Genomic DNA, 134,651 nt, shown 5'->3' with positions numbered 1-134,651 from the left:
GTTGTCCCCGACCGAGTGTTGCAGACTGGCATATTCCAAAGTCCAGGACTACATGCTGAGGGACACACTAAAGCTTGGGGCAGCCGCCACAAAGGCGCAATGGGGAAGGGTCGCTACCTAAGACCTTTCTGCCATAGTGCACCAAGGGGCTGGGAACTGTAAAGAGCCCCTCAGGATGTACAGCTCAAAATGAATGTCTGCCAATGATTGTAATATTCATTGTTTGTACTGATACACCTTGTGATTCATGTTGTAAAAGTTGAACCTGATTGTATTTTTGTGATGAAGATTTTGAAATGGTTTGAAATGTTGTTGAAGATTTATGAATAAAGTATATTTTTGCAAAAAAAAAATGCATGAGTTAAATGTAAGCTCTCAGAGTAAACTCTCTCTAAATTCCCCTATCACCAGCTCTATAAACTAAGAAGAGCTATTGTGAATTATTCTATTTCAGTTTCTAGTCACCCTTATAGCTTGTCTAAACTGTGAGGTTAACAATTTTTTTTAATTCTTTCATGGAATGTGGGCATCACTGACAAGGCCAGCATTTGTTGCCCATCCCTAATTGTTCTTGAACTGAGTGGTTTTCTAGACCATTTCAGAGGTTAGTTAAGAGTCAACCACATTGCTGTGTGTCTGGAGTTACATGTAGACCAGACCAGGTGAGGATGGCAGATTTCCTTCTCTGAAGGATACTAGTGAATCAGGTGGGTTTTAGAACAATTGATGATAGTTGTCACGGCCACCATTACAGTACTAAGACTAGCTTTATAGTCCAGGTTTATTAGTTGCGTTTAAATTCCACCAGCTGCCATGGTGAGATTTGAACCTGTGTTCCCAGAGCATGGGTTTTTGGATTACTAATCCAGTAACATTATCACTATACCATCTCCCCATTTCGTGCTGTGGAATCATGCTGACCTGAAGCTGAATTGATCCTTCTCAATTTCATTTAACTTGAAAGACAGGAGATGTAAACCCAGATTAAGAGGAGAAACTATAGTATTCTAATCCCATGTACCACCCATATCTTGGCCAGGATTTTTTCGATGGCAGAGTTTTCCTTCCTGCCAGCCAATGAGTCGGTGGCAAACATATTGCCACCGATACTGCCTGCCCTGTAGCCATTTAATGCTCCAAGGGTCATTAATTGGCTGGAGGTAGGACTGCCGCCCCTTATTCAGAAGGCAGTCTCACCTCAGAGAGTTGCTTTCCAATCTGATTGGCTGGCAATTCTAGTCCTGGTAATGCCAGAAGCTGCAGTGGCCATGTCTGGGATTGCAAGCAGTCCCCAGAGTCTAAGTCCTAGGGGTCCAGGACCAAATAAATTTTAGGGGCTTCAGGTCAGGGAGGGGGTGGGGGGCAGGTGGTGAGGCCCAATGGAGTGGGCAGAGTACAGAGGGGTAGGAGTGTTAAGAGTGTTGGTGGAGAGGCCAAGGGAGAGGAAGCACCCACTGTGGCCAGATCTTTGGGGCAGGGGTGGGCAGGAGGGCCCGATGTTAAAAGGAGGCTGTTGATGGAGGAGTCCCCACCCACCCGAGACCTGAGCAGGGTCACTTTTGTGCTTACCCTCACCCATGAACTCCTCCCGCCAGCCCAAAAATTGAGGCTGGGTGGAAAATGGCCCTTAAGTGGTCTTTAATTGGTCACTTAAGGGTCTCAATTGGGGTAAAGGGAGCCGGCCTAAGTCACACCGATCCCACCGTAAAATTGTGGAGAGGTTGGGACTGACAAGAGCCCAGTGGGAAAGCCATCTGAAGAATTTTATGACTACCCCTGCCAACAAACCTGTCAGTGGGGATCGTAAAATTCTGGCCCTCATATCTAAATGCATTTAAATTCCATAGAAATCAAAATAATTAACAATTAAATAAATAACAGTTCATCTAATTCATTCAACTTTTCCTGAAGTGTTCATGTTTTCTGAGTTGGGATAAACAAATAATTCTCCAGTTTTAAAAAGAAAGGTATTGAAATAGATATCAAATAAGAGCAAGAGGTTGTGAAGAAGAACTTACTTGTTTTTTCCATGGATTGAGTTTTCTTTTTTGGTTTTACTATAAAAGACAGCAAACATATAAGTTAGTGGCAACTGGAAATAGTCATTAATACCTTTGCACAAGAGGCTAGATTTTATGCTCTCCCCTTCAGTGAGTTTGATGGTGGGGAAGGCATTTTGTGGCGGGGAGGAGCGGAGAATTCGAAGGGAGCCAAAAATTGGATTTCCACCGGCAGAAAATAAGTTGTTGGTGGGTCGGATTTCCCGCTACCCATGTCAGGATCCTCATCTGCATGTATTAGCATGTCATGAATACTCAGTAAAAACTCAAGTTGCCAGATTCACATTCCCCCTCCCAGTTATGTGTCACGCCAGTGGGAAATTAGACCAGCCTGAACCACGACTAAATAGAAGTGGCGTCCAGCTGTCCACCCTCACTTCGCTTGTGACTTCAAGGTGAGTGCAACATTCAAAGCCTACCTGCAACAGCGCTGCACCGGGTCATCAGTGATACTAAAGCTGAAATGTTAGGCCAGATTGCTGAGATAACTGGTTGGGTTCCTCATGGTGGGTGCCTCGGGTCTGTATTAGGGTTGCTTACGGTGGGCGTTATGCTTCTCTTGGAGGAGAGCACTTATGGTGTGCTTTGGGTCTCAGGCAGGACTGCATTCTAAAACAGAGGCCAGCATGGTGACCGGGATGGGGGACGATGGGAAATGACAGAGACATGAGGGTGAAGTGTGCATGGGAGGGTGGTGTTGGTTGGGTGGAGGTTGGGGAGGTGATGTTGGGGAATGATGGCCTATAAAGGGAACATTAGGGGTGGGAAAGCTGGAGTCCGACATGGAAGACTAGAACGCAGACACAGAAAGGGGATGGACATACGAACATACGAATTAGGAGCAGGAGTAGGCCACTTGGCCCCTCGAGCTTGCTCTGCCATTCAATAAGATCATGACTGATCTGCACATACCCTCAACCCCACATTCCTGCCTACCCCGATAACTGTTCATCCCCCAGTTAATCAAGAATCTATCTAGCTCTACCTTAAAAATATTCAAAGACTCTTCTTCCACTGCCTTTTGAGGAAGAGAATTCCAAGACTTACACCCCTCTGAGAGAAAAAAATTCTCCTCATCTCTGTCTTAAATGAGCAATGCCTTATTTTTAAACAATGACCCCCTAGTACTAGATTCTCCCACAAGAGGAAACATCCTCTCCACATCCACCCTGTCAAGACCCTTCAGGGTCTTTAAAGGTTTCAATGAAGTCACCTCTTACTCTTCTAATTCCAGTGGATACAAGCCTAACCTGTCCAGCTTTTCCTCATAGGACAACCCACCCATTCCTGGTATTAGTCTAGTAAATCTTCTCTGAACTGCTTCTAATGCATTTAGATCTTTCTTTAAATAAGGAGATCAGTACTGCACCCAATACTCCGGATGTAGTCTCACCAATGCCCTGTACAACTGAAGCATAACCTCCCTACTTTTATAATCAATTTCTCTCACAATGAATAACATTCTATTAGCTTTCCTAATTATCTGCTGTACCTGCATACTAACCTTTTGCGATTCATGCACTAGGATACCCAGATCTCTCTGAATCTCAAGAGCTCTGCAATCTTTCACCATTCAGATAATAAGCCTCTTTTTTATTCTTCCTGCCAAAATGAACAATTTCACATTTGCCCACATTGTACTCCATTTGCCAGATCTTCGCCCACTCACTTGACCTATTACTTTGTAGCCTCCTTACGTCCCCTTCACAATTTACTTTCCTACCTATATTTATGTCGTCAGCAAATTTAGCAATTATTCCTTCGGTCCCTTCATCCAAGTCATTTATATAAAGTGTAAAAAGTTGAGGCCTCAGCATGGACCCCTGTGGCACATCACTCGTCACCTCCTGCCATCAGAAAAAGACCCATTTATGTCAACTCTCTGCTTCCTGTTAGCTAGCCAATTTTCTATTCATGCCAATATGTTACCTCCTACACCATCAGATTCAATTGGCAGGAATGGGAGGGGAAGAACACAGACTCTAACAGTAGGAAAGGGAGGGGGTTAGTGTGGCACAAGAGGGACTGGTTGTCCAGAGGCTAATGGAGTGGGGGTGGGGGATGGTGTCGTGGTCAGTCCTGAAGGAACTGTGGAGCTGAATGACAGACAGTCATGGCCCTGGGACTGAAGCCAATTGGTTGGGGTGAGAGATTAAAGGCAGTCCTTGGGCTCTGTGGATGACATAATTGGGTAAGAGATTAAAGGCAGTCCTGGGGCTTCACGGGCCATGCTACAGAGCTATGCATGGCACACATGTCATGGTCCCACTCCAGGGAGGGGCAAGGCCTGTGTGCTCAAAGAGGGGTCAGGCACAGCTTGGTGTGCAGGGCGTGGCCATTGTCTCACACTTGGTGGTGATGGGGGTGTCTGGCTTGGTACTGGATTGTAGATGGGATGGACATGGTCAAGGAAGGCATTTTCAGCCCATAAATGGGGAAAAGGTAATAAGTGGGGGGAGTTCTCGAAGCTCCGTGGTGTGGGGGGGGCCGCCTTTGTATATCACTGTGCACACAGCCTCAAAATGGGGAGGAGTGAAGTCCACATGGGGCATGGGGACATCAACAGTGATGTGTTCAGTGGGAAGGAGAAGAATGTCCACAACAATAACTATAGGATCCAGGGTTACTGGGGGAGGCTGGAGAATAACCGGAGGGAGGTCTACCTGCACATCGTTGGATCCAGGATCATCAGGGTAACGTGAATGGTAACAGGGGAGGGTCAAAACTGGTCTCAAAGCAGAAATGCAATATCACCATCTTGAGAGTCCAAAGTAATGACAGTTCAAAATCGAAGCTGGAAAAAATTCTCCACGGGAGGGTCCCGAGGCCATGTGGGAGGAGCACACAGCTGGACTCAGTGGGCCCTGCAGAGGGCACCGTAATACTTCTTAGATACCCAATATGGAGGTGAAGTCTCACCTGAAAGAACTCCTGAACACTTTATTCAGAATGTAGATTTGGAACCACTGACATGTAGTGCGCTTTAACACGAGACTGCAAGAGTAACGGGGTCAGATTTAAGGTGATCAATGTGAGCATTTAAAGAGAGGAATGCGAGAAGGGAAGATGCAGGTAACCGTTAATGAAGCACAGCTATTGGATATCTGCAAGATGATCAATGAAACACTGTAAAATGCATTGTCCAATTGGCATGTTTCACAGGTCAAGAGGCATCCACTCATTCCAAAAGTGCAAGTTGAGCATCATCAGTATGCTAAATCAGACATCGTGTGAATGCCTTCAGTGAGGGTGAACATAGCATGGCTGTGCTCAAGCCTTTCTAACTTGAATGGGATTGAGATGTGCAGTTGCTGGGGTGGCTTCTTAGGCACTTAGATGTGATATAGTGCCTCAGCTACAACGTTGGAACAGGGAATGGCAAGTAGGGCAGATGCATCACTATGGCATGACTATAGCTTTCTGGTTGAGAGTGGGAGGCCTACTATAGCTGGGCTTTTCTCAATTGGTTAGATCTCTCTGTACACAGGGAGGAGGAGGATTGCAGGATGGAAGCTGCACTCAATGCTGCATTCTTGATGGCAGTGCTCTGTTGGGGAGAATTAGGGCCCAGCACCACCTAGCTCAGTTTCAAGGGGAGCCCTGGCCTGAGGTCCTTGATCGAGGGGAGCCCCAATAAGAACCAGAGGATGAGGAGATCAGATGCATCCCATGGAGGAAACTGGCACGACCCGGGGTCTACTGAAGACACCTTTCCTTTTTGCAGATGAGCAGGACAGTGCCATGCATTTCTATACTTGTCAAAAGATGTGGTGGCTCATATCTGCCACATTCTGCAGGAGGATCTAACGCTGCATGGATTGGGAGGCCATCCTCTGCCAGCGCACTGAAGGTCACCACCGCACTTAATATTTTTGCAAGCGGCTCTTCCCAGGGATCCACAGGAGACTTATGTGGCATCTGTCAGTCCGCAACACATAAATTTATTAATGAGGTGACGGATGCCCTCTACAGTAAGGCTCATCATAATGTGAAGCTCACAGTGGATGATGCTAGCCAGGCTGCTAGTTTTCATGGATTCATGGCTAGCTCAGGCTTCCCTAGTGTAGGGTGCAATTGATTGCTTTAAGGGCTCCATGGCAGCAGGCCCTAATCTTCATTAAGAGGACTTGCAGCCCTCATGTATCACCAGGCCCTACTCTTTTGGAAAGGTCAGCAGCTGAAGCAGCATGTGGCCACTCTGGGAAGTGGAAGGCTGCATTTCAGTGCAAATCCTGCATCCACTGGACTTCATGCAGTTGAGGTCACCTGAATGAGGCACTTCTTGCAGTGATAGAGGTATGCACATGATTTCAGATACCATCATGGCTACAGGTCTTGTGCTTTTGCACAAACAATTATGACTGCTCATTGTCGATGAGACACCATTACTGGTAACCCTCCAAGGCACATCAGCATGCATATCACCATGGTGTCTCATGAGGAGTAGAAGTTCCACACTCAAAGTGCAGACACTTTCAGGAAAGAGCTGACATTACACAAGATGCAAGTAACTAACCCCATTAAATATTGCATGAATCTGAAGCACACAAAGGCAGTCATTCACAAAGTGGTAGCTTTGGGACACCCTTGCAATAAGGGAGCACATAGAGGCACATGCACAACCCATTCAAATGATGAGACTATTGTCATGAGCAGAAAATGTATTTATAACATTGCATTATATATAGTGAGTAAACATCTGTGCCCCTATAGTGAGACCAATGTTTCTTAATTTTTCTAACCTACCGCTACGTCTATGTACGTCCCTGACATCCATAGCAGAGGTGGGGGATTGTCTGTGATGACCTTGGCGGGCGGAGGCCTGAGGGCTTCAGCCTGCTTTCAGTCTCGTGCTGTGCAATTGATGCACCCTCCTCGGCTGTAGACCTGGAGGTGATGTGGGGGTCACAGGCAGGGGGGATTGGGATTGGCTGGACACTCTCGGAGTCACATAGATGGACGACCCTGGGTGTCTAGCTGATTGTCCTGCTCCCTGTGGGTGCGTAAGGGCTTCTCCCTGACTCCTTGAGAAGAGGCACTGGGAGTGAGGTTGAGGTGCCCAGCCTCCCACTAGCCACTGTTGCATGCCATCTACGCCTGGAGCGATGGAGTGCAGGTCTGAGTGCAAATCTGGTAGAACCTACTGGATCAAGGTCTCCAAGGCGGCCGCCACCCTTCCCATGGAGACCTCTAGGTGCTTACATGTCAGAGCCATGACATTAAACAGAATGCGGATGGACTCCTCAATCTTTTATTCTAGTCTGTTGACTGCTTCTTGCGACTCTGCCTATCTTTGCATCTCCAGCATGTTTGCAGTGGCCTTTCCAGAGGCTCATCATCTGGGCTGTCCCTGCCTCCAACTGCTGAGGAAACGTATCAATGAAGTGTGCCCCAGAATGCGATCCTGAGCCTAATCCTGTAGGGTGTGCTCCTCTGCGCTGGTGGACACAGTGAGAGGTCTTCGTCAAATCGATCCTCATTATCCTCCTCTGAGGTGGCCTGGTTGGCTGGGGCCTATGTTGGATGTGCTGAACTGTCTGGATCTACTGTTGGCTGTAAGAGATAAAAGATAAATTTAGGGTGGAATTGTCCACTCCAGTTTGCGAAAATCAGTTTCGCGTCATCATAAAACCAGTCCGTGATCGTCCGCTCCACCTGTCAATGGCAGGCTGCATTTCCTGTTGCCGCATGTCAGGAACCTAATTTCAATACGTAAGCATCTCATTATAAGTCCTGCTTGTCAGAATCACCCCGCACACTGGATCATCTGGGCACATCGGTGTGATTGTATGCTGACACGTTTCACAACTGTACATATGTGATGTACACCTGGCGAGCTGCACTTCGCTCGGGACTTAGAGGTTCGTTTGCCTACCTTGCTTCAGGTAGCATTCGCTGTAATGAGCGCCAGGCATCGCAGGCAGCACCATGTCACTTTTAGGGGGGCTCACGGGCAGGTCTCCACCTGCCAGAACAGTCATAAGGCAGGGGTGGCTTTTCACTGGCTGCAGGGCTAGGGCTTGTTTGGAGAAGGGGTGGCCTCAGGCAAGAAGAGGCTGAAGGGTGTATTGGGGAAGGGGCTATCCCAAGGTGTGTGTGGGCGCGCATGTTGATCTGTGCAAGTGGCCTCAAGATTGTGAGGGCTGAGGAGGCAGTCTCCAGAGGAGAAGAGGCCAGATAGAGACGTGAGGTTGTGAGTGAGAGTGTGAGTGGTGATGTCCCTTGAGCTGGCAGTGAGTGAGAGCCTGTGAATGCGTGATTGCCAGGTGAGGTTAGAGTGATGAGGTGGTTGCCTTACCCTGGTGGCACAGACGAGATCATTCATCCTCTTTCTGCACTGGATGGCCAATGTCTTCAGTGCAACGTTGGCATTGACCACCTCTGTTGCTGCATCCCAAGCCGGAGTGGTGAGATTGCTGGACCTCCTGCGGCCAGAGCAGGGTTGGAGGACGTCATGGCAGGCCTCCAGAAGGCATTCCAGTGACAAGTCACTGAACTTTTTCTGGCTTTCAGGGCCATGTCCTGGAGCAGTCCTGGGCTGCAAGCTTTAAGAACTATGTGCACGGCTGCAGTTTAGATATAGCACCCAGAGTGAGGAAATGGTGAGGTAACAGCGTGGCGGGTAATTCAGAGGCCACCCACCAGTGAGATGGCGTGCTTCCTGTGGCTGCATAATTAATGAGGCAGGAAGCGGATGATACGGTGTAAAAACCCGCCATTGTGACCAGCAAGTAAAACATTGTTTTTCACATCCGCTACCACACTTAGTGCAATTCTGGGTCGATTCCACCCTTCGTTCATGAACAGGCTGAATAAAATGTTGCATGTCACTCACTGTGATATGGAGGGCTCATCTGGACTGGCTTGCTTTGAGAGGCCAATCTTGCCTTCATCACAGAAGTGATCTCTGTCCTCTCATGCCAACTCAGCGGCATCCCTCCTCGAATTTGGAGAGCGACTGCATGTTGGCTGTCCCTCCTCCTGTCTCCCTCTTGTTGTGGACAAGCTTGGCCTTCCTGAAGATAAATGGATAGGATGTGATGAAAAGAGATGGAACAGAGGTTGGGAAGCTTGCATGCCTACTGTGTGTGCTAAGCCCTCCCCTGTAAGGGCTGAGGATGCTGTTTCTACAGGATGATTGTACTGTTGCTGGTGAATAGGGCTTTCAATGCTGAAATCTCCCCTGCTAATATTGTGAGATTTCTGATCTGTGTGATGCTTTGAGTGCATAATGCCATTATGAGAGTGTGAGTTTGGAGTGAGCTGAAGGTTGACTTACCCTGGTGATGCTGATGAGATCATTTATCCTCTTTCTGGCTGGATGGCATTTCTCTGGCGCTTGCCTGCGGAGCTGATCTCCTTCTCGACTACCTCCCAGGCCAGCGAGGTGAGGTTGGAGGACATCCTGGATCCATCCCTGGAATAAAGGAACCTACCGGTACTGGTGGACACCTCTAACTAAAGCCTCTAGGGTGCCGTGGCTAAACCTTGGTGCACTTTTTTCATTCCTTGGGGCCATCTCCACAACTTCCAACTACACAGATGGGCTGCAGAGAGTAATGTGTGTTCAGGTGGCATTTAAATATGGCACCAGGAACTTCAACCCCATGAGGTGACAGCAGGCAGACGACTCAGTAACCACCCTGCCATGTGATTCAGTGAGCAGCTCGCCTATGCATAATTAATGAGGTTTCAGGTGGAAGATTGGGCATGAGAACCCAACTTGCCGATCAGCAGGAAACTCGCTGCTAATCCCATCCGCCCTCCCACTTAGTCTCCAGAGTGGAAAATTCTGCCCTTATTTTCCAATTAAAACTTCAGCTGTTTTCATCCAATATCATAACAATCACCTGTCAACTAAAATGTAAATGCTGGGTAATACATTCAGGTTTCCAGATTTTGGCACTTCTATATATGTACATTCACTACCTAAATGTGTATTTGCAAATATTATTAGTATAGAGAAAAAAGATTAATTTAGACCACAAGTTTAGTATTAGCAAAGCAGTTTTAGCTTCACACCAATGCTAAACTTGTGAGCCTCTCATTTAATTTAATTTAATTTTATGTATTTGTGATTTAAAAGATAAGCATTTGATGTGGAGAATCTGCATACAATGTACTAAAGCTGAAATGAAGCACAGTTAGAATTTCTGGAAGGTGGGGCTGGGCTACCTCACACAACTAGGATTTATAGTTACAGGTTAGGGCTATTGGTTAAGGATTAAGCTCAAGGGTTAAAGTTAGGGATCAGTGACTCGGGTTATGGTTAAGGGTGAGCGATGAGTGTTAAAGTTAGGATTAGAGGTACAGGTTAGTCACTAGGATTATAGTTATGAGTCTAGGGTCACGGTGATAGCTGATTGTGTCTGTGTGTGTGTGGACTTAAACATTAGTTACTATATGAATAAGATACTGTAAGGTACGCTCTGTGCTGTATATGGGGGTCACCTGACCTGGAGGTTGAAGGTCAGATAGCATTTTTTAGGGAGTGTGCCAGCATGTCAGATTAAATGATGTTGTTCTTGCAGCTAAATCTGTGAGTTTTGTTATTTTGGCCTGAGATGGGACATTGGCAATGAGGATAAATAAGGGGAAATTTAGAATTGTGTCATGGCATTTGCTGGAACTGATGTGTCTGTAGTGCAGGGATTTGAGCCATTTGATCCAACGGGTGATGCCAGTACCTGCAGCATGAAGTGGAAAGCTTGGCTGGAGGGGTTCGAAGCGTATGTTGACAGTCACGGTCTGTTTTTAGATGGGGCAATGGTGGAGCAGAAAAGCACAGGGACAGGTCTGATTGTTCAATGCGGGTGCTTCGGTGAGGAATACTTTCAAGACGTTGCCTGACATGGGAGAAAAGGCAGATTATAAATGTATGGTGAAATCTTTTAAGGACCATTATGTTGTGACACCAAATGCCACTTTCCAAATGCATGTTTTCCATCAGATGAGACAGAAAAAGGGGTAAATAGTCACCCAATCTATGACCCATCTGAGGTGGGCATCATCAGATGGATGCACTTATGTTGTAACGGATCTGCACAACCAGATAATAGATCAGGTAGCCCAACACTGCAAGTCAGATAAGTTGAGGCATAAGCTGCTGGAAAGAAAAGGTGACTTAACATTGGATGTATTTTTTAAAATAGCAGCTGCATTAGAAGCAGTGGATGTACAATTTTACAGCATGAACCTTGGTTCCACCTCTGACACTGGCACAACAAAAGTTGAGGTTAATCAAGTGGCACAATAGAATCTAGGTACATATAAATGTAAACAGCAAAAGCTTGAGACAATGTGTTTCGGATGTGGCGACTTGGGCCACTATGGAAAAGATGCCTGCTGGCCTGCCAAGGGAAAGATATGCAGAAAATGTGGGGGAAAACACAATTTTGCTTAGAAGTGCAGAAGCAAAGCTGAACAGAGAGGGAAGCCTGGCAAACCACGTAAAGGAAAGAGAGATAAAAGTAGTACAACTGTGAGACGAGATGAAGGGGATACAAAGAGCAAGGAAATGAATAGCAGTCATGGATACATGTTTTCTTTCAATGGGAGCAACCCTGACAAAGTTCCAGTGATTGCTGGTGTTGAAGTGAGCATTATTGTAGATTCAGGCAATGACAGTAATGTCATCAACAGAGCACTGTGGGAGGAACTGAAAGAGAATCAAGTGCACATCTCAAAAAAATGTGTCAAAAGGCTCCATCCTTACATATCTAAAGCCCCACTTCAAACTGTTGCATACTTCACTGTGAATTTGAGAGATGGGGATCGGAATGTAAAGACAGAATTTGTAGTGATTGAGGAGGATGGTGAGCCTCTTCTGAACAGAGAAACTGCCCAAGCCTTGGGGCTGCTACACATCAGATTGAAAGTGAATTCTGTGAAACCCCATGCGAAGTTTAAAGAGGAGTTTGGACCAGTGTTTCAAGGAATTGGGAAGTTACACAGCTGCCAAGTGAGACTAATCATTGATGAGAACATGAAGCCTGTAGCTCAGCCTGTATGCAGAACACCTTTTAGTCTGAGAGGGAAAGTTGAGGCCAGATCAAGGAACTGATCGACCTAGACATCACAGAGCCAGTTGAAGGACCAACACCATCGGTGAACCCTATTGTGATCGTGCCTAAACCAAATGTTGACTTCAGGTTCTGTGTTGATATGTGAAAGGTGAATGAAGCAGCAGGGAGAGAACATCACCCAATTCCTACTGTGGATGAAGTTTTTCAAGAGTTTTCAACAAAGTATTTTCCAAATTATACTTAAATAGGAATACCACCAGCTGGAGCTTCATCCTGATTCAAGGAAGGTGACAACTTTCGTCACTCGGTGCAGATTTTACCGATACAAGAGATTGCTATTTGGCATCAATGCAGCATCAGAGATTTACCAACATGAAATCCATGAGGTGATACAAGGGATCCCAGGAACAGCCAATATCACAGATGACATCATTATTCATGGAGCCAGTACAGAGGAACATAACAAGAGGCTGAGATTACATTAAGCCAGGACTTACGGTAAATGCAGACAAGTGCTTGCAAGGTGTAACAGAGCTAATGATATGGAACTTAACCTCACGAACGGCAGAATCAATCCAGCCATAGACAAGATAGAAGCAATAGCAGAGGCACATGAACCACAAAATGCCAGCAAAATTAGAATTTTCTGTGACTTGTGAAGCATTGTGCGAGGTATATCCCAAACTTCACTACCCTGGCTGATCCATTGAAAAAGTTGACTGGAAAGAATGAACAGTTTAGATTTGATGAAGAACAGAAAGCTGTCTTCAAAGCTTCGAAAGACAACTTGACAAATACTTGAATCCTGGAATACTATTATCCAAATTCACCAATGAAAGTCATTGCATTTGCTAGTCCAGTAGGGTTTGGAGCAGTGCTGGTGCAAACGTAAGCTGAAGGCCCAAGAATCATTGCCTATGCAAGCAGATCTCTGACAAATGTGAAGAGGAGATATTCTCAGACAGGAAAGAGGCCCTAGGATTGGTGTAGCCATGTGAAAGATTCCATGCGTACTTATTTGGCACTGAATTTGATCACCAGGCATTAGAAATGATTTATTGTCTCAGATCCAAATCATATGCTAGAATCGAAAGAAAGAGTTTTGAGACTTCAACAGTACAGATACAAGGTGGTTCACATTACTGGAAAGATGAACATTGCTGACCTGCTGTCACAGCTACTGAGAGAGGATTAAACACACAGATCCTCATTGGAGAAGGAAGCTGAATTGTTTGTGTGGTTTGCGGCAGTTCATGCAACACCCAGAGCAAAGACAACTAGAGAGATTGAAAGAGACTCAGACAAAGGTCCGGAATTGGACAATATCAGGTAGAGAATCCAAGCTAGAAACTGTGAGAATTGCCCAGTCAAGGCATATATCGCTATATGAGATGAACTGTGCACAATTGGGAAGTGTGTTCTTTGATGCAGCAGACTTGTGGTGCCGCAAAAGTTTAGGCCTGACTGGTGATGCCAGCTTATGAGGGTCATTTGGGAGTGGTTAGTACTAAGCAAAACTTATGAACCAAAGTATGGTGGCCAGGGATGGAGAAAGATGTAGAGCAGTTTGTCAAAACATGTCATGGATGTCAACTTGTCAGCAGACCCAGTTGTTACCGACTGGACCAGAGGAAGATGTAGCAGTTGACTTCTTAGGCCCACTTCCATCAGAAGAATCCACACTAGTGGTGGATTGATGACTACAGCCATTACTATTGTAAATGACATATCTTTTTATTTCTGTTGGACTGTGGATTAAAATTACAATGGCTGCAGTTTGAAAGATGTGTCTACTGGAAGAGTGTGAGGGATATATAATATATTGCTGTTCTGGAACTGAGTGTGCCATGAAAGACAGGATGGTGCCAAGGAAGACTCCAGTCTAATGGGGAACTGCCTGACAACAACATTTAATTAACTCCTAACCAGGCGACCAGGGTTTGTGTGAGAGCAGTGCAGCAGAGAAAAAGCCCCTAGCCTGAAAAGAGAAAAGACCTAAAACCTCTTTCTCCTGCATGTGTAAGATTCCAGTAATTCTACAACAATAGCTAGCTGTTTTTTCCCTCATATCTTTATAACCTGCTCTCCCTTTCTGAAAAACCCCTGGGGAAAATCACCAGCAAGTGCTCAACCTGTGAACTAAAGTCCGAAAGTGCTGGGAAGACCACCTTGTGTCATCAACAAAGAACTGAAAGGAATTTGGGAGACATCGATCAAAATCAACCCATCAAATCCTGTGCCCGGAATTGGTGCTATTTGAACTGCTTTACACCACCCGTAAAATCCATGTTTTTCTGTGTCTTATGTGTCTTGTATGTGTGTGTGTGTGTAGGGATTTAAGAAGGGGTAGAGTTTAGGTCATAGAGTTAGATATTAGCAGTTCATATTTCTTTCTTTTGCCACTGGTTAAAGACAATTTGTTCAATAAACAATTATTTACTTATTAAGTTTACAAGCCTGGTGTTTGTATTCTGTTGACCTAAATTAAACGATTAGGTGATTTGATCAAACTTTTCACATTCGTCATGGCTCGGGGAGCAGTGGGGCTTGATATTGCAGCACACTATCCCCAGTGAGCCATGACACTATGAGCATGCTGTGATGAAGTCTACAATGGCAGAAACGGTGTCTGTAGTGACTGAAATGTTTGCAAGGCACAGTCTATCTGTCACTCTGTATCCTGATAATGAGCCACAATTCACCTCACAAACCTTTGCAGATTACATGCAAGTCGCAGGCATTCACCATCACAGAGCAACCCCTAAATGGACACAGGCAAATTGGCAAGTAGAACAATAAAAACAATCCTTAAAGAAAGATTGCTCAGGCTGAGGGCAAAGATTGAAAGGAGGTGTTGCTGTCATATGTGGCCATGTCTCCAGCAACTCCACATGCTACAATGGGAAAGAGCCCAGCTGAGCTGATATTTGAATGCAAAATACACACCAAGTGCCAGAGCTGAGGGACGTCAGTGTTGATCACTGATTTGGGTTTGAGATCATGATGCTGAGGAAAAGGGCACCGCAAAGTTTTATGGAGACCAGATGGGGAGCTGGACAGTCTGATGTGATGAAAGGTGATGAAGAGCTGCTGAGACAGGAGAGTCCGTGTAAGATGGATCCGCCATTTTATGCCAAGTTGTGCAGTCATTGCTAAGAAGAGAAACAATGTGACTGTGCAGTCATCAGGAGGAGTTCTATATGACAGAAATTCTTCATATATCAAAAAGTATCATGTTGACAAAGACACAGCAGATGAACCATATGTTGGGACTAAGGTGAAGCTGGTATCCAGCAATCCAGAAGTCCAGGCCAGCGGTGCTGATGGCAGGCAGACAGCTTGCTATCCAGAGAGAAAAACATTGATTCCAGAAGGGAGGGTGAGACTTTCTTAACCCTGATGCGCTGACCAGAGATTCTGAGACAGCAGGCAGACCATGGCACGAGGGAACCATCAAATTGATATGAAGATTTTGTTTGATTGGATCATTGAGGAGCATCAAGTTACATACTGGTAATTATCACAAGGGATGCCACAGTTAAATAGTGAAAGAGAAATAACAGTTCCAGAAAGTGAAATATTGAACAAAAGATTGAAACTATTTTTGACTGTGATGCGCTGAACTTACCTGACATTCATAATTGAGAAATTAATTTATTCAGTGAGTTAGGGAAAAATTATTTGTTAAGTTTGTTTGAAAAAATTATTGCAGTATGTTTAGTAAGGGATGGAGTCTAAGCTACATACGTCAAGCAAAAAAAATCATTGACATGTTCTTGGTCTAATAAGGGATGGATGTCATGATGGTAGCTGATTGTGTGTGTGTATGGACTTGAGTATTAGATACTATATAGTACACAGAAAAGATATTATAAGGTACACTCTGCACTACATATGGGGTTACCTGATTGGAGGTTGATGATAGCATATGTTAGGGAGCTAGCCCGGATGGCAGATTAAATGATGTTGTTCTTGCAGTTAAATCTGTGACTTTGAGCCTGAAATGTGACAGTCAGTGGCTAGGGTTAAGATTAGGATTAGGAAAAGAGGTCAGTAACTTGGATTACGATTAGGGACTGGGTAGGGTGCCCAGACATCCTGGTTTTGCTGGAACAGTCCCAGTTTTTCATTAAACAACCCAGTGTCCTGACAATTTCCTAAAATTAGTTCAAATGTCTCAGTTTTCACCTTTTCCCTTCTTGTCAAATATGCATTGGGTCTGGGGGAGAAAATCTGTGTGAAATCTTATCCTTCTTCCTGTAAGCGCCCATCACATCGCACTGTGTGCAGCAGACCTGTATCCCTCCCCCTACCGCTCCTTTGATGTCTCCAAGGGAGTTGTCACAACATCCATGGCCAGGAGGGCTCCATTTCTGATGATCTATGGAATAGTGTTGCCATCTCTGGCTGGACAAAATTCAGATGTCATCACATGACCTCTCACCTTCAACTGCCCCGCCCCCAGACTCTTGTCAATAGTCATCCAACGTGGCAATCATCACAGAACACTGCCTTCCCATGGTTTTCCAATATGTCCAGGTTTTGAAAATCTGGTCACCCTGGGGTTTGGGAATCGTGGCGAGTGACAAGAGGAAGGGTTAGAGCCCGTTATTGACAACGCCCTTGTCATTCGATGTGCCCTTTCTTTTATTTAAAAAAAAATCATAAATAAGCAACTACTGAATAAAAGCAGCATGGTTCGGTAACCTGTGGTTAGCGATAGTTGAGTGCCCTGTCCCCAGCCCTTGGTTCAGTGTCCAGGGGAGGAAGAGTAGGCGGCACTTACCCGGCATTTTCATCAACAAAAAAGATTTAACAGAATGAAAGGTCAAATCCGCTGGAGTCGCGCTCTCTGTTTTACTTTACGAAGTGCTCTGACTGTAGTGATTTCTATGGCAATCAAACACGCCGATGTTTCAGCTGAGTGAAGCGAGAAGATGAACGCCGCGAGATCTCCATGGTAACCTGTGCCTCCTTGACCCGGAACTTTAAAATAAAATCACTTCCGGGGCACCCAGCATCTTGAAGCCAATTTGTGCTTTGTGTAAGAAAAACAACTGGAGCAATACGGAGACCTTCGCTGGACTGTATGTTATAGTTGGGCAAGTGTTTTTTTTTTAATGTTACATGCATTAGCTGTAGATTTGGGATAATTCCTCATCTCTCCCAGAAGTAGAGAAGAACTTGCATTTATAAAGCGCCTTTCAGGACTTCAGAAGCTTCCAAACATTTACAGCCAATGAGGTACTTGCTTCAACTACCGTTGTAATGCTAGAAACGGAGCAGCCAATTTGCGCGTAGCAAGGTTCAGCAATTTTTTAATGACCAAGGTAATCTCTAGTCGCTCAGTTCTTCACGCCTCCTTGCAATTTCCTCTTTAGTTGTTCAAAGGAGCCTCTGGTTTTCAATTTCAATGAGCAATATGATTAGGGAAAAAAATACATGTGGCGATTTCCCGTTGCCTTCCTCATGTTGCTTAAGGAAACCCAAGTACTCTTCCCGCAAGATCCTCTGCTTATAAGCAGCCACTGCCTCTTGAATCTCTAGTTCTTCCTCAGCACCACCGAAAATTTGCTCGTTCCACTGCTGGCCATGACCCGGAGCATGGGTTCCTTACCTGGGCCTGGAACGACTTGCAAAAAGGCAGGAAGTCAAGAAAAGGACAGGCTAGACCCCCTGAGGTCTCAAATTATCCTGCTATTATAAGTCTTAGACAGTGATGTACTGTAGTGATATTGAGGGCTAAATATTTGAAGATAACTCCTTGAAACAGTGCTATGGATTCTTTAGCGTCCGTCTATGCCACCAAATGGGCCTTGATTTAATTCATCATCTGATAGATGTAGAGACAGGAATAGAATCTGGGGATGAAGGCTGAAGAAAGGAGCTATTGATGAGATGTTTCAGAATATAAGATTAAGGGGAACTGGAGGAAATGCATCAGGAAAGCCAGACACTCCAGTTGATATCGACACCATCATTTTAGATTCAGAAGCAGAAGATGTCGATCTCAACCACTGCAGAATTGGGAAAATAGAAGGATTTGATGTACTGAAGAAAGTGAAAGTGCGGTGTCTTCGTCAGAACCTTATCAAGACCATTGAGAACCTTGAGCTTTAGATAACTCTCTGAGAGTTAGATCTGTATGACAACCAGATCAATCAATTAGAAAATGACAGTACATCATTCTGTCAGTGCTGCACTTTAGTGTTAGTCTGGATTTTATGCTCAAATCCCTGGAGTGGGATTTTCCACAACGCACATCTATCTGACTTAAGGCTGATATCACAGTGAGAATGGTGCCTGTGAGCTCCATAAGGTTAATATTGCCAATGTTGATGTTGATTGCCACCCTCCAAACGTCTTTAATTTTGGTTTCAAAGTGAGACCCATGTTGGTGTTTGTTAACCTTAAGGATAACACAGCTCCCTGTATTAAAAAATAAACTGCCAGTATTGGAAATCAGAAGTTAAAACCATGGAAGTAGTATCTATTGCTGATCATTTAAAGTCATTTTTTTCAACTGCTGTAATTGCAGTTACTACGTATTCTTGATGCCTTTTGGGTCCCTGATGCTAGTAATAAACACACTTTAAGCTTGGAAAGATGAGCGCTGTTGACATTTAATATTTGCTGTGCTGCAAAAGATGGGCAGGTTTGGACTGTTTGTGTCACATCACATGACTCTGTAGAGGAACTGTGAAATGTGGTGCCCTGGAACGCTTACACGTGACAATTAGTTCTTAGCTTTTAAAGATATTTACAGATAATATAACAATATATAATAGCAGTTTTGGCATTCTGACCGGACTTGATGATGTAACTCATGACAAGCTGTTTTCACCTTGTCTAGAACAATAGAACCAGAAGACTTGGCTTGCATTTGGGAAGTAAGTTCAAAATGAATCTGTGAACAATATTTCAGTAAGCTGATGGCTAATTTATGGAACAGACTAGGGCGATAGTGGAAGCAGTTAGTGTTTATCCATTCAAAGAAAATTTAGATAGATTTATTTCAGAAGATGACATGTTGGGAAAGTGTATGTGTGTAATTTGAGACATGAAATGTTACATGTAGTATGCTTGGGAAGAACAGATGACTTTGAAACTATAGTTCCCAAAGCTCACCAGCACAATGGTTTTTCTCGCATCATGTCTAGGTCTGTTGTAGACGAGAGAGAGATTGATTGTGATGATTAGTCAACAACTTTGTTTTAATTATATCATGCAACTACCAAGGTGATAGAAGGTGAACTAAATAGACTGGGGCCTTTTTGTCCTTTATCCCTGCTTAAAATTTCAAATTATTCAGTAATTTGAATTAAATATAAATAACAGCGAAGTTCCCACTTTGTTACTGAAGGCAATAGATCATTTCAATCAAATTACTTTGAAGTAAAAGGAATTGACTGTCCCAGCAGGTCATGCAGCAGCAATCTTTCCAAAAAATAATTAATGTAGTGTCTTAAAAGTTTGAACTTTTATTGTGAGGATTGAATTTGTAAACATTTGCAAAAATATCAGGCTTTTATGTTCATTGTGGTTGATGTTACTAATTTGCCTTCAACCATCTTCATCAGGGTAAGAAGTGGATTTGGGAAAATAAAGCACCTTGCACATTTGAACAACCATGAATATGGAATGATGAGCTAATCCATTCATAACCTGTCTTACAAAGCTCCCAATTTGATTGTGAGTGATTTTTATTTTGCTACCATTAAAAATTTGGAAAGTGCAATGAAGGTGTCTTGTGCTTTCTGAAGTATAGTCACTGTTGTAATGTAGGAATCGCAGCAACCGAGTTGTGCATAGCAAGGTTCCACAAACAGCAATGACATAAAGATCAGATAATCTGTCTGTTTTAGTAATGTTTTTGAAGGATAAATATTGACCAGAACACCTAGTAGAACTCACCTACAATGTATTATAAATGTCCAGAATTGATAACTATTTGGTTATAATTCAAATCTGTAATATATAACAAGTGATTCATCTTTTGAACAGTGATCACAGAAAATGAATTTTGGAAGGAGGCCAAACAGAGGAGGAGGAAGGTTCAACAAGTCTCGTGGTGGTACAGGAGGAGGAAGTAGGAAAGCCTCGGGAAAAGCGTGGGATGATGGGGATGACTTCTGTTTTACCCGAAAGCCAACTCCTTCAACCAGGCCTCGGAGTAGGGGTAGGGGTAGAGCTGGAGCCGGAAGGGGAGCTGGAGCTGGAAGTAGAGCCGGAGCCGGAGGTAGAGCAGGAGCCAGAGCTGGAATTGGAAGTAGAGCAGGAACTGGAACTGAAAGTAGAGCCGGAGCTGAAAGTAGGAAGTATCCTGATGATGTGTTGAAGGATCGAGGAGAGTTCAACTTATTTGGTAATCTAGTCAAATCACAAAGGTAGGTCCAGAATGTGACCAACACAGACTCAGGCTCAAGTGATGTGAGCACAGCTTTCTGCTTAAGCAATAAATTTTATGAATGTATTTGAACTGTGGCTACTGCTATCCCCTATCTAGTAGAACAAACATTCCAAACAAGTCAGTTAATTCATCACAGGTTGAAAAGGAAACCCAAAATAATTTAACCCAAGTGATTCTTGTGCTGCTCAAAGCAGTTGGTAAGCAAATGACATTTGACGATGCCTGTGAGCAAGTCATTTGGCTGGTCGGCTTATGAGAAATGGTGTTTTGAAACTGCAAGCAGGGTAGAAAACAATACTTGTTTTGAAAGTGGAAGAGTTTTAAAACAAGTGTTTAAAATATAATCACTGGATAATGGATGTTAGTTGGCATAAATTGCTTTGTATACTTGGGAGAGGGGAGTGAGAGATGAGAAATAAGATAAAAGCAAAATACTGCAGATGCTAGAAATCTGAAATAACAGAAAATGCTGGAAAAACTCAGCAGGTCTGGCAGCATCTGTGGAGAGAGAAACAGAGTTAACATTTCAAATCCAATTAGACCCTTCTTTGAAACGTTTTCACTTCTTGGCCAGGCACATCAGACATGGAATGTTGAGCTGGGTGTGCTTTGTTATCTACTTAATCAGCTGAAAGCCTTGGGGATGAAATTGGCCTCCACTTTTAGCATGAATTTCAGTGAAAAGGAAGTCAAGAGTGGGGTAAAATAAGCTGCTGATCCATCATGGGCCTGTTTTGTGTTACTAGCAAAGAACAGTTTCACCCCCTCTCTTTCTGTTGTCCTATGCCATTCCTGGATGCTATTAGGTAAAGTAAGCTGATGCTGTGTAACTTTTGAAGAAGCGCTTGAATGTCACTCAGTGCAAAAAGGAGCCTATTTCATTCCCCTTACTTTGAACACAGTGAATCTGGATATTTTTTCTATTTAAAAGAAACAATTCATGTGCTGCATAGATTTTGGATGGATGTCTTTGATGGGAAAGGTAAATGCAATGGTTCTATTGACATTTTGGTTATTTTCCTTTCTGCAGATCAAACAATGATAGCCAAAACAGAGGCAGATTTAAATCCAAATCTGAACATAGAGTACTTTTGCAGACTATAAACATGACTACCGAAAACCAGAAGGATGTTAAGCAACTTCTCCGAGAGCTGCAAAGTCATGAAAAGGAAGCTGTAGCAGAGTAAGCTCATCACGTTTTTTTTCTCTATCTTGAACTCTTTTTATTATGTCACAGAATGAAAGTTAAAAGTTTGTCCCTTTTTGAGTATATAATAATTTATTTGTGGACTGGATTGGATTTCCAGCCTATTTCAACTCTCATATTTTGAATTAAATCTGACTCAGTCTGACGAGTGGGGTATCGTTTTATGGAATGCATTTGATCAATCTCACTCCAATTCATGGCTGCCTGAAATGGAAAAGCTCCATTCTTCAGTCTTAAAATCTTTCACCTTCGAGTGACTCCTGCTGAAAATGGCTGTGTAGTGATCAGGACAAGACATGGTTTGGATGGGATGGACCACTGCAGTTGAATTTATAAAAGGAAAGATTTGAATTGCATCACCTTTTGTGACCACAGGACATCCCAAAGCGCTTTACAGCCAATTGAGTATTTTTGAAGTGTAGCTACTGTTGTGTTGTAGGAAGCATAGCAGCCAATTTGCTCACAGTAAGGTCCCACAAACAGCAATGTGATTAAAAACAAGAAAATCTGTTTTGTGAGGTTGATTGAAGGATAAATATAGGCCAGTACGTCAGGGATAACTTCCCTGCTCTTCTCCGAAATAGTATCATGGAATCTTTACATCTTTCTGATACCTGCTGTCAAGCCTCACATGAATATTAGTCACCTGAACAAGGCGTTGGAAGTTGACAGCAGCTGTGGAACTTTAACCCAGCAATGAGTCAAAAATTTCAGAAATAAGAATGTGAATTAAGAAAATATTCCCCTCAGAAATTGTTATGATGTAGCTTTGTCTTAAGTGAGAGTTATGTTTGTTTTTTCAAGCAGTGGTTTGTCAAGTTAGTAATATTAGACAACACGCATTTTTAGGTGGCTTTACTTTGAATATAATGCTGCCATCCAAGCTTCCTCCTGACACTTGTTACTGTCATAACAGAAGTATTTTCCATAAGTAAACTGAGTATTTTATGAACCAATACCTAAATCCTTGCTTTGGTATGCATTGACTGTGGTAGCTTCCGATGAACTAACAGTCAAATGATGCATTGTACTTGTATGTAGGTTGCTCATGGAACTCTTCTGTCTATTTCAAAGGTGGTAAATATCTCCAATATCAGAGCAATGTGTGAAGCTAAAACTAATAATTAATATGTATTTGCAAGAGAGATTATACACTGAAGCAAAAGGACATAGCAAGTTAATACTGGTCAAAGAGGAATAAAATAATAACCAAGTCAGTCTACAAAGAGTACAGTGCCCTTTTCTAGAACAGTTTATGTGGTGCTAACACCTTTTGCTGAAAATTTTTGTCTTTAATTTTTTTTAATAGTAACGACACTGGGCAGCTGTTTAATGGGTGGTCAGTCTGCTCCCATCAGTTTCCAACTACATCGAAAGTGGAAATGATCCCAGAAGTCTTGGTTTTAGAAGCTGTATTGAATTTGAGTGATTGAGAAAAGCCAATAATTTCTATCCCACACCAGCATCCAGATGATGAGATGTCTATCAGTCAGATCAGTTCAGATATGCAAGAAAGCAGCTTGTGTATAGAATCACTTGACAAACAGATGTTTACACCTTACCCAGGCCTCTTATAGCTGTTATGCTTTACTCTTGGGGCCGGTTAGCTCAGTTGTTTAGAGTGTGGTGCTTGATAATGCTGATGGTGCAGGTTCAATCCTTGTGCCAGCTGAGGTCATTCTTGGGGCCTGCCTCTACTATTTGTCCCATTATATCATGGCATCATTGAGCATGATTAGCAACCCTCTGACAACGACGATGCTAGATGTGAGAGAGATGTGTAAAAATGATTGGCACCCAAAATGTGGTTCATATCTAAATCCTAGCTACCCTACAGATCAGAGAAATCATCTGTTTTGCAGACATCTAGGCTTCAATCTCCATTTTGAAGTTTGGTTCAGAAAGACAGCTTCCACCTTAATATGTATCTAAAACACATATCTAGTCATGTTAAAAAATATAATACAGAAGTCTCATCCAGCAATGGCTATAGCCAGTCAAACCCATACTATGGGGTACCTAACACCATCCGAGTCATGGTGAAGGGCTGCGAGGAAGGAACAGTTATGGATCGGACCTTCTTCACCAAGAGGATCCTATTCAAGCTGTGTGGTTTCGAGGCTGCAGAGATCTACTGCCTACAGGACTTCCCCAGCGCTGGAGTTTTTGATGTGACGTTCAAGCAAGTGGCAGCTTGTGTCAAGCTCCTGAAGGTGTTTGAGGAGAAGAAAGACCTGCCGGAGATGAAGATCCTGACGGCGGAGCTGCTCTTTGCTCTGCCATTGCAATGAGACCGGGTAGCGACGGTACATCTTTACAAACCCTTCGTCCCTGTCGCCGACGTGCTCACCTTTCTCACCAGGTGCTTCAATAAGGTTGGGAGCTGCACCGCGGTTAGAGATGATTTGGGATCTGGACATGTAAACACCAGGTTAAGGTCACGCTCAAGACTGATGGTAAGAGAGCCATCTTCCACCTTCCTTCCAGATTCGCTATCGGGGTAAGCCGTGGCTACCTTGTCTATGCTGGGCAACCCAAACTTTGTCGCTAATGCTGCAAGGCAGGTCATATGGCAGCCAACTGCAGCGCCGTCCTCTGCAAGAACTGCAAACAGGAAGGGCACCAGACAAAAGACTGTAAACAGGCTAAGTGCTGCAACCTGTGTGGCGAGGCAAGTCACCTCTACAGGACCTGCCCCAAACGTTGCCGTACTTATGCACAGGCAGCCAAAGCCAACGAGGGGGAAGCAGAAGCAATGCCTCGTGTCACTCCAACCACCAAGGCCCCAGGGAGAACAATGGGACAAAGGAGGACACAGAGAGAGATAAGGTGGAGGAAAAGATTGGGGCAACAGACAGCCAATCAACAACACTGCCCTGAACCTCCCACTCCTCAGGAGAGCGAATCAATGGAGGAGGAGGAGGCAGCAGTGGGAAAGCAGCAGGGGGAGTGGCAGCTGGTGAAGGAAGCCAAAAGGAAGAAGGGGTTAAGAAGGAACCAAGCCACTTCTGAGGCAAGAGGCGTCTCCCATCCGACACGGATAACAAGAGCAGCAGCTCTTCAGACGAAGAAGGGCCAGGGCGGCACCAACAGAAGAAGCGGCAAAACGCTAGGGAGTTGGAGGATGAGACACCCAAGCTCCAGACATTGGAGACAATGAGGAGACCAGCGCACCCCAACTTTGCCTACAACCCGAAGAGGCCAGTGCACCACAACCCCAGGAATCTGGGAGCAGTGAGGCGCTCAGCACACCCCAGCTCCGGGAAGCCAGGAGCAGCAACGCCCCAGAGGGGGAGAGGATTGGAGAAGCTTCTCCAACAGAGGACATTTCAAACCCCGCTCTCTGCACGGACCCCCAGATGCTACCCGAGCAGAACATCGCCAATGGGGAGGTTCAGGGCAGTTTCCTCAGCCCACCCAAAGTGAAGCAATTTGAGCACACTATGGGCATGAAGGAGTAGACCAAAGGTCTGGAACTCTCGGAGACAACAGGTTTGGTAAGAGACTAAATGCTTTAAAATGGGTTTAAAGATTGTATCCATAAATGTGCGTAGCATTAAATCTACTACGCGATGTGTTGCGACCTTGGATTGCCTTGCCAAGGTCAAAGCTGACCTGTTGTTTCTGCAGGAGTGTGCGATACCGCACCTCAGCTCCTACAGGCAATGGTCATGATGGTGGTCCCATGGGCCATCGATCTGGTCGGGAGGAATCGACTCTCGTTCCTCCGGCCTGGGTATTCTGCTGCGGGGAGGCAGCTTCACTGTTTCCCAGGTTAAAGATGTGGTGGGCGGGCGCCTCCTCCTAGCAGACGTAATGTACAAGAATGCTCCACTCTGGTTAATTAACGTGTACACCCTGTCACAAGGGGCTGAACGGCTGGAGGTTTTTCAGCAGCTCCCACTGCTGCTGGTGACCTCCAGGCCGGTCATTCTGGGCGGTGACTTCAACTGCACCATCGATGCGGCTGCTGGACAATCCGGCAGGGCCGAAAGCAGATTGCACGCTACATCCAGATCCCTGATGGAAACAGTAAAGGATGCCAAGCTGCACGACGTCTTCAACCCTGCAGACGGAGCACAGCATAGATACACCTGGTTGCGGCCTGATGGGTCCGTCCGTTCCGGGATAGATTTCCTGTTTGTGCCCCGTGCATTCGCAGTCAGATCCACCGACGTCAAGCCGGTGTTTTTCTCTGACCACTGCCTCCTACTGGCTGACTGCCACTTAGAGAAGGACCAGAGGGTGGGCAGGGGTGTATGGAAGCTAAACGTGCAACTGCTGACCCCAGAGAACATTGAGGAGCTCAAGAGGGATTACAAAGGTTGGAGAACCGTGAAACCCCACTTTGAGTTACTGACACACTGGTGGGAAGCGATCAAAGGAAACATCGAGGTTTTTCATCCTCAAAGGCACCCAGAAAGCTAGAAAGGAACAGAGGGAAATGTCCCGACTCCAGAAAAACATGCAGAATCTGCTCCAGCTGCGGTCGATGGGGGTCGATGTCAAGGAGGAACTCCAAGAGGTGAAGAGCCAGCAAGCCTTGCTCTTTGCCTCGGAGGCCTCCAAGATCATCTTCCGTTCCAGAGTCCGCTCCATGGAGCAGGACGAGAAGTGCTCACGTTTCTTCTTCCAAAAGGTACACAGAGAGAGCTCTGATCAGCAGCCTGAAGGAAGAAGACAGCCCGGTAAAGCCATCACAGTCCGACATTTTGAGGATCAGCAAATCCTCTTATGCTGGATTGTATGACGTGAAACCCACAGACAACACGGCCTCCCAGTCCTTCCTGTCCTCTATCACGGAGCTCTTAGACGACAGTACACGGAAGAGCCTGGACAAACCGCTAACTTCTGACAAACTGACTAAGGCCCTTGAGTCCTTTTGAGAAGAGTAAAACTCCCGGAAGTGACGGCTTGCCGGCGGAGTTGTATTCGGCTCTGTGGGGCTGGATCGGCCCGGATCTGCTAGAAGTGTACGAGAGTATGCTCCTGGCTGGCAGTATGTCAGAATCCATGAGGAAAGGCATCATCACCCTCAACTACAAGCACAAGGGGGAAAGGGAGGAAATTAGAAATTGGCGACCCATTTCACTGTTGAATGTGGACTATAAGATTCTATCCAAGGTCATCGCCAATTGGGTCAAATCTGCTCTGGAATTGGTGATCCACCCTGACCAGACCTGCACTGTGCCGGGCAGGAAGATCTCTGACAGCTTCGCGCTGCTCAGGGATACAATTGCCTATGTACAGGACAGGGGTGTGGATACCTGCCTCATCAGCCTGGATCAGGAGAAGGCCTTTGACAGAATATCGCACACCTACATAATGGATGTGCTCTCCAAAATGGGGTTTGGGGAGGGAATTCGCAATTGGATCCAACTGCTCTACACTAACATCAGTAGTGCAGTCTCAATCAATGGGTGGGAATCAGATAGCTTTCCTATTAAATCTGGAGTCAGGCAGGGCTGTCCTCTCTCGCCTGTTCTTTTCGTGTGTTGCATAGAACTCTTTGCTGAGTCCATCAGGAAGGATCCGGGCATAAGAGGAGTGACGATCCCAGGCAGTAGAAGCACTCAGATCAAAGCCTCCCTGTACATGGACGATTTCGCCGTCTTCTGCTCGGATCCGTTGTCGGTGCACAGACTTATCCACATCTGCGACCAGTTCGAACTGGCCTCGGGAGCCAAGGTAAATTGTGGGAAGAGCGAGGCCATGTTCTTTGGGAACTGGGCTGACCGATCCTTTGTCCCCTTCACTGTCAGGGCTGACGGCCTGAAGGTGCTGGGGATATGGTTCGGAGGGACCAGGGCATGCGTTAGAAACTGGAAGGAGCGAGTGTCTATGGTGAAAAGGAAACTGGGCATGTGGAAGCGACGCCCCCTTTCCATTGCAGGTAAGAACCTGGTCATCAGGTGTGAGGCACTCTCGCTGTTGCTGTACGAGGCGCAGGTCTGGCCCATTCCACACTCCTGCGTGGTGGCGATCGCCCGAGCCATCTTCCACGTTATCTGGAGGTCGAAAATGGATCGTGTCCGCAGGGACGTGATGTATAAGCCTCTAGATAAAGGGGGAAAAAACGTGCCCAACATCACCCTCATACTGATTGTCATCCTTGTGTGTGGCTGCATCAAGCGGTGCGTAGACCCTCAGTATGCAAACACCAAGTGTCACTACATGCTGAGGTTCTACCTGTCCCCAGTGTTGCGAAGGATGGGTCTGGCCACGCTGCCGCGGAACGCTCCAAATAGTTGGACCGTGCCGTACCACCTGTCCCTCGTGGAAAAATTTATGCAGAGAAACACCTTTTGACCACAAGCCCAACAGGCAGTGGTTTGCACGTAATGTCTTAAAGGCCCTGAGGGAAAAGGAGAGGGTGGACCCGGTGGGATGGTTCCCTGAGCAGACTGACAAAGTCATTTGGCAGAATGCCTCATCGCCAGAAGTTTCCAACAAGTACCAAGATGTAGCTTGGCTGGTGGTGAGAAAAGCCCTCCCTGTCAGATCCTTCCTACACGCCTGGAGTCTCACCCCCTCCGCATGTTGCCCTCGAGGTGGCTGGGGTGGGGAAGAGACCGTTGTTCACCTTGTAGATTGTGTCTTTGCAAAGAAGGTCTGGAGAGAGATGCAGTGGTTTCTGTCGAGGTTCGTCTCGAGCAGTTCTTTAACACAGGACTCTGTGCTCCAAGGGCTGTTCCCAGGGACACACACCGAGACAAACATCAACTGCAGCTGGAGGATCATCAACTCGGTAAAAGACGCTCTTTGGTCTGCCCGTAACTTGTTGGTCTTCCAGCGCAAAGAGTTGTCCCCGACCTAGTGTTGCAGACTGGCACATTCCAAGGTCCAGGACTATGTACTGAGGGACGCACTAAAGCTTGGGGCAGCCGCCACAAAGGCGCAGTGGGGAAGGGCCGCTGCCTAAGACCTTTCTGCCATAGTGCACCGAGGGGCTGGGAACTGTAAAGAGCCCCTCGGGATGTACAGCTCAAAATGAATGTCTGCCAATGATTGTAATATTCATTGTTTGTACTAATACACCTTGTGATTCATGTTATAAAAGTTGAACCTGATTGTATTTTTGTGATGGTGATTTTGAAATGGTTTGAAATGTTGTTGAAGATTTATGAATAAAGTATATTTTTGCAAAAAAAAAGCCTTTCTTTCCCGTTCACCAATTCTCACCTATGTGCTTATTGTTTGGATGCATATATTTTTTCTAACATCTTCTTGCAAACTTGTTTCCCTTTAAATATAAACTAAAGTTTAGATTTTTCAGTTTCAGGAATTCATGTTTAGAATCTACAATAATTCTCAGCCACGTAGTTTAATTTTAAATTCTACTTACAGGTGTTTTGTAATGGCATTCTATAAGCGTTTCTCATTGTGTATTCAAAGCATGGAAAATGTTTTAACTGTCTTTAATTCATGCAGAAGCCTTGTTAAGCCTGGGTACTGAGTTTTTTCAAAACTTGTGCAGGTATAGGTGTGCGTGCTAATTGCAGTGAAGGGACTTCCTTGACTCAGTTTACGCTAAGCATATACTGGTAAAACAAACACCCAACAGTAGCTTAGCAGGTACTATTGGTCAGGTCTGGTACTGAGTTATAGGCCCCTTATTGAGCATAGAGCTAACGTGTAAAAATTGTATCATCATTAGAACAAACTATGGAAGTGTCAAAACAGGCAACACGCGAGAAGAGAAAAGAATGCAGGTAGCTGTAATTACAGTTAAGACAACAGCAACCCATAGACTTAACCAGACACCAGGCAAAGCATTTGCACCTTACAAGTTCAAAATTAGGTTCTTTTCACTTTGGAGCCAGTTGGAGGCTTACAGCTGCCTTTTGATCTCACGTTGCCTCTGCCCTGCACACCCAAAACAGTTGTCTTGTTATATCTACCACTGCTCATTGAATGTTAATTCTCATTATATCAACAACCTCTGAACTAAACCTTTCTAACCAATAAAACCCCTTTCATAGTACCAATTTTATTAGTAATATAAACATATGGTTTGGTATCTGCTAGATAGGTATCATTTTCTCCCCACTTGAATGCTGTATTCAAAAAATGCAAATGCATGCTATCTTATATATCAAAGCTAGTACACATCAAAGCACCCAGACTAGCAGGCTTTAATCCAAGTAAGACACACCCACAGACTAAACTATTAAGAGAAAAATATTTTGCAATAATATATACGTTAATAGCTTCATGACAACGATGTATACAGATAGACCTCCCTCCGGTCACACTGCAGCCTCCCCCAGTAACTCTGGAGCCTGGAGTGATTGTTGTGAATATTCTTGCCCCTCCCCCTGAACCCATCACTGTACATGTCTCCATGCCCTATGTGAACCTCACCCCTTCCCATCTTGAGGCCATGTGCACGGTCACATAGGGAGGCACTCCCTCGCCCACCACAAGAGCTTTGAGGACCCACCCCACCCTTATTACGTTTTTCCCATTTACAGGCTGCAGATGCCTCACCTGACCATTATTCAGCCTAGAGCCCAGTACTGAGCCAACCACCCCACAGCCACCAAGTGTGAGGCACTTACCACGCCCTGCATTCCTCATTGAGCAGACAAGCCTTGCCCTCCCTGGACTGGGGCCATGATGTGCATGCCATACGTAGCCCCCCCCCCCCCCCCCACCGCCCCGACTTCATTTAGGACCCACACCCATCCAAGCAAAGTCATGAGTCTCTTTGTACCCCTTCCCTCTTGCGCAACCCTAAATCCCCCCTTCCAGTCATGAATCTGCATGCACCCCTCCCTCTTCTGCATACTAACCCCAACCAACCCATCTCCTGTGTCTGCATGTGCACCTTCTATGTCGGGCTCCACCGACCCCCAGTCACCACTGCCTGCCATCCCTCCTCTCCTCCATCCCCAACCATCCCTCTGCCTGCCATTCCCCCTCCCTCCCTTGTTTCTAATACCCCCATCCACACCTAATCATCTCTCTGCCTGCCATCTCTCTGTCCCCACCACCCCCCTCCAACTCACCATTCCCTTGACTCTTATGTCTCTGCCTATTCTCCCTGCCCCACCATCCCCTTGCTGGACTCTGCTAGTTGACTGCAGCCCTGCCTGCCCACCCACAGCATACAGTGCAAGCAGCCCTGCCTGCCAACCCCACATCTCATATGAGAGAGCACCTTTAGCACCAGTGACAAATTGGAGCAGCGCTGTTGCAGGTAGGCTTACAATGTAGTATGCACTTTGAAGTCACGTGTGAAGTGAAAGTGGGCAGGTGCACACAACTTATATCCGGTTGTGATTCAGACCAGTGGCAAGTAATAGGAGGGCGAAGGTGATTCTGGTGAGTTGGCGTATTGAATGAGCATTCTTGATATTTAATGCATGCAGATATTTTTCATTCATGGGATATAGGCATCGCTGGCTAGGCCAGCATTTATTGCCCATCCCTAATTGCCTTGATATGTTGGTGGTGAGCTGCCAGTCCATGTGGTGTGGATACAACCACAGTGCTGTTAGGGAGGGTGTTCCAGGATTTTGACCCATCGACAATGAAGGAACAGCAATATATTTCCAAGTCAAGGTGGTGCTTGGAGGGGAACCTCCAGGTGGTGGTGGTGTTCCGATGTGTCTGCTGCCCTTGGCCTTCTAGATGTTAGCAGTTGTGGGTTTGGAAGGTGCTGTCTAAGGAACCTTGGTGAGTTCCTGCAGTGCATCTTGTAGATGGTACACTCTGCTGCTACTGTGTGTTGGTGGTGGAGGGAGTGAATGTTTGTGGATGGGGTGCCAATCAAGCAGGCACCTTGTCCTTGATGGCGTCAAGCTTTTTGAATGTTGTTGGAGCTGCACTCATCTAGGCAAGTGGGGAGTATTCCATCACACTCCTAACTTGTGCCTTGTAGATGGTGGACAGGCTTTGGGGAGTCAGGAGGTGAGTTACTCGCCACAGGATGCCTAGCCTCTGACTTGCTCTTGTAGCCATAATATTTATATGGCTAGTCCAGTTCAGTTTCTGGTCAATGGTAGCCCCCAGGATGTTGATTAGTGGGCGATTTAGCAATGATAATATTGAATGTGATGGGGCAGTGGTTAGTTTTCTCTTATTGGAGATGGTCATTGCCTGGCACTTGTGTGGCGCGAATGTCACTTGCTGCATTTGGACATGGATTGCTTCAGTATCTGAGGAGTCGCAAATGGTGCTGATCATTATGCAATCATCAGAGACATCCCCACTTCTGATCCAATGATGGAAGAAAGGTCTTTGATGAAGCAGCTGAAGATGGTTGGGCCTAGGGCACAACCCTGAGGAACTCCTACAGTGATGTCCTGGCACTGAGATGATTGACCTCCAACAACCACTACCACTTTCCTTTGTGCTAGGTATGACTCCAACCAGTGGAGAGTTTCCCCCGATTCCCATTGACTCCAGTTTTGCTAGGGCTCCTTGATGTCACACTTTGTCAAATGTTGCCTTGATGTCAAGGGCAGTCACTCTCGCCTCACCTCCGGAGTTCAGCTCTTTTGTCTGTATTTGAACCAAGGCTGAAATGAGGTCAGGAGCTGGGTGTCAGAGCCCAAACCTGAGCGTCAGTAAGCAGGTTATTGCTAAGCAAGTGCCACTTGATAGCACAGTTGATGACCTCTTCCATCATCTTACTGATGATCGAGAGTAGACTGGTGGGGTAGTAATTGGCAGGGTTGGATTTGTCCTGCTTTTTTCTGTATGCAACGTACCTGGGCAATCTTACACATTGCTGGGTAGATCCCAGTGACACGCTCATAGCCAAACTGTTCCAGTACAGCTACGTGAAGTTCTGGAGCACAAGCCTTTGGTACTATTGCCGGAATATTGTCAGGGCCCATAGCCTTTGCAGTAAGCAGTGCCTTCAGCTGTTTCTTGATATCACGTGGAGTGAATTGAATTGGCTGAAGGCTGGCATCTGTGATGCTGGGAACCTCCAGAGGAGGCCAAGATGGATCTTCCACTCGGCACTTCTGGCTGAAGATAGTTGCAAATGCTTCAGCCTTATTTTTTGCATTTGTTCTGGGACCCCCATCTATGAGGATGGGGGATATTTGTGGAGCCTCCTCCTCCAGTGAATTGTTTAATTGTCCACCACCATTCATGACTGGATGTGGCTGGACTACAGAGCTGAAATCTGATCTGTTAGATGTGGACTCACTTAGCTCTGTCTATCTCTTGCATGTCAAGCTGCATAAACAGCAAGTAGTCCTGTGTTGTAGCTTCATCAGGTTGACACCTCATTTTTAGATATGTCTGGTGCTGCTCCTGGCATGCCCTGCTGCACTCTTCGTTAGGGTTCTCAACATGGGTCAGCGGGAAAGTTGACCTGTCATTAGACCGCCAAGAAAGTGCTGAGGGGAAATTTCAACTTGTTTTCCCATGCGGCGGAAATCTGACTTTTGACCTCACTCCGAATTTTCCACTCCCACCACTACAATTCCCGCCACTGGCACAATCAGAAAATTCTGTTCATGGTCTGTCATTTTCTTCACTGTACCATTACCATCAAGCCAGAGGACCAACTCTGAGGAGTGTAGAAGAGCACCAGGCATACCTAAAAAGAAGGTGCAAACCCACTGAAGTTACAACACAGGACTTTTTGCATGCAAAATCACCAAAGCAGCATGCGATAATCAGTGCTAAATGATCCACATCAAGTAGTTAAGAACAGCTCTGCAGTCCTGCCATGTCCAATCATGGATTGTGGTAGACAAGTCATCAACTAATGGGAGGAGGAGGCTTAAAAAACATCTCTATTCTCCATGATGGGAGAGCCCAGCACAGCAGTGCAAAAGATATAGCTGGAGCATTTACAATCATCTTCAGCCAGATTTGCCATCACCACTGTCCCTTCCTGAATTCCCTACCATCACCAGATGCCAGTCTTCAGTCAATTAGATTCACTTCTCATGTTATCCACAAATGCCTGAAGGCACTGGACCATGGTCCTTGACAACATCCCAGCTGAAGTACTGAGGACGTGCTCTAGAACCAGTCGTATACCTAGCCAAATGGTTCCAAAAACAGCAACAATACTGGTGTCTACTCAACAATGTGGAAAATTGCCCAGGCATGTCCTGTCCACAAAAAGCAGAACAAATCCAATCTGGCCAATTAATGCCCCATCAATCAACTCTTGATCAAAGTGATGGACAATGTCATCAATAGGCGAAGTCCTGTCTGATTGCACTATGCGGAGAGGCTGAAGAAGCTGGGGTTGTCTTCCTTAAATTTCAAACAACTATGTGGAGATCTGACAGAGGCATTCAAAGTCGTGGTTTGATGGAGTAAATTTCCAGTGGTCACGTGGTTGGTATCTAGAGGATGCAGATAACTAGAGAATGCAGATCTAAGATGATTCATAAAAGTGTGAAAGATGACATGAGAAAAAATTTAAGGAGAAATTATTTCCAGTGCTGGAATGATTGGTAACTGTAGGATACAGATCTAAGATTTGGCAGTCGAGTGAAAGGTGATGTGAGGAAAAGAAAATTATGTTGCAAGTTGTTGCATTCTGGCAAGCACTGCCTGAAAGAATGGTGGAAGCAGATTCAGTAGCAACTTTTAGAAAGAGTTGATGAATACTTCAAAGGGAAAAGTTTACAGGACTGTGGGAAAAGAGCAGTAGAGTGGGATCAATTGGATATAAAGGGCCAAAATAGACACAAATGGACAAATGCCTTCCTTTTGTGCTGTATGACTCTGTGATTCTGTGAACATGGTTGTGTGTTTTATTTCAACAACAAATTGCATTTAGATAATGCCTTTGATGATTGTAGGATGTCCCAAGGGGCTTTATTGCACTGAGCTTCATAGATATTAAAACTTTCTGGAAGAGAGAGGTTTTAATGAGCATCTTAAAGGTGGAGAAGTTTATAGAGGGATTACCAAGACTTTACAGCTTGGGCAGTTGAATGCCCAGCCATCAATGGTAGAGTGAAGGAATTGAAGGATGCATATGAGACCACAACTGGAGAAAAGAATTCTTGAAGGATTTTGGGGCTGGAGGAAGTTTCAGAGATAATGAGGGTTGAGGCCATGGTGGGATTTGATCACAAGCATAAGAATCCTTAACTGTAGAAATACTTTGTTACCTTAGTTTATGTATTGCCTGGAAGTCAATTTCTATAAAAGAGTCTTAAAAATTGTGTTCACTCTAAGTATGATGAGATTCATTTCAACCATGATAGAAACAATGAACTTTTCATGTTCAATTTTTTTGTCATGTTATTGTTATAGAATATCCTGAAATTACTTTTGCAGTTGCAAAAATATCTCTTTTCCCATTTACCATAATGTCTCCAATTTGTATAATTTTCTTTTTGTACACACAATGCAAATCTTTTAAAGTAACATTGCAAACCAATTTCCCTTCAAATAGAGTGAACTTTATTTTCAATTTCAGGAAATCTTATGAGCCTGAAGTAATTAGGGATAAAACTGACCATTTAACAAGACATTCCTGTAACAAGGGAAACAGCTTCCTAGGAGAAAAATTCTCAGAGCAGATGGGAGATGTATAATTCTTCTGTGTGTAGGTAGTCAGATACATATGCATGCGCATTCACTCCATGGTATTTTTGGAGCATTTTCCATAAACCTGAGTAGCCACTGAACAATGTTTGTCTTCAAACATTGCCGTATAAACTTATTTTATTATTCAAGGGAAAAATACTACCATGGCTTGGAACAATTAAAAAGAAATGCTCATCCCTTCTGCCGATATTATCCATATTGGTTTTGTGTGTAGTGTTCAATTGAATCTAACTTTTTTTTTTTCAACGACTATTTCCTTCATTGAGACCAACCCATTGGTTTGGGTTTGCTTCAATCACTGATGTAATGAACTTTCTTTCAAGTAATGTAAATTTTCAACTGACAAAATTATCATTTTCAAAGCTTTTAGAGTTCACAAGACTCAATGGAATTTGATAGTATATCTATTTAAAAAATGATTTTTATTTCTACTGACGTTTCTCCTTTAAAACATGCTATAAAACATTAGTCACAAAATACCTACAGCTTCTCGGAAGGTTAGATAATTTGTTTTTATTCATTTATGCGATGTGGGCATCGCTGGCTAGGCCAGCATTTATTGCCCTTCCCTAATTGCCCTTGAGAAGATGGTGGTGAACTGCCTTTTTGAACTGCTGCAGTCCATGTGGTGTAGGTACACCCACAGTGCTGTTAGGGAGGGAGTTCCAGGATTTTGACCCAGCGACACTAAAGGAATGGCGATATATTTCCAAGTCAGGATGGTGAATGGCTTGGAGGGGAACTAAAATTTGCATTTTAGGGGAAGCTAAGTAAGTATGTGAGAGAGCAATGACTGGAAGGACATGCTGATAGGGTTGGATGAAATAAGTTGGAGTGAGGCTCATGTGAAGCATAAACACGGGCACAGACTAGTTGAGTCAAATGTTTTTGTGCTACAAATTCTATGTCAAACTTGACCATTGACAAATCCAAATTGATCTTACTGGCGTTTGATTGTGTTTTGGCTACTAAGTTTTGTTTTGTTGTGTTAATACTTTTGTTCCCAATTTTGTTTTGCCACTTTCCCCTTTATTCTGTAGAAGTGAGGATTCTGAAGAGGACTGTGATCTGAAGGAAGAATATGATGACCTGGATTACAGGGATGAAGATCAGTACTGGTCCACAAAGGAAGAGGGTTTGGCAATGGCTGAAAATATTCCCCTGGTGTACCATCCTGTTGACCAACAAACCAGTTTTGAACAGCCTGAGATCTCTTCATTTGCTGTTCGGAAGCTGACTAGGTTTGTTGGTTTAGATTTTTGTTGAATCCATGTTAAATATATTGGTTAGTCACGTTTTAAAGCTGCAGGTTAGCATTGTGAACATGGAACTTGGAGTAGTTGAAGAAATAGCATAGATGCATTTAAGAAGAAACACATGAGAAGTACATGATGGAGAAAGGAATTGGAAATGTTGATAGAGTGAGATGAAGTAATTAGAGTGGGAAGAGGCTTATGTGGAACATAAACATGGCATAGACATTCTGTGTAAAAGACTCGTGTCTTTGTGCTTTTGCAGATACAGATGCCAAATGCTAGAACTGTTAATATTCTGAATTTGAATCTATTCTGTGCTGTTGTGAGATGTACTTGAGGGAACGGAGTTAGTTATTTTGCTAATATTTCAGTACTTTTGTAATCTTTATGAATCATACCTTGCTCAGCAACTTTTCTGTTCGAGAAGAATTGGGGGATAGATGCAATGCTGTCAAAGGAAACAATTATAAAAGAACAAAAAAAATCGTCATCTCAAGTTGGGTTGAGTCTTTGTACTCAGACTGAAATCTTCCTGAAAAGAGTTTGATTAGCTTTAGCTGGACCACGACTGGATGGTGCATTTAATACTGGTTTTAGAAACTGCTGAGTGTTCAGTTTAATCAATATATACTACAGGCAGTTACAATTCATAGATTCATGGAATCGTAGAACATTGCAGCATAGAAGGAGGCTATTTGGCTATGTTGGCTAATTGAAAGAGCTATCCAGTCAGCCCTACTCTCCTGTTCTCTCTCCAAAGCCTTGCAAATTTTTGCCTTTCAAGTATTTATTCGATTTACTTTGGAAAATTATTGTTGAATCATCTTCCATCACTCTTTCAAGCAGTGCAATCCAGATCATGACAGATGGTGTAAAAAAGAAACGGACCTCCTTATTTTACCTTTGGTTCTTTTGCCAATTAATTGAAGTCTATCTTCTTTGGCTACTGATCCTAGTGCACTGGATACAGTTTCTGCTTATTTATTCTATCAAAACCCTTTTAGAACTCAAAGCAGAGAAAGTTGAGATTTAATAGATAAAATTAGATTTAATAAAATAGATTTAATAGAGATGTTCAAAGGAGAACAGCCCTGGCTTCCAAATAATTAAAGTCTTTAAACCTTGGTACCATTCCAGTAAATCTCCTGTGCATCCTCTCTAAGGCCTTGACATCCTTTCTAAAGTGTAGTGCCCAGATTGGACACACTATTCCAGCTGGAGCTTTGTGCTTTGTAAAAGTTTTGCATAACTTCCATGCTTTTGTACTATATGCCTCTGTTTTTAAAGCTAAGGATCCTGGATGCTTTTTTAACATACTTCTCAACTTATCCTGCCCCCTTCAAAGATTTGCCTATGCACATTCCAGCTGTCTGTTCCTGCATCTTTTTTAAAATTGTACCATGTAGCCGATTTGCCACTCCCCATTCTTCCTACCAAAATGCATCACTTCATACTTTTTTGAGTTAAATTTTGTCTACCCATTTCACCAGGCTGTTTATTTCATCATCAATTTGCAGCACTCCACATCTCAAGTCCAGCCGTTACATATCTGCTAAATCGACGGAACAGATTGCTACTTTGTTGAGGCTGAACATCAACTATCCTAATACCTTCAGACCGTAATCCCACCATCATCATTGTTTCACAGACTGTCTTCTGAAGGTCATATCCAGTCCCACCATGGTCTCCCATCTCAGAGTTCCCCAATCCTTCGCAACCCGCTTCTATTTCATTCCCAAGATCCACAAACTGGACAGCGGTGGGAGACTCATCATTTCAGCCTGTTCCCTGTCCCATTGAACTTATTTCCAACTGCCTTGATTCCACTCTTTCCCGCACCCCCCCCATGTCCAATCTACATCTGCAATTCCTCTGCAGCCTGCTGCCACTTTAACCACTTACAGTTTCCTGACTACCTATTTCCTTTCTTTAGATGTCCAGTTCCTCCATCCCTCCCCATCAGAACTGCCTCAGGCCATCTGCTCCTCCTTTTGAATGATCCCCAACTGGTTCCTATCTTAAGTTGATCAACTTTTTCTTCAACTCCACTCACTCCTTCCAAATAAAAGCTGTCAGTATGGGAAGCAATATAGGTTCTAGCTACAAAACAAAACCAGAATTACCTGGAAAAACTCAGCAGGTCTGGCAGCATCAGCGGAGAAGAAAAGAGTTGACGTTTCGAGTCCTCATGACCGTTCAATAGAACTGATTTTTTCTTTACAATGAGAGGAGTGAAATATAAGCTGGTTTAAGGTGGGTGGGTGGAGAGAGGGGAGAGTGGAGGGGGAGGGTGTTGTTGTAGGGACAAGCAAGCAGTGATAGGAGCAGATCATCAAACGATGTCACAGACAAAGGAACAAAAGAACACATAGGTGTTGAAGTTGGTGATATTATCTAAACGAATGTGCTAATTAAGAATGGATGGTAGGGCACTCAAGGTATAGCTCTATTGGGGGTGGGGGGGCATAAAAGATTTAAAAATAATGGAAATAGGTGGGAAAAGAAAAATCTATATAAATTATTGGAAAAAAAACAAAAGGAAGGGGGAAGAAACAGAAAGGGGGTGGGGATGGAGGAGGGAGCTCAAGACCTAAAGTTGTTGAATTCAATATTCAGGCCGGAAAGCTGTAAAGTGCCTAGTCGGAAGAAGAGGTGCTGTTCCTCCAGTTTGCGTTGGGCTTCACTGGAACAATGCAGCAGGCCAAGGACAGACATGTGGGCAAGAGAGCAGGGTGGAGTGTTAAGATGGCAAGCGACAGGGAGGTTTGGGTCATTCTTGCGGACAGACCGCAGGTGTTCTGCAAAGCAGTCGCCCAGTTTACGCTTGGTCTCTCCAATGTAGAGGAGACCGCATTGGGAGCAACGAATGCAGTAGACTAAGTTGGGGGAAATGCAAGTGAAATGCTGCTTCACTTGAAAGGAGTGTTTGGGCCCTTGGACGGTGAGGAGAGAGGAAGTGAAGGGGCAGGTGTTACAGCTTTTGTGTGGGCATGGGGAAATGCCATAGGTGGGGGTTGAGGAGTAGGGGGTGATGGAGGAGTGGACCAGGTGTCCCGGAGGGAACGATCCCTACGGAATGCCGACGGAGAGTGAAGGGAAAATGTGTTTGGTGGTGGCATCATGCTGGAGTTGGCGGAAATGGCGGAGGATGATCCTTTGGATGCGGAGGCTGGTGGGGTGATAAGTGAGGACAAGGGGGACCCTATCATGTTTCTGGGAGGGCGGAGAGGCGTGAGGGCGGATGCGCGGGAGATGGGCCAGACACAGTTGAGGGCCCTGTCAACGACTGTAGGTGGAAAACCTTGGTTAAGGAAGAAGGAGGGCATGTCAGAGGAACAGTTTTTGAAGATAGCATTATTGGAACAGATGCGACGGAGGCGAAGGAACTGAGAGAATGGGATGGAGTCCTTACAGGAAGCGGGGTGTGAGGAGCTGTAGTTGAGGTATCTGTGGGAGTCGGTAGGCTTGTAATGGATATTGGTGGACAGTCTATCACCAGAGATTGAGACAGAGAGGTCAAGGAAGGGAAGGGACGTGTCAGAGATGGACCACGTGAAAATGATGGAGGGGTCCCGACGAGAGCATGAAGCAGCACCGAAGTAATCATCAATGTACCGGAGAAAGAGTTGTGGAAGGGGGCCGGAGTAGGATTGGAACAAGGAATGTTCCACATACCCCATAAAGAGACAGGCATAGCTGGGGCCCATGCGGCTACCCATAGCCACACCTTTTATTTGGAGGAAGTGAGAGGAGTTGAAGGAGAAATTGTTCAGTGTGAGAACAAGTTCAGCCAGACGGAGGAGAGTAGCGGTGGATGGGGATTGTTCGGGTCTCTGTTTGAGGAAGAAGCTAAGGGCCCTCAGACCATCCTGGTGGGGGATGGAGGTGTAGAGGGATTGGACGTCCATGGTGAAGAGGAAGCGGTTGGGGCCAGCTTGCCTTTATGTGGAATTCATGTATGTTTTTGTCCCTGTCCTATAAGGGACCTCTCCCTTGTTATTTTTTCTCGTGCATTAATTACTGTGTTCGGGCAGCTTCCTGCTCTTGCCCCGAGCTGGAAAGTTCCATCAACTTTGCTTTTCATTTCTTCAGCCCCCAAAACTGTTCCAATGAACTTCACTGCAAGCTTGAGGAACAGCACCTCTGCTTTCATTTGGGGATTTTACAGCCTTCCAGCCTAAACATTGAATTCAGTAACTTTAGACCATAACCACTGCTCCCATTTTATCGGACACCAGATGCTGGTAGTTGGTTTGCTATTACCATTTACACCTCCCCTAGATCCATGTTTTGTGTCTTTAACTTGTCCTATTACTATCCACTTTGAGCTTGCACCATCATCCGCTTTGTCATTTATTCTATCCTGCCCTCCATCCTATCACAGTCCTTCCCCTTTGATCTATTCTCACCCCATCTCCTGCCTTTTAATCTAGCTCCATGCTTGCGTATGAACTGTAAAATCTCTAACTTTTTTGAGTTTTGATGAAAGGTTATTGACCTAAAATGTTAACACTGTTTCTAACTCCACAAATTCTGCCTGACCTACCAAGTGCTTTCAGCATTTGCTATTTATAGTTCAGATTTCCAGAACTGCAGTATTTTGCTTTTATTTCACATTCTTTCTGAAGTCTGTTACTACCCTCCTCAATGTTTTACTAGATTTGAGTTTCATGTCATCTGAAAACTTGGAAGGGTATGCATGGCATAATTTCAATGTCATTAACACACATCAAAAAGAGCAGCAGTCCTAATACCAACGCACTGTATGTTTCCCTTCAGTCTGAAAAACAACCATTCATCACTGCTTTCTGTCCCTTAGCCAATTTTGTGTCCACATTGACACTGTCCCTTTAATCCCACGAGCTTTGAGTTTTCAAACATGTTTATTATGTGGCGCTTTATTAAACATCTTTTGAAAGTCTTTGTGCACATTACTGCTCTATCCTTATCAACCCTGTCTGTTACATCATCAAAGAACTCAATTAAGTTAGCAAAACATGATTTGCTGTAAGCATCTTATTGAATAGCGGAGCAGGCTTGATGGGCCAAATGTCCTACTGCTGCTCCTGTTTCTTATGAACTTCTTATGAAAGCCATGCTAACTTTCCTGTATTAGATCATACTTTTCCAAGTGCCAATTACTTTAGCCCTGAATTATTACCTCTAAAGGTTTCTGCACCATCAATAAAAGGCTAGCAGCATCGGCGGAGAAGAAAAGACTTGACGTTTCGAGTCCTCATGACCCTTCGACAGAACTTGAGTTCGAGTCCAAGAAAGAGCTGAAATATAAGCTGGTTTAAGGTGTGTGTGTGGGGGGCGGAGAGATAGAGAAACAGAGAGGTGGAGGGGGGGTGGTGTGGTTGTAGGGACAAACAAGCAGTGATAGAAGCAGATCATCAAAAGATGTCAACGACAATAGTACAATAGAACACATAGGTGTTAAAGTTGGTGATATTATCTAAACGAATGTGCTAATTAAGAATGGATGGTAGGGCACTCAAGGTATAGCTCTAGTGGGGTTTTTTTTATAATGGAAATAGGTGGGAAAAGGAAAATCTTTATAATTTATTGGAAAAAAAAAAGGAAGGGGAAACAGAAAGGGGGTGGGGATGGGGGAGGGAGCTCACGACCTAAAGTTGTTGAATTCAATATTCAGTCCGGAAGGCTGTAAAGTCCCTAGTCGGAAGATGAGGTGTTGTTCTTCCAGTTTGCGTTGGGCTTCACTGGAACAATGCAGCAAGCCAAGGACAGACATGTGGGCAAGAGAGCAGGGTGGAGTGTTAAAATGGCAAGTGACAGGGAGGTTTGGGTCATTCTTGCGGACAGACCGCAGGTGTTCTGCAAAGCGGTCGCCCAGTTTACGTTTGGTCTCTCCAATGTAGAGGAGACCACATTGGGAGCAACGAATGCAGTAGACTAAGTTGGGGGAAATGCAAGTGAAATGCTGCTTCACTTAAAAGGAGTGTTTGGGTCCTTGGACGGTGAGGAGAGAGGAAGTGAAGGGGCAGGTGTTGCATCTTTTGCGTGGGCATGGGGTTGTGCCATAGGAGGGGGTTGAGGAGTAGGGGGTGATGGAGGAGTGGACCAGGGTGTCCCGGAGGGAGCGATCCCTACGGAATGCCGATAAGGGGGGTGAAGGGAAGATGTGTTTGGTGGTGGCATCATGCTGGAGTTGGCGGAAATGGCGGAGGATGATCCTTTGAATGCGGAGGCTGGTGGGGTGATAAGTGAGGACAAGGGGGACCCTATCATGTTTCTGGGAGGGAGGAGAAGGCGTGAGGGCGGATGCGCGGGAGATGGGCCGGACACGGTTGAGGGCCCTGTCAACGACCGTGGGTGGAAAACCTCGGTTAAGGAAGAAGGAGGACATGTCAGAGGAACTGTTTTTGAATGTAGCATCATCGGAACAGATGCGACGGAGGCGAAGGAACTGAGAGAATGGGATGGAGTCCTTACAGGAAGCGGGGTGTGAGGAGCTGTAGTCGAGATAGCTGTGGGAGTCGGTGGGTTTGTAATGGATATTGGTGGACAGTCTATCACCAGAGATTGAGACAGAGAGGTCAAGGAAGGGAAGGGAAGTGTCAGAGATGGACCACGTGAAAATGATGGAGGGGTGGAGACTGGAAGCAAAATTAATAAATTTTTCCAAGTCCTGACGAGAGCATGAAGCGGCACCGAAGTAATCATCGATGTACCGGAGAAAGAGTTGTGGAAGGGGGCCGGAGTAGGACTGGAACAAGGAATGTTCCACATACCCCATAAAGAGACAGGCATAGCTGGGGCCCATGCGGGTACCCATAGCCACACCTTTTATTTGGAGGAAGTGAGAGGAGTTGAAGGAGAAATTGTTCAGCGTGAGAACAAGTTCAGCCAGACGGAGGAGAGTAGTGGTGGATGGGGATTGTTCGGACCTCTGTTCGAGGAAGAAGCTAAGGGCCCTCAGACCATCCTGGTGGGGGATGGAGGTGTAGAGGGATTCTCTCAGTTCCTTCGCCTCCGTCGCAACTGTTCCGATGATGCTACATTCAAAAACAGTTCCTCTGACATGTCCTCCTTCTTCCTTAACCGAGGTTTTCCACCCACGGTCGTTGACAGGGCCCTCAACCGTGTCCGGCCCATCTCCCGCGCATCCGCCCTCACGCCTTCTCCTCCCTCCCAGAAACATGATAGGGTCCCCCTTGTCCTCACTTATCACCCCACCAGCCTCCGCATTCAAAGGATCATCCTCCGCCATTTCCGCCAACTCCAGCATGATGCCACCACCAAACACATCTTCCCTTCACCCCCCTTATCGGCATTCCGTAGGGATCGCTCCCTCCAGGACACCCTGGTCCACTCCTCCATCACCCCCTACTCCTCAACCCCCTCCTATGGCACCACCCCATGCCCACGCAAAAGATGCAACACCTGCCCCTTCACTTCCTCTCTCCTCACCGTCCAAGGACCCAAACAGTCCTTTCAAGTGAAGCAGCATTTCACTTGCATTTCCCCCAACTTAGTCTACTGCATTCGTTGCTCCCAATGTGGTCTCCTCTACATTGGAGAGACCAAACGTAAACTGGGCGACCGCTTTGCAGAACACCTGCGGTCTGTCCGCAAGAATGACCCAAACCTCCCTGTCACTTGCCATTTTAACACTCCACCCTGCTCTCTTGCCCACATGTCTGTCCTTGGCTTGCTGCATTGTTCCAGTGAAGCCCAATGCAAACTGGAAGAACAACACCTCATCTTCCGACTAGGGACTTTACAGCCTTCCGGACTGAATATTGAATTCAACAACTTTAGGTCGTGAGCTCCCTCCCCCATCCCCACCCCCTTTCTGTTTCCCCCTTCCTTTTTTTTTCCAATAAGTGATAAAGATTTTCCTTTTCCCACCTATTTCCATTATAAAAAAACCCCACTAGAGCTATACCTTGAGTACCCTACCATCCATTCTTAATTAGCACATTTGTTTAGATAATATCACCAACTTTAACTTTAACACCTATGTGTTCTATTGTACTATTGTCGTTGACATCTTTTGATGATCTGCTTCTATCACTGCTTGTTTGTCCCTACAACCACCACCCCCCCCGCCACCTCTCTGTCTCTCTATCTCTCCGCCCCCCACACACACACCTTAAACCAGCTTATATTTCAGCTCTTTCTTGGACTCGAACTCAAGTTCTGTCGAAGGGTCATGAGGACTTGAAACGTCAACTCTTTTCTTCTCCGCCGATGCTGCCAGACCTGCTGAGTTTTTCCAGGTAATTCTGTTTTTGTTTTGGATTTCCAGCATCCGCAGTTTTTTTTGTTTTTATCAATAAAAGGCTGACTGGTCTATAGTTTCTTTCCCCTTGAATGGTTTGTAACAATTGCAGTTGTCTGGGGCCACATCTATATCTAAGGAAAATTGAAAGTGAATGCAGGGGTTTTGGGCACCAGTGTTCAATTTCTTTTTGCTTACCTTCCCAGCAGGACATTCATAATAATAAAGTTAGTTGGTGAGAAAGTTGCCAAACAACAATTCTGGATAGAAACCAAAAATGGGCATCTCTCTCCACTGTTTCTGTCCTAAGACTCCCAAACTTTAGCTGCAAACTTAATCTCATATTACACTTTACTTTGTGTCATTAAACATACTGTGCATCTTATAGTAGACAAAATGGATTTCTTTGCAAGACTATAGGATGATGTAGTTGAAGTACGTGCTTTCAATAAATAAGGATACTGTGATAGTTTGTTTTCCTGGCGTCTGGATAATTATTTCTTTGACAATAAAGAACAGTTCACTTCCTTGTATGTTGCCCTCCAATTCGTTTTTTTATGCCTCATAGTTACCCTAATTAAAATTGTTCGTTCAACACCATCATGCAAACTACCCCCTTATTTAGAGAACAAAATACAAATCTATACTTTTTTTTGAATTCTTATTGATAACTTATCCTGTTTTGCTCAAGTATCAATGGTTATTCCCTTCCTGGTAAAGATGTCAAACTAGATTAATAGTGCACTACACAATTCTTTGGGACTGAGGCCAGCTCCTAGGCAGTGCCCTTCCTCCAGTTTGCCAGAGTCCCAAAACGCTTTATACTATGCTCATTTAGAATACATCCTGTTTGTTTTTAACAGTGGAATACAATAAGAAATGCATGCACTGCATATGGAATGAAATTTTAACTCATTCAAACTGATTTGCATAGAGATAAAATTGGGTTCCATGTGTTTTCCTTTTTGTGTGAGTTAGAAGTGGTAGTGTGGTGCCTTATCCATTGAAAAGAATGGGAGTGTGGGTGTGGGTCCATGTGCAAAGTTTATCTTCCATCTTCTAATCCTGTTGTTTGATAGTAGATTCATGTCTCAGAAATGTGTTTTTTATAATTGAAGTTTGAGCCTACTAAAGGTTTGCAGAAGCTGTAAATAGTTCTAGATTATTTAGAATAAAAACAAAATGCTGGAAACATTCATCAGGACAAGCAGTATCTCTGGAGAGAGAAGCAGAATTGATGTTCTGGTTTTTTGGTCTGGGGCCAGAGCCTCAACATTGGGATCGTTTCCAGATTCCAACCCCATACCCCATCAGAAGTAGGCCCTGATACAATTGTCAATGAAAAGGCCAATTAGTGGCATGGGCTCATGATCCAATTAAAGACGGCAGGTGGGCTTCCAATGCTGGAGGGCAGGTAAGGGAGAGAGAGTGCCTTAAGGTAATTGCATGTTCTCAGCACTTTCAAACATTTTAGAAATGAAAATGTCTACAGCTGCCAGACAATATGGAGGGGAAACTCTGTTTCTCACTCCACAGATGGGAAAGAAAGAAAGACGTGCATTTATATTGCACTTTTCATGATCACTGAATGTTTCAAAGTGCTTTACAGCTAAGGAAGTATTTTTGAAGTGTAGTCATTGTTGTAATGTAGGAAACGTGGCAACCAATTACACACAGCAGACCCCCACAAACAGCAATGTAACAATAACCAGATAATCTGTTTTTGTGATTTTGACGCAGGGATAAATATTGGCCAAGACAAAAGGATAACTCCACTGCTTCAAAAATAGTGCCATGGGGATCTTTTGCATCCACCCAAGCAGGCAGATGAGGCCTCAGTTTAACGTCTTATCTGAAAGTCAGAACCTCTGACAGTGCAGCACTCACTCTCAGTACTGCACTGGATCGTCATCCTTGATTTTTATCCCCAAAACCTGTAGTGGCACTTGAACCTGGAATCTTGTGTACCCAACTGATCCACAACTGATAGGCTGCCTGACCTGCTGAGTATTTCCAGCATTTTTGTTTTTATTTCAGATTTCCAGCATCTGTAGTATTTAGCTTATTTAGAGGTAGGGTTTAATTTAACTACTGTTAATATAAATAGTTTTAGCTCAAATTCCCTGGCTGTTAACCATGACAACTTGTTCATGGTACAGAACCTGTAATCTATTCTTCCAATTGCACTTGAGGGCTGACTATTGCATATATTTATGGTTAACTTATTTTTGTCATAGAGGCATATATTGCAATGAATTGTGATGTTATGTAAAAATAACATGCTTATTTTTATCTTAGGTATGGTTTTCATACAGAACGTTGCATATTGGCGCTCAAAATGTTTGATGGAGATGTAGGATCATCTTTGGAATATCTATTGCAGCAGTGCTTTAGGGAAAAGTTCAAAGATAGAATCAAGGCCTCTCCCAAATTTGGGAATATTAGCATGGAGGACTGTGTGGAGCGGAGGCAAGAAGAAGCATTTGCTCTTAGCTCCATATACGAGAGCAAATTCTCTGAAAGGATTCAAAACCGAGTCTGGAGCATTGAATTGGCACTTGTGTTTCTAACACAGAAGCTTAATAAGTCGAGAAGGTCTGAGACCGAAGACTCAGCATCAAAGTCTCTGAAAAACATTTGTCAGCATTACCTGAAGGGTAGTTGCCGCTTTGGGTCGAGATGTAAATTGAGACATGAGCTTCCTTCAAGGGAAGAAAGGAAAGAGGACAGTCATTTGCGTTGTGATAGCAATGCACACCTATACACACTTGAGATCCGATTTCCACCTGGTAATAAATATCCGTATGAGGTCCCACTTTTAGCCTTTTCTTCTATCAACGACAGTCTACCCCAAGCTTGCCGTTTGCATATAACCGAACACCTCTATGGAGAGGCCTTGTTAGCAGCAAAAACAAATGAACCAGTGGTTCACACATTGATCATATGCTTAGAAAATGAAGCGAAAATGAGCAAACTACTCCTTGAAACCACCCATGAATACAGTGTGCCTCCTGTTGTGCTCTCTGTCTTGACTGAACAAACTAATGGTGACCAAACACCTCGCAACTATCCTTTTTATCATCAACTGGCAGGTACTATTATGAAACTGGAGTCATTGAGATTTGTTGTGGTACCCATTGCACCCTCGAAAGTTTTTGTTGCAGAGCTAAGAAAAGCACAAGCTACGACTTGAGTTCTAAGGAGTAATTCCTTGAGTTTTAAAGGAGTTTCCTTGTGCAATAGTATGGTAATTACTGCAGTGAACATAGACTTCATTGAAACATTTTTTTAATAAAAGGGAAAATTCCAGGGCGCTGAGGCTAACAGTTTTAGGGCCAATACAGCAGGCAACAGGTCTTGAACCAGGATCCATTGTTGGAGAGTGGGGAGATGTTCAGTGGGCCTTTTTATATTTTGCTTTAAGTAACAACAAAAAAAGACTTATGTTTGTATAGTGCCTTTCATAGCCTCAGAATGTCCCAAAGTACTTTATAACCAGTGAAGCACTTTTGAAGCGTTGCCCCTATTTGCAGTGTACAAAATGCAGCAACTAATCTGCACACAGCAAGCTCCCAGAAACACCAATAAAATAAATGACTAGATCATCTGCTCTGGTAATGTTGATTGAGGGCTAAATATGGGCAGCAACACCAGTGAGAACTCTCCTGAATAAAGCCATAGGATCTTTTACATCCACGTGATGGGGCTTCAGTTTATCTCTTCTGAAAGACAGCACCTGAAACAGTGCAGCAGCACTTCCTCAATACTGAAATGGGCATGTCAGCTCAAATCTCTGGCCTAGGACTTGAATCCCAAGCCTTTTGACTCAGAGACAGGAGTGCTATCACTAAACCAGCTTTGGCACTTGGTTTTGGTATGGTTTTCATTGTAGTTTAGCCTTTGTCATTTATAACCAACATGGTTGATGTGTTGTAGTTGCAGTGAAAGATGATGCTGGGGCAGAAGTGGAAGATGATGATGATTTACCGGAAGAAGAATCTGAGGCTGTGGTAATGGAAACTGAGAGTTATGTGCATCTGAAGAGGAGACAGTTGAAAAAGTATAACTGGAAACTGGAGAACGTATATAGGGAAAACCAAAAACTTTGTAAACAGTTTCAAATCAAACAGGTAACTTCACCCATGCTCCAATTTTATTCAAGAACGGTATATGATGGTTAATAGTGGCGTGCTTTGTATTGTGAATTTTATTGTTAAGGTACCTTTTTTCTTTAGTAAAGGTCTGTCCTTTGGAAATACAGGATACCAGTTAGATGGAATTCCCTGATGTAGGATTTGACTTTTTAAAATTAAATAATTAATAGTGATGAGCAGCTCTACAATTCAAAGTTAAATATTTTTGATATCATGGTATGAGGAAGTACAAGGAAAGACATGAAGAAGTTAGGTATTTTTCATTCAAACAACAACATGCATTTGTATAACTCTCTTAACGTAAAACATTCCAAGGCACTTCACAGGAGCATTTTCAAACAGTTTTGACACCAACCCCATTAGGACAGGCAACCAAAAACTTGGTCAAAGAGTTTTAAATAGCATGTTAAAGAAGTAGAGAGGCAGCAAGGATCAGGGAAGAAATTCCAGAGCTTAGGGCCTAGGCTGCTGGAGTGATGGAAATTGGTGATGTGCAAGAAGTCCATAATTAAAGGAGCACAGAGATCTTGCAGCATTAAATAGCTGGAGGGGGTAATAGAGATTAGGGGTGGGGGAGGAGGGTGGTGAGGCCATTGAAGGGTTTGAAAACGCAGATGAGAATTTTAAATTTGAGGCATTGGTGAATCAGGATTTAGGTCAGCGAGCACAGGGTTGATAGGTGAGTGGAACGACGTGCTAGGTTACAGGTGGCGAGAGTTTTTGAGGAGTTCAAATTTTCGGAGAGTACAAGGTGGAAGACCAGCTGGAGCAGTAAGTCATGTCCAGAATTAACAAAGGCTCAGATGAAGGTTTTGGCTACGGATGACAATTTAATTCTCACTTAGAGAAACATGGGTTATAAGGGATAGCAAGCATGATTTGGTGAAAGGAAAATCATGTCTGATTAACTTTGTTGAGTTATTTGAAGTTACGGAGAAGGTTGATGAAGGTGGTGCAGTCGATGTAAATATGGACTTGCAAAAGGCATTGGGCAAGGTACCTCATAACAGGCTAATTCGGAAAATAGAACCATATGGCATTGAAGGGATGATGAGAACTTAAGTGCAAAATTGGCTAAGGGATAGGAGGCAGAGAGTGGTGATGAATGAATTAATGTTTTTTTTTCTGACTGGTGAGAAATTTACAGAGGGTTGCCCAAGACTTGATACTAGGACCAGTGCTTTTCTTGCATATAAATAAACAACTGGGTCTTAGTTATAATGGAGTACAATTTCAAAGTTTGCAAATGATCCAAAACTTGTCAAAGTAGTAATATTGAGCAACATAGTAGCCGACTTCAGGAAGATATCGACTGGTGAAATGGGCAAACATGTGGCAGGTGCCATTTAAATACAGATAAATGTGAAGTGATCCACTTTGGTGGGAACAACACGGAAGCAGTTTAATCTTGATGCTGCTATTGTGAAGGGGGATTCGAGAGCTGAGGTACTTGGAGATGCATATTCACGCATCTTATCAACTTGCCCTGCCACCTGCAAAGATGATTCAGAAAACACATGGGATTCTTGGTTTTGTAAATAGTGGCATTGAATAGAAAAATAAGGAAGTCATGCTAAATATTTACAAGCCTCTGGTTAGGCCTCAGCTGGAATATTATGTACAAATCTGGGCAACCCACTTTAGGAAGGTTGTCAAGGCCCTGGAGAGGGTGCAGAGGTGGTTCACCAGAATGATGATGGGGATCAGGGACTTCAATTATGTGGAGAGATTTGGAGAAGCCTGTATTGTTCTCTTTAGAGCAGAGAAGGTTTTAGGAGACCTGATAGGGGCAATCAGAATTATAAGGGGTTTTGATAGAGTAAGTGGAAAGAAACTATTTCTTTTGGCAAATGAATCAGTAACCAGAGATCATGGGTTTAAAATAATTGCCAAAAGAACTATTGGGGAAATGACGGGAAATTTATTTACACAAAGAGCTGTTAAGATCTGGAATGCATTACCTGAAAGGATGGTAGAATCAGATTCTTTTAGAAGGCCATTGGACCTATACTTGAAGAGAACTAATCTGCAGCGTTGTGGGGGAAAATGCTGGGTCTAAATTGGACAGCTTTTTCAAAGAGCAGCACAGACATGACTGACTGAATGATCTGTTCTGTAAAATGCTTTGATCCACTATTCTATAAGTTGAACCAGGGGTGAAGATGAGAATGTTACAAAAATGAACGTAGGTGGCCTCAGAATGATATGGGATTTAGATTTCAGCCCAGGATCAGATAGGATGTTAAAGTTGCAATGGTTCAACCTAGAATGGCGGCTAGGGAGAGGATTGGATTCTGTGGTTAACGAATGGAGATTTTTGCAGGCACTGAAGTTGATGGCTTTGGTCTTTGCAGTATACATTTGGAAGAAATTTCTGCTTATCCAATACTGGATGTCGGATCAGCAGCATGACAAATCGGGGAGACAGGTCAAGAGAGGTGGTGGTGAGGTAGATCTGGGTATCATTAGTGTACATGTGGAACCTGACATGTTTTTTTCAAATGATGTTGGCAAGGGGCAGCATGTAGATGCAGAATAAAAAGAGACCAAAGATAGATCTTTGGGTGACTCCCAACAGTATGATGCAGGAATCGAAAAAGAAGCTATTGCAAAAGATTCTGTAGCTACAACTGGATAGATGAGGTTAAATAACAGCACAGACTGTGGAGCAATGTTATTATGTTTAAAATTATGGAAGGATGGCACAGAGTAGATGGAAGGAGATTGTTTCCAGTAGCGCTGGGGTCAAAGTTGAGGGGTCACGAATGAAGAGACATCAATGCAAGAATGAATAGAAGAGATTTAGAACATAGAGCTGGAGAAATATCTTCGTACTGAGTTGTGAAGCTGGGGAATTTACTTCCAGAGTTAGTGATTGAGGCAGAAACTATTGTTAACATTTAGGATTCAACTGGACAGTTGGATGAAGGGAAAAGGATTGAAGGGATAGGAGAACAAGGCAGGTAAATGTGATTTTAGAACTAATAGCTTGTTTGGAGAGTAAACACCAACACATTGTTTGGTCTGTTTCTGTCTTGTAATTTATTTGTATTTCTTTGTATCATCTTTAAGATATGTTGCCTGAGGCAGATGCTTGCCCTCCTTGTATCCCAAGTCATTTCTTGATTCTTGAAAGTTATTGTTATTTCAGTCTTCCAGACAGTATCAGTCAATGTTGCAGGAGAGGAAGAAACTTCCAGCATTTCAAGAAAGAGACACAATCTTAGATTTACTGAACAAGGCCCAGGTGCTGGTAGTGAGTGGTATGACTGGGTAAGTTTAAGGGAAGTGGATATGGGAATTGACAGAATGTTCTAATGCTGGCATGCTTAATTTTTTGAACGATTGCGTAATTGCTCAGCATTTTCTGATGGTTTAAGTATGGAGAATATAGGAATAATATACAGTCCATTAGCTAAAACAGATTAAAACATAGTTTGTAATTTGGCCACACAAAATGGTGCAAATTAAATTGAGTTCTACAAGAGAAACTTGAGTATATATTGAATATTCCATAACGTGATGGAACATGTTTGAATTATGTGGATGGATGCATTTGCCGCAACTCTCAAGAAGCTCTCTACATTCCAGGACAAAGCAGTCTGCTTGATCAACCCATTCACCACCCTGGCCACAGAGTGCGCTGCGGCAATTTGCCAAAATCTCTTATATAGTTTCTCCCAAACTCTCAATCTCTGCCAACTAGATGGACAATGGTAATAGGCACATGGGAATGCCATTGCCAACAAGATGCAAGTCACACACCATCCTGACTTGGACCTGTATTACCATTCCTTTACAAAAACAGAATTACCTGGAAAAACTCAGCAGGTCTGGCAGCATCGGCGGAGAAGAAAAGAGTTGACATTTCGAGTCCTCATGACCCTTCGACAGAACTCATGAGGGCTCGAAACGTCAACTCTTTTCTTCTCCGCCGATGCTGCCAGACCTGCTGAGTTTTTCCAGGTAATTCTGTTTTTGTTTTGGATTTCCAGCATCCGCAGTTTTTTTGTTTTTACCATTCCTTTATCTGCATTGGGTCAAAATCCTGGAATCCCTTACCTTAAAGCAATCTAACAGCACCTTTACCAGACAGACTGAAGCGGTTCAAGAAGACTGCTCACCACCATTTTCCTGGACAACTGGCTTTGCTGGTGACACCATAAACAACAAATTAATTTTTTAAAAACCGTAATGACGGAAGGTGGTCATTTTTAGTAAATAAGCCTTGTTGGTTCTTAACTAGATGTCAGTGAAAATATTAACTGCCAGCTGTGGGCCAAAACAACTTCAAATGGAATAGATCAGATAATGGTGTCATCACTGAGTATTTAAAGCAAAACATCAACATTCTATGTTTATTTTGTTTCAAATTTCAGCCTCTGTTATTGATTCCCTTCCCCAGTACTCACTCATTTTTGGAGTTAGGTATTGGGGAGTATTTGGAGCTGAAGCTGAGTACTGAAATAATAGCTATTTAATATATCAGTGAATTGTTCAGGATTCAAAAAAACATTTTACTGCTTTTTGGTGTAGGATTAATTTTCCCAAAATACACAAATTTAGACTGTTAGAAGTTATTTCTTCAGGCAATGGATTAACAGTTTCCAGTTTCCTAAACCCTTATTCGGTTGTTCAAGTATTAAGAGGAAGGGATTTATTTGCATTTCCACAGCCTTGGAAAGTTTGACAGATATTCAAATAAGTTATTTTCAAAATTCCACAGGTGTGGAAAGACGACTCAAATTCCTCAGTTTATCCTGGATGACTCTCTTAATGGTCCTCCAGCAACAGTTGCAAACATCATATGCACACAACCTCGAAGGATTTCTGCTATTTCTGTCGCTGAGCGTGTAGCCAAAGAACGGATCGAGAGGCTAGGAGGAAGTGTAGGATATCAGATTAGACTTGAAAGTGTGAAGGTTGGTATATATTTATCAAATTTTCAGTGTCATCCTTAAACATTCACTCCCTTCACCACCAATGCAGTGGCAGCAGTGTGTACCATCTACAAGATGCACTGCAGCAACATACCAAGGCACCTTCGACAGCACCTTCCAAACCCGCAAACTTGACCACCTAGGAGGTCAAGGGCAGCAGATTCATGGGTACACCACTACATGCTAGTTCTCTTCCAAGTCACACACCATCCTCACTTGGAACTATATCGCTGCTTTTTCACTGTGTCTTGGCCAAAACCCTAGAACTCCCTTCCTAACAGCACTGTGGGTGTTCCTACAATAGACGGACTGCAGCAATTCAAGGAGGCAGCACACCACCACCTTTTCAAGGGCAATTGGAGATGGGCAATAAATGCTCACCTAGCCAGCAATGCCCACATCCCATGGAATGAATATATTAAAAATGTTTATCTTTGACCAGGTAGGTTTGTGGTCATGATCTTTTTTAGATTGGCATTGCTATTCATTGACAAACAGGAGTCATTCCCCTCCTGACCAGTTTGTCATTTGTGCAAACCTCCGATTCCTAGAAGTGCTACCATAATTGCATAACATTCTCTATTACCACCCAACTGGGAGCTGGTCCGAAGTCTTCAATGTCAGCTTAATTTCAGACTTGGGCTCCCTAGCGATCCCTCAGATTTTATTTGAAACACTCCCTATTTCATTGATTTCTATCAGGTATCCCTGTTGCTGTCTTGGCTGTCTAATCTTGCTATTTCCCACCCCAATGAAATGCACCCTTTCATATGTCTTCAGACAATCTCCATGAAATTGTTCTGTGCTTTTCTCTGATCCCTAGCTCGTTGGGAGTTGGATGTTGAGTTTGTTGTGACTTTGATAATGATTTCAGATTTTGTACAACTGCCATTTCTTTCTTATGTTGGTTACACACAAACTTGAAACACAAATCTGTTACTTTACCTCTTCGTATTTGGCCTTGCTGTGTATTTGATGGTGAAAAAACTTGGTATAAGGAAATACTTACATCTCTAGATGGTCACACAGAACTGGAGGGCTACTAAGGCTGCATTTTTAATGTGTAGTCGAGGTACAGCATTTGAACAGATGAATACAAGATATATTCTGCATTAAAAGTATAATATGGAATCAAAAATTTATTTGTACTGGGATACACTATATTGTCACAGACTCAAATAATGTCTTTGTCCTGATGGACATGCCCATGATTGAAAAAAAATTCAATGTTGTAATTGTGCATGTATTAGTAAAAAGCTCCCATTTACCATCTTAATCTCCATGCAACCACTGGGAGATCTGAGTTTGACCAAAGAGAGACTGACTTCTCCTCACACCTTCAGGGTGTGGTTGATCAGATATTCAAACTAGTGCCTCATAAAATATTTTTGATAAAGCACTCATAATTCATATCATCAGGAATGATAGTGCAAACTATTCTGTTGTTATGCAAATTGTGCATTCTCTGGTGCTAACAAACATTGTATTGATTATTTGCTATTCTATTACTTTAACAATTTGGGGAAGCTTAACATTTATAACCTTGGTCTTCCCCATATTACAGAATCTGAGACTTAAGTGGTTAAAGGTCAACTATCCAATTGAAGTGTATGCCTCTTATACATGCACTCTCTCAGCATGATATCTAAATGTACTTTGAGGAACCCCAATACTTTTGCATGTTAGCCTTTATTGGTTGACAATTCCAAACGTTTATAACTCTTCAAATAAAAAAATATTGCGATACTTACTTTAAATTTGTGTTTTGCTGATTTTTCTCTATCGTCAAAACTCTTGGTTTCTTTTGAATTAATAATCTAGGTTTACCTTGCCTACATTACTTCATCTATCGCACACTTCAGTGAGGATAACTCCTGAACTGTTGCCTTTCTGGACTATCAAGGTTAAACTACTGTAATCTTTCCTCATCCATTTTGTCTTCAGGATTAGTCATAACCTTTGTCAACTTGCATTATATTGTTTTAGCTGTGATTATATGCTTTATCATACCACCTTTGGTTACTGAAATTATGTCTGAATTATGTCAACATCCCTTTCCAAATCTTCCTGTGCTAATTCAGTTCTGTTCATTATCCGCTTTTGTCCTGAATACCAATACTTTTGTAGTACTTTACATGCTATTGATTTACTTTTGGTATCCTCAGAGGCAATATCAATCTTCATCCTTGTGCAACTCTCTTGCTACATTCTTTTGCTACTCAACCTTGTTTTGCACTTTCAGCAAATATGGTCAGAACGTAATTGAGTTTATATATTAAAAATTAGAAATAGGATCCAAGTAGCGACCCTTGTGAAACTCTATTCAATATTCTCATTTCTCCCCCATCCACTATGACATCACACGTCACATGAGTACTTTCAGTTTATTTTAAAAAATCAAAACAGAAAATGCTGCAAATACTCAACAGGTCTGGCAGCATCTGTGGAGAGAGAAACAGAGTTAACATCACGGCCTGAAATGAACTGTTCTGAAGAAACATTAACTCTGTTTCTCACTCCTGTTATGACACAGCAGTTGGTAAAGGCTGAGTTGTTAATGCTGAGCTCTGAAGAAGTCATTCAAACTTGAAACACCAACTCTGTCTTTCTCACCACAGATGCTGTTAAACCTACTGAGTTTTTCCAGCATTTTCTGTTTTTGTTTCCGATATCTCCTTTGCTCTCTCCGACAATGGTACCTGCCAATACACTTTTAGCAAGCAAATCTTTGTGATAAATTTCGATTATCCAACTTTCTCAATACAATACTCCAAATGTAGTATAGGATATGAATCTGCTTTTGTCACCGCATTCACCTTTCGATAGTCAACACACAGTCTTTGTGTTCCATCCAGTTTCGGTACCAGTACAATAAGCGAACTCCAGTTACTGCAACTAGACTCATGATATCATTTTGAAGCATAAAGTCAATTTATTTTTCTACTAGTAATAATTTTGCTGGATTTACTCTATAAGGATGTTGCCTTATTGAAGATGAAATCTATGCAGACACATCATGTACAGTTAAATTTCTCTTCCCCAATTTATTCCCACAAATAGGTTTGGTGACTACAATAACTTTTTCAAATCACTTTGACACTCGTTTGGAAGGTAACTCAACATTTCATTTAAATTTTCAAGTACCATCTCATTATCCAATTTGATTAGAGGAAAATTTCAGAGTCCTACACCTCTACCTTTTTTTCATCATCCACCATCACAAATACCTCTTTTTGTTCCTCTTCCCTGTCAAAGTACATTTTAAGCATATTCATGTGACACACCCTCTGCTTCTTTCTTCTATCTGGAGTATTTATTAAATAATTTACTTCACTCAATTTCTTTTCAATCCTATAAGGTCCACTAAACCTTGCATTTAATGAATCACCTTGTACTGGGAACAGAACTAGTACTTTCTCTCCAGAAACAAAACTGCGAGTTTTAGCTTTCTTATCTGCCTTAACTTTCATCACTTGCTGTGAGATCTTTAAATGTTCCCTAGCCAACTCACATGCTTTGTTCAATCTTTCCCTGAAATTTGATACATAATCCAGGAGAATAGTTTCTGAATTTTGACCCACCAATTTCTTATGAATCAATTTCATTGGTTCCCTTATCTCGTGACCACAAATTAGTCCAAAAGGACTAAAACCAGTCAATGCATTTGGAGCATCTCTAATAGCAAAAATGGAATTCCCCTATCCCAATCCTGTGGATAATCCTGATGGTACGCTCTCATCATGGTTTTTAAAGTTTGATGCCACCTTTCCAAAGCTCCTTGAGACCTGGATGATAAACTATTGACTTGAACTGTTTTAGCCCAAACTGTTTATTACTTCCTTAAACAGTTGTGAAATACAATCAGATCAGAGGTCAAATTTTATTTCCTTAGGTAAACCATATCTTCTGAAAAATTTAGTTAACTCCTCCATAATCCTATTAGTTGTAATATTTCTTTTAAGGTATCGCTTCAGGAAACCTGGTAGACACATCCAATATTGTCAGTAAATACTGATTTCCACTTTTAGTCTTGGGGACGAGCCTCCAATTGTTATGACACAGTAGTTGGTAAAGACTGAGTTGTTTAAATCCCAGAGGGAAACTTGAACAACTGTCATAACCTATATTTTCAATTGGTATGTTTGAGATGCAACTCTGAATTCAGGAATAAAACCACCAAGTCTCAAGTTTATATATAAAACTAAATTAAACAATTATTAATTTAACAAGAAATTAAACACACACACATCTACAAATTGCTACCATAATAACATTTAAACAAATCCCCAAATTAATCACTCCCAGGTAAATCTTCACCAAGGCAACAATAACCCATAGATTTTAAACAGACACCAAGCAAACCACATTTGACCTTACGAATTCAGAATGAGGTACTTTGCAATTTGGTTCCTTTGCAGACACAGTTGTAGGGCTTAAAGACTGGTTAGATCTTACATGCCTCTGACTCTCTCACACACAAACTCCTCTCGGTTTATACCTAGCTTTCTCTTTAAATGTAAATTTTCCATTGTATTACTAGATTTTTTTTTTTAATTTTACATCTCCTTACAATTATCTTCTCATTCCACCAATTTTATTAGTAATATAAACATATTGTTTGGTGACTGTCAGCGAGGTGCAAGATTTTATTCCATTTTGAACGGTTTATTCAACAAATGCTAATGTACTCTTTCCCTTCTAGCCTTACGTTTATCTAATTAACATCTCAAACTACAATCAAGGCATCCAGACTAGCTGGCTTTAATTGAATTAAGCCATACATAGACATACACATAGACATAGACCTACTACAACTCCAATTTAAAAATAATTTCCAATAACATTATAAGTGTTAATATCTCTTTATGACACTCCACAGATGCTGCCAGACCTGCTGGTTATTTTCAGTATTTTCTGTTTTTATGTCAGATTTCCAGCATCTGCAATATTTTGGATTTGTGTTTATTTTAGCCAGTTTCTTAACTATTTTCATACCCTGATTCCTGTAGATTTTATTTTACGTGGAAGTTCAGACACAAGTGTTCCAAATATTGTAACTAAAATATATCGTAGGGAGTAGTCTACTTTTATCTGTAATGTCTTGAGATGTCATAATGGTTTGTCAAACAGGATTTCATCCTTTTAATTCTATGAAGGCTGTGTTTTATTACATTATTGTTATAAAGATGTTTTTCTAGCCTGGCCCTTAAAATAGATTTAATTATTTTTACCTGATACTGATGTTGCACTAATCAGCAAATAATTTTCTTAAGCAATTTTTTCATACTTTTAAAAATCTAAGGAAACATTTATTCTTTCACTAGTCCTGCAAAATCTCAATAGTGTTTAGCAGTTTGTTGGTAACTGTAACCAGTATCTGCTAGCTCCTTCCCCTCCTTGCTACAGCTTCCTCGGACACATACATTCTGCCCAAGGTATATGCTGGTCTTGAATTTCCTTAACTACTTCTAACTTCAAACAGTACTCTGAGTTGCTACTGAGTGTTGTACAAAAATTGCAGCAGGTTAGAATCCTCTCTAGTGAATGGATCTGGAAATAATCCATTTAGTATTTCAACTATTTTATATTCTTTATCTTCATTATCATATAAATGCTCACTGCTGTTCTGCTTTCCTTTCTACCTGAATGTGTGTCAGCCCTGGCTCTGATGGTAGCACTCTTGGCTCTGAATCACAAGATTCCAGGTTTAAGTCCCACTCCAGGGATTGAGCACAAAAATCAAGGCTGACACTCCAGTGCTGTACTGAGGGAGCTCTGCACTGTCGGAGGTGCTGTCTTTCGGATGAAAAGTTAGACTGAGGCCCCTGCTACTTGGCTGGATGAATGTAAAAGATTCCATGGCACTAATTTGAAGAAAAGCAGGCGGGTGGTTTATCCCCGGTGACCCGATCAATATTTACCCCTCAATCAACAACACGAAGAGACAGACCATCTTGTCATTATCACATTGCTGTATGTTGGTGTTTGCTGTTCACATGTTAGCTACTGTGTTTCCTACCTTACAACATTGACTACACTTCAACAGTACTTCATTGTCTGTAAAGTGCTTTGAGGAAGTGGTCATGAAAAGTGCTATTTAAATCCAAGTCTCTTCTTTTTTTCTTGCATGTAACGTGCTTCGGGTCTTTGTGAAGTCATGAAGGGCAGTATGTGAATGGGAGTCTTTCTTTTACTGTTGTGATTATGGACATACAAGTTAGGAGCAAGAATAGGCCGCTCGGCCCCTTGAGCCTGCTGTGCTATTCAATAAGATCTGAATGTAACTTCAACCCACGTTCCTGCCTACCCTGATAAACTTTCAGTCCCTTGTTAATCAAGAATCCATCCAGCTCTGCCTTTTGAGGAAGAGAGTTCCAAAGGCATTCAACCCCCTGAAAGAAAAATTTCTCCTCACCTCTGCCTTAAATGAGCGACCCCTTATTTTTAAACAGTGACCCCTAGTTCTAGAACAAAAACAGAATTACCTGGAAAAACTCAGCAGGTCTGGCAGCATCGGCGGAGAAGAAAAGAGTTGACGTTTCGAGTCCTCATGACCCTTCAACAGAACCCCAGGACCCTTCAGTGAAGCCCAACGCAAACTGGAGGAACAAAACCTCATCTTCCAACTAGGCACTTTACAGCCTTCCGGACTGAATATTGAATTCAACAACTTTAGGTCTTGAGCTCCCTCCTCCATCCCCACCCCCTTTCTGTTTCTTCCCCCTTCCTTTTGTTTTTTCCAATAAATTATATAGATTTTTCTTTTCCCACCTATTTCCATTATTTTTAAATATTTTTAAATCTTTTATGCTCCCCCCACCCCCACTAGAGCTATACCTTGAGTGCCCTACCATCCATTCTTAATTAGCACATTCGTTTAGATAATATCACCAACTTTAACACCTGTGTTCTTTTGTTCTGTTGTCTGTGACTTCTTTTGATGATCTGCTTCTATCTCTGCTTGTTTGTCCCTACAACCACACCAACCCCCTCCACTTCTCTCCCCCCACCCAAACACCACCCCCCCTACACACCTTAAACCAGCTTATATTTCACCCCTTTCTTGGATTCACTCAAGTTCTGTCGAAGGGTCATGAGGACTCGAAACGTCAACTCTTTTCTTCTGCACCGATGCTGCCAGACCTGCTGAGTTTTTCCAGGTAATTCTGTTTTTGTTTTGGATTTCCAGCATCCGCAGTTTTTTTGTTTTTACCCCTAGTTCTAGATGCTCCCACAAGAGGAAACATCCACCCTGTCAAGACCCCTCAAGATCTTTAAAGGTTTCAATTAAGCCACCTCTTACTTTTCTAAATTCCAGTGGATACAAGCCTACCCTATTCAGCCTTTCCTCGTAGGACAACCCGCCCATTCCTGGTATTAGTCTAGCAAATCTTATCTAAACTGCTAACGCATTTACATCTTTCTTTAAATAAGGAGACCAGTATTGTGCAAGTACTCTAGATGTGGTCTCACCGATGCCCTGTACAACTGAAGTATAGCCTAATATAAATGCAAAATAATGCGGATGCTGGAAATTTGAAACAAAAACAAAAAATGCTGGAAAAACTCAGCGGGTCTGAGAGCATCTGTGGAGAGAGAGAGACAGAGATAACGTTTCGAGTCTGTATGACTCTTCTTCAGATTTAAAGGGAGGTAGAGATGTGGTGAAATATATACTGATTAAGGGCAGTGGAACCTGTGAAGCTGGATAGCAGGCCAGCGATAGGTGGAGGCAAAGGTGAGATTGCAAAAGCTGCCATAAACGAAAGGTCAAAAGAGTTGTTAATGGTGGTTGTACTGACTAAAGGAAGTGCTAATGGTTCACATTAAAAAAGCAAAATGTGATAATGGCCGGACCAGGGTGGGCACTCTGGAAAGTGACAGAGGCATAGCCTCTCAACTTTTATGGTCAATTCCCCTCGCAATGAATGATAATCTATTAGCTTTCTTAATTACCTGCTGTACCTGCATACTAACTTGTTGTGATTCATGCACCAGGACACCCAGATCCTTCTGAATCTCAGAGCTCTGCAATATTTCACCATTTAGATGATTTTTAAAATTCTTCCTGCCAAAATGAACGATTTCACATTTGCCCACATTATACTCCATTTGCCAGATCTTTGCCCATTCACTTAACCTATCTATGTCACTTTGTAGCCTCCTAGTTCTCTTCACAATTCACTTTCCCACCTATCTTTGTGTCGTCAGCAAATTTAGCCACCATTCCTTTGGTCCCTTCCCCCAAGTCATCTATATAAATTGTAAAAAGTTGAGGCCCCAGAACTGATCCCTGTGGCACATCACTCATTACATCCTGCCAACCAGAAAAAGAGCCATTTATGCCAACTCTCTGCTTCCTGTTAGCCAGCCAATCTTCTATCCATGCCAATATGTTACACCTACACCATGAGCTTTTATTTTCTGCAATAACTTTTGAAGTGGCACTTTATCAAATGACTTCTGGGAATCTATGTACAGTACATCCACCAGTTTCCCTTTATCACAGCACATGTGACTCCTTCAAAGAACTCCAATAAAGTGGTTAAACATGATTCTCCTTTTACAAAAACCATGTTGACTCTGCCTGATTGCCTTGATTTTTTTTTCTAAGTGCCCTAGATGAGGCTCCTAACCATGGTTATTCAATTTGGAATCTTCCAGAATAGTGTTTGTTGAATAATCATAGGTTATCTGACCTATTGGCAGCCATTTTCACAGTTCATAATTGTCCATTTTAAACAAATAAAGACAGTTCCAGAAGTTTCCATACAAGCTTGGTCCATGCGTAAAGTTATGAATGTGACATGCCTTTATTACATGACAATATTAAACATAATATCAAAAGGCTCCTGATATTTGTACCATTGGGATGGTCTACACCTGAACCATCCTGGTGTCCTTGCAAGCTGCCTATCTAGGGAAGTAGAGAGAGTTTTAAACTGAATAGTGGGGGCAAGGGATCAAATTTGGAAAGATGTGCTAAACCAAAGAGCAAAGACAAAGCAAGAGAGAGAGATATTAATATGGGAAATGATAAACAGACTTTGACAGGAAGGGACAGAAAGTACAAATTTAAGAGTAAATCAGCAGATAAGGCTAGGTGCTACAAAAATAATAAAAGGACAAAGCTAAAGACTCTATCTAAACACAAGTAGCGTTTGAAACAAAACACTTGAACTGATAGCACAAATAGAAATAAATAAGTACACCTGATAGCCATCACAATTAAAAATTATCTGCGGAATTCAAACCTCCCATTGTTTGGAGCTTACTCAAAACACAGAGTCAATGGACTCCGAGACTCCAGGTTTGCAGTTCAACAAAGGAAAGCTGACCAGACCTCTTATCCACCAGTTAAGTATGAAAGACCACCATCTATCTCCTATTGTACATAAGTGGCTTTTTAGCTTTCAGCCATGGGTGGACAATAGCTATTCACCATGTGACTGAAACTGGCTTCTGATACTGAGATCCTTTATTATCCCAAGACCCAGGTGAGACCAGGACAGACTGCAGTACAACACCAACAAGACAACAACTGCAAAGGTTGTGCCATCTTTGCCTTTTAAGAACCATCAGTCAACAGCCAGTCTGAGAACCAGGCTCTGAAACTAGCTGCAAATGTGCATTGCGTATCTTAGAAACTCATTTATTTTAATTATATTTTCAGTCCTCCTCTACCAGATTGCTTTACTGCACTACAGGACTACTACTCAGACGACTGGAGGCAGATCCAGAGCTCCAAGGCGTGTCTCATGTTATTGTAGATGAAGTGCACGAAAGAACAGAGGAAAGGTATTTCGATTTTTCACTTGGACCAGCTTGTTGTGAATTTCAATACAGTACATGTTTAGTGCAAGAAGCCACAAAAGTTGAAAAGAATTCCGGAATGGTCACCAGCTTCGATTTTAAGACAAATGTACTTGAGGGAAAGGAAAGAAAGACTGAAAAGGTAAGGGGTTCCAGTTTTGAAGTCATGGAAAGCTTAAAGTAGGAGGTTACTATGAGTCTTAATTTCAAGATAGTGGTGATTGTAGGGAGGGAAAAATGTGTGAAGGAGAACATATTTGGAGTTCAGAAAGAACAAAGAGGGAATTTCAGAACAGCCTTGGCCAAAGTGGTGATAGTGAAATAAAGAGAAGTGAGGATAATTGCAATAGATAGAAACAGAGAGCTTACAATCTTCGATGCATAAAAAATGTTTTCACTTGTATAAGAGGCCAAAATTAGGGCCCGTGGATGTAAAATAATGACCAATACATCCAGTAGGGAATTCAGAAGGAATTTCTTTATGCAGAGTGATAAGAATGTGGAGCTTGCTACCACATGGAGCAGTTGAGGTGAGCAGTTGGATGCATTTAAGGGGAATCTAGATAAGCACATAAGGAAGAAGGGAATGGCGGGACATGCTGATAAGGGAGAGAAGAGGGTCATATGGAGTATAAACACCAAGTGGACCAATTTGGCCAAATGGCGTGTGCCTACTATAAATTCTAAGTTTAGGTGAGAGAAGGACCGTTTGTCAGACACAAAGCTTTTTCTGTTCCCTTTGCATGGTGCATCCTTAAATAGGGAACTGGTTGTGAGGTATTATTTTTGGCTTTTTATGGATTATTAACAACAGTTCCAGTACTTGGACTTTTATTACCTGATGCTCAGTAGCTTTATCTAAATTATTATTCTAAATTATTTATCTAAACTATTTATTTACTGGGTTTAGACCCAAGGAGCTGACCAATATCCCACTTGCTGTAAACTACTAATAGATGTAACATAGTTGATACCACACCACCAAGCGAGAACAGTTTATAGACCAAAGTACTTAATATCTTTATGTTTAGTTTCTCAACTGTCCATTGTATCTTAGGTTACTATTCCAATCCCCCTGCTCCTAACCCATCTCCAGCTCATGGGCCTCAAATGCATAGCCATCTATAGCACCCATCCTGGTTCACCCACCCCCAGCATCCCTCTGTCTAGGTAGCATTTGCCTCAGTGTCTGTACTATAGTAAGTGGGAGATGGCATATGTGATTCTATTGCTTTAAGCCTCTTCACACCCAGCCTTTTCACTGTATGAGTCCCTCCTGATTTGCTAGTACAGTCCTAAGCTCTGCCCCCTCACCCTACTCCCTCAACTCTAGTCTTGTCCTAAGATTGCCCTGTCCCTGCTCCCTGCTAACCCCAGTGGCAGCAGCAAGCTTGGCTTCCCAGCTCCAGATTTGAGCCTCCCCATCCCCAGTGACAATGTGCAACATCTCCATCACATTACCGTTCCTATCCAGCAACAATCTCCTCACCGTCCAAGGGCCCAAACACTCCTTTCAAGTGAAGCAGCATTTCACTTGCACTTCCCTCAATTTAGTCTACTGCATTTGCTGTTCCCAATGCTGTTTCTTCTACATTGGAGAGACCAAACACAGGCTGGGTGACCACTTTGTGGAACACCTTCGGTTTGTCCGCAAGCATGACTCACCTCCCTGTCGCTTGCCGTTTCAACACTCCACCCTGCTCTCATGCCCACATGTCCGTCCTTGGCCTGCTGCAATGTTTCAGTGAAGCTCAATGCAAACTGGAGGAACAGCACCTCATCTTCCGCTTAGGCACTTTACAGCCTTCCGGACTGAATATTGAGTTCAACAACTTAGATCATGGACTCTCTCCTCCATCCCCACCCCCTTTCCAATCCCCCATTTTCCCAATAATTTATATAGATTTTTTTTTCCCACCTAGTTCTATTATTTTTAAATGTATTTCCATCCTTTGTTTTATCTCTAACTTTTAGCCTATTTCGATCTCTTCCCCCCCACCCCACCCCCACTAGGGCTATCTGTACCTTGCTCATCCTGCTTTCTACCCTTAATGTCACCTATTAGCACATTTCTTAGCTAATATTTCCACCTATCACTGGCCCTCTATCCAGCTCCCCCCCCACCACCCCTTGAACCAGCTTATATTTCACCTCTCTTCTATTTTTCCTCAGTTCTGTTGAAGAGTCATATGGACTCAAAACGTTAACTGTGTTCCTCTCTGCAGATGATGTCAGACTGGCTGAGTTTTTCCAGGTATTTTTATTTTTGTTTTTGTAAAGGATTCTGTTTCCTGTTTGGCTAGTCCTCCTTATCACCAGCTGTAGCTCAGGACTTCCTGCCCCCAAATTCTCGTCCTGGTGCAGAGCTCTGGTTCTTTTCTCTTCTAACCCCGCAGTAGTGGCAGGAACTAGCTTCCAAGTTCCAGTTCCAAGGGCCCACCCTCTCCACCATGTGGCTGCCTCCCAGCCTGAGCAACATTTCCTTCAGGTTCTCCATGATCTATGCATATTGCAACAGTTCCTGATAGTGCTGGTTAAGGTCAAGGCTCTCGCCTGAATCCAGTATGACAGTGTCAGTATCATCTGACCTGGTGAGAACCAATTGAAGTGCCCATTCCAATTTTATTCTCCCCCTTGGGAGAAGATCCTGATCCCTGCACAGCTCCTGCCTGCAGCAATATAAGTATGAACAGGAACCCAATGATTGAATCTGTGTGCAACCGTTTATTTGTGACTTCTATTTAGCTTTTCTCCCCCCATCCTGGGCCGTGCACTTTCCGATGAAAGGAGAGTAGCTGGAGTCAATTCTGCTTCATAGACTGTACGTTTTCTCTGTCTTCCACAAGAGAATGTCTGGCATTGCCCAGTGGCCACCTGTAGTTGACTGTAAGGTTGGGTGCTGACCTTGTGCGAAATTTTGACTCTGAATCCGTGTTCTACCATAGTGCTAGTTTTGAAGCAGATGCTAACTGCAGGTGATTTGCTTATATACTGAGGAAACAACTAGATTTTAGCCTATTGTATGATGACAGTAGTGTGTCACATTGGACCACAATGCTTCAGGGGAAAGGTCTCAACTGATCAGATTCATTAATTGGGATAGTTCAGATAGGTAAATGCGGTAGATGTTTAGTACTACTTTACTGCCCATGAAGGAGGAGGCTTCTACCTGAATTGCTTTGCAATACCTCTTCTAGTATCTATAAGCCTGAAAGGGTAATTGAAACACGCTGACAGTTTGTCAAGGTCTTTTATCAGATATCCTTCAATAATGACTTGCATATAACAGCCTTGGTTATTCTACCTCTAGCTGTCCTGATGCCCTCCTGTGTTTCCCAGGAGAATGGCAAACTCTGATTTTAGCTAGGATGTTGGGTGCAGGAGGAAGTATGAGCTCATCCCTTGCTGTCCCAAAGCCAGAATGAATACCTGAAAGCTTGGATCAACAGGGTACACTGTTTTGGAACTGACATAGATTTCTACATATTAAAAACATCAAGGGATGTGGGAATAGTGCAGGAAAATGTGTTGAAGTAGAAGATCCAGATATGATCTCGTTGAATGGCAGTGTGGGCTTGAGGGCTGAGTGGCCTACTCCTCCTATTTCTTATGTTCTTATGGAATAAAGGGGTAAAATCGTCAAATTATTGTTTTTTTTTAACTTTCAAGATAGATGAAATGATCCTGGTCAAAAAAGAACAGTAAAATGGGTTTATGATGCAGCTCTTTATCTCCACCTTGTGGAGGTAACACAAAATACTATTATGCATTTTAAGGTGTTTTAACTTCAGCATGTTCATGGTAGATGTTAATGTCATGTCATATTTGCAAACTGGGCTGAAGCCTTTTAGATCCCACAGGTGAGATAGTGCTCAGCTTCCACAGAATCTTCCTTTGCCCAACCATGAAGAGCTGGTTGGCTTCAAGATATTGTTTGACCTTGGTAACTTTAGTGCACCTCTCCATCCTATCCTATGTAGTTTTTCTGTTGAAGGGTCATATGGACTCGAGATGTTAACTGTATTCCTCTCCGCAGATGCTGTCAGACCTGCTGAGCTTTTCCAAATATTTTTATTTTTGTTTTTGTTTTGGATTTCCAGCATCTGCAATTTTTTGCTTTTATCTATGTAGTTGTTCCCTGGTCTTGACGCAGAAGACCATTCAGTGTTCCTTTAGGGCCTCTCCCTTGTTCTTTGCTTACATAGCATTAACTTCACTTGGTTCAGTTTCTTCAGCTGCCTTCTCCTGCCGCCATACTCAGTCACTTAAGAGGGATGTTCCTTGCTGACCTCATCCAATAGCATAGAATATGTATCGTGATGGCACCCAGCTCCATTTTTCATTACCAGCACTCCACTTACATGTTCATTAATGACTTGATGTTGGACAAGAGCTTTCTCCAACTTAACATTGACAGAATCAAAGCTATCCTATTTGGTTCCTGACTCAATCTCTGTACCCTTATCTGGTTGTATCCAACTCCCTGGTTGCTGTTCAGTCTAAACCTGAAGACATGCAACCTCTGTATTCTGTTTGAACACAAGTTGACTTTCAAATCCATATCCTAACAATCACCAGGACCACCTACTCACACCTCTACAGGCTTTAGCCCACATGCACAACCTTGTGACCTCCAGTCCTAAGCTGTCCTTGCTGGCCTTCCAAGTTCTACCCTACAAAAAAATCTGCAACTTGCCTAAAACTTCTCCACTGCAATATATCCTGTATTTGAATCTTGATCCCTTAACACCCTTGACATCATCATTCTCCATTGGCTTCTTACCTTGCAGTTCCAAATCTTTGCCTCCCCATTTCTGGAACCTTCTTCAGCCCTCTGTTCTAGTGTGCTTCATCTGCTCTTTAAATGCCTCTCCATCTCATTTCCACCTCCCACTATCACGACCCTTCATTCTAGAACATTCACCTAACACCTTCAATCTTGCAATCTTAAACTTCCTCCAAATTTACCATTATGGCTATCAGTCAGTCCCCTCTCATAACTTTTCTGGTCTGATCTAGTGTCCAGTTTTGCCTCTGTTAAGTCTTTTGGGACATTATATCAAACATGATTGTAATGCAGATGCTTATTGTTGGTGAATGTGGTGCAGAATGATGGGCAGGATTAGGATTTGGGCTGTACACTGGAGATTCTAGTGCTATACAGCCGTAGCTACAGAACAGCCTCAGATCCTTGCTGATAAATAAGACCGGTCTGGAAGCATATTTAGCTTCTGAACTCTTTCCTTTTCATTATTTCCACAAGGTAGAGATAAAGAACATGCTCTACTGTCATTGTTTCCAAAAACCAAACTGCATGTATTCAGATCAGTTTCTTTTCAATGTTCAGGAGGCACTTGTTTTGCCTTTATGTTTATACTTGGATAACGTAAGCTATAGAACATTGGTCAGGATCCATCTGGTGTACCGCTTTCATTTTTAAGCCATGCCCTTGGAAAGTGTGTAACACAAATTCAGCAGAATCATATCAGAGCTTAGAGGGTTAAATTATGAGGACAGTTTGCATAAATCTTAAATTGAGATTGAGGGCTGATCTGAGTGAGGAGTCATGATAGTGGGAGGTGGAAATGAGAGGGAGAGGCATTTAAAGAGCAGATGAAGCACGCTAGCACCTAGTGGCCTAAGCCCCTCCACTGGATCTGTCAACCCTATCTTCTTATGGAGAGAAAAAACCCATACAGCCCAGAGAAATATTCAGCTTCAATTCACCCAGATCAGAGATGCTTAAAATGTTAAAATAATTGATCGTTTCTCCCCATCTACCTTAACTCCTCTGGTGTGGATATTAAGAACAAAGGAACATAATCTTAAAATGAAAGCCAGACAGATTGGAAGGGAAATCAGGAAGCATTTTTCACAAAGGGTGTATAATTTTAGAACTTTCTCTCCCCCACCACCCCCATCCCCTCCATTCACCTTCAAAAGGATAATGGGATACTTGGAATTTTCGAGACTGAGATTGATAAATTTTGTTTTTAAGTAAGCCGATCAAGCAATTTGGCACATGGGCAGGAAAATGGAGTGGAGGTGCAGATTTGCCGTGATCTAATTAAAGGGTTCTCAACTGTGAGTCTATGAGGAGGTCTCGAGGGGTCTGCCAAAAGTGTAGCCTATTGCGGTCTCCTTCCTGCCCATTTTCAGTGTCTGCGTTGTGAGTGGATGATCTCACACGGCAGCAATGGATCAGTTTTTTAAAAAATGGTTATTTGATGAATGTACGAAGGGAGTTTGTGAAAGAAATCTGTGTGGAAAGAAAGATGCAGGAAGATACTCCCCAAGATATGAGAGATGAAGCAGACGAGTATGGTTCTGTGGAAGGGTCATGAGGACTCGAAACGTCAACTCTTTTCTTCTCTGCCGACGCTGCCAGACCTGCTGAGTTTTTCCAGCTAATTCTGTTTTTGTTTTAGACGAGTATGTCTTGTTGTCTATGGCCTATCTCTAGTAAAGTAACAATGAAGTGATTGAAATATCAACTTTTTGATGAATTTTTTGCACTAGGTTATAACATTTGTTAAAGGGATAAATAATAATATAGAAATAAATAATAAGTATTTAAAAATAAATAAATAAAGGATTTGGTCCTTGGGCCCCAACTATCTACAATCTATATTACTGACTTGGATTCAGGGATAGAAGGTACTGTAGCTAAATTTTCAGATGACACCAAAATAGGTGGGAAAGTAAGTTGCAATGAAGAAATAAATTTACAAATGGATATGGACAGGTTAGGTGAATGGGCCAAAATTTGGCAGGTGGAGTTTAATGTGGATAAGTGTGAGGTTATCCATTTTGGTCGGAAGAATAAAAAGGCGACTTATTATTTAAATGGAGAGAAACTTCAGAATGCTTCAGTGCAGAGGGATCTTGGGTGTCTTCGTGCATGAATCACTGAAAGCTAGTGTGCAGGTACAGCAGATAATAAGGAAGGCATATGGAATTTTGGCATTTATTGCTAAAGGAATAGAGTATAGCAATAGGGAAGTGTTGTTGCAACTGTACAAGGCATTGGTGAGACCGCACCTGGAGTGCTGTGCACAGTTTTGATCCCCTTACTTGAGGAAGGATGTAGTTGCATTGGAGGTGGTTCAGAGGAGGTTCAATGGATTGATTCCAGAGATGCGGGGTTTGTCCTATGAGGAGAGATTGAGCTATTTAGGCCTATACTCGCTAGAGTTTAGAAGGATGAGAGGAGATCTAATTGAGGTATATAAGATGCTAAAGGGGATAGACAAAGTAGATGTGGTGCGGATGTTTCCCATTGTGGGGCATTCTAGAACGAGAGGCCATAGTTTTAGGCTAAGGGGTGGTAGATTTAAATCAGAGATGAGGAGGGATTACTTTTCTCAAAGGGTCATGAGTCTGTGGAATTCACTACCTCAGAGTGCAGTGGATACCGGGACGCTGAATAAATTTAAGGAGGAGATAGACAGATTTTTAATTAGTAATGGGTTGAAAGGTTATGGGGAGAGGGCGGGGAATTGGAGTTGAGGCCGAAATGAGATCAGCCGGGGCAGGCTTGAGGGGCTGAATTGCCTACTCCTGCTCCTAGTTCTTATGTTCTTATAAATTCTCCATGATTGTGGAGAGAATTGGCAGTTCTGACAATTAATTACACATTTGTGCTCTGTTTTCAAGGTCAACTATTATATCACAGAATGTTACAGCATAGAAGGAGGCTATTCGGCCATTGTGTCTATACAGGCCATTCAAATGAGCAGCTCACCTATTGCTACCCCTCCGTAACCCTGCACATTCTTCCTTTTCAGATAACAGTGTAATTCCCCTTTAAATGCCTTGATTGAACCTGCCCTCACCATACTTTCAGGCAGTGCTTCCAGACATCAAACATTCGTGGCGTGAAGAAGTTTTTCCTCATGTTGCTTTTGCTTCTTTTGCCAATTATTTTAAATCTGTGCCCTCTCGTAGTTGATCTTTTCACAAGTGGGGACAGTTTCTCCCTATCTACTCTGTCCAAACCCTCATGATTTTGCATACCTCTATCAAATCTCTTCTCAGCCTTCTCTTCCCCAAGGAAAATATTACTGTTCAATTTTAGTGTGCATCTATTATGCAGATATTACGTATAAATTTTAGCCTGAACTTAAATGTATGTTGGTTGTATTGTAGCGACTTTTTGCTGTTGGTGCTGAAGGATCTGATAATGTCTCGGCATGATCTGCACATTGTTCTGATGAGTGCAACTCTGAATGCACAGCTATTCACAGAGTACTTCAATTTTTGCCCCAATATTCATATTCCAGGTAGGATTTGATCTATGTAATGTAAACGTTTGCTTTAAAGTCACACTCCTTACCTTGTCTAAAGTTACAGGAGTATTGGATCCATAAATAATACACTGTGAATTATTTGTTTAATTCAAGGGCGTGTTGTAAATGGGCATGTTCCAAGAGTCTAGTCTCCTCTATATTTTGCTTGCAAGATCAGAAATTGATGTATGCTGTTCTCTGAAGATAAATACCCCACACCATGAGCAACATAGAATTCTGCCTGCTTAACAAAAAGCAGCGGTGGGACTGAACAGTGAAAAGCAGATCACCCCATGTATTCTTGTGCATGTTCTCATGGTCATTTTATAGTGTCATTAGCATTGCCCAAGACCTCAGAACAGATTCTACATGGCTTAAAAATACATACATCAAACAGAAAATGATTATAAGAAACTACTTTTATTGCACATATGTGGATTTTAAAAATCTATATGTGCTTGTGACAAAGGGACTGCAATAATCATGGGTGACTTTAACCTATGTATAAACTGGAAAAATCAGATTGGCAGTAGTAGCCTGGATGAGGAGTTCATAGAATGCTTTTGAGATAATTTCTTAGAACAGCGTGTTCTGGAGCCAACTGGAGAGTAGATTATATTAGATTTGGTATTGTGTAATGTGACAGGAGTAACTAATGACCTCAGAATAAAGGCACCCCTAGGTAGCAGCGACCCCAATATGATTGAATTTTACATCTAGTTTGAAAGGGAGAAGAGTGGGTCTAAGACTAGTATTTAAAACTTAAATAAGTGCAACTATATGGGCATGAAAGCTGAGTTAGCTGAAGTGAACTGGGATACTAGACTAGGGGATAGATCGATAGAGAAGCAGTGGCAGACATTTAAGGGGATATTTCAGAATACTCAGAGTAAATATATTCCTACTATAAACAAAAATTCTAAAAGGACGACCCGCCATCCATGGTTAACTAACGAAGTTAGGGAAAGCATCAAACTTAGAAAAAGCGTACAGCTACGCAAAGATGAGTGACAGGTCAGATGATTGGTCAGAATATAAAGAATGGCAGAGAATGACTAAAAGATTAATCTGGAGAAAAAAATTAGAGTATGAAAGGAAGCTGGCTAGAAACGTAAAACCGGATAGCAAGGGTTTTTACAGGTGTTTAAACAGGAAAAGAGTTGGTAAAGTGAGTGTTGGTCCTCTAGAGAATGAGAATGGGGAGTTAATAGTAGATAATAAGGAAATGAAATGAACAAACATTTTGCTTCACTATAGAGGAAACAAAAAATATTCCAGTAATAGCTGTAAATTGGAAGGTGGAGGGGAGAGAGGAACTTGGTGAAATTACAATCACTAGGGAAGTGGTATTGAGCAAACTGATGGAGCTGTGGGCTAACAAGTCTCCAGGTCCAGATGGACTTCATCCTAGTTTCTTAAAAGAGGTAGCTAATAAAGTAGTAGATGCGTTGGTGTTAATTTTCCAAAATTCCCTAGATTCTGGAAGGGTTTCATCAGACTGGAAAGTAGCAAATATAATCCCTCTATTCAAGAAGGGAGGGAGGCAGAATACAGAAAACTAACTATAGGCCAGTTAGATTGACGTCTGCCATGGGGAAGGTGTTAGAATCGATCATTAAAGATGTTATAGCTGGGCATTCAGAAAAGCTCAAGATAATTGGGAAGAGTCACCATGGTTTTATGAAAGGAAAATAGTGTTTAACCAATTTATTAGAGTCCTTTAAGGGAGTAACGAGTGCGGTGGATAGAAGGGAGCCTGTAGACATACTGTACTTGATTTCCAGAAAGCATTTGATAAGGCGCCACTTTAAAGGTTATTGCGGAAAATAAATGCTCATAATGCAGGGGGTAGCACATTAGCCTGGATAGAAGATTGTTTTCTGCCAGCCAGCTGGCGTATGCATAAGTGGGTCTTTGTCTGACTGTCAGGATGTGACGAGGAGAGTCCCACAGGGATCTGTACTGGGGCCTCAACTTTTTACAATTTACATCAGTGACTTAGATGAGGGGACTGAAGGCATGGTAGCTAAATTTGCAGATGGCACAAAGGTAGGAAAGTATGTTGTGAAGAAAACGTAAGGAGCTTGCAGACGGATATAGATAAATTGAGTGAGTGGGCAAAAATCTGGCATTTGAAGTATAGTGTGGGAAAGCGTGAAGTTGTTCACTTTGGCAGGAAGAATAAAAAAGCAGAGTATTAATTAAATGGAGAACAACTGCAGAATTCTGAGGTGCAGAGGGATCTAGGTGTTCTAGTGCATGAGTCACAAAGTTAGTATGATGGTACAGCATGTAATCAAGGCAGCTAATGGAATACCATCCTTTATTACGAGGGAATTGAACATAAAAGTAAGGATGTTATGCTTCAGTTACACAAGGGATTGGTGAGATCGCATCTTGAATACTGTGTGCAGTTTTGGCCTCCTTATTTAAGGAAGGATGTAAATGCATTGGAGGTGGTTCAGAGGAGGTTTACTAAATTGATACCTGAGATGAGTGGGTTGTCTTATGAAGGTAGGTTGGACAGGCTGAGCTTGTTTCCACTGGAGTTTAGAAGAGTGAAGGGGTGACTTGATTGAAGTACGTAAGATCCTGAATGTCCTTGACAAGGTGGACATGGAATGGATGTTTCCTCTTGTGGGTGAATCCAGAACTAGGAGACACTATCTTAAATTTAGCGGTTGCCCTTATAGGACCGAGATGAGGAGAAATTTTATCTGAGGGCTATGCAACTTTGGAACTCTGCAGCAGAAGACTGTAGAGGCGGGGTCACTGAATATTTTTAAGGCAGAGATTGAGAGGTTCTTGTTAGGCAAGGGAGTCAAATGTTATTGGGGGTAGATGGGAATGTGAAACTCGAAACACTAACATCAGCCATGATCTTACTGAATGGCAGAACAGGCTCGAAGGGCCGAATGGCCTACTTCTCCTATTTCTTATGTTCACTTGTAGATTCAGTTGAAAATGAAAGATGCACATAATAAATTGAAATATTTGTACCCTGGAAATCCAAATTCATTGCAGCAACTACTTGCACTAATAGCGCCTTTACTACTTCACAAAGTGGAATTAGACACGGAACAGGATTTTGGGAGGGAGTTGGGGGAGATGAGACAAGGTTAAGAGGAAGCTTTTGAACTTGGAGAGAGAAGGGGAAAGATAATGGGCTTTTAGAACAGCAGATTTCAAGTATGGGGCATATAATGACTAGTCTCTGCCACTAATGGGATGTGTAATTCACAGAAGATTAGATTCTGCAAAGTAAAGGATGCCGACTAGAACATAGTGTTGGAGAAGAGATAAGTTGAGGCACATCTAAGGAAGGAATTATAGAAGAGGATAAGGATGTGGAAATCAATGCAACAACAATTTCTTTTACTATAAAATATTCCAAGGGACTTCACAGGAGTGTAATGAAGCAAAATTGGACACTGAGCCACATAAGAAATTAAGGTAGATGATCAAAGGTTGGTCCAAGAGATCAGTTTTAAAGAACTTCTTCAAGAAAGAAAGAGAGTTAGAGAGGCATAGATGTTGAGGCAATAGAAAGAATACAGCACAAATTCATTAGGAATCCTGCCTTGTCAGAAATAAAATGTGTAGAAAGGCTCTTAAACTGGGGCTTTTTCCATTAGAAAAGAGGAAATTAAAGTCTTTATTTTAAGCTTGGAAAGGTCATAATGAAATAACCCTGAATTTTCTCAATCCAGTTCCTCACAGCCATAGGTCCAAAATACACAATTAACACTAAGTTGACAATTTTACTGTGACAGATCAAGTGATAAATGATATGGAAATCTGAAACATTTCACACTAAGTGCAAGTTTGAGGTTGGGTTGGGGTTCTTTAAGGAGCAGGGTAGAGAGACTTTACTCTGTGCCATACAGGATTGTTCCTGACCAGGAGTGTTTGATGAAAAGAGCCCTAATATAAGAGTTTTTCTTCATTTTCTATTTCCTGACAAAAGGCAGCATCTTATTGAATCTGTGCTGTACCCTCTCCATTGTCTCAACATCCTTCCTATAGTTATTACATAGAAAGTAGTGAGACTGTGGAATACACCACCGGAATTAGTGATTGAAAAACAATTGAAGCAATGAGTATGACAATATTTAAGGATAGGTGGTTGAAGGAAAGAAGAATACATGGATATGAGAGCAGGTTAGGATCCTTAGGATTAGGACTGCTGCTCATGCAAAGACACCAACGCGAACTGATATAATTAGAACTGGATTCAAATAAGTTTTTGAAGGAATATTTTCAGCAAACCTTCAAAAATGTATCCTTTTGATATAAATTATTAAGACAAAATAAATATAAACTGGATAATTTATTTGTTAGTTCCATCCTTGTGATGCTTCATACACTTATTTTTTTGGAGCACCATGATGCCTAGGAATAACACAGGATGACTGAGGCTAGAAGGAGTCCAACATTATAATGTCAGCTGTGTCACACTTGCACTGAGTCTGAAGGTTCAAACCCCACTTGGTGGATTTGAGCACAAAATCCAGGCAGCAACTCCAGTGCAAATTTGTAGGAGTGTTGCTCACTGTCGATGAAATCTGAGTTCAGCACTCTACCCAGTTGCTGCCCTTTAACACTTTTTATTTTCTAAAACTGTGGATATAAAGACATGTCTGACAAATACCAACCTTTCCTGGGCTCTTCAAAGAATATTTAAAATATTTCAGAATTTGAGTTTAAAGCTTCTGTAACATTAAGAACAAAAACAATGCAGCACTTTAATGTAAAAGTCCAAATTGGATAACTAGATGAAAGTAAACTTAAGTATTGCTGAAAAAAGACACATGGTACTGAAACTTTTCGTCTAGCACTTGAGACAGTTCACAGGTATACCAAATATATAGGGGACTACAATTTATACTTCATGAGAAGAGTGTGCTGATTGGTTGGCAAGTGGACTCTGAATGGTGGAGGCATTGCTATGAAGAATTCACCAGTTAACTGATGGCTGACAGTTACCTGTCAAGCTTTGTTTAAATTCAAGCCAGGCAGGTTGACTCTGATTGGTCAAGGCATTGCCCTGGGTCAGCATAATTCTTAACACACACAGGATTGTTTAGCAAACGTTGTCCAATCGCAGAATCTCAAATAATATTGGACACTGTTTTTTGAGTTTTGCAAGCACAGTACGGTTGGTACCTTGCCTATTGGGAACAGCTGAAGGGAAATGCTGTTTGATGTGATCTGCCAGCCTTTGAAACATTCAGCCTACATCGCACTGGCACTGAAATTCATTTACCATATTATTCATATGTGTGAAAGGCAAAATATCTTTTTAGCTTGATGGCAGCATCCTGTTAGTGGTGAACACCACTTGTATTGCTACTGCAGCAATCCCAAATGTGCTGGGAATTATGCTAACAATTTAAGATTATCAGATGGGCTTTGCAGTGTGGTGCATTTACACATGCTAGAAGCTACATATATTAATACACGGACTTTTTCTTTGCAAACATAAAGAACATGTACACATTGCAGCTGTTTCAACTAAATAGGTGACAACCTCTCTCTAATTCATTCCCTGGGGCAATGCCAAGACCAATCAGCGTCAACCTGCCTGCTTTGAAATTAAGCAAAGTTTGGTAGTTAAACTGTAGGTCATCAGTTAACTGGTGCATTCTCCATGGCAACAGCTCTACCAATCAGACTCCATTTGCCAGCCAATCAGCACTCTCTTCTCATGAAGTGTAAGTTGTTGTTCCCTTTACATTTGGTATTCATGCGAATTGTCCTGACGAGTGCAAGACGAAAAGCTTTGACAACGTCTTTTTTTCAGCAATACTCAAGTTCTGTACTCCAAGTGACGATTTGTAAATATACTAAATTTTGTCATTCTGGTGTTTTAGGACATACTTTTCCAGTGGATCAATATTTCCTGGAAGATGCACTTGCAATGACTAGGTACGTATTGTTTACATTACATCAGTACACGGCATAAGTGACTACCATACCACTTTTAAATTATTGTGAACTACATTTTCTTTTAAAGCCTACCACAGACTGTACTCAACAATTTAATTTGAAAGAATTTAGCTGTAATTTTAGCCAAACAGAGAAATCAGGCATGTCATTCAGCCATTTTGCCAGCGTATCTACACTGGATGCCTGGGCAGACTTCAGACCTTGCTGCATGTTGACTTGTAGTAGCACTTGACTCTTTTCATCTCTAATTGTCCTCCTTTTGCACAAATGTACGAATGGTGAAAAGTGATCATTTTATACATTTATTGATGGAAAAAGCACAAAATCTAGCTCGACGAAGTACCGCTTTGACAGAGTACTTATTTACCTCGGAATTTGGTACTTGGTGAATGAGGGAATTCAGTGCAGTGAGGGACGAGGGGCTGTTCTGGTCTAACAAGCAGTGGTCTGAAAGGGGGAGCCAGGAACAGCAAGACGTGAGAGCTGAAATATTAATTAGGTAAGCAGGTAGGTGAATTTTGGCCTCTTTTAAATGCTAAGCCAATTTGCACAAAGCAAAGTGCCACAATGTGACAATGACCACATAACTGTTTTAGTGAAGTTGCTAAAAATGAGGGGAACCTTCAAAACAAGATGATGCTATTACTTCAACAAAATAATAAAATTGTGATCCTAATACACTCTGAGAAACACACTGCGGCCCTTGAAAGGTTAAATGATCCTGATCACCTCAACAAGCTCGTTTTGCACTTTCTACACCCAGTGAGTGGTACCTTTTTTTTCAGTACTTGACTGTAGGTTCTTATTCGGTTATTTCATCAGCTAGACATGTGATCTGATTTCACTGTGGTCATATTATTGTATGTACAGTTATCAACTAGTTCAGGCAGTAAAAGCCATTTTACAATCTGTTGGACAGTTCCAAATGATCAGTTTCCTGTCCTCGAACTATCAAATTAGAGGCATTGATTTTGTAGAAAATTGAGGCTGTGACATAATTATGTCTGATGAATACTTTGCATATTAATACATCTACATTTCTTCTCATGGTGGTTTTTCCATGCTAGCTGGACCACTCAGAGGTAACCACAAGCTATGCTATCTCAGTTCTAGTTTGAGAGGGGTATTAATAGCTGTATCAAGCAGACTCTGTATTGTAACATGAGTCCTTCCAATAAAGCAAAAATAGTAAATAGACTTTGGACTGTTTGTAGGTCAATGAGCTTTATATACCTGCTCAAAAGAAATAAAAGTTTTCCAAGGCCCCAGTTTCTTAACCATATTCTGATACTGAAATTTTTAAGCCCTTGGATTTAGGCAAGTGTATGTGTGCTTCAGTGTGGTGGCCTGGCATTGATTTCATTTCCTGGGGAGAGATCAAAATAATTGAGGTGGTGAATCCTTTGATTAAACTCCCACAACGTTTATTCCAGATATGTTTTGGAAAGTAAAAGCCCCTATGCACGAACTGTGAAGCTGAACCAATATGCTGAGCCTTGGGGAGCTAAAGGTAAAAATAATTGGAATTCAGTGGAATCGGTTGAGGAACAGCTAAGATCTTTACATCTACAGGATCCACCATCAATCAAAGACAGCATCCCAGACCAGCATCTTACTGTTCATCAACTGATGATCCGATACAAAGGTAAGCTTCTATACAGAAAAAAACACCATTTTTTTCTCCACGAATGTTGTAGGAACAAGTAGCAAAACGACAAAGCGTTGTCCTTACAGCATTAGGAGTTAGATTTGAATCTAGCAAGAGTATAAAATTATAATCTCCACCTCCCCAAGTCTTGTTGGCATCCTTGGCCAAAGTAATTTGGCTAACATCGCCAAATTGCTAGTGAATACGTGGCATCATAAGTTTGCAGTCTTACTGAGTGACCCAGAGGGCTTGATGCTGTGAGAAATGGAAATGTTGTACTTGGTGACCTCCTCCAACTCTACAACCTTCCAAGATCTCTGCATTTCTCTGGTTCTGCCCTCTTGTCCATGCCCAATTTCCTTTCCTCTACCATTGGGTGGTCGTGCCTTCAGCTACTTTATCCTACACTTCTTGAATTCCCTCCCTAAACCTCTCCACCTTTTTCTCCTTTTTAAGATGCTGCTTAAAACCAATCTCTCTGACCAAGCGTTCTAATATCTCTATGTGGCTCAGTCTTGCACTTGTTTTGTTATGCTCCTGTGAAGCTCTTGGGATGTTTTTATTGCATTAGAAGTGCTAATAAATGCAAAATGTTGTTGTTGCACAGGTCAGTGTTTTACTGGTGTTGGAGTTGAGGTGCATTGTTAGGACAAGTAGAGTTTAGGTTAGCTAATTGGCTCAAGGGGAGCCTATGTCTGTATTGAGCAATGCTGTAATTGACCAGGACATGTACAATATAAATACCGGGAAGAAAATAGGTTTCACCAATAAGTGCTGTCATTCATCAAAAAAGTATTTAAAGGTTTTTTTTAAATAGACTGATGGTTCTAATTAACAAACATGAAACATTCATTCGTTCACTTTTTCTGCCACAGTTGATTGAGATAATCTTATCAAGGATCCATGGCTATCCAAAACATTAGTTTCCCTAAAATGACAGATAAGGAATCCATTGCAATCCCATCTATCTTATTGTCCTCGACCTCTGAGCTTGTAATGCATTTTCCGCACCGTCTTTCTCCATTGTCTCTCCCCCAGTGTTCGGTTCAGTGGTACTCCCCGCACTTGGTTCTGCTCATGCCTCTCTGATTGTAGCAAGAGCATTTCCAAAAATGAATTTTGGCCTGGCCCTCACACCATTGTCAACATGGGGTCAAAGGAAACTGGTTTTAATGAGCAGCTTTAACACAGACCAAGGAGTTTGGCCTATTTTGTGATTTGTACTGTTAAGCACTTTGTGTTCCAACTTGGTTGCATGAAACCCCTATCAGCTATTATGCGTAATACAAGAGATGCAACTTTTTTTCTGTGTATATAACTATAATCGACAATAATTAAACATACACTTAACAGCACATGCGGTAAAACTTTTTGCATTCAGAGCTCAGGGTTTCAGTATTCTGAGGACCATGACTCGGCAGTTACTGTTTTATATCTATTTTCCAATCCTGTTATGTTTTAGCATTCAACATTTCTACCAATGATTTTATGTATCCTACCGATCAAATCCTTAATCTGAACACTGCATCAGAAATTCATGAGCTGTTAGAGACCTCCTAATACTTGTTACCTTTTCATTACACTAGGCCTTATCCCTTTCAACAGATGTTGTCTTGTATATAGCTATTTATTTATGAATATTATAACTCTTTCCCTTCCACCTCCATCTTTACAGATACCTAACCATCATAAGAATGTCAGATCTCTTCTATGTGCAGTGAAGTTTAAAGAGGAATAGATTTGTACACAGCATTCCCCCGAGACTATACCTGTGCCATGTCCATGCTCATCACGTTCTTGGATTCCTCTAGCTTTGTATCCCAAGATCCAGGCAGACTTCCACATTGCTGCTGATACTGAGCTCACTGAAACAAGAGCAATCCACTCGTGCTCCTAGATCACTCTTAGGTGTTGTCCAGTAACCTGGACCAAATTAGATTATCCTTATTCTCTTCTATCTCCCAACTGATTTCCAATCCATGTCATAAGGTTACCTCCAATTTTGTGTGCCCTAATGTTTGCTAATAATCACTTGTGTAGATCCTTAAATGCTTTCTGGAAGCCCATGTAGCTAACATCCACTGACACTCTCCTTTCCACCATGTTAATGACCTGCTCAAATGGCTTTGTTATATTAGTTAGACAAGACAAAACCACACTATCTTTCTTTGACTAGCTGATATTTGTCCAAGTGCTCAGTCAATCTGTTTCTGATTGTAGATTCCAGTAACGTTCCTACAATTTGATGTTAAACCGAAGTTACCTGCTGTCTCCCTCCCTCCCTTAAATAATGGAGTGACATTTTCAATTTTGCAATGTAATCTAAAGAGCTTTGAAAAATGAAGGCTAAAGTAACTGACAGGAATAGCAATTGCTCTTTCATTGTGTTATCAGCAACAGATCACACGGGATGCTAATTGTATATTAATTGTCTTTAAGTGTATGCAGGTGATGGGCTATAACTGGGAATTCACTTGATCCCCTATAAGCACAGACTAAAGCGATAGTTGTTGAGTTAGGGGATGTATGCTTGTGATGTGTAACTCTGTAAATAAGTTATAGAATTTTGTGAAGATTGGCACCAGTTCTACCTTTTACCAACTGGCTTTGTGGGGTAGAATATGTGATGCCACCATGTCTTGTCTAGGAGGCAGGAACACATCAGACTAATAATACTAGCTAAAACAGATCAATTTATTTGCAAGTGGGCAAATGCACTAATGCAACAAGTTGCTGAAAGTACAATATTTAAAGCAAATATTTGTTAAAAATCGATTCAAGGAGGCTAAAATGCCAGCAGCAGCTTGCATTTATATATCACCTTTAACTTGTTGTGAATGTCCCATCAGGACTGCTAACCACAAATGCATATTTATTACATGGATTAATAAGCAACCAGATATTTGGATGAAATTGTCTTCTGTAAATTTATACACAATTGTATGTGGTTGATGTGAAATTCCAGTCCACAGTTCTGATCTCTAAAACTAATACTAAGAAGGGCTTGAGGAGATTGCAGAGCATGTGAATTATAAGGATTAATGCTTCACAGACTAGAATTGGGTGCCAAACATTAGAAGAATTAGAAGAGATGTCCAAAACTATGCTTGAAAATGTAGGTTTTAAGGAAATGGAGAAAGAAAGAACTTGCACTCCTTTCATGACCTTGGGAAAACCCAAAGCACTTTACAGCCAATGAAGCATTTTTGAAATTTAGCCATTCTTGTAATGTAGGAAACATAGCAACCAATTTATGCACAACAATGTCATACAAACAGTAATGTGATAATGGAGGCAAATAATCATTGACAGGTTGATCATATCACCCAATTCCATCTCTTCACCTCCATTATCCAGCTAGTTGGGACTGTTCATTTGGTTCTATTCCTAACTATCCAGTCATAGCAGAGAATCACCTGAAATGGCTACCCTACATGCTCCCGCATCATTAACTCTGGAATTCCCAAGTCTCCTATTTCTTATATTCATGTTGGACCACAGTGACATCATCTGGAAACGTGTCATGTATGCTGACGATACTCAGCTGTACCTCACCACCACCTCTCTGACCTCTCTACTGCCTCTGATTTGACACACTGCTTGTCCAACATCCAGTGCTGGATGAATAGAAACTTTATGAGCAAAATATTGGGAAGACCAAAGCCATTGTCTTCGGTCCCTATCAAAATCTGCATTTCCACACCATCTTGCACCTCTACCCCTGGCAACTCGGAAGCTGAACTAGACCACTTAAAACCTTGGTGTCATATTTGACCTCAATGAGATTTCCACCACAAATTTGCCTCATCATCAAAGCTGCTGACTTCCACTTCTGTAACATCATCTCTGTCCCTGTCTCAATTCGTCTATTGCTAAAATACTCATACGTGCCTTCGTTGCCTGTAGACTTAACTATTCAAGTGCCCTCCTGGCTAGCCTCTGATTTGTCACCCAAATCTCTACTGCCCTTATCCTCACTCGTGCCAGACTGTTCCGGTACACTTACAACACTGGCATCCACTCAGCAATGAGGAAAATTGTCTAGGTATGTCCTATCTACAAAAAGCAGGAGAAATCCAATCTTGCCAATTACTGTCCTATCAGTCTACTCTTGATCATCAGCAAAGTGATGGAAGGGATTGTCAACAGTGCTACCAAGTGGCACACTGATGCTCAGTGTGGCTTCTGCCAGGGACACTCAGCTCCTGACCTCATTACAGCCTTGGATCCAAACATGGACAAAAGAGCTGAACTCCACAAGTGAGATGAGAGTGACTGGTCTTGACATCCAGGCAACATTTGACCAAGTATGGCATTAAGGAACCCTAGCAAAACTGGAGTAAATGGGAATCTGAGGGAAAACTCTCTACTGGTTGGAGTCATACTTAGCACAAAGGAAGATGGTTGTGGTTGTTGGAGGTCAATCATCTCGGTCCTGAGGCATTGCTGCAGGAGTTCCTCAGTAGGATCCTAGGCCCAATAATCTTCAGCTGCTTCATCATAAGGTCAGAGTGGGGATGTTCACTGATGATTCCACAATGCTCAACACCGTTTGTGACCCCTCTGACACTACAGCAGTCCCAATCTATATGCAGCAAGACCTGGACAATATTCAGACTTGGGCTGATAAGTGCCAAACAACATCTGTGCCATACAAGTGCCAGGCAATGACCATCTAAAACAAGAGAGAATCTAACCAACTCTGCTTGACATTCAATGCAATTTGATTGCTGACTCCCCTTCTATCAACGTTCTGAGGGTTACTGTTGAACATGAACGGGACCAGCGACATAAATATTGCGGCCTCAAGAGCAGATAAGAGGCTTGGAATTCTGCAGAGAGTAACTCGCCTGACTCCCCAAAGTCTGTCCACCATCTACAAGGCACAAGTGAGGAGTGTGATGGAATATTTTCCACTTGCCTGGATGAATGCAGCTGCAACAGCACTTGAGAAGCTTGACACCATCCAGGACAAAGCAGCTTGTTTGATTGGCACCCCATCCACCATCTTAAACATTCACTCCCTCCACCACTGATGCACAGTGACAATAATGTTTACCATCTTAAGATGCACTGCATCAACCCACCAAGACTGCTTTGACAGCATCTTCCAAACCCATGACTTCTGCCACCTGGTAGGATGAAAGCAGCAAATGCATGACAACACCACCTGCAAATTCCCCTCGAAGCCACATACCACCCTGACTTGGAACCATATCGCCGTTTCTTCACTGTTGCTGGATCAAAATCCTGGACCTCCCTTCCTAACAGCACTTTGGGTATACCAGCACCACATGGACAGCAATGTTTCAAGAAGGCATCTCTCCACCACCTTCTGGAGGGCAATTGGGGATGGGAAAAAAATGCTGGCCTAACCAGCGATCCCCACATACTGTGAATGAATGAACTCATCATCCCTGTGCTCGCTGACCTACGTTGGTTCCCAGTCAGACAAATCTTGATTTTAAAATTCTCATCTGGTTTTCAAACACCTCCATGGTCCTGCACCTATCTATCTCTGTAATTTCCTTGAGCCCTCCAACCCCCTGAAATCTCCCTACTGGGCCTTTTACACATGCCTGATTTTCATCGCTCCATCATTGGCAGCTGTGCCTTCAGTTGCTTATGCCCGAAGCTCTGGAATTCCCTCTTAAACCTCTGTGCTTCTCTTCCTTTGAGATGCTCCTTAAAACTTACCTCTTTGACCAATCTTTTGTTCATTTTTCCTAATATCTCCTTTTGTGCTTGGTGTCAAATTTTGTTTAATACACTCATATGAATTGCCTGGGGATGTTTCACTATGATAAAAGTACTATGTAAATGCAAGAATTTGTTTATTATTATCATCTGTTTTAATGATGTTGGTGAGGGATAACTATTGGCCAGGATGCCAGAAAGAACTCTTCTTCTCTTCTTCGAATAGTGATTGTTTTCCAGTCTCATCTGAAAGGCAGCATCTGCAGCTGAGCAGCTCTCTCTCTCTCAATACTACACTGAAGTGTCAGCCAAGATTGTGCTTAAGACTGTTTAGGTGGGGCTTAAACCTATGATGTTCTGTCTGAGTCGTAAATGCTAGCACTGAGCCAAAGCTGAAGCTTAGAAGGCTCTTAAAGACCAAGGAGAAGCAGAATAATGAAGAGGTTTAAGGACATAGTTCTGAAATCAAGGTTCAAGACAGTTGAATGTTGTACCATCAATGGTGCAATGGAAAGAGTAAGGATTTTAAGAGGCCTGTGTCAGAGGACCAAAAAGCACAGGTATGAGGAGCTTGCAGATGTCAGTGGGAGCAAGGCAATGGATGGATTTGTATTTGAGGTCAAAAGATTTTCAGCATGGTGCACTCGGAGTGAGAGTCATCTTCACAAACAGGAGTGAAGGGTGAATGAGACTTCGGGCCAAATGTGGAGTTTTAGATAAGCTGGAGCTTGTGTCTAGAAGAAAGCTGATAAATATGTTTGCTTAGGACTGTTTTTTTGAGCCTTAGCACAGGATCAAACAGGACACAGAGTTTAAACAGATTAGGTCACTTATAAAATTTGATGTACGCCAGGGAAGAAAACTGAATCTGAGAAGGGTTTTGGCAGGAGCTGAATAAGATTGCTTTGGCCTTGCTGGTGTTCAGCTGGAGAAAGTTCTGGTCTATCCATGACCAACAGTCCATACCTGAAGTGTTAACTCATCTGTTCTCTTTACTGATGCTACCTGACTTGCTGAATGATTCCAGCATTTTCTTTTTAAAAAATTTTATTCTTGACTAACAGCACTAGGATAGCCATGGAGTTAAAGGTTTTAATGTTTGAGAAATAGAACAGTGTATTTTAATCATATACGTACTTGCCTATTAATAATGTTACAAAGGGGCAACATGGCTGTTTACCACCTCCTTCTCATGGGCATTTAGGGATAGGCAACAAATGTTGGTTTTACCAGCGATGCCCACAATCCATTAAAGAATTAAGTGTTCTGATGAAGGATCATTGCAACCTGAAACATGAACTCCACAAATGCTTCTGACCTGCTGAGTATTTCCAGCATTTCCTGTTTTTATTTCAGATTTCCAGTATCAGTATTTTGCTTTATTAATATTCGAGATTGACATGCATGCTTGGTTTGAGCCCAAGTGAAATCCAAAAAGGTCCGTTGCAATGGAATATAGTAAAATCCAATAACAATGAATTCATGTCAATTATCTAGCATTTATTTTCACACCAAAAGCTGTATACATTTTATCTGTATTAATTAGCTAACATTTATTTACCAATGTTCATGTCCGTTTTTATTTACAATAAAATCAAATCATTAAAATCCGAGATTATACTTTGGTTCTGAAATTTCTGGCCATTGATCCCTTAAAAGCTAGGGTTGGCTTATACACAAAGTGTATGAAAAATTATGTTTTTAAGCCAAAAATCAAGCTGTGTACTTTTACATGAGATTGACTTTTCACATGAGTATATATGGTACTTTTATTCAGCAATATATGCTTTATGAATGTACATTCTGGAAATTAATTTCTGCTTTGTATCTTAAATATTTCACCACTTAAATACAACTTGCTTAAATTTATTATGCTAAATTTCATAAATTACTTGATCTGTTCAGGCTCTTGGTTCCTTTCCAAAATGAGTGTTCCGGGAGCAACACCTGTATTTGGAAATCTTGATACTATCACTTCCCAAACACACAAATATTTTAGATTTTCATCAGCTCTTAGCTCTTTCAAAAGTTGGGAAATTGCATGTCTACTCCACGATACTTTGTACTCTTCTTTCCTACTTTATGGGGACATTTGTGGAATGATTTTATTCTTTTTATTGTCATTCCAAAGATTGGAACAATGTCAGACAAGTAAGGATCCTCAGGTCCATCAAACCTGTGCCCCACAACTGGCGATATCTTGGGTATCATAATACCTACTCTCCACATCCAATCTGAAACCATGTAATCTCCTGGGAAAGATGAAAAACTACAATAAAAGCCCACATCAGTTTTGAGAGGTGTTTTGGAAATTCCTATCTTAAACTATCGAAACCAGTCCAAGAGGTTACTCCGACCCAGATAATGACTTGCAGAGCTAAGCTCTTGAGTGAGGTGATGTCTGCTCCAGCCAGCAATATGTCCAGCTCTTGCTTAAAGAAATTCAGTGAACCACCATCTACTTGGCATTATTCTTAAATGGTACTCAAATTGCCTCCATCAACATTAGGAAGGAGTGAGGTGGAAACTTGTGAATTTCTGTTTATATGCTGTTAGAGTGCATGTTAACTGCACAGCAGCTGACAATAGCATACATAGTACTGCATTTTCTTGTATTGTTTTGTTAAGTCTGTTTCTTTTCCTTTTAGGGGTTAGTAAATCAGCATTAAAGACTATGGCTGGTATGGACCTGGATAAGATCAACTTGGATTTAATAGAAGCTCTACTAGAGTGGATAGTGGATGGAAAACACAATTACCCTCCAGGTTAGTGGAGCCATGTACAGTCTGCTATGCTCTAATAGTTGTAATTTCTAAGAGAAGCTGTTTAAGCAGCCTTTGACCAACAGGGGCCTGATGCTTCAATCTTGCATGCTTAGAGGTCAATTCTGCTGACACAATTACCTTGGGGCAATGCGTATGGTGGAGATGCAATTGGGGTGGTGTGCAGTTCTGCCCTTGTTGAAACCTGCTTGGTGTTTCCTATAAGATGATTGCCATGAACCTCATGGTTGAACAAGAATATTTGCTGAGAGTGCATTGGGAGAAAGAGGAAATCAAAGCTAAGAGAAAATCAATAATTAAAGAAAGACTTGCATTCAAGCAGCACCATTCCTCGATCTCGATACATATCATAGCACTTTGAAGCCAGTTATTTTACTCTAGAATGCCAGTTCCTGAAAGATAGATCTGGAGCCAACCTTTACACACTTTTATATTTATTTACAGAGTTAGATATTACAAACATACACCTTCGCAAGAATGCCAATTTTAAAGGGAACAACAAATTATTTTGCATGAGAAGAGAGTATTGATTGGTTGGCAAGTGGACTCTGGTAGAGCCATCACCATGGTGAATGCACAAGGAAACAGTTAACTGCCAAGCTTTTGTTTTGACTCTGGTCAAGGCATTGTCCTGGGGAATGAACCAGGGAATGCCTGTTCCCCAAGCTTTTATTTAGCTGAAAAAGGCGCAATGCAAAGGACGGGGCCTTGTGTTTGAATATATGTTGCTTCTAGAGGTGATTCCACAATTTGACAGCACTTGCTAAACAATCCTGAATTACACTGACAACCAATTTAAGATTATCAGTCGGGATCACAGTGTGACTCACCTACAAGTGCTAAAAGCGAACAGGATAAATAACCTGTTTCCTTTTTTTAAGGAAGCTTAGTTTCCTAAAATAATCTAATTTAGAAACCTTTGCAGCTACAAAGGTACTACAAAGTGTGCGAATAACCAAGCCATGTTTCATGCCTTTGCTATTTTAATTTTAATTTAATTTGATTATTCCAATAGGTGCTGTTTTAATATTCTTGCCTGGCCTGGCAGAAATCAAGTTATTGTATGAACAACTTCAATCTAACCCTTTCTTCAACAATAGGCGCGACAAAAGGTTTGTAACTGAAAGGAGTAAAGTAAGAAGGGCTCTTTGGGATATTTTTGGGTGCCTACTTTAATAAGGATGTCAAGGTCCTGAAGAGGAATCTGCAAGAGATTCACTAAGATGAAACCAAAGAAAAATTAACTTAAAAAGCAGGACCTCAATGGTAATGATCTCTGGTTTCTTACCTGAGCCATAAGCAAATCTAAGTAAGATTAGAGGGATGAATGCATGGCTCAAAGACTGATGTGGGAGAAATGGGTTTCGAATCATGGGCACTGGCATTGGTACTGGGAGATGTGGGAGATGTACCATTGGGATGCCCTTCACCTGAACCGAGCTGGGACCAGTATTCTGGCGAATCATATAACTAGTGCAGTAGAGAGGGCTTTAAACTAAATACTGGGGGAAGGGATCATATGAGAGGGGATGTGATAAATCAAAGGGAAACAATGAGATAATAGAGCAGGGTAGTGATCTGGGTAATAATCAGAGTGTGGCAAGAAGGGACAGAGCAAACACACTTAAGAGTGCACGGGAGCCAACTTTTCCACGCTTTTATATTTATTTACATAGATACTACAATATTACAAACATACACCTTCACAAGAATGCCAATTTTAAAGGGAACAGCAATTTATATTGCATGAGAAGAGTGTATTGATTGGTTGGCAAGTGGACTCTGGTAGAGCCGTCGCCATGGTGAATGCACGAGGAAACAGTTAACTGCCAAGCTTTTGTTTTGACTTTGGTCAAGGCATTGTCCTGGGGAATGAACCAGGGAATGCCTGTTTTCCCAAGCTTTTGTTTAGGAGATAAGACCAGAGATTGCAAAAATGGTAAAAGGACAGAGTTAAAGGCTCTTTATGTGAATGCATTGAGCACTGGTAACAATATTAATGAATTGTCAGCACAGATAAAAATAAATATGTATGATCTGATAGCTATTACAGAGACATGGTTGCAAGGTGACCAAGGTTGGGACCTGATTTTTTAAAAATTCATTCATAGGATGCAGACATTGCTGGCTAGGGCAGCATTTATTGCCCATCCGAAATTGCCCATGAGAAGTGGTAGCTGCAGCCTTGAACTGCTGCAGTTCATGTGGTGTAGGTACACTCACAGTGCTGTTAGGGAGGGAGTTCCAGGATTTTGTCCCAGGGACGGTGAAGGAACGTTGATATATTTCCAAGTAATGATGGTTTGGAGGGGAACTTCCAGGCGGTAGAGTTCTCATGTGTCTACTGCCCTTGTCCTTCTAGATGGTAGCGATTGTAGGTTTGGAATGAGTTCTTGGTGAGTTCCTGCAGTGCATCTTGTAGTTGGTACACACTGCTGCCACTGTGCACCGGTTGTGGAGGGAGTGAATGTTTGTGGATGAGGTGTCGATCAAATAGGCTGCTTTGTCCTGAATGGTGTCAAGCTTCTTGAGTGTTGTTGGAGCTACACTCATCCAGGCAAGTGAAGAGTATTCCTTCACACTCCTGATTTGTGCCATGTACATGGTGGACAAGTTTTGGGGAGTCAGGAAATGACTCTTCCTACTTCCAGCAGGATTTGTAGCCTCTGACCTCCTCTTGTAGCCACAGTATTTATATGGCTAGTCCAGTTCAGTTTCGGTCAGTGGTAATCCCTAAGATGTTGATAGTGGGGGATTCAGTGATGGTAATGCCATTGAATGTCATGGGGAGATGGTTAGATTCTCTCTTGCTAGCGATGGTCATAGTCTGGCACATGTGTGGTGCGAATGTTAATTGCCACTTGTCAGCCCAAGCCTGGATATTGTCCAGGCCTTGCTGCATTTGGACATGGACTGCTTCAGTATCTGAGGAGTTGCAAAATGGTGCTGGACATTGCAATCATCAGCGAACATCCCCACTTCCTACCTGACTTTCTGATAGAAGCAAGGTCATTGATGAAGCAGCTGAAGATGGTTGGACCTAGGATACTCTCTGAGGAACTCCTGCAGTGATGTCCTGGAACTGAGATGATTGACCTCAAACAACCACAACCATCTTCCTTTCTGCTAGGTATGACTCAAACCAGTGGAGAATTTCCCCCCTGATTCCCATTGACTCTAGTTTTGCTCCTTGATGCCACACTCAGTCAAATGTTGCTTTGATGTTAAGGGCAGTCACTCTCACCTCACCTCTGGAGTTCAGCTCTCTTGTCCAAGTTTGAACCTTAGAGTCTGACTTCTGTTTTCATCCCATAATATAATAGCTGATGCTTCTCTGAACTTTCTTTCCAATTTCTATATTTACCATCTCTCATGCTCTTCGTTCTCCTTACTTCTCAGGGTTGAAATCAAGATTAATGACACACCCTTGTACTCATTTTTACCCGAAGCTTCAAAACTGGAACCACATACCTCTCTTGATCTTTTCTTTCTCTATAATCTTAAGTATTTTTAAACCAAATCATTAATTTCTGATAACCCAGTTTTTTTTTTATATAGACTCTTTCCCATCTTGGTATTATCCTGTAAATATGTCATGTTCTCATTTGATTTCACTATGCTACATGTCTGTTGCTTTGAAAAGTAATTTGCATTTGTGTGTAGGATCCATATGATATGGGTAGCTGATCCTCTGCTTGCTGAATTTTTAATTCTCGGTCACATTGTAATGGTAGTTGCTCTCCAGAGTCCAAAACCTCACAGAAGAAAAGAACCAGAGGGGATTCACCGAGTTCCAGCAACTGGTTTCAGACCAACAATAGTGGGGCCTCAAGCACAATGCTAATTCAGCATGTTGAGCAGAGAGTGTTCAGCACAGGGATGCAAGTTATTTTTAAACTGTTTTTATGGGCAATTAATAAATTTAACTTGGTGTCCCTGTTTCAGAATTTCTCTGTTCTTGTATTAATACATGGCAAAACAGTTCAACTATCTTTACCATTTTCAAAGTATTGCCAACAAATGTTCTTCGTTGACAATGAAATAAACTGACTGTTCTCTTCCAGGTGTATTATACACCCACTGCACTCTTCACTGTCCAGTGAGGAACAACAAGCTGTCTTCTTGCGTCCTCCAAAAGGAACTACCAAGATTATAATCTCTACCAACATTGCTGAAACTTCAGTCACCATTGATGATGTTGTTTATGTTATTGATTCCGGCAAGATGAAAGAAAAGAGGTACAGAATAATACAATAAAATAATAATTTAAGGCTCATTGGAGACAGTAAAACTGTAGGTTAGGGTGCCATCTTTTTATCTATTGAGCAAAATTTCAATTCCGCATAAACAACCGCATTACGTTCAGGGCTATCACTGTGATTGGTTTAGGGTTGTGTTAACCCAGAGCCTAATGGACTGACTATCGGTAACACAGCTCATCAAGTCAGGAATTTGTCAGGAGGCTGATGATCTCTGGTTGGGGGTAAACTGAGGATGTGCATGAATGGCTATGAAACTGGGACAAAAGAACCAGAGAGGAGATGAGAAGACATATCTTTTTACACAAAATCTGGAATGCACAGTCTGAAAGGATGGTGAATGTGCAAACTTTTTTGGGCTGTGAAGAAAGAGCAGCACAACAGGGCTAATTGGACAGCTCTTTCAAAGAGCTGTCCCAGGCATGATGGACCGAATCAATTCTTGTGCTATGAAAACACTAATACTAGCCTTCATACATATTTGAGAATATTTTCAAAATAGTTAGGATTAGCATGAGAGATATCTACACCTAATTCAAGTAGGAAGAAAGATTTTCTAGCAACATTAATGCGGCAACTGGAAATAGTTTTAACTAGATGAGTGAGGGGAGGGCAGGGAAGTAATCGGATCCCAGACAGTGCTGATCAAAGGGCACAAGTTAAATGACGGATGTGAATACATAAACCCAAAGATTTACTAATACTAGAACCCAGGAAAAACATAAACTGGGGCACATAAAATGACGCAAATCTCCAATAATATACTAATACGTATGATGGAAGCATTAGTAATAAGTTGCCAGAACTGGTAGTATTGGGGAACTGTAGTGGAATAACAAAAACATGGCTAAACCCAGATGATGGAAATCAATTTAATATGGAATACTTACAGAGGCCAGAAAAGGAGGTGGTGTATAGCCACATATTATCAGGGGCAGTTGGGAAGTAAATAAATTTGTTCTTCATATAATCATAGAATTTTATAGCATTTGTCTCATTGTGCCTGTGTTAGCTCTTTGAAAGAGCTATCAGTTAGTCTAATTTCCCTGATGATGTATTCACCATCATTTGGGTTGCAAGATGTTTTAGCTTTTGGCCTCAAATTCGAAATCTCAATGTTGTATGGGAGTGCAACAAGTCTCATCTGATTTGTCACATACTTGTTGACCACCAGGTATGATCCATGCAAAGGGATGGAGAGCCTAGAGGACACCTGGGTATCTCGAGCTAATGCCCAGCAGAGGAAGGGTCGAGCTGGGCGTGTAGCTTCAGGGATCTGCTTCCACCTGTTTACTAGTCACTGCTATCGTCACCACCTCCAGGAGCTGCAATTGCCTGAGATAAAGAGGGTGCCACTGGAACAGCTTTGTCTAAGGTTGGAACAACTATTTATGGAGTCGCAACAATTACATGTTCATTAAAATAACCGCATATGAAGAGAAAAAACCTTGATTCTAACTTAACAAATTTGCAGGCGTTTAAAATGTAAAAAGAATGTATTTGCATTTTTGTAGCATCTTTCATGACTTCACGGTCTCAAAATGCTCTACCTGGAAGTATTTGTGATGTGTTGTAATCTAAGAATGTGGTAGCCAATTTGCATACAGTTAGATCCCACAAATTATGTGATAATGACTGGATCATCTGTTTTTAGTTCTGATGTTTGGGCGATAAATTTGACCAAGGCACTTTCCCTGCTTCTCTTTGAAATAGTCCCATGGGATCTTTAGTGTCCACACAAGAGGGAAGACAGGCCTCAGTTTAATGTCTCATCCAAATTTAGGCTGGAGTGTCAGCCTAGATTTTGTGCTCAAATCCTTAGAGTGGAACTTTAACCCAAAACCTTTTGACTCAAGAATGATACCAACTGATCCATGGCTGTCAGATAAATGTTGTACATTTCCTATACAGCAACCTGTACAGATCCCAAGATGAACTGAATGTGAGCAGTAGCAAACCAGACCCGGTCCACTCCATTTCATTTGAAATCCTCGGCGCTTCAATGAACGACACTGTTTGGTTGATGCTAAAAGTAAATGAGGATAAATTGTTTCAACTGGAGGAAGATCACTAAATAACTGACACAGATTTAAGATAATTAGCAAAAGAACCAGCAGGGAGATGAAGGGAATTTCTTTTTTAATGGTATGATTTGTTGTTATGATTTGGAATGCACAATCTGAAAGGGTGGTAGGAGCAGATTCAATAGTAAGATTCAAAAGGGAATTGGAATAAAACTTGAAAAAAACATTTTCAGGGTTATGGGGAAAGAGCAGAGAAGTGGAACTAATTGAATAGCTGTTTCAAAGATATGGCACAGGGACAATGGGCCAATAGTCTCCTGTGTTGCAAGGCTCTCTTTAGGTGCTGGAGTTTAGTTAGTCTATCCTTATGCTCCAGATAATATTCCATTGCACTGAGCGAATCGCAATTCTGTAGCATCAAAAGGGACTGTGACTTGCATAGGAGTGAGAGGTACCCAGTGAAACACCGTGGATAAGAGACTATAAGCCCAGGAAGCAACTGGTTGGAGGTGTAAAATTGAACTGGACCGACCTACCACAGCAATAAAAGTGGGGTGCAATAATAAAATTCTTAGTTTTAATTCATCACTGGCAATCCAGCAGAACAAGTGTTCTTAAAAGTATATTCCTGTGAATGTGAATGCAATTAAATAGGGGGATAATCTGGGACCACTGTAATCATAGCTATATGGTCTGCCTTCTCATGGGAAGAAAAGAAAGAAAATCTGGAATTCTAGAATCACTTCTTGCAATGTACTCATTGTTGTAATGTAGGAAATGTGGTAGCCAATTTGTGCATGGCAAGATCCCAGAAACAACAATGAGATAATGACCAGACGATCTGTTTTAGTGATTTTGGTTGAAGTATAAATATTGGCCAGGACACCAGTACAAACCCTCCTGATCTTCTTAGAAGTAGTCCCATGGTACCTTTTTATATCCTCTTGAGAGAGTGGAGAGGGCCATGGTTTGATGTCTTGTCTGAAAGCAAGCACCTCCGATAGTGCAGTATTCCCTCAGCACTGCTGACAGAGATACAGTGTGGAGAGAATGCTGAAGGGAAATGGTAATAGATCCCTTGCTAAAATAACTGCATCAACAAAATACTTTATTTGCTCATTTTTCTTCTGATTTGTATTGCCAGTATTCAGTATTGAATGTAACCCCTTTGAGTTTGCTGGCATATATTTAAGCTCAAAATGTTTCTTTCCCACTAGACTAAATTATCATTTATGACTGGTCTCTTTGAAGAAGCGTTGTAGTTAGTATTCTGGATAATACTAGATGTCATTGTATCTGGAGAATTAAAAAAAATTGAATTTGAGAGTTAATTTTTTTTTTCTCTTTGCCTAGGATCAAAGTTCTGGACATTTTTGCAAATCATGATTTGGAGTCTGTTCTTTCGCGTCTGGTCGAATTACCCATGGAAGAGGGTTTGAAAGCAGCTAAGGACCGCCTGCAGAACCTCGGGGCTCTCACACCAGATGAAACACTCACTCCTTTGGGGTATCACTTAGCTTTTTTGCCAGTGGATGTCCGCATTGGAAAACTAATGTTGTTTGGCGCCATCTTCCGTTGCCTTGATCCTGCTCTGACCATTGCAGCTAGCTTAGCCTTTAAATCCCCCTTTGTAAGTAAATCAATCCTTCAAACTTATGCTAACATACAGGAAATACAGTTACACAATAACTTCTGATGAAAATAATTGATATACAGTAGTATTTTATAATTTAATGTATCTGCTATTCTACATTAATCCTATTTATTTATTATTGTAAAGTACCGACACATAATTATAAACCCTGAAGGACTGGGTGCACAGTTTTTTTCAAAAACAAGAATATAGCGCCTTACCCTACCCCAGGAAGCCCCAATAGCCAAATTAAGTACTTTTTGAAGTGTAGTCACTGTAGTACAATAGGAAGCTGGCAGCCAATTTATTCACAACAAGGTATCACAATCAGTAATCTGATAATGAACAGATTATCTGCTTTAAGGTTAGGAAGGACCAGGATGGTGAAGAAAATTAAGATGCTCTTCATCTACAAAAAGTCTCATGTGGTTAATGTCTCAAATAGCCTCTCCCAATCAAACTACTATTGCCTGGCTTCATGTGCCAATCTCTGTTAGAACTGTGAGCAGAGGTGTGAAGGCAGATGTTTGTTGCCACTAAATCAGACAGCTCTGGATTGGTTTGGCTTGTCAGTTCTAATTGGCAGCCCACCTAGGAGAAGGGACCTCTGATTTCAAAACCCTCAGTTATAGGTTAACTACTAAGATATACATCAGCTGACAGGGTAGAAGATCACAAAAAGTGCCACGGACAGCAGTGTCAAAGGTAGATGATGCTTGCCTGCTCAGCATTTTATCTAGGAGAAGGACAACTCCAACATCAAACCTGCACCCTTTCAGCTGTTAATGCCTGTGGCACATATTGCATCAGTGTTATATCAGCTGCCTTGGATGGGGGAGTGGGAGAGGCTCTGTAAAAATACTCAATGTGCAGGTTGTTCAGCAAGTCATCCTCAGCCAAACCACCAGAGATACTAAGGTAACAGAGCAGACCTAGGGAAGGGGAAGTAAAGGAACCCTAAACACAGCCTGCTCTACCTGCACCTTCCAGGTTACTGCTCCTGGCTGGTCATCTATTCACACATTGAAATATAAAGAACAAGACTACTTGTTATCATATGAAGCTCAATTCATAGAATATCAGAACACTTCCAGACAACAACAGCAAAAGACCAAAGAGCAGAACAGCCCTTATAGCCAGAATGTTGGGAAGGTACAACATCGACATAACCACCCTAAACGAAACGAGGCTTGGTGAGGAGTCTCAATTTGAGGAGATTCGTGCAGGCTACACTTTCTACTGGGTTGCCAAGTCCAAGGACCAGCCTCAACAGTTAGGCCTGGACTTTGCCATTCTGTCCGATTTAGCACACAAGCTTCACTCACTTCCTATGGAGAACAGCAATCAACTCATTATTCCCCCCTTAAGTCTTGCCAGTAACTAGCATGCAACATTCATTTGTGCCTAGGCTCCAACAATGACACATACAAATGAGTTCCAAGAAACACTCTATGATCACCTCAGAAAGGTAATTAGAGGAGTACCCTATCAGGACAAACTCATTATTTGGCATTGGCAGAGCAAGCTCCAATGGCCAGCTCCTTATCTCTAAGTGCACAAGTTTGACCTAACCATCACAAACACAGTTTTCCAGCAAGCTGACAAACTGAAAACAACATGGGTGTGCTGCAGATCCAAACAGTGGCACATGTTGGACTATGTTATTGTACAACTGCGCTCTACCTGCTCCCTTAGAACAGAATGCTGGTCTGACCATCAGCTCATCAGGAGCATTGTGTCTTTGAAGATAAAATCTAAGGCGCTTCAGCACAGAGTCGAACCACAAAGGAAGCCTGATGTAATTTCCTCAAAGACATGCCCAAGAGACAAGAACTAAAACACAAACTAACCACAGGAATTGCTGATATTCCAGAGGACAATATTGCCATTGAAGATTCTTGGCAAAAGTTAAAGGATGTAACAACACGTCATCTGAGGTCCTAGGATTTGTTAAACAGAAGCACCAAGACTGGTTTGACAACAACGACCAAAACATAAGCAAGTTTCTGGACGAAGTGCACAATGCTCACAGATCTTGTGTATCTGACAAGAAATCATAAACAAGGGACACCAGATACCTTCGCGCAAAATACATGCTCCAGGCCTAACTGAGAGTTGAAGAGCTGATGGTGGAAAAACAAGGCTGATGAGCTTCAAGCAGCTGCCGATTTAAAAACAATCTGAAGGCTCTACATGAAGGTCTGCAATTAGTCTGTAGCCCCAAAGCCAACAGTGTGACACCCATCCTCTCAAGCAGATGGCAATCAGCTCCTAACAAATAGGATGAGATCATTGGGCAGAGTGCTTCAGTAAACTCTTAAATCAACAATCCATAGTGTGCGATGATACTGTTCAGTCACTTCCAGAGCACCGCACTCAAGTGGAAGTTATGGAGGCGATAAAGCGGCTTTCTATGGGCAAGCTGCCGGGAGCTGATGGCATTCCACCTGAAGTATTCAAGTACAGAGTGACTCATTGTTAGAAAACTCACTAGTCTCTTCTGCCTAATCTGGAACCAGGGCACTGTGCCCCAGGACAACAAGGATACCTCCATAAATAATCTCTACAAATAGGAAGGGAGCAAGTCCATCTGTGACGATCATTGTGGAATATCAATTCTTTCAACGGCAGGCAAAATTCTTGCATGGGTTATTCTTAATCAGATTGTCACTCACCTCATTGACTCTGTACCCAGATTCACAGTGTGGCTTCTGTGCAGGACAGGAAACAGTGGACATGATCTTTGCAGCATGTCAAATTCAGGAAAAGTTCTATGAACAGAATAAGGACCTCTATATGGTGTTCGTTGACCTGATCAAGGCTTTTGCTACAGTAAACAGGAAGGCATGTGGAAGATTCTGTACAAATATGGCTGCTCTGAAAAAATGCTCTGTTACATGCTCATTTCATAATGGCATAATGGCCAGCATGATGCAACGTGGTACATCATTGGATGCCTTTCCTGTCACCAACAGTGCCAAGCAAGGCTATGTATTGGGTCGAGCTCTGTTTGCCATATACTTCTCAACCATGCTCCAGTACTCACTCAAAGATCTTGACGCAGAAATGTGTGTTCAGTTCGGAACAGATGGCAGGCAACCTCTTCAACTTGCAAAGGCTTGAAGCTTGAACAAAGGTTATGGAACTGAGTGAACACTTGTTCAGGGACAACTGTGCTGTCATAGTACATACGCTGGGGGACATTCAGCTGTTTGTTGATTGCTTTGCCTTAGTCTTAGAACACTTTGGCCTGTTATTAAGTCTAAAAATGAACAAGACCTTGTTTTAAGCTGCCTCGGTCACATAATCAAAGATCCCCACAGACCCTATCAACAAAACACCCCTCTGTTCAGTACAGAGGTTTTGCTATCTTGGGAGTATCCCCTCCAATAACACTACACTGGCTGACGACATCAATCATCGCCTTGCAAAGACAAGCTCAGTGTTTGGCTGTTTCACTTAGAGACTTTGCGTTTGTTTCAGAACAAAGCTCAATGCTCTTTCCAAAGTCTATAGACAGTGGTTCTTACCTTACTCCTTTGAGTGTGAGACTTAGAAAACCTACCAGCATCACGTAAAACAACTAGAAGCATTCCATCTTTGCTGTCTTAGATCTATGTACAACATCAAGTGGCAGGACCAAATTTCCAACACCAAGGTTCTTGCAAAGTGCTGCATCCCTGGCGTCAAGAACATGCTCATCAGTGCTCAATTTCGCTGGGTTGATCATGTGGTTCGCATAGAGGATTCCCACGTACCAAAAGCAGTACGCTACAGCCAGCTGACCATGGGCCAACCTCGGGACTTGCAAGCTGGATCCCAATACATGAGAAAAAACAATCTTGGACTGACCTAAATGTATCTGTCATTAAGCGTCTTTGACATTTGAGGAGAACAGAGTCAAGTGCAGGCCAATTTGTCCATCCATCCGTCCAACACCATCTTCATATGCAGTATTTGCAATTAGCTATGCAAGTCGAGACTTGACCTAACATCACACAAGAGACAACATCAACTTAGACAAATTGGTCTTTTTAACTTGATGAACACTGTTCTGTTGAAGTAATGGGACAATCTATCATCTGCTTTTTTAGGTGTTAGTTGAGGGTTAGATATTAGCCAGGATGTCAGGAGAACCCACTTGTTTTTCTTCAAAGTAGTGTCATGCAGTCATTGACCATCTACGAGGGCAAACAGGTTCTCAGCTTAAAGTCTCATCTGAAAAATGCACCTCCAACAGCGCCACACCCCTTAATACTGCACTGGAAGTGTCAGCCTTCATTATATATTCAAATCCCTGGAGTGGGACTGAAACCAACACCATCTGCCAGAGAGATTAGCGTGTTACCGCTGAGCCTAGGTTGACACCTAATTGGAGCATGCATAATTTGTACAGAGAGATGTGAAGATGAGAACAAATGGGTAGAACTCAAAATAATTTTCACCATTTTTGGTTTTAACTGCAATTTTCTTAGAGCAGCAAACAAATAAAGTTTGAAACCTCAAGGATAATTACAAGAATAAAACACTAATGGTTGTAATTTTTAAGTGTTTAAATCAAATGCAGTTGTTAGTAAATAGATACCTTTTAAATAAAATGGTTTGTGCTGTTGAAAGGTTTCTCCGTGGGATAAGAGAGAAGAAGCCAAGGTGAAGAAGCTGGATTTTGCTGTGGCTCACAGTGACTTTCTTGCATTTCTCCAAGCCTACAAGGTAAGACTGCAGACTGCTGAGCACTCCTGCTGTATTGTCCTCAGCATTGCTCATTCCTACCAACAACTGAACTTTCCTTTGCAAACCTGAGATGCATTTATTAGGGTGAACAGTAAAGAGCAAAGATTTGTTTCTAATGGATTGCTGAAGACCTTTTGAATTTTTGTCTTTGAGTTGATTTGCCCTCTCTGGAAACCTTGACCGTCAGGTCTGTGATAACTAGCTACAGATTTTCTCTCCCCGTGACCAAAAATCTGGTCCTTTGTTCACCAACTCTCCCTTAACTTTCAAAAGGAAAGTGTATGTATACTTGAAAAGGAAACTTTTTCAGAGCTGTGGGGAAAGAGTAGAATAGTGAGACTAATTGAATGGCTTTTTCAAAGAATTGACGCATGTACGATGGACCAAATGCTCCTGTGCTGTATAAGTCTGAAAAGACAGAGGTTTGAAAATTCACAATCCAAAAAAATTAAAATTCACATCCACATCCTGCCACATTTTTGGAATGCCAGTGAACTCCATAGTTCGATGTTGATTTATTTATTTTGCACAGCCTGTTGTGGTGCTGTAACTACATAGTGAGCTCACAATCTCATTTGGGTAGTACTAAGTGAATGTGTGGCATTTCCCCTAAGAGATAGAGGAAGAACTAGAAGCTACAGTAAACCTGTAATATTCAAGTACGCCACCCCACCTTTTCCCAACATAGGCTAGTCAATTTTTTTAATTCTATTTTTTCTTGGGGATGTAAATAACACTGGGGAAGCTGTATTTCATTGGCATCTTAAAAAGTGAGAATAGGCCTTCTCTTTAAACTGAGTTCTTGAGCTGATGGTGTTCTCCTAATAATTTTGGTTAGGGACATCCAAGATTTGCACCTAGCAACGATGAAGTGTGATATATGTTCAAATTGGTGTGTGCCTTAGGAAAGTGTTGGTCATAGAGATATCTACAGAACAGATGGAGACCATTCAGCCCATTCATGCCAGCTCTCCTCTGAACAATCCTCAGTCCCTCATCCTCTCTGAATCCCTGTAGCCCTGCAGGTTTATTTCCTTCACATGCTCATCCAATTTCCTTTTAAAATCATTGATTATTTCCACTACTGTGGACAACGAGGTCCAGGTCATTTCCACTCGCTATGTATTCTTCCTCTCATCCCCCTGTATCTCTTGCCCAAAACCTTAAATCTATGTCTCCCAGTCCTTGTGCTATCAGCCAATGGGAAGAGTTTTTCCTTGCAAACCTCTCATAATCCTATCAAATCTCCCCAAAATCAACTTTGCTTCAAGGAGAACACTGCCAGCTTTTCTCACCTAACCTTGTAAAAAAAAATCCCCCATCTCTGGAACTATTCCGGTAAATCTCTAATGCACCCTCTCAAGGACTCTCAAGTTCTTCCTGAAATATGGTGCCTAAAACTGGAAGTGGTACTCTAGTTGGAGCCTAACCAGAGCTTTATAAAGGCTCAACAAAACCTCCCTGCTGGTGATGCAATGATTTTGCTGCTCATGCCCATTTTGATGGTGAAGGTCTCGTATATTGGTTGAGTTGCTGCCATACGTCATGTAAATTGCAAATACTAAAATCATCATGTGCTTGTGGCAGATGGGACTAATATTGTGTCCACTGGCAGATTTGCAAATGGATCATGTTGAGCTTCTTGAGTATTGTTGTGACCGCACCGTTCCAGACCAGTGCTAAGTATTACATCACACTACTGACCTGACCCTTGTAGATGGTGGAGATGCATCAGGAGGTGAGCCTTCAAACTCAGCCCTGCTCCTATTGCTAATATATTTGGTCCAACCCAGCTTCTGGTCTGTAATGACCCCCTAGGATGCTGATAGTGGGGTCTTGGCAATGGTGGTGGCATTTAAATGTCAAGGAAAGGCCACTGTGTCTTTTCTTCTTGGAGGCAATCATTATCCATCACTTGTGGTGTGAATGTTGGAGTATGTGTCTTTTTTAAATTTATAAACATTTTTTAATTTAAATTATCCATCTAGGGATGGAGTGTTGCCTTAAAGGTGAGCTCTCAAGCAGGATACAATTACTGCAGACAAAATTTCTTGTCTGGAAGAATACTACAGGTAGGTGGCCTTTTACCTCTTCTGACACTTAAGAATGTAGTGAATGCACCACAAGTCATACTGATTCATATTATTTTCTCCACATTGCAGGAGATTTCGAGCATGAAGAGGCAGTTTGCAGAGCTGTTGTCTGATATTGGTTTTGTGAAGGAAGGACTGAGAGCCAGATACATTGAGAAGATGTCGCCACACGGAGAGGATGGAATTATTAAGGCTACTGGCCAAGAGGTTAAAGAAAAGTTTTTCCTTTTTGTATGCTTTCTTGATTCATGGCGTAATGCAATTTTGTGATATAGTGCATAACCTTAAAATTCAAAGTAGGCCATTGAAGGGTGATGTCAGGAAGCACTTCTTCACTAAAAAGGTAGTGGAAATCTGGGACTTTGTCCCCAGAAAAAGCTGTAGAGGCTAGGTCAATTGAAAATTTCCCAACTGAGAATGATAGAATTTTGTTAGACCAGGGTATTAAGGAATCTGGAGCAAAGACAGGCTAAATGGAAACAAAAATAAAAATAGCTGGAAAAACTCAGCAGGTCTGACAGCATCTGCGGAGAGGAATACAGTTAACGTTTCAAGTCTGTATGACTCTTCATCAGAACTGAGGAAATTTAGAAATAAGGCAAAATATAAGCTGGTTGAGGGGGGGTGGGACAGGTAGAGCTGGATAGAGGGCCAGTGATATTGGAGGCAAAGAAGAGATTGCCAAAGATGTCATAGACAAAAGGACAAAGGGGTGTTGACTGTGGTGATATTAGCTAAGGAATGTGCTAATGGTGACATTAAGGATAGAAAGCAGGACGAGCAAGTGACAGCCCTAGTGGGGGTGAGGTGGGGGAAGGGATCAAAATAGGCTAAAAGTTGGAGATGAAACAATGGATGGAAATACATTTAAAAATAATGGAAATAGGTGGGAAAAGAAAAATATATTTTTAAAAATTTTAAATTATTGGAAAAATGGGATTGGAAAGTGGGTGGAGATGGATTGACAGTTCATGATCTGAAGTTGTTGAACTCATTGTTAAGTCCGGCAGGCTGTAAAGTGCCTAGTTGGAAGATGAAGTGCTGTTCCTCCAGTTTGCATTGAGCTTCACTGGAACATTGCAGCATGCCAAGGACAGACATGTGGGCATGAGAGCAAGGTGGTGTGTTGAAATGGCAAGTGACAGGGAGGTCTGGGTTATGCTTGCAGACAGACCAAAGGTGTTCCACAAAGCGGTCACCCAGTCTGCGTTTGGTTTCTCCAATGTAGAGGAGACCGCATTGGGAGCAGTGAATGCAGTAGACTAAATTGAGGGAAGTGCAAGTGAAGTGCTGCTTCACTTGAAAGTAATGTTTGGGCCCTTGGACGGTGAGGAGGGGGGAAGTAAAGGGGCAGTGTTGCACCTTCTGTGGTTGCATGGGAAGGTGCCGTGGGAGGGGATTGATGTGTAGGGGGTGATGGAGGAGTGAACCAGGGTGTCCCAGAGGGAACGATCCCTGCGGAATGCCGCTGGGGGGGGTGAAGGGAAGATGTGTTTGGTGGTGGCATCATGCTGGAGTTGGCGGAAATGGCGGAGGATGATCCTTTGAATGTGTAGGCTGGTGAGGTGATAAGTGAGGACAAGGGGGACTCTATCATGGTTCTGGGAGGGAGAGGAAGCTGCGAGAGCAGGTGCGCGGGAGATGGGCCGGACACGGTTGAGGGCTCTGTCAACTACTGTGGGTGGGAAAACCTTGGTTAAGGAAGAAGGAAGACATGTCAGAGGAACTGTTTTGGAAAGTGACATCATAAAAACAGATGCGATGGAGGCAAAGGAGAGAATGGGATGGAGTCCTTACAGGAAGCAGGGTGTGAGGAGCTGTAGTCAAGGTAGCTGTGGGAGTCGATAGGCTGATAATGAATATTGGTGGACAGTCTATCACCAGAAATAGAGACAGAGAGGTCAAGGAAGGGAAGGGAAGTGTCAATGATGGACCATGTGAAAATGATGGAGGGCTGGAAATTGGAAGCAAAATTAATCAATTTTTCCAGGTCCAGACGAGAGCATGAAGCAGCACCGAATCAGTCATCAATGTTCCGTAGAAAGAATTGTGGGAGGGGGCCTGAGTAGGACTGGGACAAGGAATATTCCACATACCCCATAAAGAGACAGGCATAACTGGGGCCCATGCAGGTATCCATAGCCACACCTTTTATTTGGAGGAAGTGAGACAAGTTTAAGGAGAAATTGTTCAGTGAGAGAACAAGTTCAGCCAGACGGAGAGTAGTGTTAGATGGGGATTGTTCGGGCCTCTGTTCGAGGAAGAAGATGCTGTCAGACCTGCTGAGTTTTTCCAGCTATTTTTATTTTTGTTTCAGATTTTCAGCATCCACAGTATTTTGCTTTTATTTCAGGTTAAGTGGAGTTGATCTAAGTGAATAGTGAAATCCGCTGAAGGGCCTATTGTTCCAATTTTCCTATCTGGTATAATTCAGACCGCTTGTTACTTTTTAGGTGCATGCTCCTGTTGCCATCCCTTCCCCTCCCTCCTGCTAATGGCTCAATAGGTAATGAGCTATATCTTGTAACAATGAGCCTTACTGAAGAGGAAGGTTGCAGGTTCATTCTATGTTTTGCTCGGTCAGGAGCAGTAGCAGTAGACCCTAAATAAGGAAGGGTGGTTGGGTGGAAAAAGGTGAGCATAATCCTTCTTATCACTTTCTACTGAGCACTACTAAAGGGACACTTATGGATCCCAGGATTGTTGAGCAGGCTCACCAAGAAGTCACTTTACTCTGTAAAGTACCAAAGAATGTAATCAGAGAAATCATATCCAAGGAAAACTGATTAAAGGAGATAAATAGAAAGGCTTTTACTATTTTTTAGTGTGTGGGTGACTGATTATAGCCTATAAACAGGATTTTATTTTTGAAAAATAACTTCAACCTTTTATTTTGTCAATAATTTAATACTTTTAGAGTTCAATGTCAATAATTTTCAGTCTATAGTTCTGATACATTAGCAATATATATAAAACTGTATGTTGTTCCTGCTTGTTTTAGTCATCTTGTTATGTCTAGCTCTTGTTTTGTCAATTTGATCTTCTCTTTTAGGCCAACTCCAATGCAGAAAACATGAAGTTAATTTCAGCAATATTGTGTGCTGCCCTCTACCCAAATGTCGTCCAGGTCAGTTCAGAACTCCTCTTAATCTAACCTGCATTTTTACTCTGATGAAATAGGTTAAAGTTGAAATTTTGCTTTTGGGAGCTTGATTGTTTCCCAACATAAGGAAAAGGATCTCAGCTTCTGTTTAAAAGGATGGTAAATTCATGCTGAAAAAGGCTGCATTACCCTCTGATTTCTAATTCCAGAGGATTGCTCTGAGCAGAGAAATAATTTCAAGCATGGTATGTGCTTTCTCAGGAGCTAATGAACAAGGGAAATTGACAGGAATCAACACTTGAGGGTGTTGTTCATCACAATATTGAAGTATTGTCTAAATGGTGAGAATCAAGGGACTGGAGGAGCAGAGAGGTTTGGGAGTCCAAGTATACATCATTAAAAATCAATGGAGCACTGCAAAAACCAATGAAAAAGGCATAATGTAATGCTGGCCTTTATTTCATGGGGGGGAAATACAAAAGGATGTTGTGCTACAGTTATACAGATTCTTGATCAAATTCCATCTGGAGAACTTCATTCAGTTATTGGTTTTGCACCTCAGGAAAGATATAGTGGTCTTGGAGGGAGTGTAGCATAGATTCACCAGAATACTACCGGGGTTAAAAGGGTTAATTTATGCAGGTTGCATAAACTTGACTTGTATTCCTTTGAGTTTAGAAGACAGATGTTTAAAATGATGAAAGATTTGGTAGGGATATACGGAGAAAATTTCCTTTGGTGGCCAAATTGAGAACAAGGGAGCATAACTTTAAACTTTGAGCTTGGCTGTTCAGGGGTCATGTGAGGAAGCACTTTTTAGCACACCGGTACAAACTTGGAACAATCTCCCTCAAAGATCTTGAGGTTAGATCAATTTAAACTTTCAAAACTAATATTGATAGAATTTTCTTAAGCAACAGTATTAAATGTTACTGAACCAAGGAGAGTAACTGAGAGTTTAGATACCGTTAAGCCATGATCGAATTGAATTATGGAATTAGCTTGAGGGACTAAATGCCCTACTTTCGTTGCTATATAAGAGGCTTTCAAGATTTTTTATTGGGTAATGGTATCAAGAAATGTAGAGCACAAGTGGGTAAATGCTGTTGAGGTGCAGATCAGCCATTTAGATGAATGGAGCACCTGGCTTCCCCACAGCGACTTCAACTTACAGCACAGGCAAGATCTTATACAAAGTTCAGCAGATGAAATCTAATACATACAATCAAACCCTCAGCCATACAGGGAATGAACTGAACACATGAACTTTACTATTCTCTATGGCAATTCATTTTCCCTTCAGATACATTGCAAAACAATAATCTTAAATTTGTCAATCTTTCCCCTTTCTCTTGTAATTTACTGCTAGCTGCTTCTATTACATGTCGACCTTCATAAAAACTACCTTTTCTTGTCAAGTTTGATTGGTACTATTAGGGGGTAAACATCTTCAAGCAGTTATCTTGATTCCCAAACATCATCTGTTCTAGAACTGGCCACTAGAAGGTGTGCAACACTCACTTAAAATGACTGGTTTTATTTTTGTCACTCCCTTCTTAGGGAAAAGGGTGTGTCCTCTATTCTCCACTACTTCATAATGGCAAGGCAGAAATCGATAATTGTCATGTGGCAAATTGCAAACTTCCATCCTATCTTTCAATGGCTATATGTAGTATTTACAGCTTAGAAGCAGGCATTTTTACTCGACTGGCCTGTGCTAGTGTTTATGCTTCATTTGAATCTCTTCCCACATGACTTAATTTCTTCAAAATATCTTTCTATTCCTTTCTCCTTGTGTACTTGTCTAGCATTCCCCTTAAATGCATCTATGCTATTTGTCTCAACCACTCCATGTGGTAGCTAGTTTCACATTCTAACCACACTGAGTAAAGAATTTTCCTTATTGAATTTATTGGTGACTACCTTGGATTTATGGCCACTAGTTTTGGGCTACCCAACAATTTGAAACATATTTTTCTCTGTGTCGACCCGATTTAAATTCCTTCAAAATTTTAAAGACTGCCCTTAGGTCAACACTCAGCCTTCTCTTTTCTAGAGAAGAAAAGCCCCCAGCTTGTTAGATGTTTCTGATAGTTATAATCTCTCAGTTCAAATCATTATTGTAAATAATTTTCGCACCTATTCCAGTGTCGGTTGTTTTTGTGATTTGTAGACTAGATTTCAGGACAGTGTTTTAAGTTTGTAATGAATCTTCAATGAGCTGCAAATTTCACCTATGACATTCATTTTATTGGCAGGAAAAAAGCAACTGTCTTCTTCTAACTTTTTAAGGAACAGCATGGGAAGGTAACCAAAAAAAAGGGTATTAGTGGCTACCTTCATTAATATTCAACTAGTTTTGACAACAAAATGAAGCTTTTGGAAACAATTCAGGACAAAATTAACAGCCACTTGGACAAATGTGGATTTATTAACGAGAGCTAGCATGGATGTGTTTAAAGGCAAATGATGCTTAACTAGCTTGATGAAGTAATAAAGAGGGTTGGTGAGGGTAATGAGGTCAATGTGATGTGTATGGATTGGAAAAGCCGTTTGGAAAATGTGCCATATAAAGTTGAAGCCCATGGAATAAAATGGGAAGTGGTAGCATGGATGCAAAGTTGGCTGAGTGACAGGAAACCTAGGGTAGTGGTGAATGGTTATGTTTTGGACTGGAGGAAGGTATACAGTTATGTTTCCGGGAGTTAGTATTGGGACAACTGCTTTTCTGAATCTATTGATGAATTATACTTGGGTGTACAGGACACAATTTCAAAATTTGAAGATGACATAGAATTTGTAAGTATAGTGAACTGTGAGGAAGATGGTGATAAACGTCAAGGGGACATACACTGGTGGAATTGGTGGTCATGTGGCAGATGCAGTTTAACACAGAAGTGCAAGGTGATATATTTTGATAAGGAAAAATGAGGAAAGGCAAAATAAAGGGTATAGTTCCAAAGGGATGCAGTAACAGAAAGACAGGACACGTTGAGAAAGTGATTAAAAAGGGATCTTGGGCTTTGAGTAGAGGCATGGAGTAGAAAAGCAAGGAGGTTGTGATGAATCTTTATAAAGCACTGTTTTGGTCTCAACTGGAGTATTGTGTCCAATTCTGGGCACCAGGCTTTGTGAAGGTCTTAGAGCGGATGCAGAAAAGATTCAGGAGAATAGTTCCAGGGATGAGGGACCTCAGTTATGTGGATCACATGGAGAAGCTGGGTTTTTCTCCTCCGAGAAATAGAAGTTGAGAGTAGATTTGTAGAGGTGATCAATACCATGAGGGATCTAGGCAGTGTAGATAAACTGTTCCCCTTGGCAGAAGAGTCAAGAACCGGACAACACAGATTTAAAGTGATTGCAAAAGAGCTGGTGACATGGGGGAAAGCTTCATTAAGCAGCATGTGGTTATGGTCTGGAATGCACTGCCTGAGAGGTTGGTGGAGGCAGAGTCAATCATGGCCTTCAGAAGGGAATTTGATAAGCATCTGAAGGGTAAGAATTTTCAGGGCCTCAGGGAGAAGATGGGAGACTGGAACTAGCTAAATTGCTCTTGCAGAAAACCAGCATAGGCTCTATGGGCTGAATGGGCTCCTGCTGTGCTGTAACCAACTGGTCTGTGATTCTAATGTCATTGAATGGGTATAATATTGAATATAAGTTTTCAAAATGAGCCAATTCTCTCACTTATCATATGCTGATGGCCACTTTAAGAATTATTTAGAGATCTTCCTTCTCAGAACGTGAGAAATTTATGATCCCCACAGGGAGCGATAACTTTCAAAAAGAGATTTGAATTCCCAATTACCGACTTGAAATCGTGTTGCGTGATTTCTTTAAGTTTTAAGACTTTTACTGTAAGGAAAATCAACATTCACTAGCCATTATTTAGTAGGCAACTAATAATCTAAGCTACAGAAAAGATATCTGTTAGTGTCTTTACATGGCTGGTAATCCCACACTGCGTTAATATCCGCAGAATTATAGTTTTTACAGGAACTAGTCCACAGTCACGCCCTCCTTCCAACAGGTTCGCTTCTCCCTGCTTTTCTGAGTTGTACGTCGAAAGTTGTTTCCCTCAGTCTTCTGAGAATCCCTGAACTGACTTCTAGCAGCAAGGCCCACTCCCTCCCTGGGTAAATTTTCCAATGTCCTTAAAATCTGTGCACATTCCATCACTACTCTGAGGTCAAGCTTCCACTAGCATTCTGCCTGGTAGCTAGCAAAGAACCACCTTTTCCCTGCTGCTTGTAACAGCTGATCCTTTCCAATCACTCACTCTCGGGCTCGCACTCTCATAAACTCTCTCTTGTGTTCTCTCTCTCTCTGCCTGAGAGTCTCTAAGTCAACCCATGGCAAAGCCAATCTTCTGTCCTTTGTTTTCAGATGTTAAACCTGGCATGTACATTTCAATACAATAGCACCTGACCTGAGCATCCTATTCCACTGGTAACCGGGTTGCAGCAGTTTATTGCTGGGCAGAACTAGCAGGAGGTCACATGCTCCTTTTTTACCTTGAATTAAAAGAGATAATTTAAAACAAAACAATCTTATAAAACTTCATTCTGAACAAGAATGGAAAGCAGAGGGCAAGTCTATTGATGGAATAGGGAGAAAATCGAGATATTTAAGTTTGCAGTATAGCAATGTATTTGAAGACAAAATAAAACCTCTGGAGTCATTCTCATCATAATCCAGTGCCCTTGATAGAGGAGGGAAAACATTGAAGAAAGGGAGAGGGGTCTACAATACAAATCAACTTGAAAGTTTTAATTTTTTTGTACCTAGGTGACCTCTCCTCCGAGTAAGTACGCGCAAACTATGTCTGGTGCATTAAAAGTGCTACCAAAGCCAGAAGAACTGCACTTCATCACAAAGAATGATGGAAATGTCCACATCCACCCTTCTTCAGTGAATTACCAGGTCAGTATATATGTTTTTTTTCCCAATGAAAGGTCATTTGAGAGCCAGCAGAAGCAGACCCATGCCTTGCTCGTCACTGTGGATTCATCAGGCAAGGGAGATTTTATGTTGATGATCTGCTGTATTTACTAACTGCTACGTTATCTATCTGAGCAGTTTGACCTTTGCCAAATGAACATTACATTTTTTAAATAAGTTTTTATACCATTCCATAAAACCCTAATGAATGGAATCTTAGAATCTTACAGCACAGAAGAAAGCTATTCAGTCCAACATGCCTGTGCAGGCTCTTTGAAAGAAATTTCCAATTAGTCCTATTCCTTGTTCCTTGTTCTTTCCCCATGACCCTGTAAATGTTTTACTTTCAAATGATTATCCAACTCCTTTTTGAAAGTTACTATTGTATTTGCTTCCAACATTATTTCAGGCAATTATAATTCTTTGCATTTTAAAAAAGGTAGCCTCAACTCTCCATTGGTTCTTTTGCCAGTTATCTCAAATCTGGGTCCTCTGGTTACCAGCCCTCTTGCCAGTGGAATCAGTTTCTCCTTATTTCTTTTATCAAAATCATTCATAATTTTGAACACCTTTATTAAATCTCTTTGCCTTCTGCTGCAAAGAGAACATCCCAGCTTCTGTAGTCTCTCCACAAACGAATAGGTACAAGTAATTACTACAATACTCTAAATTTGGCAATAATTACTACAATAATATCTCTTGTAAAGTGAACAAATAGACTCTCGTTAAGTTATCAAGGACAGGGTGCTGCAATTTCACAACTATCTCGCATGATGATCAAGCAATACATAACCAGTTATTGAACTTCAAAGTGAATTATCAAAGCGTATTAAGATATTTCTAAGACATGACATAACTTGCTCAATTGATAAAGAAAAATAACTTGAATATAAAGCTCCTTTCATTTCTGCAGGATGTCCCAAAGCAGTTAAAATATAAGAAAGTACTTTTAAAGCGTTAGACAGTGTTGTAATGTAGGAAAAATGACAGCCAATTTGTTCACAACACAGTCCCATAACAGCAATGATCAGATGATCTGTTTTTGTGAAGTTGCTTTACAGAATAAATATTGGCAAGGGCATTAGGGAGAACTTCCCAGCTCTTCTTTGAACTACTGCTGTGAGATCTTTTATGTTCTCCTGAGGGGGGGTTGACTTGATGTAAATCATTATTGTCTATCACAAGATTGTGCAAATGAAAACTCAGACCATGGTGTTTAGTCTACACTTGAATCTAGATTAATTGTGCTGTACAATGTGCCTGAAAGTGAGCTCAGGCATTTGTTTTCTAGGTCACGTTCAGTTGCTCAGTTCACATTCCTTCACCACTGATGTTACCTAGTTCATTCAATTTTTACAACTAAACAAGAGGATGTGGCCCTTGATCGCATTAACCCTTGAACATTGCTTTTCAAACTGTCCCACCATTCTTTTAAGTATTGCCAATCATAAAAGTATGTACCAATCATCAGCCTCTTGATTGAAGCCAGCTCCCCAGTTTGATGCAGTGAGGAGTATTGAATTTAGGTATACCGAAACTGGCCACTCTCGCCATTCGTAATACATTTGGAAATTCTTTAGCCACATGCAGCTTTTGAAGTTGGCCTTAAATATCAGCAAATCGAAGGTAACGTCACTATCAACAACAACTTATATTTATTTAGCACCTTTAATGTAGTAAAAGTTTCCAAGGCACTTCACTGGAGTGTACTCGGACTAAAACCAAGCCACATAAGGACACATTAAGTGAAGTTACTAAAGCTTGGTCAAAGAATTAGGTTTTAAAAAGCATCTTCAAGGAAGCGAGAGAGGCCTAGAGATTTAGGGAGGGAATTCAAGAGCTTAGGACCTGGACATCTGAAGACACAGCTGGCAGCAGTGAGGTGTTGGAAATTAGGGATGCACTGGAGGAGAGCAGAGTACTTAAAGGTTGCAGTGCTGACGGAACTAACTGAGTGCAAGTTCATGGAGAGATTTGGACGTGAGGATGACAATGTTAAATTTGAGGCGTTGCTGTTCTGGGTGCCACTGTAGGCACACAACCACAGACTTTCATGATGTCAGTGCTTCCTGCAGTAGTGTAACTTAAATTGGATGCTTAACTGAGTAGCAGCGTTGAATGTGTTTCCCAAAATCTCTGTGGCATCGACACATCAGGTGTCAGTCAAGGCTTAGTGGCAGCAAACTTGCTGCTAAGTCAGAAGGTTGTGAGTTCAAGCACCAATGTAGAGACTTGAGCACAAGGTCCAGGATAACACTCCTGACCTAGTACTGAGGGAGGGCTGCATTGTTGGAGATGTCATCTTTTGGATGAGACTTTAAACCAAGGCCTCATCTCTCAGAAAATAAAAAAAACTGTAAGGCACTATTTTGAAGAGGCACAAGTGAGTTCTCTCAATGACCTGGACAACATTTATCTCTCTATCAACAAAACCAAAACCAATTATTTTATCATTATCTCATTGCTGTTTGTGGGACTTTGGCTGTGTGCAAATTGGCTACCAGATTTCCTACATTACATTGACTACACTTTAGTAGTAGTTCATTAGCTGTAAAGTGCTTTGGAACACCTGAAGATCATGAAAAGTGCTACAAAATGCAAGTTTTTTTAAAAAAACTGCACTCCATTAAAATTATTACCTTATAGCCCATTAATGATTAACTTTTTTTTTGCTCAAATAATGGATTTTCATTGGGCTGCCCTGTATAAAGAACACAAATATTAAATCATTCACTATATTTGGATCCTAGGTCCGGCACTTTGAAAGTCCTTATTTGGTGTACCATGAGAAGGTGAAAACCAGCAGAGTATTTCTGCGAGACTGCAGCATGGTTTCTGTGTACCCTCTGGTGTTGTTTGGAGGTGGCCAGGTCAGTGTGGAACTTGAGAGGGGACAATTCATCATCTCCCTTGATGATGGATGGATTCGCTTTGCTGCTGCTTCCCCTCAGGTAAGGAGGCATTTTCTTTTATCAATTGAAGGTAATTTGTTATTTCTTTGAAGTCATCATTCTGTGATTGAAATTGAAACATTGAAATTGAATAACGCTCTGCCAATAAGAACTCATTTGCAAGTCACAGCAGTCTGTAAACCTAGCCTGTTTAGATAGGAAGATACTGCATTCCATCATTGTTTATGCTGTATTAGCTGACTTAGCTGCCAAGTGTTTTAAAACATTGGTTATTAAAACTGTTATCATTCTCTTGGACAAGAGAGGAGAGGCATTGTCATCCTGATCGTAACAATGGGTGAGAATAGGATTGAGTTTGGCAATAATGCTAACTGGTAGAATAGTCGGTCAGCAATCACACCTGGGGAATGATCACCCAAGGGAGACACTGAATGGCATTTTGCCATAGGAATGTTCTGTAGCAAGAGTTAGCTGACTATTGAGAGGATGAAAGTTGGAGGAGAAATAAATTGGAAGTGATATTATTACATATACTGTGACAACTGTTGGTCAAAAGGATTATATGTTCCCTGGCGGACTGAACCTTGATTAGATTGTGAAACTTAACTTTGAGTAACAGCAGAACAGACAGGGTTAATAGAAGCATTGCGAAACACCTGCATGTCACCTATCAGAACCTTCCCTCCCTCAAAGCAGAGAGATAACAGATGCCTGACTGTGAGTTTTCTACTTTGATACACTGAGACATATGAATGATCAGAATGACTTGCCCTCCTCCCCTCCCTTTTCAATGTCTTGTCTCCCCTCCTTCTGACATTATTTAAGAGTTTACTTTCAGGAAATGATGGGTACAAATGTAAGCCCTATTATGCCCAGCATTATTGTACTATATATAGGGTAAATCAATTAGTGGAACAGTGGCAAATGCAATTTAATATTGTGTAATATACTGATCATAGTGAGAGAGAATGCAGTGGGGAGTGGTTGAGACGTTGGGGAGACGTTGGTATTTTATGATTGGTGTCAGTAGTTAGGGATAAAGTTCAAAGAAATCTGAATCTGGGTGATCAATGGACCTAACCAGAGCAGAGCAGAAAATTAATAAAGCAAATAGAAAGCTGAACTGGAAAACAAAAATATTGAGTACAAGTCAGGAAATTATCAATAAACTCTATGATGCTTGAGTCATTTCACACGTTAAGTATTGTGTCTATGCCCTTTTTATTCATGGCAATCTCTCATGTAGTCTACAATAGACACAGACAAAAGATGAGGAAACCACCAGTGCCAGAGAACGTTGGGAGTCATAGGTCCAAAACTCACATTTTTCCTCCCAAATGCTGCACTTTCCACTTGTCATGTCTCAATTTGCTTGTCTACTGCAACCCAAAATTTCACTTTCTGAAAGTAATTTGCTTTTGAATTAATAAACATCTTTGTGACGCTGGTTGCATAAATTGACTACTCTCAGATATTTCCATAGTTTTTATATTTGCACACAAGAACACGCTGTGTCCACTGGGTTCTCCTGTTCACAAGGTGAAACAACTTATCGTGATCTATATTATCTAAACCCTTTAAAATCCTAAAACAGCAATCACATCACTTCCCATTCTCTTTTCCAGTAAGAACGTACCCAATTTACAGAATCATAATACAATCCCTCCATTGTTTCAGTCATTCTGGTTGGTCTCTTCTGTGTCCTTTCATTAGCTGCAGTGTTCGTTTGGTATTGTAGTGAGCAGAACTGTATGCAGTATTCCAAGCACGATCGCACCAATGATTTGTAAAGTGGCAGATTTACTCCACTATTTCACCTCAATATTGGCTTTTGAATAATCCCAACATTTAATGTTTTCCTCAGTCACCAAGCATTGTTGCAATCACTTCAATTTACAGGCATTCAGGATCTCCCATGCGTTTTTCCTTTGCATTATTTTCTTTCTTTTAAGTAATAGTCCCATCTTAGACGTTTTGTCCCCACATGAAGCGCTTTGCTTCACGTTCTAACATTGCATTACATTCTAACATCTGTTACTTATCACAAGTATATTGAAATCATCCTGTAGCTTATCCTGTTCAGCTTTGCAATGTACTGACTTCATTAACTTAGTATTGTCTGCAAATTTAACCATTGCGCTTGTGACTCCTAGCTCCAGATCATCATTAATAAAGATATTAAAGAAAAGAGGTCTCAAAAAAGCCCTGTGAGACCTCAATGGTAATATTACCCCAGGCTGATGACAATCCCAGTATCATTACATATTCATTGTAAAATACTTCCACTGATTCCCGCTTTCTATATTTTTAGTACCAGTCTTTCCAGAGGGTCTGTATCAAAGACTTTATTGAAATCCAGATACACCACATGCCGCACACTGCTTTGTTATGCCCTCAAATAAATCAGTAAATTAGATTGCAAGACCTCTACTTTGTGGATCTATTTTGTCTATATTTTATGATTTTATTATTATGCAGATACTCCGTGGTCTTATCTTTAATAAGGATCTCCATTGCTTTGCACACAATAGATGTCAAACTCACTGGTCTGTAGTTTCCTGGGTCATTTTTGATACTTTTTAAAAAAAAATAGGGGTAACAGCTCTTTCTCTGGGCATCAGTATTGAGCATATCTGGAAGATTTTTGCCAGAGTTCCTGTAGTTTCCTCCATTAGTTTCTTAAGAATCATCAGTATCATTTACCTAATGTACTGATGGACTTCAGAGAGGCTTGGTTCTAAATTGGTAATTACTTTTTGGAGTTTGAGATTCGTATTCCTACATGACAATTAAATAAATGATGAGGATGGATATATTTCACCAGTTTTCCTTTGAAATGAACCATTTTGCAATGTCAGTTTCTTAAATGCGAGTTGACAGGAGACAGAAATGCTCATTGCCTTTACTTATAAAGTTCAATAAATATCAAGTCAAAATTACATGTTAGATTGTTTTCAGCAATTAAATATTTGTTAGACATGTTTAGTATTCAAACAGTTAAATTACAAACTGGAACCTAAGCAAATATTTAACACAATCTTAACACACCTGTAGGATGAGGTTAACCAGTTTCCACTTCAGTGGATAAAAGCCATTTCAACACACCATCCTGCCCTCATACCCACGTGTCTGTCCTTGACCTGCTGCAATAGTCCAGTGAAGCCCAACGCAAACTGGAGGAACAGCACCTCATCTAACGATCAGGCACCTTACAGCCTTCCAGACTTAACATTGAGTTCAACAACTTCAGACCATGAATGCTCTCCTCCCTCTTGACCCCTTTCTTAATCCATTTTTTAAAAATTTATTCTTTTATTTACTTTTTTAAAAATCCTTTTCCCCCAAACACCTTTTACCCCACAGGGCCATCTGTCACTTGTTTTTATGTTTTGTTTTCAGAGTGCTGACCCTTGCTCTGCTATTAATATTTATGCCACTGTCAGCACCTTCTTTACTCTCTACCACTACCATTAACGCTCCCTTTGTCTTGTGTCCATGACATCTTTGTCAATCTGTCCTTAGCTGTCACCTATCCCTCACCTTCTGTCTCGTTCCACCTGCTCCACCCCCTCTAAAACGGTATAAAATCCATCACATTTCTACTTCTCTTTAGCTCTGAAGAAGTCATACGGACTCAAAACGTTAAGTCTGTTTCTCTCTCCACGGTTCCAACCAGCTGAGTTTTTCCAGCATTTTTTGTTTTTATTCCAGTTCAGTGGAACTTAGTCTCTTCTGTGGACTACATTGAAATTATAGATAGGAATCGGACAAACTATATTTATTTTATGTTTGAGCAGTTTTACTTTTTAAACCTGTGCCATTAAAATAAGCTCTTACATTTACTTAGTGTGGTTTATAGACATGGGGTTCAAATTGATGGTTGAAGCAATGCTGAAAAATAATCAGGTGGGTTAAGCTTTTAATATTAATAGAATTGTTTCAATTGCCCAAAGAGGTGAGGAAGAAATTTTCCATATTTTTCCCCTACTTGGCTGGAGTTTGTATCTGTATCTCTCAGGAAATTACATGGTTCAAGGTGGATAGGAAGCACAAGACATCACAACTGTATGGGAAAGGCTAGATAAAACAGAGTCTTTTGCTGTCCCTCATTTCCTTGCTTCATGTGTATGTATAGATGCCTACGTATACACTCTCTTTTTAACCAGTATTTCTTCTTGCTCTTGTACTTTACCCAGATTGCTGAGCTAGTTAAAGAGCTTCGCTGGGAATTAGACCGGCTGCTGGAGGATAAAATCAAGAAACCCAATATGGACTTATGCACTTGTCCACGGGGATCACTCATCATTGATATGATTGTGAAACTTATAACCACTCAGTGATGACCAAGCTGGAAAAGATTTCTGGCCAAGGTAGCATTCAAATGCACTGAGGACTTAGAGGGAAAGCTGCTCAGCCATTTTCACTACCATCCCAAACACTGGCAGCAGAATTCAGATCTGTTATTCTTGTAAGCACTTTGGATGAAAATAGAAGTGATTGAACTGCTTGGTCCAACGACATTATGCACAAATATTTGAAACAGTGCAACAAGCAAAAACCTACTGGATCTATTAATAAAGAATATGTTACTGACAGCCCCAGGTCCACAACAACTTTGTAGTACAAGTCACATATTTACTGTTCAACACAGGGCTTCCATGGAAGCGCGCGGACACTGTGGATTATCATCACTGTAAATTTACCGACCGAAATCTTAACATGCCTGTGGGGTGAGGTTAACTGGTTTGCACTTCAGTAGAACATAGCTTTTCCCAGAGAAATGGTTGAGACCAACTGTATCGCTGGCATTGGTTTTGCATCATGGAGTGACTGCTACTGCACTTCAAGATTTTGGTTCATTGGCCCATTCACAAAGCATTTGCATCGGACAGAGGAAAAATATAAAATGCACGATTTTGACTGTCACACTTTCCTCCCTGTGATGTTGGAGGAAGAAATATTTTAATTAAAAGCTATGAAATAAACATCAATCTTTAAAAGATTCTTATCGCTCCAGTAACTAAATGAACTGTATTAAAGTTGTTGCACTTTAAGGTGTATTGAAATATAAATTAGTACCATAAATCCTTAATTAAAATAGGTATATTTTACATCATGTGTTGTTCTTACAAAATTCCTCTGTTCTCTGTTGCCTGATGCTTATACAGGGTAATGAGTAGATGCACACTTCAATGGGGAACTGGCTCAAACACAACTTGATAGCAGGAGCTAAGTAGAACAGGGTACAGTAACATAGTGGTTATGTTATTGGACTAGTAACACAGGCCTGGATTAATTATCTGGAAACAAAAATTCAAATCCTACAATGACAGTTCTGGAACTTAAATTTAATTAAATAAATCTGGAAAAGAAAGCTAGTATTAGTAATGGTAACCACGAAGCTACTAGATTACCATAAAAGCCCATTTAGTTCACTATTGTCCTTTAAGGAAGAAAACCTGCCAGCTTTACCTGGCCTGTCCTATCTGTGTACTCCAGTCACACAGCAATGTGGTTGACTCTTAAATCCCATCTGAAATGGGCTAACAAGCCACTCAGTTGTATTCAAGAAGATGGCTCACCAGCATCTTCTCGAGGACAATTAGGGATGGATAATAATTGCTGGCCTTGCCAGTGCCACCCACACCCTGTGAATGAATTGAGAAAATATATGAATCTAGATCCAATCACTGAGGGAATGGGGAAAGAATGTGATTCTTGAAATTAAACGTGAACTGACACATTCGAAGAGCTCGCCGTAGGAATTTGGATTAGAAAGCACTTACATTTATATATTGTCTTTCATGACTTCAGGACATCCCAAAGCACGTTGCAGCCACTGAAGTACTTTTGAAATTGTTGTAATGTCGGGAATGTAGCAGTCAGTTTGCTCACAGCAAGATTCCAGTGAGCTAAATGGCCAGATAATCTGCTCTAGTTATGTTGGTTGAAGGATGAATATTAACTAGGACATCAGGATAGCTTTTATGCTCTTCAAAATAGTGCCATGGACCTTTAAATGCCTGCCTTCTCAGATAATGTAAAAGTGTCACCTGAAAGACTGCACTTCCTCATGCAAAGGACAGCACATCCAAAAGTTCAGCGATCTCTCAGTACTGCATTGAAATATAAGCCTAGAAGTGGAACTCAAGCCCCACTTACCGACTCAGGAAAGAGTGCTACAATTGAACCATGTCTGACATCTGTTGAAGTACGGCTTGTAAACATTTTGAGGAAAATTTAAAGCTAAGCGGAGAGGATTTTGAAATAACTTGAATGAGGTGGAATAAAATAAAGGAGTAAAATTTCAAAATAAAGTATCAGCATTTGAAACATATATTTAGTGTCACTGAGATGTACCCTTACTCTGTGTACCTATACCCAATCCTTTATTGACTTGAGCTTTGACAAAGGACTACAAGATTCATATTCATATTTTCATTGTAATTACAGGTATACTGTGTACATTTTTAAACTTAGTTCGTTGATGTGATTTTTGAAATATTTCGTTTCCATTTACTTTAAATCTGTATTTGTAGTCTTATTCCTTTTCTCCATCTTTCAAGAGCAACAGCTTTTAATCCAGGAACACACACTGATATTTCTGCTACAGACATCAATGGTGCTGAAGACTTGTTCTTGTGTTAGTAACAGCGATGTTGCCCATATTTGTTCCTTTAGCAGATTCTGTACAAGCTGACCTGACACAGCAAGCTCCCTGCTGGATATACTGATGCATTCAGGTTCAAATAATGAGTTTAAGGAACATTTAATTCAAAATGTATGTTGCCCAGAAAGGAAGCTAAAAGCCCTTTTGTTATGGCTATACACTTATTACAATGGGTGGGGCAACTGAACAAAGCAATTAAACATTTCACTGCAGGGGTAGCTCAAGTTACACAGTTTGGTCATCCCTGCACCTGATTTTGTTAACTGCATACAAATATCTCAGTACAGGCCTGAGAAAAAAACTGTCTCATAAGAACCCTGTGCAGTAGCAGATGCTGCATGTTTTTCCAGAACAAAAGTGAATGATAGTCAATAAACTAAATTTCCCTCAATAGTACACATTCAGGAAGATCTCGGCTGTAGACTGCATGTTTCAAAAGAAATTTACGCTATTTTAGAATAGAATTTAAATGTATTATATTATCTGGTGCCTGGACTTACCAGGCATAAAGATTAGGTTAACAGTTGCAAAATATATTTTTTTAATGTAATCCCATATCTGTTTACAGATTATCAGATAATTGTGAGAGAGAAAGATTGTTCATCCTATCATAATTCATTCAGAAAATCTTGCAATCCTCCCTTTGCTGCATCTAATTGTGCCTTTATTATTCAAGTTTTTGTCTCTGCTTTTCCACCTGGAAGTCTCTATTCCTTGTGTGGATCACTGTTTACATGAAGAGAATTTCATTTATATTTTACCAATTGGCACCGAAACCAGAGGTGAGCCGTATGGCTTTTTTCTGCACTATCTCTAGTGTATAAAATCTCCCTTGTTTCTTGTTGACCAGATGTGACCAGATATTCCTCATTATTCTGATTTGAGACACTGTACAGATTGTCAATGTTTCATCTAGACTCTTGGATAGCTTTGGTTGTATAGTTCAACAATCCACTAGTTTTGTTGATTGCAGCTTTACATTGATTGGACATGTTGAAGTCTTTCAAACTTGATTAAATGCCTTTTGGAAGTCCATGTTTACTTTCTCAAAGAAGTCAAGGAGTTTGGTCAGGTAGGATGTGCCACTCCTACTACTGTTGTATTTATTAGGTCATCAACATCAACATCCTGGGGGCTACCATTGACCAGAAACTGAACTGGACTAGCCATATAAATACTGTGGCTACAAGAGGTCAGAGGCCAGGAATCCTGTGGCGAATAACTCACCTTCAGACTCCCCTAAGCCTGTCTATAATCTACAAGGAACACGTCAGGAGTATGATGGAATACTCTCCACATTCAGTCCCTCCACCATCGACACACAGTGACAGCAGTGTGTACCATCTACAAGATGCATTGCAGGAACTCACCAAAGCTCCTTAGATGGCACCTTCAAAACCCATGACCTCTACCATCTAGAAGGACAAGGGCAGCAGACACATGGGAACACCATCACCTGCAAGTTCCCCTCCAAGCCACTTGCCATCCTGACTTGGAAGCATATCGCCATTCCTTCATTGTCGCTGGGTCAAAATCCTGGAACTCCCTCCCTAATAGTGCTGTGGGTGTACCTACACCACATGGACTGCAGCAGTTCAAGGAAGCAGCTCATCACCATCTTCTCAAGGGCAATAAATGCTGGCCTAGTCAACGACGCCCACATCCCATGAATGAATTTTTAAAAATTGTACAGATAATCTTCAGTTTTACTCTGATAATTTACTCCATTATGTTAGATGGAATTCAATTCAGGCTAATGTTTGCATATGTCCATGGTTAATTTTAACTCCTTTTTTGCCTATAGGTATATTAGGTTGTTTCCAATCCAGTAGTGTCTCCCCAGTGTAATTGATTTCATCATGAATGATTATCAATGTCTCATAAATGTCCTCGATAGTCTCAACACTCTATGGAATTTGTTTTAAGCTCTGCTTGTCTGGACTTTCATCTATGTTGAAGTAGTAAATTTTGTTTTGAACTTCCCAATATAACAAGTCGTTCACAGCTTACTTTGTGAACATATGTAAACTCTTCAGAATATTAATATTTTGTATTAGTCCTCAATTTCACACCCAATTCTTACCTTTTCTGACAGTCATCTTGCTCTTGCAGTATTGAATTAATTTGCTACTGTTATGTTTTGCCAAGTCTCACTTTGCCCCTCTGATCAACTTTAGATTTTGCATATTCAGTGAATCCCATCCCCTTTCTCCCCGCAGGATTCATAAGATCATTTCCCTTTTCATTTGTAATTTGCTTGTTACTCAATTTAGGGTCATACTTATTTGATCTCGGCTTGCTGCTCTGAGATTTATATTTGTACTATTTGCACAGCATTATTCCTTTAAAGATGTTCCATATATTCTGTGGTGAGGGTTTGAACAACCTCTTCAAAATCCATTGGAGGAAACATTGAGTGAGATTTTAGAGTTACACCATGTACAATTTGCCCTGAAAAGAATAGTTGTTAACTTAAGAGTTCCTTAAAAGGGGATGGGATTCCCTTTTAGGTAGGTCTCGATGTTTTGGGCAGTACAGTCTGCCTGTCAACTAGTGAAATGATTGGAACAGGTGAAAGAGGTAGTTATATACAGTGGAGGGTGGGATCTTATTGCTGACAGGTCAGGCTATTGTTTGTAATAGGTTGCTATATGTTAAGGTTCTTGCTGCCGATCAGTCGACTGCGTAGAATGGATGTTTAAATGTGCTTCTTGAGTAAGGGTAACAGATGTTACTAATGAGAAGGTTGCTGTCTTAGTGGTTGGTGTGGTGTTGGTCGTTGTCTGTGGCATCCTTTTGTATGCCAGTGCATGATGGATAAGTCTAAAGTTGGACCATTGGATGTGGTGGTTATTAAGTTGTGTGTTTGATGATAGCTAACTTGTCCCATTTACTGTATTTGATATCCCATTTGTCTAGCATGTAGGCTGCAGCCTGTTTTCCCCCAAATGTAGTCCACAGTCACATGGTATGCTGTATATTCCTAGTTTATTATAAGATGGTTTCTTCCCTGTGGATATAAAGGATGGAGTACAGCTTCTTAGAAGATTTGTGTTGGACTTCTATGTCCACTGACTCGAGTATACATTGTAGTCTGTGCAAAATGAAACCGATGTACAGGAGGCTGACTCTTGTCTTAGTGGAAGTAGTTACAGTGTGTGTTAATCTTGTGTAAAGGAAATCCATTGAGTTGAAGTGTAGACTTAATATGGTGAAGTTTTTGTTGATGTTTCTAGTCACTGACTAAAATTTTCTCATGAGGCCATTGGAAAATGATTGGAGGATGCTCTCCACCTCACCAGGACTACAATATATACTCACGTCATCTAAAAAACTCCACTCCACCTTTTATACATACAAAGACAAAAAAACCCCTCAATAAATAAGTGGAGAGGACACTCAACACAGCGAAGTGGTGTGCTATATTAACTCAACATTATTACAATTATGCAGCTCTTCCTTGAGGCTTTTCCCTGCCTGGGTCAATGCTCTGCAACTACAATAAAAAGATTTTTCTTTTGGTTTTAAGAGCTTTCATCTTACTAAACAGGCTTCATCCAACCCACCTTCTAAAAACTGCTTATGTTTTGACAGCTGTGACAAATTCCACAACATTCCTTCACAATGAACAATATTCTGAAAAAATAGTCATCACCCTATCCCCCAATGTTAAACGATCCTTTAAAAAATTCCAGGATCCAGGTCTACCTGTGTACCAAGTTTCATTGAAATCTATTCATTACTTTTTGAGATCTATTGTTTACAGGCCAACAGGGGCAAAACATTACCTCCTTCACCAGGAATTTACAGATACCATGCTATAAATTGCATACTGTGGGGAAAACAGGACGCAGTCTACACACTAGATTCAAGGAACATCAAACCTGCTTCAACACAGTGAATGGAACAAGTCAGCTACTGCCAAACATGCGCTGGATGTGGCGGTTATTAACTCTAGATTTATCCCATTCAGCACATACAAGATGTGTCAGAGGTGCTATGGGGATCTATCAACACCACACTGTCCTTCAAAACAATGGCATCTCATCAGTGACGTTACCCTTACTCAAGAATCACATTACCATCCATTCTGCACGGTCAACCTGTCAGCAGTAAGAATGTTAACATGTATTTACCTATTATAAACAAATACACTGACCAATCAGCAGTAAGATCCCACCCATATTCCCATCCTCCACTATATTTAACTACCTCTTTCCCTATTCCAGTCATTCCTCCAGACGACAAGCAGCATATGTTGCCTGAAACGTCCAGATTCTTCTAAGGAACTCTGTTAAGGTAACGCCTGCTCTTCTCTCAGCAGATTTTGCATGGTGTAACCATAAAATCTTCTGACTCAATGTTACTGCTCTCACCATGAAAACCATAAAACAACTTTCAACTGGCGGAAGGTATTCTCACCTGGGATGATTTTAAGATACAACCCCTTAACACCGGTTTTCAAAATACATATTTTCCCATGGAAATTCAAAAATTCATGCGGAAAAAGTATGTATGGTTCTGCCATATATAACACTAACAAATAGGAACAACTGCTTCAGACACATTCTTTTACTATTAAATTGGATTGGTAGATTCTAGAATGGAAAACACATTTACAACAGTATCTTATTTCATGAGGTGAATGTGTATGAAAGATTGCTGACAGGATAGCAGATAATCTCAACGATTCTCTTCTGGATTTCTCAAAAATGGTACATCAATTTGGATAAGATTAACTTTAACTTTCAATTTTACTCTGCACACAAGCAATAAAGTCACCACCACATCAGTGCTAGGCTGGGCACCTATAACAGAAGTACAGCTAATGTTTAACAATAGTGTTAAAGAATGGATGCCAAATTTACCAGAAGAAATATATATTTAATAATTTAACATTAAGTATTCCCCTTCAATCAGCTTTGTGATCAGCATTTGGGTTACAGTTGATAAGACTTTGAACCCTGGATAGGATAATCTCATTGGAGCTATTGCAGTCTTCTGGATTATATGGTGGAGATACTGTCAATACCCCAGCCACACACAGCACTTTGTGTTGGTCCCCCTGCTCTGTAACAGGAATCCGATTTTTCTCTAGCCAAGATTTAAGGCTGGACTTCCTTTGTTCAAGCTCTTCATTGCTGTAGACCTTGTCAGCGACAGGCATAAATAAGGCAGAGAGTTTCTCAGTTGTGTTGTTTTCTCCTTCATTGATTAGTTCCACTGTCTGAATTGCGTGGCCCATAATAGTCACAACAGACACCTTCCCAGTATCCACGAAGTTTACCAGGACAACACTGAGAGAAATAAAAGATTAAGTTGATCGCTGAGGACAACTGAGCAAAGAAATTAGTTGAAATTTTCTAGGTATGAACAGAATAAAACACCACATCTGAACAGATAATTGCAGCCAAATCGATGCATTCTACATGCATTCTAATCAGCAATTCTAGATGCCACAGAGAATATAACTGGCCTTAGTTGTCCCACCATCATACTTTCCCGAGCCAACAGACTGGAAATAAGAATATTAGGAGCAGAAGCAGACCATATGGCTCCTTGAGTCAGCTTCACCTATCAATATTATCATGGATAATCATTGGCCTTAACTCCACTTTCCCGCCCACTCCCCATATTCTTTGATTCCCTGAGAGACTAAAAATCTGTCCATCTCAGCCTTAAATATATTCAACAATGGAGCATCAATACCCCTATGAGGTAGAGAACTCCAAAGATTCACAACCCTTTGAGTGAAGGTATTTCTCCTCATCTTGGTCCTTATCCTGAGATTGTGCTCCTGTTTTCTAGATTACCCACCTCACTCCGGTTCAAATATGACATCAAGATTGCACACAGTCTGGTTCAGCCTCAGACAGTCTCCAGGGAGAGGGAGAGTGTCATTAGCTAGGGAACAGAGTCTGGAGTGAGGAACGAAGACAATGGCTTTGGTCTTTCCAATATTTAATGGGAGGAAATTTCTGCCTATTCAGTAATGTCAAATAAGCAGTCTGGTAATTTAGCACAAGTGGAGGAGTTGAGAGAGGTGATGTTGAGGTAGAGCTGGGAGTCATCAGTGTACGCGTGAAAACAAATGCTGTGTTGCCAAAGGGCAGCATGTAGATGAGAAATAAGAGGCGCCAAGGATAGATCTTCAGAAATACCAGACATAACATTGCGAGAGTGTGAAGAGAAGATAAGAATGAATTAATAAGTGCTGTCCCACCCAACAGGTCATCAGTGGAGAGGCATTGAAAGGGGATAGTGTGGTCAATCGTGTCAAGGTCTGCAGACAGGCCTTGAAGGACACGAAAGGATAGTTTACACAGTTACATAGGATGTCATTTGTGACTTTGGTAAGAGCCATTTTGGCACTGTGCCTGGATAGAAACCAGATTGGAGGGACTCAAACTTGGAGGTCTGGGATTGATACGGATGACTTATGTCAGGCAGAACAAGTGATGATTGCCCTTGTTAGTAGAGCAACACCAGGCAGGTCAAGGCACATTTGTAGATAGTGTAGACAGAGTGAAGATGTTTCCATTTGCGTGGGAGATGAAAACTAGTGGCTATAAATATGATGGTCCCTAATAAATCTATTAGGGAATTCAGGAGAATATTTTTTTCTTCAGCGAGTGTTTAGACTGTAGAACCCACTACCACATGGAGCTGCTGAGACAAATAGCATAAATGTATTTAAGGGGAAGATACAAGTACGTGAGGGAGAAAAGAGTAAAATGTTATGTTGATAGGTTTAGAAAAAGAGGGGTTTAAAGAGATGTTCATCAAATTGAACTTACCTTCCCGATACAGGGTCAACAGTAAAGACCCAGCCTTGATATACATTTTTTTCATCTGCAGTAACTTTTACTTCTTTGTTCAGATATTTTTCCCATTCCAAAGGTTTTTTTGTAATCCATTCATTCATATTCACTATCCAAATGCTTTCCCAATCTATCAAAATACAAAAATATACAAATCATAAACACTGTATTCTTCATATCTTACTAAAGGTCTTTTTGTATTGTAACATAATTTCTTAAAACAATTCTGCAAACCTGCAATTAGAATAAATTCAACTCAAAGATTAAACACCTTTTAAAGGTCATGCACATTAATTGCAAATTAGGTGTTGTAATTAACACTATTTTCTTCAAATTAGTCACCTTACCCCCTTTATTGCATTACCTCCATTAGACCTGTACAATCATAGAGACAGGAGAATGAGAAACCAATCACCATGGTATAGATACCCCCAATCACTACTGTTAGGACTACCACTCAACAAAAGATTACAGCAAGGATGGGCCATGGCACCATGGTGCAAGAGGCCATTCAAGTGGAGGAAGCTTGGAGGAATGTGGAAGTGGTAGGGGCTAGTACTAACAGGGGGACAGATTTTTTTTCTGCAGCCACGACTGGGAGACTTGAAGGTGATGTTGCCAGGGTTAAGGGCTTCTCCTCACAGCTGGAGAAGAGAATCCACTTTTCGTGGTTCACATAGGGACCAACAGAGGTGGACGAGGAATGAGATTCTGCTAAAGGAGTTTGCAGAGCTAGGGTCCAAATTAACAGGCAGAACTTCAAAGATAATAACCTCTAGCTCTAGATTACTGCTTGAACCCCTTGGCATGGGAACAAACGGATTACAGGATTAAGTGCATGGTTGAAAGAGTGTGTCAGAGCCATTGGTTACAATTCACCAGGCACTGGCACCAGTACTGGGGAAAGTGGGAGCTGTTCCATTGGGACAGACTCCACTTAAGCCAGGCTGGGATCTGTATCATGGCAAATCAAATATCTAGGGAGGTAAATAGGTCTTTAAACTAATAAGTGGGGGACCCACAGGCTGTGATGGATTGAGGGTTCTGGCAAGGGTAAGTTTACTATTCAAAAGTGAAAAGTTAGGCTGTAGAGCAATGTAGCACTTTGGGTAAAATCAAGGAATGTGTATCAGGAAGCGACAGAGCGTTTAACAAAGGTAACAAAAAAAAATTAGTAAAAGGTTAACATTAAAGGCACTATTTTTAGATAGACAGAATGTTTGTAACAAGATAAATGCATTAATGGCAACAATAGATGGGTTTGATCCAATAGCTATTACTGAGGTGTGACTGCAAGGTAACCAAAGTTGGAACTAAATATTCCAGGGTACTTGGCTTTTAAAAAAAATAGCCAAGATAGCCAAAATAGAAAGGGTTGGGGAGTTTAGTTCTGATAAATAATGAATGAAATAAAATAAGAAAGGATCTTAGCCCAGGAAATCAGTATATAGCATAAGTATGAATGAGGCTAAAAACAGCAAAGGACAGAAAACACTGAACCACACAGGAGATTGTTACACAAGATTAGGACTTGTGGGGTTTGAGGTATTAGCTTGGATTGAGGATTGATTAATGGACAGGAAACATCATTTTTGGGTTGGCAGGTTGTAACTAGTGAGGCGTAGCAAGGATCAGTGCTATTTACAATCTATATAAATGACTTAGATAAGGGGAACAAGGCTAATGTATCCAGGTTTGCTGATGATACAAAGCCAAGTGGAAAAGTAAGCTGTGTGGAGGATGCATAGGTACTGAAAGGGATTATGGACAGGTTAAGTGAGTGGGCAAGAAGTTGACAGATACAGTATAATGTGGGAAATGTAAAATTATCCACTGTGGTACAAAAAAGGGAAGAACAGTATTTTTTTTAAAAGGTGAGAGATCAGTAAATGTCGATCTTCAAAGGGATTTGCACATCCTTGTAGAATTTAAGGCAGTCCTGCTGCAATTATATGAAGTTTTGGAATACTGTGTAGTTTTGGTCTCCTTAACTAAGGAAAGAAGTACTTGTCTTGGGGATGCAACAAACATTCATTAGATTGATTCCTGGGATGAGAAGGCTGTCCTGTGAGGGGAGATCGAGTAGAATGGGCCTATATTCTCTGCAGTTTAGAAGAATGAGAGGTGATCTCACTGAAATGTATAAAATTTTTAGGAGGGCTCGACAGGGTAGACTCAAGAAGCCATTTCCCCTAATCAGAGAGTTTAGAACTAAGGATTATAATGTCACAATCAAGGAAATATTTTAAGACTAAAATTTGGATAGAGGAGGAATCAAAGGAAATGGGAATAAGGCAGGAAAGTGCAGTTGATGTAGATGGGCCATGATTGAATGGTACCGCAGGCTCAAGGGCCTGTATTGGCACACTGTTGCTCCTATTTACACTCTTAACTCACCTTGAATATAAACATCAGTAATACATACATATGAGAGAAAGAATAAAATTTAAGCTTATGTCTAGGGGTGTAAACGGAGAGGAAAAAAATCTGCCCTGCATAAAAAGTCAAATAAACTGCCACAGCCAGTAGTTAGCATTGCAATGCTATTAGCTGAGCAATACAGACAGGGAAGTTTCCAGACTAGATCCTGTTCTAGATTCTACTTGACATTGGCATCCACCCAAGTCAGAAGATTGCAGTTCAGGTCCCATTCCAGCACATAAACTATCTGCCTGCTTGGGTGGATTGTGGCACTAATCAAGAAGCACAGGGAGTTCTCCTGGTATCTTGACCGAAATTCACACTCCTGGCTGGTGGGAAAGAGATGTAGACAGGAATGCAGGGCCAGGGAAGATGTAGATTTTGTATGGGGATCAGGGGATGGGGGAAGGTCAAGGGAAGGCCGGGGGGGGGGGGGGAGGAGAGAGAGAGAGAGAGAGAGAGAGAGAGAGAGACTTGCAATCAGCAGACTGGTTTGCCCTGGTTCCCTCTCTGCTCATAGATGGCTTCCTGATTCTCAGGACCTGTTGCACAGCTGCTGGCGCAAAGCCATGAGCAAAGAAATTCAACTACAGAGGGCCCAACTGTTATAAGTTAATGCAATAACTTCCATACAAGCCATGAAAGAAGGCTTCACATGATCATGTCATGTAGTCAAAACATCATGTGGAATGCCTCTATCATGAGTTGGCAACCCCGTACTTAGCCCACTGAATGTCTCCACTGTTGTTTTTGTTTTGGATTCCAGCATTTGCAGTCTTTTGGATTCTGCAGTACAAGAGGACAGAATAATGATATAAATCAGTGCTGCCTTGCTGTGAGGAGATAGAAACGTGGCAGTCTGGGTGCAGGTGAACAACAGTAATAATTTTATAAAAATACAGTGAATGCTGAAAATCTGATATAAAAACTGGAAACGCTGGAAGTATTCAGCAGGTCAGGCAACATCTATGGAAAAATAAGAATTAACGTTTCAGGTCAATAACCTTCCATCAGTATAAATTTACCCCAATTGTATTGACATGCACTTTTGAAAAGTAATACTCAACCAGGATTTGCACAACGGACCCTGAAGCCGAAAGATAAAAACAAAAAAACTGCGGATGCTGGAAATCCAAAACAAAAACAAAAACAGAATTACCTGGAAAAACTCAGCAGGTCTGGCAGCATTGGCGGAGAAGAAAAGAGTTGACGTTTCGAGTCCTCGTGACCCTTCGACAGAACTTGAGTTCGAGTCCAAGAAAGAGTTGAAATATAAGCTGGTTTAAGGTGTGTGTGTGTGGGGAGCGGAGAGAGAGAGAGAGAGAGAGAGAGGTGGAGTGGGGGTGTGGTTGTAGGGACAAACAAGCAGTGATAGAAGCAGATCGTCAAAAGATGTCAACAACAATAGTACAAAAGAACACATAGGTGTTAAAGTTAAAGTTGGTGATATTATCTAAACGAATGTGCTAATTAAGAATGGATGGTAGGGCACTCAAGGTATAGCTCTAGTGGGGGTGGGGAGAGCATAAAAGATGTAAAAAAAAATTTTTTATTTTTTTTTATAATGGAAATAGGTGGGAAAAGGAAAATCTATATAATTTATTGGAAAAAAAAGAAAAGGAAGGGGAAACAGAAAGGGGGTGGGGATGGGGGAGGGAGCTCATGACCTAAAGTTGTTGAATTCAATATTCAGTCCGGATGGCTGTAAAGTGCCTAGTTGGAAGATGAGGTGTTGTTCCTCCAGTTTGCGTTGGGCTTCACTGGAACAATGCAGCAAGCCAAGGACAGACATGTGGGCAAGAGAGCAGGGTGGAGTGTTAAAATGGCAAGCGACAGGGAGGTTTGGGTCATTCTTGCGGACAGACCGCAGGTTTCTGCAAAGCGGTCGCCCAGTTTACGTTTGGTCTCTCCAATGTAGAGGAGGCCACATTGGGAGCAACAAATGCAGTAGACTAAGTTGGGGGAAATGCAAGTGAAATGCTGCTTCACTTGAAAGGAGTGTTTGGGTCCTTGGACGGTGAGGAGAGAGGAAGTGAAGGGGCAGGTGTTGCATCTTTTGCGTGGGCATGGGGTGGTGCCATAGGAGGGGGTTGAGGAGTGATGGAGGAGTGGACCAGGGTGTCCCAGAGGGAGCGATCCCTATGGAATGCCGATAGTGGGGGGGTGAAGGGAAGATGTGTTTAGTGGTGGCATCATGCTGGAGTTGGTGGAAATGGCGGAGGATGATCCTTTGAATGCGGAGGCTGGTGGGGTGATTAGTGAGGACAAGGGGGACCCTATCATGTTTCTGGGAGGGAGGAGAAGGCGTGAGGGTGGACGCGCGGGAGATGGGCCGGACACGGTTGAGGGCCCTGTCAACAACCGTGGGTGGAAAACCTCGGTTAAGGAAGAAGGAGGACATGTCAGAGGAACTGTTTTTGAAGGTAGCATCATCGGAACAGATGCGAAGGAGGCGAAGGAACTGAGAGAATGGGATGGAGTCCTTACAGGAAGCAGGGTGTGAGGAGCTGTAGTCGAGATAGCTGTGGGAGTCGGTGGGTTTGTAATGGATATTGGTGGACAGTCTATCACCAGATTGAGACAGAGAGGTCAAGGAAGGGAAGGGAAGTGTCAGAGATGGACCACGTGAAAATGATGGAGGGGTGGAGATTGGAAGCAAAATTAATAAATTTTTCCAAGTCCCGACGAGAGCATGAAGCGGCACCGAAGTAATCATCGATGTACCGGAGAAAGAGTTGTGGAAGGGGGCCGGAGTAGGACTGGAACAAGGAATGTTCCACATACCCCATAAAGAGACAGGCATAGCTGGGGCCCATGAGGGTACCCATAGCCACACCTTTTATTTGGAGGAAGTGAGAGGAGTTGAAGGAGAAATTGTTCAGCGTGAGAACAAGTTCAGCCAGATGGAGGAGAGTAGTGGTGGATGGGGATTGTTCGGACCTCTGTTCGAGGAAGAAGCTAAGGGCCCTCAGACCATCCTGGTGGGGGATGGAGGTGTAGAGGGATTGGACGTCCATGGTGAAGAGGAAGCGGTTGAGGCCAGGGAACTGGAAATTGTTGATGTGACGTAAGGTGTCAGAGGAATCACGGATGTAGGTGGGAAGGGACTGGACAAGGGGAGAGAGAAGGGAGTCAAGATAACGAGAAATGAGTTCTGTGGCCGAAGCTGTTTTATTACTGAGAAATTAAAAGGCGCCGGCTGGATGGACTCACCTGCTCGCTCCTGGGCTCCGGCGCTTCCCAATGACGTCACCTCATTCCGACGTCCCTTCTCAATGACGGAAGCCGGGTGGTTTTGCGTTGACGTCATAAAAACCGTCCAGCATTTGAAATGAATCACGTGAGGCTATAAGAGGACGAGCTGTTTCTGCTGAGCTGTGGTCAAATTCGGAGTGAACGCCTAATGTATGTGGAACCAATGTTTCCTACGTATTTTAATTAATGTTTAAATTTTGAGGATAAGAATGGGGGTCTCAATTCTTTCTTGTAGTAACCCCTCCCCTGTAATCTGAGAAATATTTATATTATACCCACCAGGGCTGCGACAAGGAGTATCACCACAATGTCTTTCCAAATGGCGGGGATCCTCATTTTCTCTCGTAGCCCCCGGGGATCGCCAAGTTATAAAGTGCGAAGGACTAGGGCTGTGGACGTGTCTAACACCGTATCCGTACAGTACTTCATATGGTTGTGCGGGGTGGGGCTGTCTGCTGCCTCATTTTTTTAATGCCATGGCCAGTCTGACTCGGTTTTGGTGAGACTCCTGTTGTCGCCGATCTCTTCCCAATGCAGCACCTCCACGTCAATCTAAGCGATTACCTTGGCAGAGTACCCTCCCTTTGGTGTCTCTCCAGTCATTCCTTTTTTTTTTGGAGGTCAGCTTCATTGTCATACACGAGCAGCCTCACTGAGCAACTTTTTTCGCACAATTCTAAGAAAAACCTTGCTCTCAGATTAAATGTGTTGTTCTCCCAAGTGTTGGCATCTCCTCTTTGGGGAGTAAAAGGAGTAACAATTTCTTAGTATCTTACTTTTATAAAACAGTGGATGCTGGAAATGAAACATGGAAAATGCTGAAAATAGTCAGCAGGTCAGGTAGCATTTGTGGAGAGAAACCGTTAACTTTTTAGGTCAATGATGATCCTTCATCAGAACTGAGGAAAGGTAGAAATGTAATAGGTTGTGAGCAAGCTGGAGGAAGAGCAAAAGGGAAGTTCTGTGCTGGATCCAGTGCCATTGGTCTGTTGGGTCTAAAGGATCGGGGTTCTATAGCAGGTACCTATAAATTTGTTTGTTCGGCTTTTTCAGGTACAGTCGGCCCTTCAAATACATTTGTACTTGGTTGAGTTGTTTCAACAGTCTTGAACACTGGTGGCATCACTGGGATATTTAGTTTCTCCACTTCGTATGTGATCCACGTGCCTTCTTATTATTCGATCTTTGACTTTCACATGGTAGGAAAGAGGTCCAATTACAGCATTAATTTCACCGAACAACAATGCTGGTCCTTCTCTAAAATTTTTCACACATACCTTCTCTCCTACAGTAAATGTTCTGTCCCAACTGTAACAATCATGTCCCATTTCTGATTTTCCTGCCTACTTTCTACCTTCACCGTGCCTGCAGCCCCCCTACCCAAAGTTTGGCATAATTAGGCTCGATCAGAGACAGCGCTTCATCAGCAATTCCGCAGGTGTGACACCTCTTGTTGAATGAGGGATAGTTCAATGATGGAAGAGAATTCATGCTAATTTAGTCCCTAACAAATCTCCAGACAATTTCTTCATACCAAATTTGAACGTCTGCTCTTTCGGTGAGTCCATTTGAAGAAGAGTGATATGGACATGTTTTCACATGAACAATACCATTGAGGCTTGTAAATCAGTTAAATTGATCTTGGAAATTCTGGGATGTGCACTGTGAAGTTCAGATAACATTTCATCCTTTTGGAGGAACAAACTCAAGCTTCCACAATAAAATACCTTCTTGACTAGTTATCTCGTATCTTCCCTGGAAA

At 41.8% G+C, this 134,651-nt stretch overlaps 2 protein-coding genes across 7 annotated transcripts; one reads left to right on the top strand and one right to left on the bottom strand.

Annotated features, from left to right (window-relative positions):
* Positions 1–17,099: 17,099 nt before the first annotated feature.
* dhx57 (DEAH (Asp-Glu-Ala-Asp/His) box polypeptide 57) lies at positions 17,100–118,833 on the top strand. 5 transcript variants are annotated; one of them, XM_041182832.1, is made up of 25 exons: positions 17,200–17,329; positions 19,666–19,777; positions 20,090–20,472; positions 21,526–21,678; positions 36,288–36,488; positions 47,050–47,843; positions 48,688–48,881; positions 52,057–52,178; positions 53,632–53,827; positions 63,519–63,643; positions 71,807–71,940; positions 77,820–77,874; positions 79,329–79,540; positions 87,889–88,005; positions 89,039–89,135; positions 92,088–92,261; positions 93,457–93,657; positions 95,660–95,936; positions 100,557–100,652; positions 102,662–102,745; positions 102,836–102,973; positions 105,819–105,893; positions 110,658–110,792; positions 113,561–113,761; positions 117,919–118,833. In XM_041182832.1, the coding sequence occupies exons 3-25, from the start codon at positions 20,102–20,104 to the stop codon at positions 118,060–118,062; spliced, it is 4,296 nt and encodes a 1,431-aa protein (XP_041038766.1). In that variant the 5' UTR covers positions 17,200–17,329; positions 19,666–19,777; positions 20,090–20,101; the 3' UTR covers positions 118,063–118,833. The 5 variants fall into 5 exon arrangements, with proteins under 5 accessions (XP_041038770.1, XP_041038768.1, XP_041038766.1 ...); XM_041182833.1 differs by having other exon boundaries at positions 17,208–17,415; XM_041182836.1 differs by lacking the exons at positions 17,200–17,329; positions 19,666–19,777 and adding an exon at positions 17,100–17,172.
* A 6,116-nt stretch (positions 118,834–124,949) lies between these two features.
* gemin6 (gem (nuclear organelle) associated protein 6) lies at positions 124,950–132,997 on the bottom strand. 2 transcript variants are annotated; one of them, XM_041182840.1, is made up of 3 exons: positions 132,848–132,997; positions 127,190–127,343; positions 124,950–125,689 (listed from the first exon to the last, which is right to left on the bottom strand). In XM_041182840.1, the coding sequence occupies exons 1-3, from the start codon at positions 132,942–132,944 to the stop codon at positions 125,305–125,307; spliced, it is 636 nt and encodes a 211-aa protein (XP_041038774.1). In that variant the 5' UTR covers positions 132,945–132,997; the 3' UTR covers positions 124,950–125,304. The 2 variants fall into 2 exon arrangements, with proteins under 2 accessions (XP_041038774.1, XP_041038775.1); XM_041182841.1 differs by lacking the exon at positions 132,848–132,997 and adding an exon at positions 130,794–130,812.
* Positions 132,998–134,651: the final 1,654 nt, after the last annotated feature.

This window comes from Carcharodon carcharias, chromosome 2 (genome assembly GCF_017639515.1).
Source record: "Carcharodon carcharias isolate sCarCar2 chromosome 2, sCarCar2.pri, whole genome shotgun sequence".
Classification (NCBI taxonomy): domain Eukaryota; kingdom Metazoa; phylum Chordata; class Chondrichthyes; order Lamniformes; family Lamnidae; genus Carcharodon; species Carcharodon carcharias.
Note: the sequence above shows the minus strand (reverse complement) of the source record. Positions and strands in the feature narration are given on the sequence as shown.

Coding starts and splice junctions, on each gene's coding strand:
- dhx57 (XM_041182836.1), top strand. CDS start 20,102: ATGAATTTTGGAAGGAGGCCAAACAGAGGAGGAGGAAGGTTCAACAAG. Junction 79,541..87,888: donor ACTGATGATCCGATACAAAG/GTAAGCTTCTAT, acceptor TTTTCCTTTTAG/GGGTTAGTAAATCAGCATTA. Junction 89,136..92,087: donor AACAATAGGCGCGACAAAAG/GTTTGTAACTGA, acceptor GTTCTCTTCCAG/GTGTATTATACACCCACTGC.
- gemin6 (XM_041182840.1), bottom strand. CDS start 132,944: ATGACGTCAACGCAAAACCACCCGGCTTCCGTCATTGAGAAGGGACGT. Junction 127,344..132,847: donor CGGAGCCCAGGAGCGAGCAG/GTGAGTCCATCC, acceptor GTATTTTGATAG/ATTGGGAAAGCATTTGGATA. Junction 125,690..127,189: donor GTTGACCCTGTATCGGGAAG/GTAAGTTCAATT, acceptor TATTTCTCTCAG/TGTTGTCCTGGTAAACTTCG.